General features: G+C 42.1%; 7 protein-coding genes across 9 annotated transcripts; 5 read left to right on the forward strand and 2 right to left on the reverse strand.

Annotated features, from left to right (window-relative positions):
* The first annotated feature begins 1,509 nt into the window (after nucleotides 1–1,509).
* LOC130122683 (DNA damage-inducible transcript 4 protein-like) lies at nucleotides 1,510–2,912 on the forward strand. The gene is made up of 2 exons (XM_056291653.1): nucleotides 1,510–1,729; nucleotides 1,968–2,912. Exons 1-2 carry the CDS (start codon nucleotides 1,564–1,566, stop codon nucleotides 2,474–2,476), a joined length of 675 nt encoding a protein of 224 aa, XP_056147628.1. The 5' UTR covers nucleotides 1,510–1,563; the 3' UTR covers nucleotides 2,477–2,912.
* Nucleotides 2,913–3,086: 174 nt separating this feature from the next.
* On the reverse strand, nucleotides 3,087–6,494 carry dnajb12a (DnaJ heat shock protein family (Hsp40) member B12a). 2 transcript variants are annotated; one of them, XM_056291652.1, is made up of 9 exons: nucleotides 6,238–6,355; nucleotides 5,776–5,959; nucleotides 5,354–5,499; nucleotides 5,059–5,232; nucleotides 4,886–4,962; nucleotides 4,667–4,776; nucleotides 4,095–4,267; nucleotides 3,801–3,943; nucleotides 3,087–3,696 (listed from the first exon to the last, which is right to left on the reverse strand). In XM_056291652.1, exons 1-8 carry the CDS (start codon nucleotides 6,272–6,274, stop codon nucleotides 3,822–3,824), a joined length of 1,023 nt encoding a protein of 340 aa, XP_056147627.1. In that variant the 5' UTR covers nucleotides 6,275–6,355; the 3' UTR covers nucleotides 3,087–3,696; nucleotides 3,801–3,821. The 2 variants fall into 2 exon arrangements, with proteins under 2 accessions (XP_056147627.1, XP_056147626.1); XM_056291651.1 differs by lacking the exon at nucleotides 6,238–6,355 and adding an exon at nucleotides 6,360–6,494 and having other exon boundaries at nucleotides 3,089–3,696.
* Nucleotides 6,495–6,663: 169 nt separating this feature from the next.
* Nucleotides 6,664–8,679, forward strand: trmt2b (tRNA methyltransferase 2 homolog B). The gene is made up of 2 exons (XM_056292340.1): nucleotides 6,664–7,634; nucleotides 7,963–8,679. The coding sequence occupies exons 1-2, from the start codon at nucleotides 6,774–6,776 to the stop codon at nucleotides 8,581–8,583; spliced, it is 1,482 nt and encodes a 493-aa protein (XP_056148315.1). The 5' UTR covers nucleotides 6,664–6,773; the 3' UTR covers nucleotides 8,584–8,679.
* Nucleotides 8,680–16,594: 7,915 nt separating this feature from the next.
* scdb (stearoyl-CoA desaturase b) lies at nucleotides 16,595–24,027 on the forward strand. 2 transcript variants are annotated; one of them, XM_056291376.1, is made up of 6 exons: nucleotides 16,595–16,996; nucleotides 17,301–17,549; nucleotides 18,534–18,664; nucleotides 18,916–19,121; nucleotides 20,957–21,189; nucleotides 22,064–24,027. In XM_056291376.1, the coding sequence occupies exons 2-6, from the start codon at nucleotides 17,315–17,317 to the stop codon at nucleotides 22,261–22,263; spliced, it is 1,005 nt and encodes a 334-aa protein (XP_056147351.1). In that variant the 5' UTR covers nucleotides 16,595–16,996; nucleotides 17,301–17,314; the 3' UTR covers nucleotides 22,264–24,027. The 2 variants fall into 2 exon arrangements, with proteins under 2 accessions (XP_056147351.1, XP_056147352.1); XM_056291377.1 differs by lacking the exon at nucleotides 16,595–16,996 and adding an exon at nucleotides 17,014–17,054.
* Nucleotides 24,028–29,023: 4,996 nt separating this feature from the next.
* Nucleotides 29,024–36,260, forward strand: wnt8b (wingless-type MMTV integration site family, member 8b). Its single transcript, XM_056291862.1, has 6 exons — nucleotides 29,024–29,254; nucleotides 29,938–29,971; nucleotides 32,933–33,071; nucleotides 33,890–34,015; nucleotides 34,168–34,310; nucleotides 35,691–36,260. Exons 1-6 carry the CDS (start codon nucleotides 29,184–29,186, stop codon nucleotides 36,258–36,260), a joined length of 1,083 nt encoding a protein of 360 aa, XP_056147837.1. The 5' UTR covers nucleotides 29,024–29,183.
* Nucleotides 36,261–42,193: 5,933 nt separating this feature from the next.
* On the forward strand, nucleotides 42,194–59,287 carry hif1an (hypoxia inducible factor 1 subunit alpha inhibitor). Its single transcript, XM_056291662.1, has 8 exons — nucleotides 42,194–42,563; nucleotides 47,091–47,341; nucleotides 47,985–48,133; nucleotides 48,500–48,645; nucleotides 52,603–52,709; nucleotides 53,536–53,599; nucleotides 53,728–53,838; nucleotides 54,277–59,287. The coding sequence occupies exons 1-8, from the start codon at nucleotides 42,384–42,386 to the stop codon at nucleotides 54,331–54,333; spliced, it is 1,065 nt and encodes a 354-aa protein (XP_056147637.1). The 5' UTR covers nucleotides 42,194–42,383; the 3' UTR covers nucleotides 54,334–59,287.
* Nucleotides 59,288–60,061: 774 nt separating this feature from the next.
* Nucleotides 60,062–74,902, reverse strand: cuedc2 (CUE domain containing 2). The gene is made up of 9 exons (XM_056291861.1): nucleotides 74,821–74,902; nucleotides 73,865–73,951; nucleotides 73,490–73,633; nucleotides 73,214–73,275; nucleotides 72,857–72,981; nucleotides 72,515–72,682; nucleotides 72,319–72,383; nucleotides 72,161–72,221; nucleotides 60,062–63,860 (listed from the first exon to the last, which is right to left on the reverse strand). Exons 2-9 carry the CDS (start codon nucleotides 73,936–73,938, stop codon nucleotides 63,714–63,716), a joined length of 846 nt encoding a protein of 281 aa, XP_056147836.1. The 5' UTR covers nucleotides 73,939–73,951; nucleotides 74,821–74,902; the 3' UTR covers nucleotides 60,062–63,713.
* Nucleotides 74,903–105,279: the final 30,377 nt, after the last annotated feature.

Raw genomic sequence — 105,279 nt, forward strand, 5'->3', positions numbered from 1 at the left:
TTCAACTTTCTGTGATTTCATTAAAGTGCTCCAGCAGAGTGGGAAGAGATTGGTCTATACAAACTTCTTTTTTTTGCCATTTCTACATTGTCGTGTAATGTATGCTTTACCAACTTGGCAACTAAATCAGACCTCCAAGCCGAGTTATTATAGTTCTGTATTTCTCATTAGTTTTTTTTAACTTTCACTTCGTTTTGAAATTTTGTGTTCAACTCCGTTTAGTTTTAGTTAGTTTCCATAGTGGTTTGCTTGTTTCATTTTAGTTTTATAGTCTAAATTTTTTTTATTTTAATTTAGGTTTTATTAGTTTCAGCAATTTTTTTAATCGGGGGGGGGTATTTGTCAGGGGCAAGATTCAAGAAGTTCAGAATAGGTATTACAATGCAAAAACAACAGTTTTGTAAGTACACAATGTCGTTTCAGTTAGTTTTCGTTTTTTTTTCTAAAGTCTAGTTTTTATTTTTATTTCAGTCAACTAAAATGTTTTTTTCTCTTCTCACACCTAGAATTAGTGTTTAGTGTAGCTTCAGTTTACTATTTACTAATAACCTTGTTAGCAAGTAAACAAATGAGCCAAAAAGACTGGCAGAGAAAACCCAGCGTGATAGTTAGCATATGGCTAACTGCTGGATATCGGTGCGTTAATGCTAAAATACAGAGACGGCCGCACACTCACGGCCCCATACAGTAATGTAAAGCAACCTTTACATTTTAGTCCCGCATCTATCATCTTTACTGTTCTGCTGATAACAAGTGTATTTAATCGATCGAAACGCCTTATTTTACCCCCCCTCTCCCTCAAACTCAGTGGTTTAAGTTGCGGCGAGCGGTTTTGTCAAACTAAACAACTTCTGGTAAAGTTGATGACAGAGTTGTAACTAGGAATTGCTGAGGGTTATTAAAACCAACGTCGGTATGATGTTTATTCGTATATACCGATTAACAGTGGGCTGGGTTGTATACAATTTAGACAACTCAAAAGATTTTTTTTTTTTGTAAACAAGATAAAGAATCCCTTGCGCACATATTTCTGATATTCAATAGCTTTTCAACAGTACGCAGCCTACGTGCGATACGTGTCGGTCATGGTGAGTAAACCTGTTCGAACAGGAATGAGGGGCTGGCTCCCGAAAACTCGTTTGTCACTTTTTGAATCCTGCAAAATGTGCAAATAAAACCAGTAACAGTTATGCTGCGTTGGGTGTGCTGGTCTTTACATTGAAAGCTCGGCTAAATACAGCACAATTACAATCAGTATAAGCTATACTACTTTTTAGTAGAAAATGTTGACAGTTTTGGGCAAGTTTTGGGGGGGAGGGGGCATAGTGGGGGTTGTTGGGTCTGACCGCTTCATCAAAGGGGACCTAAACGTTACTAGGCAGGTTAGAAGGTTGAGGACGTGTTGTGAACGCTGATTGGCCGAGAAATACAGTGGGCGGGGCGTTTCGGCAGGGGTATTTATTGCATTGTTCCATTGTTTCCAGTGTGTTTTCCAGCTGGTCTGGCAGAGGGGCTCCCTAGACACCGCTCCACTTTTAAACGTAGACTTTTTTCCCCGTTTAAATGTCTTTTTCCTGCGATCATTCTATGGACGGAAGTTTTCCTCCATCCCCAGCGGAGGACCGGGGTTCAAAAAGGCTGTCGTGGAGCAATCTGCTGCAGAGACTGACTAAACTAAAGGGAGTCAATGAGAAACTCACAGCAGATCAGCGCAACCGGAGTACAACTGGTGAGTATTGCAGGCTTGTGCTTTTGTCTGGGGAGGCTCTCTTGGCTTTTATCTGGGGTGATTCACAAGTCCTATCGGCAGGATTCAAGAAAATAACTCGTTAATGTCTTTTATTTATAAATTATAAGAGTTTTGTAGTCTGGAATTACACTTCCAGATTGAAATGACATACACCACCAAATCAAGATTCATATTTAGCTTTCTAAACCTCTTCTTTTTTTTCTTTTCTTTTTTAAAGGATCTGTGGCAGACATTTCCATGTCAGACTCGGAGAGCAGTGTCTTCATTCATCCACTGGAGGAGACCCTGGCTGCAGAGGTTGTGGAAATCATAGCCCAAAGCCTAAGTGACACATCACTCATTGCTCTAAGCTGTTCCAAGCTCATTTTACCTGACTGCCTTCTGCACAACATTGGACAAGAACTCCTCCACTTGGCTGCAAGTGAGCCATGTGGCCTGAGGGGAGCGATTATAGACCTATGTGTGGACATGGGTGACCGGGAAAATCTACAAAGCGTGGACGAAATAGCTGTTGATGGCAGTTTAGTCCCAACCTTCCATGTAACCCTGATCCTGAGACCTGAGGCTGGAGGATTGTGGCCCAGGGTTCAGAAACTCTTCAAGGGCAACACACAGAGTCATAGTACAATTTCAAGGCACCAACACACTCTAAGACTCGGTACTGGCTTCCGTGTCATCAAAAGAAAACTGTACTGTACAGGGGAGCTACTGATCGAGGAGTGCTAGTGAACAAATACTCTGCTCAGTAAGAAGTCAAGCCTATTAAAACTGAGATAGGCACACAGAGAACACCGGTGGCTTTAGCATTGCCTCATGTCCATCGTTGATGCACTCAATAGACACCTCAAATGGCAGTGAAAATATGAATTATTAATTTAATGACATTCCACTGGATGTCACTGCAACGTTCCAGGTCACGTTACCACATATTTGTAGATTTGATGTTTGTAGTATTTATTTTTGTTTTTCTTTTTGTGTTTCATGGCAGCTATCCCAGAAATCCAATGTCAGATGGTGAAAAAATATTTGTTGCTGACATGAGTGACAATGTACGCTGTATGCCAAAACATGGGTCTTAATTTTTTTTCTCATGATAGTGAATTGATACCCTTGATTTGTCAACTTGTGTGTGTGTGTGTGTGTGTGTGTGTGTGTGTGACAGTTATTCCCCGTAACGGTACATTTTATATGTTAAATGTTTTAAAGAAAATTAATGAAATATTTTCTGATAAATCTTTGTTCAATCTCCCTTACTCATTTTCATTCTTGTCTTTTACACACATCTATAGAAATCTGCGTCGAAAAGGGAATGACTGTTCAAGAGCCATTAGAATTATTTAATTAAAAGAAACTTTATACAATTTTAGGATTAAATTTAATAAATACGGGTTCAAATTTGTTTGTGCAATAATTTCCAATACTCATAATCCAACAGGCTACAAGCAAATCCACAGAATAACATTAAATTCTATCATAAATGATATTAGCTCAACTCCATTAAACCCTGCACTGTTAAAAGTATTTTATTTACACTGGTATGAACTATAAAAATTACACTTTATCATCAGTGGCTCAGATGTGTCTACAAGAAGGCCATAAGATTTTTCAGTGTCTAGGAAAACAAAAGGATTGGGCTAGAGAAAGCTAAATCTTAGCAGCTTTGTTAACCGTTCAAGGAGACAATAATGCTCTTACATTCAAACGTTACACCACTTGGTTTTCACCACCATGAAGACACTAGTGAAGGAAAATGTCAGCCAGTCAGTTCAAGTTTCTAACAGTTCTACAGGAAGCCATTCTACAGAAGGCTGCAGAAGTCTCCCTGACGAGCTGTTGCCCACCATGTGTAAGGCATGTCTGATTCTATTGGTTTTGCTGCAGTAATATGCTCCAATTTCAGTGGGCCCCAATGGATTTCTTCTTTTTAGATTCAAGTACCAAAGAACCTATGAAAAAGAAAAAAAATTGTCATAGATGCCACAAAAGGGATCATTGCATGGCCAGTTACAATAATTATTCCATGTATGTAGTGAAAATTGCAACAGCTCACCTTTATGTGCATCAGTAGTTTCTATCCATGTAGAATAACCTGAATTTCAGACAGTCTGGAGCAGCTTGGAGTCCCCATTCTCTGTGCGCGCTGATACAAGTCAGTATCTCCAAAGTAACGAGCACGGTAAAGTAAGCCTTCCTCTGTTAAGTGTGTAGGGGAAGAAATATGTCAGGAGATATACCTTGCTTAACTCTATTAACATTAGTTTTGATTGTAATATTAGTGCAACAGGACTAAAGCACATCCATAAAAAAGTTTTCATACTACATAGCTTTTGTCTAATAGACTTACTTTGTTGCTTCTCTTTCCAACAGTTGTTTCGGAGGTTGGAAATGTAGTCTTCTTCCACACTTTTCTCAACATTTCTCAGTTTATTTCCAGAGTATTCTTCATTGAAACGGTCTCCCACATAGAAAGGCACCTTTAGGGCTGATGTATGCCTTTTGTGAACATGGCCAGCTGACCTGGTCCAAAGACATGATATTACATTACAGTCATTTAGCAGACGCTTTTATCCAAAGCGACTTAAAATAAGTGCATTTAACGTAGGAAATCAGGGGAACTACTAGTCATCAGAGATCATAAGTGCATCTTCTCTCTAAACAAGCATCTAAGAGCAAAACCAGTGCTAAAGTAAAAGTGCAAGAAAGACATTTTTTTTTTAAACGAGCGAATACAGTAAGTGCTAAGAGCAAGTAAAAGGGTAGTAGTTCTTGAAGAGGTCAGTTTTCAATCTGCGCCGAAAGATGGGCAGCGACTCATATATCAATTGAGTCAAACAAACGACATAATTTATTTGAGGAAACTGCCAAGACACATATTGATATAACGTCATAGAGTTTATATAATGGAGAGGCACTTACGGGCGGTAGCTAAGGCTGTAAGGGGGGTGGGACACCATCATTTGGCTGAGAGCAGATACGACAATGAGGATGAGAATGGGCATCAGCTGGACAAACAGAGCAAGACCTCCCTGTTCAGGGAAAAAATGTTTTCAAACAGTGACTAAAATGCCAGGAAACATAAATGTGTCAACCGATATGAAACTAGAATACTATAGGTGTATAAAAGGCAAGACTTACATCTCTCTGTTCTCTTCTCTCCTGTCTATTCTGTTGGCCAAAGTGCATTCTGCCATTTCTGTAAACATGCACATTACCTGAAAAAGAATATGATAAAATAAAGATCACAGGTCCATAAATAGAAGTGCATTACAATACAAAATAAATACTTTATATACACATCTTCTACTTACTAGATGGAAATCCACCACCAAAGAACATGTTGAAAAGGTCCTCCGGCGAGATGTCTGCTTCAAAGTCATGACGTTGGTGCCTGTGTCTGGTTGGGTGTGATCTTTCCTCTCCATACTGGTCATACTGTCTTCGTTTCTCTGGGTTACTCAGCACAGCATAAGCATTTCCAATAGCTGAAGAACACGGCAATGCAAACATTTATGTTAAGCAAACTTGGACCCATTATTTAAAATGTTTATTATTAAAAACATTTTATTTTCTATACAGAAGCATTAAACACATTAATAGATTTACCTTTAAATGCCTCTGTGGCTCCTGGTGCATGGTTTTTATCTGGATGGAATTTGAGAGCCAGCTTCCTATAGGCCTTTTTAAGATCTTCTTCATTTGCATCTTTTTCAACTCCAAGAATTTGGTAGTAATCTTTACAGCTCTTGATTCTACAGGTAAGAAAATAATTTAAAAAAATCAGCAACACAGATCATTAGTGGATTGTAGAAGCACTCAATCGCTGGGAAGCCTGACTCATACAATATGTAGTAAGTACATATATGCAGTTTATTAAATGAGTTTTCAAGCCTCCAAGCAAAAAGGCCTACTGCTGAAAAAGAACGTACCACGATCATTCCTGAATATGCTGGCAACCTCATGACAAGGAAGTTAAGCATAAATATGCTTTTAAGTGTTTTGGGAAAAAAAAGCGAACAAAAACTAACTTTTTGACAGCATCCAGCTGCTCTGACGTGTATGGTTTAGCGTTGGCTGTGTCTGGGGCACCCTCCCTTGACACATGAGCCTCATCTCCGTGGCTGCGATGTCTCATTCCGGGTGTATCTCCATTCATAGGACTGTCATTTTCATCTGGAGGTTTTCCATTCTGTCTTAACGATTCCAACAATTCTATAGAATGAAACCAGGGAAATCGATTAGATTTTTACCAAGCAAAGTTCTTTATTAGGTTTTACTGATGGGCTAATGTTATAGCTAAGCAGCCTGTTGGCGGCTACCACCACGGTTTGTCATGAAGTCGTTGAGGAAGTGCTAGTCAAACTTCCTCTGCAAACATGACAGCTGAGACAACTAAGATCACTAAATTTGATTAATCAACAACAAAAAAATCCAGAAAATCCAGATGGGTAGTAAAAAACAAAAAAAAAAGTAAAAAAAACTACAAATACCAGGGTCAGTGAGGAGCTGCAGGCGAGGATTCATCATGCTAACGTTAGCATAAAGGTTTTACAGTGACGGCCCATCGACTAAACATTACACCAGAGCTGGAGAATAGCTTGATTCACCTTACCTTTGGCCTGATCTGTCGGAAACAAGCGCTGCGCCTTTTCTAGAAATTTCCTGGCTTTTTCCGGTTGGTTATTGCTGAGTGCATATAGAGAAATCTTAATACAGCGCTCGGCTTCGTCCTTGTTTGAGTCCATTGCGACACAGCGGAACTGTTTACTTGCCTCCCCCCGGTTGCCTGGAGATGACGTAGTTACAATTTCCGGAACATAAATAGAACGTCACACAAGTGAACTCCCTGTAAATCCAGCGTGCATGTGAAGCATCATCGTTATTGTTTTAATATAAAACCGAAAGGTAAAGCTGTTTTTCGCATTGTGATGACGTAAGGTGGCTTGAGACCAGGCAGCTGCTTTGTTACTTGTTACAGTCAGTCTCTTCATTCCTTTTTTATGTGAGTTAGTCAAACGTTAGTGAAATGACTTTAGCAGGAGCGTGCATAAGGCCGATTGCATTTATCAAATCCAAGGGTCAGACTTCTCTGTTGAAAACCTATATGTGTTTTTCAAGTGCGATTACTGCTCAGCAGGGAAAATCAGATAAAAAAAACTGGACGCAAAAGCGCAAGAAGCATGTGTTAAATGCCCACCTGTCTTGGGAAGAAAAATTGGCTGATGCGGTCACGCCTTTATGGAGACTCAGTTATGATGATCAACTTGGGCTGAAACAGAAACACCAGGAAAGGATACTGTCCCGACTTTCTGGCCAGCTTTCAAAGGGAACTTTGTCCCAACCACAGTCATCACCTATCGATGGTAACCTCAGCTTCCCACTTCTGCCTATTTTACCATCACCAGTCAGGGATGGCTACCGCAACAAATCCACTTTTTCTGTCAACATTGGAGTGGATGGCAATCCAAAGACAGTTGGGTTCTATGTTGGCACAGGCAGGAAAAGAAACATATTTTGTTTCAGTGGAGACCAGCTCCTCAACATGCCAGAGAAACACAAATTGGTGGCCAGATGTTACCAGGATTTCATCCGACTTTCTCCCCTGGATCCCTGCCTCCTGTTCCACACCGGGGGTCACTGGAGAGAGGTCACAGTGAGGACAAATGCAGAGGGCCACACAATGGCCATTGTGTACTTTCATCCACAGACACTCACCCCAGCAGAGATAGGGGTCCATAAAGCGGACCTTCTTGATTACTTCACTCAGGGCCCTGGGGCAGTCTGTGGGCTGGATTCATTGTACTTTCAGGAGAGCTCCATGACTCGCACTAGTCATGAGGAGTCCCCTTACCAGCTCCTTCATGGCAAGCCACACATATACGAGGAGGTAATTAAGTCATTACAGAATAAGTTACAGAGAAACTATAGCACCTTTCATTGCATTTGGTGAACCAAACCAAATCTATTTTGACTGCTACAATGTCACAATCCACTATTGCAATTTAATTTGCCCAAGTATATGAATGTAGCACATACACAAATTGCTCTTTTGGCAACAATACATCAGAGGGAGGAGTGACATACTATAACTTGACAAGAGTTGTTCAAATGGCTTCTGAGAAATCAAAGCTGTATTTTTAGAGTATAATATCAACAAAATCAAATGTATTGAACATGCATTTGCATTCTTTTTCCTATTGTGTTGTCATTCACAGGTGCTGGGGTTCAAGTTTCGCATCTCACCTGATGCCTTTTTCCAAGTAAACCAGACAGCCGCTGAGGTACTCTATAGCACAGTTAGAGACATATGTTTCCCAAACCCACATAAAGGGGAAGGTAGATCAAGGTTAGGAGGTACCCTCCTAGATGTATGCTGTGGGACAGGTGCCATTGGAATTACTCTGTCTCCGATGGTAGACAAAGTCATTGGCATAGAGCTCATAGAGCAAGCAGTGGAAGATGCCAGACATAACACAACATTAAACACTATAATGAACTGCGAGTTCCTTGCTGGAAGAGCAGAGGTCATCCTCCCGGACCTTTTGCCTCAGTTGAGCTCCTCAGATGGAGATCTCACAGCAGTGGTGAACCCGTCCCGAGCTGGCCTGCACTACCGCGTGATCCGTGCTCTAAGAAACCAGTCTGAAATTCGAAGACTTGTCTATATTTCGTGTAAACCAGATGGAGAAGCCACGAGGAATTTCAGAGAACTATGTTGTGCTCCAAATCCACAAAAGAAACTCAGAGGAGAGGCATTTACCCTAAATTTGGCTATTCCTGTGGATATGTTCCCTCATACTCCACATTGTGAACTGGTGCTACTTTTTGAGAGATAGTAGATATTTTCCCTGAAAAGGTAGCCTTTAATGTAAGGTGTCAGTTGACTCGGTCTTTCTGTTCTGTGAGAAAAAATGCTTTGTTAAAGTTGCCGTTACATTTCTATAATTATCTGTATTTATACAGTAGATGGCGCTGTGTCGCCTTAAAGCAAATTTCAGCTGATGTCAAAAGATATCGTTGCACAACAGCATTTGGTCACTTTTGGTGCAGTTCACTAAAGGTCATACATTATGGGTGCATAAGAGGTCACGTTTTGTGCCTGAGAGATTACCAACACTTGTGTGTCATCACATATTTCAATAACGTGCCCTTGGCTTTAGTGATCGTGTGTTCTTTTTCTCTTGAGCGAGGTAATGGGGTGATTTTACTCATTCGGACTAGTTCCTAACCATCAAGGCTGTGCCAGATTGAGCAGAAAAAAACTGTGCTCCCCACAGCAAGCACGTTGGTTATTAATAATTTAAAGTTAGCTGTGGCCAAGTTCATGTAAAAATCAAGAAACATGTTCCACCTTGTCAATCACATAATGGGTATTTCATTATGCATGCTCAATAATCCAGGTAAAGAAATCATAGAAAGTTGAATCAGTTCATCTGGACACATTTATTGAGAGAGAAATGTTTCTTCACTCATCTAAATGAATGCTTCAGTCTAAACTGACTGCAGGTATCCCCACCCTTATAAACAATACAGTGGAATAACGACCAGAAACAATGATCAGTTTCATATGCAAATAATCGTGACCATTAACTTGGGTTACAGTGGACATGTGTGCTATTCACAGAGGATTGGGGAATAGTTGCAATCACAGCATTGTAAGATGGTGACAATTGTACTCTTAGCCCCTCTCTCGGTTCAGGGATGGTTGTTCCTGCTTCACATAGATGGCCTCTTTGACTCCCCGTTCAAACCAGCGTTCCTCCCTATCAAGGATCAGAATCATGTTTATTGGCCGTGTAGGTTTGCACACACATGGAATTTGACTCTGGTTTCATGGCTGTCTCAGTGTACTTAACGTAGAATAACAACACAACAATCTTCAGATATAAATATACACAAAGATTGACTATATACAGGTGAAATAAGAGGCAATAAAGTGCACTGGTGCAGAGAATATATCAGAGATGCTGAAATAGGGAGTGCACATCTTCATCTTTGAAAGAGTGTCAATCACATTACGTATTGCAAATTAGCATTTGTGGATTCGTCTGGTTCCCAGGGTAGTATATGGCACACCTGAAGGAGAATAAATTGAGGTATTTGCTTTTACTTGCAGAGGAAGTAATTGGCGTTTTTTTTAAACAAACCTGCAGTTTTGATATGCACTCACTGAATGATTGCTTCATCAGACATTAGTTAAGTCTTTATATATTTCTAATTATTTGATTATCTTCATCAGAGACCATCAGGATTAGAAGGTTTCTGAGTTCAGTGGATTGACTTTAAACAGCAACAGGTTAATTTTCAAAACACCTTTCAATAATACTTCATTTGAGATGACTACATGTTCGCATTCTCCGGTGGAACCAAGAGTGGAGATGGAGGAGGGATGAATGGAGGAACAAATGTTAAAAATAATAAAAAACTGACATGTCTTCATGATAGACTCATTTTATCAACATCCCTAAAGATGCATCAATACCATGTGCACTTACTCAATGTGTTAATACTCTATTGAGGATAAATCCCTTCATGAATAAAATGTTTGTTTAAGCAATTGATATTGTAACATGGTCTTTTTCTCTCTTTCATAGAACAGTGCATGTGTACCAGCCCTTGCAACATACACAGACAGTTACAAAGATGTGGAATTTGTGCATAAGGCCAGACAGTACTGGGGCTTGTTCGTTGTCAGGATCTGTTAACAAAAACATGCACAGTAATTTAACAGTGCTTAAAGGAATCTCAACCACCAGTTACATCTGAAACCATTCACCCAGCATCAAATAATTCTCAATCTCAACTGCATATGTGCTTTTAGACTATGGGAGCGTAATGTTAACCTTCTATTACATAGACTTCATACCTCAATTACTTTATGGAATTGGTGAATGTTGACCCTAACATTTTCTTAAACACAAAATTCAGTATGGTGCCTGTTGTGGTGGCTTTAGCTAATTAGTTGGTTTCAAAATGTAGTTGTTGATGATAACTTCTTGTTTAAGTGAATGTGCGCAATAAAAATTGACCGGTAGGACAGTCCGGCTGATAACTTACCAAAGTCAGCAGCACTGAATGGGATGAGTTTGTAATATAGAGATAATTGGCTTAGAGGAGGGCAGTACGATGGTGGCAGTGGTTAACGTGGTCATCTCACAACAAGAAGGTCCTGGTTCGAACCCCAGGGTTGTCCAACCATGAGGGTCATCCCAGGTCGTCCTGTGTGGAATTTGCATGTTCTCTCCGTGTCTGCGTGGGTTTCCTACGGGTGCTCCGGTTTCATCCCACAGTCCAAAGACATGTAGTTCAGGTAAATCGGTCATACTAAATTGTCCCTCGGTGTGAATGTGTGTGTCGGCCCTGTGATGGCCTGGCAACCTGTCTCAGGGTGTCTCCCTGCCTGCCACCCATTGACTGCTAGGATAGGCTCCAGCATCCCATGACCCGAATTCGGATAAGCGGCTTGGATAATGGATGGTATAGAGGAGAAAGTCCATCTCATATGTCTTAAGGAGTGTGAGCCTCAGACCAAACTACAAGCATATGAACCAAACCACATGGTTAACCTTGAAGGACGGCTGTGATGAAATAAAGTTATAAAACCAAAATATTTATCGTACTTGTGCAGGTATTTGGTCAAAAGGATGCAAAATAAACGGAGTGTGCAAACATGAGTTACAGAAGCACAATATCCCTGCACGGCAAGATGGAAATAGCTATGGATTGTTTCACTGCAGGCATGCAAAGTTTGAGTGCAATCGCAGAGATTTGAAAAGCCAAAACAAAGCTTCAGGTATACAAAATAAAATAGCAAGTACAAACCTGTTATCATTTTAGCTCCATATTAGATGCAGCAAAGTAACTAGCTTGAATAACCACCAACTCAGTTTGGGACATAAGACCATGAGGGCTTGTATGAAAAAAGGAGTGATGTATCATGATGTCAGCAGGATTTTCACATGAATCTGATGTTTATGCTATGCATTCAGTATTTATTCTGAGCCGCTCTGGTGGCCGAGTGGAATAAACCGCCGTTCTTGCAATCCGCCCGTCATGTGGCTGGGAGCTTCGTATCCCAGGCTCGACGTAACCGGTCACGGCCAGAGCGTCCACGGGGTAAGGCACGCATTAGGCCACCCTTACACGAGGGATAGTGGGTGTAGATCGGTGGTGTTCGGGGACTCGTCGTTCTCCAGCGACCCCTCTGGCCCATCCGGGCTCCTGCAGCCAAGCAACCGAAAGCATTCTCCCTACGCCTCTTTCGCGGCCTGAAGGTAATGCAATCCACGCGAGGCACCAGCGTGCAAAATAGGGAGAGCAGCCGACACGAGTTTGAAGGAAACTGGTGTTACGACTATCTCTTTCCTGTGGAAACGTGAGCCAGGGGAGTTATTCGACAAGAATTCCGGCCATATGCCATTGGGTTAATCGGGTGGGATAAAGGGGAAAAACTAGAAATAAATTTAGGGGGAAAAAGTATTTATTCTGAGGGGTGTCTGGGTAGCATAGCGGTCTATTCCGTTGCCTACCAACACGGGGATTGCCTGTTCGAATTCCCGTTGTTACCTCCGGCTTGGTCGGGCGTCCCTACAGACACAATTGGCCGTTTCTGCGGGTGGGAAGCCGGATGTGGGTATGTGTCCTGGTCGCTGCACTAGCGCCTCCTCTGATCGGTTGGGGCGCCTGTTCGGGGGGGAGGGGATAGCGTGATCCTCCCACGCGCTATTTCCCCCTGGTGAAACGCCTCACTGTCAAGTGAAAAGAAGCGGCTGGCGACTCCACATGTATCGGAGGAGGCATGTGGTAGTCTGCAGCCCTCCCTGGATCGACAGACAGGGTGGAGCAGTGACTGGGACGGCTTGGAGAGCGGGGTGATTGGCCAGGGCCAATTGGGGAGAAAAAGGGGAAAACAACGTATTTATTCTGTTGTTTAATTATCTTGACGTATTAAAGCTTGTCAGTGGGTCATTTCAGTGCTGTGTGACATGGTATCCGACCTTTATTGGCAAAATCATAATTTAAAATCAGCCATCTCAGATGCTGGAGTCAGACTCATGCCATTTGTGCATTGTAATGAATGAAAGGTCACGTGTTTAACTTGACCCACTCACGGATGTACGTGCAGTGCGTGTGACGTATACAGGAAGTTAGAAGCGCATGTTATGAAGGTTGTAACTCGGGTGAACGCTAGTAAAAGCTACACAGTTAAGAACCTACGAAGTCGGCTCGTTCTTGAATTATTCTTATGTCAGTAAGACAAGGCGTCTACGGACATTACATGCATGACTGGAGCCACATGCAATGGGAGGAATGTGAGCATCTTCCATCATTTAGGATGTATTGTTAAACAGGGTAAGAGCTCTACAGTGACCACTTCTCAGATAAACCTATGCTTTAAAGGAAACAGCCTATTCACCCAGATAGAGAATCAGTTGGCTGTGACTCAGTATATGGAGAGCATTGTCAGGGGTTAGAAGTTCAGCTACTGTTTGGCTAAATGTTTGGTCAGGCAGGGCAATGATCTGAGCGATACTGAATGAGGTATAATTACTGGTGCCGGATGTGGTGGTTCCAACATCTTTGAGAAAACTGCCCTTTCGTAACTGTTGTGCAATAGTGTCTAGACTCTAGACTTTATAGAGAATGGTGCAAAGAAGAAACACCCAGTCATCGACAATCCTGTGACCGGAGAGTGTCCGAAAAGAATGGCTGTACTCTTTCAAGACAACAGGAAGGCCACAAGCATAGTTGTAAATAACAGCTTAGTACAACAGTGGTGTGCAGAAGGGCATCTCTGAGCACACAAGTCAGACCTGAAGATAGACCATGGCAGCAGAAGACCAAGCTGGGTTCTACTCCAGTCATCTATGAACAAGCTGAGACTACTGTGAGCATGTAATCACCAAAACTGGGCAAAAGAAGACTGGAAAAACATTGCCTGGTTCAACAAATCTCAATTTAGCATGTCACACGAACAGCATGAGTCTGTGGGTCCATCCTGTTGTCAAAAGTACATGCTGGTAATGATGGTATATTGGTGTTGGGAACATTTTCTTGGCCCATAGGGCTCCTTAACACTAAATATGCCTTAATTAAACACCACAGCTTACTTAAGCATTGTTGCTGACCATGTGCAACTTCATGACCACAGTCCAGGCTTTTTGCAAATGGATGCTTCCAAAACGACATTGTACCATGTAAAGCACGCATCATCTTAGCATGGCTCCAGGAAATGACAGTGTCTTTAGTTGGTCCCTGGGCGCTGCTCGGCAGCTGCCACGGCTCCTAGCTATAGGTTAAAATGCAGAGGATGAGTTTCCCCATGGGGGTTAATAAAGTACATCTTGATCCAATGGCCTGCACAGTTCCCAGATCATGTCTCATCCCAAAGCGTCTTTGGGATGAATCTAAGGGAGGTTTGCAGCAGACCAATCTGCAGGAACCGTATGATGCTACTGAGCCAGTGTAGACAAAGATCCCTGTGGGATGTTCCTAGTACATTATTTAATATACCTCTCAAGAATTCAGGGTGTTCTGGAGACCGAAGGGGGTCCTACCTGATGCTAGACAGATGTAACTTATCAAGTAGCCACATAGTATTACTTTGACCCTCTTCTACAAACTAAACCCTATATTTATCCCATATGTTAGATTTGATCTAATTTGAATTCCATGTGTGAAATTGAGTTAGTCAGCATTATTCTGCTACTCTGTAGATATATGGACGCATGGTTGCACAACGGGTTTATGCATCCAACCAAATAGCGTTGTATGGATTTAACTGTCTTTACTTTGACAACTCAAATAAATCATGTTTGACCTGCTTTGAGGCCTGACACAGCTCCAGTAGTTTATATAAGTGTTGCATCGGTGTTTGCTAGATGTTGGGTGTGTTAACATTGTACCGCCTTGGACAAGGACATAAGCCAACCCCTGGGATCAAAACATTCAAGTAGATGTCCAACAAAGAAGGTGAACATTAGGCTAGCCTCGCTTCTCAACTCACAATGAAGTTGGGAGATACTTCTATGTTTAAACTGGTCTTGGATGTGAAAATGCCACTGCTGTCTTTCAGTGGCTCACCATGAGCGCTTTTTTCAAATTCTACAATCCTTGAGAGTTTCTTCTCCTTGTATAACTCTGTTTGGAGGACCACCAAAAAGTATTTCTGTTGAGTTCTCTTGTGTCAAGAAATACTTCAATTCAGCCATAGGTTTAGAGGCAGGTTGAAATGATGCTTGATGGTTTTTTATTTTTTTTTAAAAATGTTGATATATTAATCCCCGTGGGGAAATTCCTCTCTGCATTTAACCCATCCTATGGCAGCCGCCATGCAGCGCCCAGGGACCAACTCCAGTTCTTCTTTTCATTGCCTTGGTCAAGGGCACAGCCAGGAGTATTAACCCTAACATGCATGTCTTCTTGATGGTGGGGGAAACCGGAGCACACGTAGGAAACCCACGCAGACACGGGGAGAACATGCAAACTCCACACAGAGGATGACTTGGGATGACCCCAAGGTTGGACAACTCCAGAGCTCAAACCCAGGACCTTCTTGCTGTGAGGTGACAGTGCTAACCACTGCGCCACCGTGCTGCCAAATAAAAATGGTTGTGCTTCCCCAGTATTTTCTTTTCTGTGGTGCAAACAAAACATTTCCATGTCAAATGTCCAGTACCGGAAGGTGATAGGTTGCACTCATACCAGATTTAAGTCAAAAACAAATCTTCAGTTTCACCAATTTATTATGGATACCCTACCCCTGCTAACGTAATGGCCTTCATCTCCGGTTCATGCTCTGATGAAGACCATCTGGCCAAAACATTAGCATGTCAATAGGGTAGTCAATAAATTGGTGAAATTGAAGAGTTGTCTCATGTCTTAAGTCTGTCATATGCGCAACCTAACACCTTTGGGTATTTGACTTTTAATTTGTATGATACTGTACATTAACCTAACAAAAATGTTGATACAGAATCTGGAACAGCTGGATACAAATAATGCCTATTGGTTCTGCCAGTTAGCTACAATGATGACACCTGTTTTTCTTTCATTTACTCTATATCTCGTGTACTTACAACCCCCCCCCCCCAAAAAAAACCCTTCCTAACCAAACTGTATTTTGCCTTATTGTAAGTATTAATATAGACAAAACATCTCTGGAGTAATTCTTGGGGTGTTCAGTTTGTGAAGTTATATTGCTGTGAGAGAAATAATGAGATTTGTGATTTCAGTTCTCATTCATACTGTCTCGGTAAACGGTTTGGGTGGTTCTTTACGACGCCAATTGCCACACAATGGAGATTTTATATGCCACAGTATCCTACAGGGCCCATCCACAGGTCATAGCTCATATCAGAGTACCAAAACATAATCTGATGGGCACTACATCATCCCGCAAATGCCTGCGCAAAGATGCCCAAATGCTCAGCCAGACTTGCGCTTGGTTCGCATCCATCTTTCGGTTTACATCAGGCGAAAATAACGTCGCAGATTACCAGTGACGAATCTGATTTATCAGCTGTATGTATTGCATATGGTGGTTGCATGCGGCGTCGTTCATCGAAAGTAGTCCGGACACGAGCTTTTTATTGCAATGCACCGCGAATTATCTAGTGCATATGACAATAAGCTTGCACTTGATTACTGTCATCGTCTGCCTCAATTTTTGCACGTTGTTATGGCCCGTAATGCCGACTCAAATGTGCGACACCGTGCAACGAAGCAAAGGGCGATACCGCTGATATCCCGCCCCGCACACTACCGTAACCACACGGCCATTATGACTGTCCTGCACCAACAATAACCTACTTTATAGTCTGTCAGCTGAACATGTACTGTGTGAGTCACGTTAGCGTAGAAAAAAAAATGGATGCCAACGCCGTTGACATAAACGATCTCTGTTGAAACCGTTTACGTAAGTCTTGGAAACCGTCGTGATCAAACACTGTATGAGGGTGGAAAAAAAGACGACGACGACTTTGGAACCAGGGTGGCAAAACGTGAACATCAGATAAACGGGCAGCCAATGAAATATTGGGAGCTCGTAGCATCCACTTCCTCTCGACCAATTGCTTTAAAACGACGTCGGCGCAGGGAATCGGATGCTTGGGCGAACCAAAACCAGCACCAGCGTCGTAACGTCGCAGGCATCGTTGTGATCACGCAGTAAAGACCGACCAAAAAAAAAAAGAAAAAAGTGTCTCCGGCCGCCCTGAAAGTGAGGAAAGCCGCGACACGCCGCAGTAGGTGAGTAGATGGTACGCAGTAACGAAACTCGGATCACCTGCTGCAGCGGCAACGAAAGGCGCGTTTTGTACATTTCTGTATGTTTTTTTGTTGCTTCCTGCGCACCGACATCCGAGGTTTTGGGCAAGACCCTCCTCTATCCGCTGCCTTTTGTGAAAAGAGCCTGCACCAGCTTATTTTGTTTTCCCCCCAGTTGTGACAACGGCGCTAAAGAAAAAAACAAATTGAGCCGTGTGCGTCAATTCACATGTAGCAGCTTTTTAACAGAACAACGCAATCTGATCTCTCGCTGTGCGCTTTACAGATACCCTCGTCAAAATGATTGAAACGGAGACCAGAAGTCGCAACCACGACAAGCACCAGAACGGAGATGCCGCGACGGAAACGTCGACGGTGGAAGATGTTTTTGACGACACTTATCGAGAGAAAGAGGGTCCGAAGCCACCGAGGAGACTGGTGTGGAGAAATATAATTATGATGTCCGTTTTGCATCTAGCAGCGCTATATGGACTCGTACTCATCCCTTCCGCATCAGTTTTAACCCTTGCATGGTGTAAGTATTGATGATAGACGGGCATCTGTCTGTACTGCATGTTGTCCATTTCCCCTTGACTGCCATTCTCTGCAGGGGCACCGAAGATACGAAATGCAAGAGAACAGAATGTGCTGATCTAGTGTGTTGATAGCAAAACAGGCACTCTTTGGCTTTTTAGTGTCTGAATGGCTCATACTATGGTGTTGAATGAGTCATCATTTGGGGGCTGGCCTAATGTTATTCAGTACAAACGCATGACTGTAAGTCTTCACGTTTGAGCTGAAATCAATTCACCAGTCAGTCACACTTTATTGCATATTACATTTTGCTTTACATTCAGCGAAAGTGCACAGATGAAAAGTAGAAAAGACGGATGGGTCGGTGACAAATGTGTTGTTTTTTTTTGCCCCGGAATGTGTTGACCTATGTATTTTTTTCTGTCCCATTTGAAAACGTCTGGATCTAAATTAGGATTTCTGGCAGCGGCCAAACTATTTACAGCATGATCAGAATTTGTCCCCAGTAAACCAGAGAAGCATGACTTCAATTGCTGAACAGGCCTAACTTTGTTTCCCCCTGTGGAACATGCATAATTTCCCTGTCTCTTTGCAGTGCTGGACTGCATGTTATTTCACTGGCGAAGACAAAGCACAATCGCCGTTCTGATAGACATTCCATTGTGAGCTGCATAGCACCCAAACAGAATGTCCTTTAGTTGCAGGCCCCCAGTCCTCAAATCCGTGGCAGCCTTGTTTGGCTTCACATACAAATTCAACAGTTTAAAAACATAAAATATGAGAGGGAAGACCTGCACGCACCCACTGTTATGACTCTCGACATAAACAACATTACCATGAGAGAGAGAGGTTTGGATGGAGCTTGTGAGAATGGAAAGAACATGATGTTCTCCTGACTCTGCTGTTAAGGGTGTTAGATTTATCTTTGTGTGGTAGTAACAGTTTCCCTGAATATATCTATATATCCCCCCTCTCTCTCCCTTAGCTGTGGTGTGCTTCCTCATCAGTGCTCTTGGTGTGACTGCCGGTGCACACAGACTGTGGAGCCACAGATCTTACAAGGCTTCCTTTCCTCTGCGAGTCTTCCTCGCACTTGCCAACTCCATGGCATTTCAGGTAAAGGAAAAACAATACATTGTGTCGGTGGGAAATGAAATAATGCGTGCCTGGTTGTGCCTCATCAGCAGGAACTGCTTGAAAATTATCATATGTCTATGCTTAATACTTTGAAAAACAAAGTGAGAATTAGAATGGTTCCGGATAATATTCAATCTCAAATACCAATGATCCCCGTGACACGAGCATAGAAGGCAGGTTAATGGAAACTGGGTGTAATTCGCTCTCTCTCTTTCCTTTTGTATGTACAGAATGATGTCTATGAGTGGGCCAGGGACCACCGCGTCCATCACAAGTACTCTGAGACGGATGCAGACCCCCATAATGCCAAGCGGGGGTTTTTCTTTTCCCACATTGGTTGGCTGCTGGTCCGCAAGCATCCTGATGTCATCGAGAAGGGCCGTAAACTAGACCTGTCGGACCTGAAGGCAGATAAAGTAGTCATGTTCCAGAGACGGTATGTAAACACAGTGCCACTCCGAGGAGCTATCATGAAGGTGGTAGTCATTTTGCCGCTTTACTTCCTCTGTATGGTGGTGTTTGTGTTTAGCCTGTCTTGGTTTTTTTTTTCTTTTTTTTTCTCGTGAGAACTATACTTGGGCTTTGAAGAATTGGGATTCGGCAAATACTGCGCAAACTTTATCGGTCTTGCAAAAGGAACCTTCACCGCTCTACTTATTCCAGATGCAAAATATCCTGTGTCAAAAAGCAGCATTGCACATTTCGGTAAAATGTATAGGATTTACACATTCACGTTTGTGGAAGTGAAAATCCCTATGCTGTAGTTACAGTTAATACTTGTAAAACATTACACATACATTAGAAGGTGCTGAGTACTGGTGTTGGAGCTATAAAATGGACACCTTTATAGTCAAAATGTGCTAACAGTTATTCCAGCATTCTGAAATTTGTAGAAATTGAGAGGAATGTACATCAAGATAGGCTACATGTGACCACTCTTAATGTGTCCTATTGCTTTCACTCCTAGGAAGAAATTGACATTTATATTGTTACGACCGGAGCTGATTGTATAATCAACTGCTTTTTTTTGGGGGGGGGGGGACTTTGCAAATTTAGTGTTGGGTACAAAGATTTCATTACCAGCACAATCTTACTACCAGCATTATGTGTGAGTCAGATTGCTAGTGCCCATGAACATAAGTGTTAAGTGAATGAATAAGGCCACTTACATGTAGGGTTGTACCCTTGTCACTGTTTCACTGCCCATACCGATTTCAAGTACGAATTTTTAACAGTGCAGAGACCATTAGTTTGTAGTTAATGGGCAAATTAACTGACATATTATCATTTGTTCCACCATTAAAGACATACAGGCTTCCATCTGCCAAAAATGCAGTAAATAAAGCCATTTTCCTTTTATTTGACATGCTACTCATGGATTTTAGTATCGGATTTTAGTTTTGGGTAAATACCGATACTCCATTTTAGCTGATCCCACTATCTGCGTTGGTGCATCTTTATTTACATGTTAGCAAGCTTATTCATTATTCTATAGTTCTGTTTTGTTGAATGCCTTTGTCTTCCCTCTGGCCCAAGCTGTTCAGGAAGTCATACTGTGGGTTAGGGTGGTTGATGACAACTCTAGGGTAGATTCACTGATAAGGAACGTAATTTGTGCCCGGGACCCATTTATACCATGCCCACACAGAGTACAGTGACTGGTCATTTGTCAACATGCCTGCTTCTTTTGGAAGCCGTCCTAAATATGCGTTGTTGCTCTCAAGCAAAAAGAGACTAATATTCACTGCAACAAATGATCAGAAGATCTGGGTAACTTATTTAGTGAAGTGCAAACGGTTTTCAGTCAGGTTAACGTTGTTAGCCTGCTTTGCTGGTGTTTTCTGACTGTGCAGAGCTATAACTGCAACCTTTGTCTTGTCATTAGCAATGACCTTCTCCTTTCTTTAGGGGATCGCTCACTCAGTTAATGAAGAGGTTGAGTTTTTGGTATGTTATTTAGCAGACATGGATAGAGGAATTCACTTTTTTTTTTTAACCTTACCACAGTGCCTGTTATGAAACACTTTCGCCACAAACTAGAGAGCAGTTCATCCCAACGGGAAGCCATAAATTAAGACATCAATCACATTTCACTTTGCAGTACAGATCGAAGTTTTAACATTGAAATAGCTTAAATCAGTGTGTAGCTATGAAAAGAGTGAATGCCAGCTAAGGGTTGACTTCTTTATATACTGATTTGAGTCTTTGATATACATGAAGACATTCTCATTAACTATCACTTGATAATAAATGTTCTCTCTCTCCTCTCAGGAACTACAAGCTCTCCGTTGTGCTCTTATGCTTCCTGGTGCCCATGTTTGTGCCCTGGTATCTGTGGGGTGAATCCCTTGCCGTGGGGTACTTCCTCCCTGGAATCCTGAGATACACCCTGGTTCTCAATGCTACTTGGCTGGTCAATAGCGCTGCACACATGTGGGGCAACAGGCCTTATGACCAGACCATTAACCCCAGGGAAAACCCATTTGTTGCGTTCAGCGCTGTAGGTAAGGAAGGCGTGCACCCACCCGCTACGGCAATTCTTTACTCATGTTGTCAGCAAGGAAACTCTCCCCAGTTAATTAAACTAATAACTTTTTATGTTTTCTCTATCATGTTTTTGTTACTTTGTGTGCATTTATGCATTTGGTAAATTTAAAAAAATATTTGCATTTTCTGCTGAATGCCTGTCATGCCCAATGTACCACATTGGAGCCCTTTTAAAGCTGATGCTGTCTGGCATTCAAAGTGGGGCGGAACTTGCTAATCCAGCGGCTAATGTTTATTTTGTGCTGCATATCCTGGTTTTAGTATAGAAACGGTGGTCAGCTCTGCAGCAGCGTCTACTCGTTACAGAGTTCGGCAATCACATGAGTTTTCTATATGTTTTTTCTCCACTCTGATGTGATTTTTATCGGTTGGCACAAAGACTAAAACCTTGAGATGCAGATAGGGCTGGCTTGTTTGACATCGACTGTACATAGATGAAAATAAACAGGTTTGATTTGAAAACCGATTCTAGAAACTGCAAAAAAGTTCAACTTCACTCTCTAAAATAACTGCACCTGGCTTTTTCAGTTAACGCTCTCCTCTGTCTGAAGCCACCTTATTCTTCTGATTAAACAGATGATACATTTGATAAGCTGTATGCTAACAAGTTAGTTATTTGTTTCACCCAAATCTCCGCTAGCCTCACTTAAAAATGAGGAGTTGTGGTAGGTTCGACAGATATCCGGGTGTAGTAACGGGACCATCCACTGCCATTTTGAAGATGCTCGATGGCATAAGAGCTTGGTGAAACTATTTTTTGTGTAGGTGATGGTGACATCTAGCAAAATGGTAAATTTCTGTCCTTGTTTTTTTTTTCCTTCCAATTTCCAGGCGAGGGGTTCCACAACTACCACCACACGTTCCCCTTCGACTATGCTACCAGTGAGTTTGGCTACAGGCTGAACCTCACCACGGCCTTTATAGACCTCATGTGCTTCTTGGGTCTGGCCACTGGACGCAAGAGGGTGTCCAAGGAACTGATCATGGCTCGAATGCAGCGAACAGGTGACGGGAGCTATAAAAGTGGCTGAGTTATGCAAGTTACTGATGCTGTAACTCATGCCAACTAGTTAAACCAAGAGAGATCGTAGCAAAAGTAATAGCAGCATTTTGGTGGGGCCGTAGTTTGGCAGTGGTGATTGCCATGGTTGATATCTCTGCTTCTGTTCATGAGTTAAACCTATTCCTGAGTTCCTGAGACTAATGTTGGCTTTAAATGGTCCCAGACCCTTTCATAAGGTGTGAATTTTTTATGTTTTAAAATGTCTTTTCCAACTATTGGCCACAGCCAGTATCATGGCGAGGCGTGTAAGCACAGCTTTTTCACCTGCCATAATATCAAGCAGGTAGTAGAAAAGTGAGGGGGGAAAAAAAACCAGCAGAATGGGATTGAAATGGCCTCGGTGAGAACATAACAGCCGTATGGTCTGGACAGGGTATCAAGGCAGTGATTAGAGAATATTAACCTCTTATTTATTCATGTGCTATTTATTAATCCTTTTGCAGCACTTTGAAATTGTTTAGTGAAAACGTCAGCAGTGAAGTTCCCTTGCTTTATGACCAAAGCAGGCAAGATCTAATCATGTGTCTGCTCACTCTGGGCTTCATGCCCTAACCTGTCAGGATCAATGCGTAGCGCTTTGCTTCATTCCAGAGAAGGTGAAGTTAAATTATTGTTTTACAGTCAAAATTCTTCTTTATTTTTGTAAAGCCGGTAGACTTATCGAACCATAAGCTGCTGTGTTTTACCGCCAAATACTCAAGACATTCAATGCACTATTGAACTGCCCCCATTTATCACACCTGACAACACTGGCAAAACCGCAGTTTAGCTGCATATATACTTTGATAGTAATTACACACCAGTTGTCTCCTGTCCAAGGTGCTCTTGATGAAAGTCTTCTGAGGAGAATAAAGTTCTCTTGATCTTACCACTTGTGTATGACACAATTTATACCGCTGGTTGGGTCGTGAAGGTGCCTGGGACTTCTGTTAAGATACCTGAAGCACTGGTTGTGCACCACCTTTACTGAGACACTTTTACACTGAGGCGTGGAAACAGACTTCTCACCTATGATCTAAACAGAGAGAATCGTTAACTTTCCATTTGGTATTTTTTACCACAGTTGAGGAAATGAGACAGGTACGACTGTCTCGCTTTTCTCTCCCTCAGACAAGGCCAATAAGGCACGCACAGCAGGTGCATTTACTTATGCTGTTGTCTCATATTATGAAAACATCATAGTCAGGACTTTGCCTACATGCCTTATTAGGGTATTGCACTTTTGTCGTTGCACATCTAGGCAGGTCAGTCTAACTAAAGACTAGTGCAAATTAGGGAAGTGAATTAGGGCTAAGAGAGTTGTCACTATTCTGCCGTGTCTACACTGTATGTAAGAAACACAAGCATGACTGAAATCCTTCATAATTTAGGATGAATGAGAGGGACCACATAAAGAAGTCTCATGGTTGGTTAAAAAAAAAAATTCAACTTTTTCATTGGTAAACAAAGACTCTGTTCTGAGACAACTTCCAAATCTATTATCTTATTAAGAATATTGTGAAAATAATTGTCACACTTGCTCTTTCAGTGCAATTACTTTTTTACAGTGTTAACTTCTTGAAGTTTGAATGCCTTAAAAAAAACTGGCACATTTTTTCAAGGAATGTTTTACCCACTGTATAAAGCCGTAAATAAACCAAATTTTCTACTTGTAGGAAAGTATGTTTGCTGTCATTTTGTTGAGATTCTGTAATGCTCCTTATTCCTAAACCTGAATAAAAATAGATTGTTGTACCATTGGCTTCATTAAGTGCTCAAATATGGCACATTGTGCATTATTTTATTATTACTTTACATAAGATGTGCAGGGAAGCTTCAGCAGTGTATTGAAAACTGTTTATAACTGTTCAGTGATAATGGGTGATCCTCCTCGTGCTTGAATTTGCTCCTTGCGTCATTTACGTATGATAGCATCTTGACATTTCCATCTCATTTTAAAAGGAATCTACTTGGACCTGTTGAACTCTTGTCTGTAGGCTTGCTGATGGGGATCAACCTCTGATGGTTCCGTGTGGTTTACTTATCAGCCACACACACTGCACAATGTTGTACTGTCCATGTGATGCTACCATGCATGTTTAAAATTCTTCCAGGCATTGTCTCATGGGGCTCTCTATTGATAGCTATATAGTAACTATGCCATGCATGAGGCTGCATTATACTGCAGAATGAGTCTTGCAATGCAGATTCATGTCAACAAGTATCCGTCCTACAGACTTTTAGAGTCCCTCCACCACGATCAGTTGAGACTTAGCACTGTCCTCTTACAATGCAACTACTTATAGCAAGGGCATATGTTTTGGTTTCAAACATGGTGGTGACATTTTTGAAACTAACAATGTTTGAAACTGTGTGTGTGTGTGTGTGTGTGTGTGTGTGTGTGTGTGTGTGTGTGTGTGTGTGTGTGACTCTGTAAAGCTTTTGCTTTATTCAGTGTATATTTGCTTGTCCAAAACAGGACTTTTATTACTTACCTTTTCCCTCTGATTTTAAATGTTGTGCAGACCCATAATCTGCAAGAAAGTAGGGTATACTTAATGTATTGTGCAAGTGTTGTTCCAGTTAGTTTTCCATGGTTTGTCTAGTTGCACTTGTCAACTGAATGTCAATGGGGTTTAATGGGAGCTTCTGTCTCCATCTGATTAGAGGGCAGGTGAACAATCACATTTAGCCAACAAGCTTTACCGTCCAGTATTCTAAATGTGTAGTGTGACCACATCTGTGTACCTCGAAGTAGAGTAAAAAAACAAAAACACATTACTAAGCCACTGCAAGACCTCACCTGAGACCCTATGGCTCCAACTGCCTCTCCTCCAGTCTGCTCTACTGATAATCTAGTTGATAGCAGTGGTTCCTGTAGGAAATACAATTATGAACAGGTACAAATAGAGACAAAAAGAGAGCCCCACTAAATCAGACCAGCTCATGAATTTTCACTGTTATGGTATTTAACACTAACTTGTGTACTGCCACCTCAGTTGGCTATCAAGGCAGTGTAAACCTCACCTGAGATCCTGTAGCTCCACCTTCTCCTCCTTCAATCTGTTCTGTTTGGCTACTTGATTGAGGTGTTTCCTGCAACTAATAAAAATGATGAATTCATCATGAAGCCATGGCCAGACTTTAAGGCTATCTTAAATACATCTCAAAAACCTCCACTATCATCTATATTCCAACCAACTCATGAACTTCAAGTTAACCTTAATCTGTACACCATGGGACACCACGGAACCTCATCTGAGACCATGTGGCTCCACCTGCCTCTCCACTGTTTTCTGCTGTCGCTGGAACCAGAACTTCCCTGATCAGAAGATGTGTGACACCCACAATTGAATTAATCGGGTTTGCTATGGCTAATTTTGCACATAAATGATGTTCATCTTAAAAATGACTCATACTGGTTGTTCACTTCATCAGCTCATGAACACTTGTCAGAAGGCGGGGAGAGGGTTGACGTTAGAGGGTATTGGTCACCGAGCCATCATTACAAGGCATTCTTATGTTTGCCAAGTTCGTACTTAGACTTTGACTTGTCCTGTTGAACTCTCGTCTGCAGGCTTGCTGATGGGGATCAACCTCTGATGGTTATCAGCCACACACATTGCACGATGTTGTACTTATCCATGTGACACCACCATGCTCTCCAGGCGTTGTTTCATTGGGGCTCTCTCTTGGTAACTTTAAAGTAACTATGCCATGCATGGGGCTTGCTTATACTGCATTAATATGCCCCCCACCCCCGTGCAGTCAAAACTGATCACAGGTCTTTTCTAACGTTTTCTGATATAATGTTTCTAAATTGCATTTTCTTAATGAGGGGTGGCAGGATGAGTCTTACACACGCAAATTCATGGTGACTAAGTCATCAAGGCATTCTTATGTTGGCCAGGTTCGTACTTAGACTTTGACTTGCCATAACAAGTGGTTTGATAACAATTTCGCCGTGATAGCACTTACAATAAAAATGGTTGATCATGTTAAAATCATGACTGAGCTCTGAACTACTTCCAAGTGGGTGTCAGAAGCTGACTGCTCTCAGAGATCTCTCCCTCCCCTTCGCTGAGCACACCCAGATGCTCCAGAGCAACACAATGTGGTACTGCCTGCCCTCCTGGACCCGAGTGCTCACCTGTCCCGAGTTGCCCAAGGCCCAGGGTTCTGGCTACAGGGACTTCGCTTCCCTGGCACAGAGGATGAAGGCAAACATAGACCAGTGCGTCAGCCGTTTCCTTGAACCCAGTGATTCCAAGGCCTCACTACTGCTGCGTGCTCCCTCGACTCAACAGTCTCACCAGAAGTGCTCACTGAAAATGACGAACAAATTCAGGAGCTTCTGAGAAAAGCAGATTACATGTGTGTGTGTGTGTGTGTGTGTGTGTGTGTGTGTGTGTGTGTGTGTGTGTGTGTGTGTGTGTGTGTGTGTATGTGAATTAATTGTAAAGCGCTTTTGAGTGGCTGCTGCAGCTAGAAAAGCACAATATAAAATGCAACTTGATTGATTGATTGAGCTAACTTGACAAAAAAGTGGTTTGAGATCGCTAAAATATTGGTATCTATAGGGCCGACCCAGTGACCCCACCGTCCATGCCCACATCTTACAGAACCCGTGCGCCGTCGCTGCAGGATACACGCGACACAGGTTGGTAATGGCTAAACGCCGTCTCCGATCGAAATCTGAGAGGGTAAAAGGCAGATGTTCATGTTGCGCTGGTCAGTCCTGGCAGGCGTGCTGTTAACTCTGCCCGACACGTCGCGGCCAAGAGGAGTCCATGTGCAGAGGTTGTGGTCCGACCGCCGGTGGATTTTTGGAGCTCCTCGCGTCTCTCGTTGCCCCGATGGTGACATCAGCCGCCTCTCTCTTCATTGGCTGTGGACTGTCAGACCATCCTTCCCCCCGGCATGTAGCACCTCAGTGTGGTCACACTCACTTATAGCCCGGCACTGTCAAACTGGTCTGGTACACCCCGGTCCTTCATGTATGCGCAATGAAAGGGCTTGTTATTCGAAAGTTTTATGTAGTAACGCAGCCTGTCTGCGTTGCCGCCATGCCGTTCCGTAAACCATTCCGCTGTCAGAGGCGGTGTGCGTGTGCGCGCGCGCCGTGGGGTGATCGCTGCAAAATCGGTGTTGCCAACATACTTTGACTCAGTGTTTCAAAACCGCAAATTGCCAACGAGTCTGACGCTTGGCACTAGGTGGGTGCATGCGAATCCATAGGTGGGGCAATTTGGCAAAGTTATCGGCGCAACATGTGGCCGTGCACCCCCCCTCCCTCCACATTTCTTTACAAATGCGTAGTTTGCTGCGGCCATGTAAGCGATTCAGCGTCTGGTTTGTCGAGCCTGCGTTGATCTCTAAAACGCAAACCTCCATTCTGCATGGCGCAATAAAAACGTGTTTTTGCATGCGTGTGCTGCGAGTATGCAGGTAGTTTGAAAGCCGTACCCAAGATGTGATCAGCTCATATTGTCTCACAGGGCTGTCATTCCTCAAAAAATAAACCCTAATCCACGATCACCTCTTTTTTTTCTCATCCCAGTTTGCACACAGGGAGGCAGGTTGGTGATTGCCCGAAGGGACCTGAGGGTCAGACGGGGTTATTTGGGAATAGCCCCTTCACCACATGTGAGGGAGGGACCGTCTGGATTAGTGTTGCAAATACCCTATCTGAGCTCAGCCTTTAATCTATTACCCCCCCCCATGTCTTTTAATTTCTGTTGGGGTTTACATTAAAATGTCAGCAGTAAATCTCAACCTGCTTTAACGAGAGATACGTGTCCGTGCAGCGTCAGCCCGTGCTCATATCCTACCGGATGACGCAAACACATCCGGTGTCCCTCATCGCGAAACTGGATAGCTATCAAACCACCGTATCAGTATTGAGATATACTACTTTTCAATAGGTCGTTTAAAAGGACGTATCTTCAAACGTTGTGGTGTATCACCATTATATTGTCATTTTCGAGGGGTGTATTTCTTTTATTCCTCCACTTACTTTTAACTGTTGCCTTAGCAACTGACCTTTACTGTTGTAGGGCAATCTGATATCAAGGATGTACCGTCATGTCAACTCATCCAATTAAGATGGTGACTTAAAAAGGAGAGGTCGCTATACACCGACTCCTCTCTTCTCTTTTCCATCTTAACCATTTTGAACTTGCTTCTATGGTCTACTCATTCAACGTTGCTGAAATGAATGAATTTAGACGTCCGATCTAAACCTAGTCTGGGTTTGGTCCCCACCAGAGTGATACACACCGAATCACACCTTTGCGAAAACCATGTTTCATTTCCTCACCAACAAAGAGCAAAAACCTGTTTTTTGTTGTTGTTGTTGTTGTTGTTGTTGTTTTTGTCGCCCAATCTACAACCACTCATCATTCTGGGGAAGGGGTATGGCGGGAGAGAGAGAGGGGGGCACAACGTCCTAATCCACGACAATCAATTTCACGCGTCTTCCAGCTCAGTGTGCGTCTTCCAGCTCAGTGTGCGGCTAGCTCAGATGAACTTTTCAGGGCCTGACATCCAGGAGGTCAGAGCCGCGGTTGGGTGTGGGACATGAAGTGTCCGGTGGCGGCGGAGCAAGGGGAAGGCCCGGGGTGCCCTTTTGATCATTTCACTCTCTCTTTGGGCCAATACCTCTGATTGGCCGGGAAAGTCAGAAGGGGAAAATCTTTAATTAAGCAGATAATCTCTTGTTGGGACGAGAGTGGCTCCATTTCACAGCACCCCCACCCCACCCCACCCCACCCCACCCCAAAAAAAAAGAAGAAAAAAGGAAATCTTATTTGAGACTCTGGGTAGCCGGAGTGAAGTTCTACGTGGATCTGCAGCTCAGAGTCCTCGACGCTGTTGGTGGAGCTTGGCAATTCCCCCTCACCTGTCAGAATGTTCATGCATTTGGAGGTTTTCTATTACATCTTTATTCTGTTGGCACACATGAGCTCTTACTGCTGCTGGTAAGTTACATTTTAATACTGTGTTTTATTCAATTTTACCCCCTCCCCGTGTTCTCTTTCTGCTATAGAAAGTACATTGTGTCAAGGCAAGACGTAAATCACCGCAATTATTGTTTGAATTCTTCTTTATTTTATTTTTGTCTTGTCTGTTTTTCAATAGTCAGAATAATGATGGACTCGGTATGTGGGTTTTTTTTTTAGGAATGAACCGGTATTTCCACTGTGAAATACAGAAACTTCTATATAAAAACAAAAAATAACTGTAATTGTAATGACTGTAACCAACATCCTAAATGTTTGTATGAACAGAGAATTGTGCCTTTTTTAGATTGTTTAATCATAAAGCATGGCTATTTTTGCAGAAATAACTGGTTTGTATAATCACATAAGATAAAAATTAACAGTTTTTTTGGGGGGGGGTGTAACTATTTATTTGTGTTTTAATGTATCCCATGGGCTTCACTTATGATAATACAACTTTAGATCCTTTGCAAAAAAACAAAACAAAACAAAAAAGCAGACCTTAAGTTGGACTTACTAGGTTTGGGATGCCGACTGATGGCACAGTTTATCATGTTATGAAATGCACTAATGAGAGAGATGTTAACAGAGCAGAGAAGTATTCATCCGTCCTCTGAGGGACACTTTGTTTCCCCGAGCTAATAAGCTGTCTCCCCTTCCAGGTCAGTGAATAATTTCTTGATGACTGGACCCAAGGTAAGCCAGCGTTCTTTTGATCTTCTTATCCCTTTCCCAGGAGAAAGAGAGAGAGAGAGAGAGAGAGAGAGAGAGAGAGAGAGAGAGAGAGAGAGAGAGAGAGAGAGAGAGAGAGAGAGAGAGAGAGAGAGAGAGAGAGAGAGAGAGACTACTTCCTAAAAAAGATGCTTTCTATAACAAACACAAGCACACATGTGAAGTCTGTCTCTTGTGGGCTGTATAACAGAATACATAGTTAGCCCACCAGGCTGCAGATGTCTCCACTGAACTGCAGGGATGCAGCTCTGGTCCACGCCTGTGTGCGACAATGGCGCTAATGATATATCAATGATATTCTTTGCCCTTTGAGAGTGGCTTTGTGGAGTCCCCCCCCCCAACCCCACCTCTCATGTACTTGACCTCGTTCAGAGGCGCTGTGTGTCCCCGGGTTGAGTGAGTAAAGAAGCAGGAGAGGCATGGGCAGGCATGGCTATAGTGGGTGGTCATCATTAGCGAGCCAGACCCCCGTGAAAGAGGTGGTTCTCAATCTCCGCAAAGGCCACTCGAGACATATTCGTATGTATCGTTCACACAGTCTGAACAAGCAGCCGGCCAGCGGGCGAAAGCCAAGCGGAGATGGAGAACTGCTTTGGGACGGCGGCCAATTGGATTTGAGAAATCTGTAGAAACGAACACCACATTTTTCAAATTTCAGGACATGATCATGTATCTAGACGGCCTTCATCCGATGTATATAATTGAACACGCTCAACTTGGTAGACTTCTTCAACTCTTGAGGACTTGTTTTTGTAATTTCACAGGTGATTGTCGACATGTCATTTTAACTACTCATACAAATCAGGATGACCTGTGTAGAATTGAAGGTGCGGGGAAATCCTTCAAATTGAAAATCATATGGTCCAGATTGGTGATAGGGGTTAAACCGGTCCGTTAATCTTAAATCAAGACAAGTTTATCCCAAGTTATCCCATCTCAAGTTTCTTTTTCACGTGCTACATTTGACTTTACCCGTCCTGATTCTGTTGTGAAATTTCAACATCAGTCTGACGAGGCCCTTGGTCTGCTCAGGACTCACACTCAATACAGTTTGGATCATAACAACAGAGTGAAATTCGCAGATGACACCAGAGTAATTGGACTGGTAAATGATAACAGTGAGGATGCCTATAGGAAGGAGATGAGAGACCGATTCATATGTTGTCAAGATAACAACCTCTCCCTCAATGTTGAGAAAACAGGGAGATAATTGTTGGTTTTAGGAAGTCCAAAACAGTTCAGACACCAGTTTACATCAACGGTGTCCCTGTTGTGAAGAACTTCACATTTTTAGGCATTCAGATCTCAGACTCCCTCTCCTGGTCTCTAAACACCAGTTGTATCATTAAGAAGGCGCAACAGAGACTATATTTTCTGAGATGTCTTGAAAAATTCAGAATGTCCACAAAAACCTTGGTCAATTTCCATCAGACTACTGTAGAGAGCCTCCTTACTGGAAGCATACTGGTGTGGTTTGGCAACCTGACTGAACAGGACCACAAACAACTAAAGGGGATAGTATAAACGGCTTCAAACATCATAGGAACAGCGCTGCCACAGCTTCAGGACATGTACACCATCTGTTACAGAAGGAAGGCCCTAAGTATCATGGAGGACACTATCCACCCAGCGCATGGTCTGTTCTCTGTCCTTCCCTCAGGACAACACTTACAGATACTTGCATCTCTGATATATTCTCTGCACCATTGCACTTTATTGCTTCTTATTTCACCTCTATATAGTCAATCCTTGTGTGTATATCTGAAGATTGTTGTGTTGTAGTGTTGTTATTCTATGTCAAGTACACTGTGAGAGCCATGTGTCAAATTCAACGTGTGTGCAGACCTACATGGCCAATAAACCTGATTCTGAGCACCAGAGCTCAGACCAGCCGCCTCAGACAGTTCTTACCCCCAGATAGTCAGAATAATGAACAGTAGGTGCCTTACATAAATTTCAGTGATCTGTTATTTTGTGGCATTTCTGATTTCTGATTTATTGTTTTTGCTGTTATTTATTATTTCCTTATTTAAAGTTTTAAGGACTGAGATAGCCAGGGCACATGCATTTCATTGCATTTGAAGGTACATGGTACTTTTTACATGTATATGATAATAAAGTGAACTCGGATGTGATCAGCCGGCTCTCTAAAACTCCCTTGGAAGGGAGACGTGTTCCTGACCATTACTGCTGACCTACTGTGAATTATCACAGCTGTCTCCATGCAGAGAGAGATGTGGCCCTAAACATGCCGGGATTAAATGAGGAGGTTGAAATTAATGTTCAATTTATTACTAACAGCACCATTATAACCCCCAACATGTCCCAACGTTGTGAAGTTCAATCCCCAACGTTTGCCCTCAGCTCCGCTAAGGCACTGTCATTGTGAGTTGCTTTGAGTTAAAAGTGTGCTTATGAATGCTAAATGAGGACAATAAAAAACAATAAATGCCATCTGTTATATATGGATCCCCTAAAGCGACATGCTTCTGGTGCTCACGTGAAAGTTTCAAGTGTGCACGTGAAACTTTGGGGGGGGGGGATAAAATTTTGCTGGGGGTGCCCCGGTGGCCCTCCTGGTAGAGTGTGTACCACTATAAGGCTGAGTCCTTACCGTAGCGGCCTGGGTTCGAATCTGGCCCAGGCCCTTTGCTGCATGCCATGCCTTCTCTCTTAACTGTCTCTCTCTTTCTACTACCACTATCCAATAAAGGTGGAAAATGGCAACAACAAAAGAAAGCTCTTGAAAAAAATTTTGTTTTTTTGCTCATGTCCCTTTAGGGGCTCCGTAGTTCTGAAACAGACTGAAATTTAAATTCATGGTGAGAGTCAGGTCGTCCATCAATTTAAATTCGTATGTTTATCGTGCTGTATCGTTTGTGTTGTTTAACAGCTTTCATGATTGCCTCCTCTCTGTCGCCCCAGGCTTACCTGATCTACTCCAGCAGTGTGGCAGCAGGGGCCCAGAGTGGGATAGAGGAGTGTAAATACCAGTTTGCATGGGACCGCTGGAACTGCCCAGAGAGAGCTCTGCAGCTGTCAACACACAGCAGCCTGCGCAGCGGTGAGTCAGGCGTCCCCATGGACCGGCCAGTTCATAATATAACCCCTCTCAGCATCTGCCTGTTGAGGAAACCTGGCAATAAATTCTGTTTGCGGACTGGAAGTAAACCCTAACTGATTGACAAGATCTATACCCTCCTATCTGCAGTTACTGTGAGCTTGTGTTTGTCCATGATCTCTCTGTTATCTCTGAGGGGGGGAGGGGGCTCTGAAATTGGGATATTTGTATTGACATGAGACCTGTCACTCTTACTGGTTGCTACAGTGGCCGTGGTCGGCCTTGCCAAAACAAACACGCTAATCCGACTCACAACATCCAACACGGCCGCCCCCTGCTATTCAGGGCTTGTGAAAACATGATATTGCCCAGACAATTAGTTCAGTGTGTTTTACATTACAAGAGTAAAAGTTGCATACAAAGTATACAAAGAGGAAGAATAGCGAGTGGCTGAAGTAGGAGACCACTCCACAGATAAAGGTTTGGGTCACAGGGTAAGAGAAGAGGAGGGCTTCGTTTGGAAAGCAGTGGCTTATGAAGGGAAGTGCTTTCTTTCCCTTGTGTTTATATAAAGCCCCGGAATAAATGCATGCCACCAAAAGCCCCGGATCAAGTCAAGTTTCGGGCCACTTTTATGTATATCGTCAAACAACATTTCATAAGGAAGCAGTCATTTCATTAACCCTTACATCCAAGTCCGACTTATGATCGTCTCTCTCAGCCCTCATACTGACACAGATTTACCAGAATTCATATCTAAGTGATCTGTTGCTAACTTGTGAAAGATAAAATATACTGTAAGTGAACCTCTCTGTTGCCAGCAAATCGGGAGACTGCATTTGTCCACGCCATCAGTTCGGCTGGAGTAATGTACACACTTACCAGAAACTGCAGTCTGGGGGACTTTGACAACTGTGGCTGTGATGACACCAGAAATGGACAACGGGGTAAGGAATAAACGAAATGCTCATTTCGTCACAGCACATACTTACTACAAACAGAGGGTGAAACACACTTGCACCTTCTCTCACTTAAAGTGGATTGGCCAGGTACCAGCCAGATATAAGAGTGGTTTAATTTTCATTGCCCTCTTCCCCAGGTGGTCATGGATGGCTTTGGGGGGGCTGCAGTGATAACGTTGGTTTTGGTGAGGCCATCTCCAAACAGTTTGTTGACGCATTGGAGACTGGGCAGGATGCACGGGCAGCCATGAATCTCCATAACAATGAGGCTGGACGCAAGGTACAGTAGTACTTACATAATGCTCTCAGATAAAAACTATATGTGCAGAATGCAGAAACACAAAATAAAACAAGGCTATGGCTCACCTCCTAATGACCGATGAGCATGACGAAGATGTGCTAAAATGAAGTGTTGTTATTATTACCTTGGCTATATGTTGCAGGCTAATTTCAGAGTGCAACTCTATTCATTCTCAGCGTTAAACCATGCAGTATTTATGGCTGTAGCGATGCATTAGTAGAGTGGCCGTGAGGGAAAACAACTTGTGTTGAAGCTGGAGAACTGGCTTAGATTTTTGGGAATGTCCCTTTCCCCTCCAACCGGCTGCATAGTGTAAAGTACCCTTTGAATCATTTATTCCCTGTGCCGAATAACACCGAGTGTGCCACCCAAGCGTCCTTTTCATATTCCTACAAGTGAGGTGCCACTCGTCCCCTATAATAACAGTGTGCTCGGTGTACCAGAAGGGCCTATTTACCGTTGCTCAATGCCTTTATGACAATACCTCAACTTGAGAATCTCAGGATCACTGGTGCAAGCTTAATTAGAGCTCCTGGGGAGCCAGACATTGCACAGTGTTCTGTATTATGCCGCTTTTTAAAATAAGTGTTTAGTTTTATTCTTGCAATAAGGATCCCACATTTATGTTGGTCTTTGTTGGGCGCTGGGGGAGGCTGAGGGGACCACAGGCATGCAGCTGAAGTGCTCTTTGTTTACCCTGCCTGTGCTCCCTCCTGTTGAGCCCGAGGATCCCCACAGCACCTGGAGCATCATTGTAACAGAAAAAAATGGGGAGCAAAAAAGGGGGGTAAAAAAAAATCCTTTTTCATTTCACCACTCAATGGGACTCGCCATTGGGTCTTCTCACCGTAGAAAACATGTTGATAATGAACATGCTAAATAATGCTCCTATTTCTACTGGTGGACAATGGGGCTCAATGTGAAACTTTGATTCAGTCTCACCTCCACCGAGAGTTCATCGCCAACTCGAAAAGAAATGTTCCTTTTCAACCGACAGCTGTTTTGTGTCGGGTAAAGTCAGGAAACACTGAGGGTGCGACAATAGCTGACAAAAATGTCAGGAATGAACCTTGAACTTATCATTTCTTCCTTTCAGTGTCCCGTCTTTTCTGTTATGTGCAAAAGCTCAAGCATGCAATCAGTTAATTTGACAACACATCAATCAAGCAACAATACACATCATGCCTTTCACACGTGTGAACACACACACATGCACACACACACACACACACGTAAAATGGAATATATAGAGTCTGTGCAAAATATCATTGTCTCCGACAACATCGACAACAAATGAAATACTTTGTCAAAATGAATCAAAGCTTTTTGTTTCCTCTTCTCTCCTTCTTCCAACTTCAGGCTGTGAAGGGAACCATGCAGCGCACATGTAAATGCCACGGGGTCTCGGGTAGCTGCACCACTCAGACCTGCTGGCTGCAGCTCCCAGAATTTCGGGAGGTGGGAAACTACCTGAAGGAGAAGTATCACCGGGCTCTGAAAGTGGACCTCCTCCGGGGAGCGGGGAACAGCGCGGCCAGCCGGGGCGCCATTGCCGAGACCTTCAGCTCCATCTCCCGCAAGGAGCTGGTCCACCTGGAGGACTCCCCCGATTACTGCCTGGAGAACCGCACGCTCGGCCTGCCAGGCACGGAGGGCCGCGAGTGCGTGAAGAAGGGCAAGAACTTGAACAAGTGGGAGAAACGCAGCTGCAAGAGACTCTGCGGCGAGTGCGGCCTGGCCGTGGAGGAGCGCAAGGCGGAGATGGTGTCCAGCTGCAATTGCAAATTCCACTGGTGCTGCGCGGTAAAGTGCGAGCAGTGTCGAAAGGCTGTGACCAAGTACTTTTGTGTGAAGAGAAGGGGTCAGAGGGAGAAGAATGAGAGTGCTAACAGCCGCAGGAAGAGCTTTAGACTGAGGAAAAAGCACTGAGCCGCTATGGCATCTTCCACACCCCCCCCCCCCCAACACACACACACACACACACTACTGTCCTTGTCGTTTTAATACCACATCCCTGGTCAGTACCCGAGCCCTCTCTGTGTGTGAAGTACATGTGTTATGAATTTTTAAAAAAATGAAATGCAATCAAGTGGACTGAATAACTGAACAAGTTTAGGCTTGTGTGAAAGGTTAATGGCAGAGGGATGTGCCACGAGGCTGTGTGACAGAGAGGACGAGAAGGGAAACGTTTAGACCTTTGTAGAATTCTCAGTATAAATTAATTTAAAGGTATATTTTTGTACTTTGTAGGATAATGTTTTGAGAAGTCATTGGGCATTTATAGAATATTTATCAAAGTCAAAATTACTCCACGCCATACTCTATTTATGCACACTCATTGGAAAAAAAAATGCTTCATGAAACAATTGAACAGTTTTCCCTGATGGAGGATTTGCCCTATCGGTGGTACAGGACTCCAACATTATTCTTCAAGACCCAGACAGGTTAGGCCCTTAGCGCTCCCTAAGCGGTTCAACGCTATACTCATCTATGTCTCATTCATTTATCGATATCTCAAGCTTCACTGCCAACCAACCGTTGGGTTTGAATTTTGCAGAGAAACGTTTCTGATGAAGCACGATGATTTGGGCGCAGACCACTCTTTCACCTTCTGGCCTGTCTTGACCTTCTCTGCCCCATGGATGTATTTAAATGAAGCACTTTGTACTGTACATTGTTAATTTATTGCACGGCATTTCATAGTTGTGCTTTGTTCTTAGTTACCTTTTGTGGGTTGTTTGCTATCAAGAATGTCACTGAAGAATAATAAATCTTTCAACCTAATACATCATCCGATCTGAAGACAATACCACTTATTCGGATGAGGAGCTTGACTTGGGCTCATTTCACTACCACACACTCTTTGTGACGGTCACAACTGATGATCTGCAGCGTGCAGCTCACCCTTACTTTTTGCATTGTTTGCATTAGGGATAGGATACCATGGGGCAATGCAACAAGAAGAGAAATCTTTTCATCATACTTTCTTTCCATCATGCCTTTCTCAATTTTGCTTCTACAAATACCTCCCTTTCGTTCCCTCATCGCGGTAATCTTCAAAGAGTCCCCTAACTCCTTAGCGCTTGGAAGTTTCTTTACTTTTTAATACTGGTTTAATTAACTTTGTCCAGACAGGGTAAGGGTATGGGGGTGGAGGGCATGAGGCAAGTCGTCCCTTTAAAATCACCCCGCCTCTAATTTTGTATGCTAATCTCCTTTTTCAGGCCACCCCTCCTCAGGAGTAGGGGAAAAGAAATGTTGGGAAAACTTTGGGTTCCCCTGTACTGGGCTTCCTGCGGCTGTTTTATATCTGGGCCCACCTATTTGGATCCTTTCACTCCTCTAGGGCCTTCCTTTGCTTGATTTAACAATGAATGCAGAGCTAATCAGCTCTCTCGGAAATGCACCGCTGTCGAGGAAGGTAATCCCTTCTTCTCTCCTCTCAATGGACCGTCGCCTTCTAAAGGACTTTGGGAAAAGGCTTTACACAGATTCACACTGTTCCCTCAAATGAAGTTAGTTCAAGTATTGTGCCCAAACAAGTGGGTTTTATAAACAAATGCCTGCCAGGATACTCACCCCACCTGCGAGTGAGAAGTGCCAGGTCCAGGCACGCTAGCGCATGGCAGCTGAAGCCGGTACCCTCGAGACGAGATGGGACGTGAAAGAGGAGATTAGAGGTCCTATTAAGGGGGGGGGGGTGTTCATTTCTGCACCTTCCTCTTTTTAGATGATAAAGTGTCAAGGAAACACCTTGTTGACATCTTATTTACCAAATAATGATCATAATCACCCCCCCCATCTGTGGTGACCCCCTGTAGTATAGCTGGAGTGCCTGGCATGCAGCAACACCTTCCTCATTATAGCATCTCTCTGCCCTGCGGCTCTGTGCAAGAACTGCAGTTTACTGCGATGGGGGGGAAAACACAAGAAGCTCTGATTATTCACTGTTTGTGGAGCATAAAGTCATTGTTCATCTACGGTGTTCGAAAGTAGATTGCATATGGAATAATCACAGCCTTGATATTTGATTTACCCTGAATTAAGACAAATTCAAAAGTGGTTTCACATGTTTAAAACGGCTTGTTCTTCTGTAGACTCTAACGCGCAGGTCAGAATCGAAGTTTTATCATCCAAAATACTTTTTTAACAATTACCTTTTTGTCAAGAGAGACACTTATTAAACAGTGGCATGCCCGTATATAGTATGCCTATGGGTGAAATAATCTCCCCACTTATATAGCTCACATATTGAAACAAAAGAAAATTGGGAATACCTTGATAGTTCCAGGGCCACGCTCGCCAACATGGCAGCCTGTGGATACATGGGAAAGCCTCACACAAGTACCTTTGGCCCTAGAAAATACACCTGCGACACTTTCCACTTGTTCAGTCAGGATCAATTCTGAATCAGCAGCAGAGATGAAACAGGGGCAGCAGAAAATGTTGACTAATCCTGTTCTAGTGGGTTGGATATGAAGGTAATACTATGCTTGACCTGGGGACCCGGCTTCAGGATCTAATATGTCTGAGGAGGTTCATTCAGCTGAAAGCTGAATTTCAAAGGGTACAGTCTAGTAATACTTGTATAGGATGCATATTCCTTAAGACAGCCAAAGGAAAAGGCTCTGAACTTTTAGGTAATCTGACCCTATAATCCTCATCCTCAGACCTACTGTACTCTTCTCATAGGATTTATTTTTAGAATCATGACGGTTTGCCTATTTCCATAACACAATAGACAAACTGGAGATTGTTCGAGAAATCACTCTTCTCTTGCACTTCAGTGCACACAAAAGCAAAAGAGGTACACATTGTATGCCTATGCCTATGCACATGCCCACACCTTCATTTTCACCATGACGTATGAAAAATCAAACAAAGAACATGGCTCAGACCAACAAACAGCAGGCCCGTAAGGGTGAGACCCCCATCTACCCCCCTCCCAGAGAGTGACACGACCTCTGACCAAAGGGGCTGAACTTCTGTCTATCCCTCATCTAAACCTTCGAGGGTCAGGGTGGGGGCGGTGGCCCTGCCAGGTCCAGTTTGCACTGAGTCATGAGCCCAAGGTGGCAGAGAGCGAGAGGTGACACCATGTAGGAAGGGTGGGAGATTAAGGCAATACTTTCACTCACAACTTTTTTTTCTTCTTTTTTTTTTAACTTCTGGAAGCACAGGAGGTCATATTATACTGATTAAAAGAAAACGGTGGCAGAGATGTACCTGTGGTTTGCTTCTTTTCTTTTATAATTACCTAATTGCTTTTATTGTTGGACACTTGTGGCAGACAATTGCAGTCAAGAATTGATTATTGTGGTTGCAAAGTACATTTTCACATAACATCCACTGATGCATTGCTGCTCAACTTATTCTGTTTAAATTACTACTTAAAATGCAATATTTTGAGTGAAGCACAGAATGTTATATGCAACAGAAAATAGGAATATAGTTTTTTAAAATGTATTTCTGATTTTTCCCTTTTTTCTCCCAATTTAGTGGCCAATGACCTTTAGTGGCCGATGACCTCACGGTCTTACCATCCCACTTCTGACACCAATGTCGCGAATTCAGGGGAGCAGCCCAGGTACCGCCACAGCCGGGACGTGAACCCGTATCTCCCACCCCGCAAGCGACAACGTTCACCAGTCAACTAAAGGGTCCGACCCATTAGTCAAGGACCAACGTGTCTACTTATCCATGTACGTTACAATATGAATGTAAAAAGAGAGAGAGCCAAAACAGATGAGAGGGCAATTGAGGCATTTACCCTGGGAATAGGTGCTGATTATTGTGTTTGTTTTTTGTTTTATTTTTATTTAGTGATATAAATATGCATAGTTTGGTTTAAGAATATGAAGGACATTTCTGAATTATTGGTGTTATTTTGTGATGTTGGGCTTTTATTGTTACACCTCATTGTATTTCCAGTTAGCTTTATGATTCCAAAATGAGACAGTGAGACATTTAACCTAAAATATAAAACTTGCCTGAGAGCGACAGCGTTTCCCAAGTCAAAGGATTCTTTTGACTTGACAGATTCCATCTGCCAGGAAGGAGAGAGTGCTGATGTTTGTGTGGATTGAGATAGCAGCTTTCTGGAAACAGCAGGGTGGTCAGCCCCCCGGCCGTGGATATCTGCAGAGAAAATGTGAGGAGCAGGGCATCAGAGGGATAAGCTAAGCTGACTGGTCTGCAGAGGAAACACCAAGCATTAGACCCCCTCCCTCCAACCCCCCCCCCCCGGAGATCATCATGAGTTCCCAGAGATGGAAATCTGCAAATAAAACCCAACTCCATTACAAGGAAACGAAAACACAGCCTGCCACACAATCAAGTTTTACTGTTGTGTTGTCAGAAGAATTCAAAGGAGTCCTGTGGATAAAAAAATTGATTACTTAAAAAAACGTGCCTTCGAAGTAATAGTATACAGACCCGCATAAAAGCACGTCTTAATACCCTATTTAGGCAAACAGTATTATTTGAGGCACAACATTGATCAAAGCGATTGATTTGAGGCACCCCAACTAACCTAACATGAATAAACTGACATTGACAAAGCAAAGCAAACCTTGTTCAATTGATCGGTTCACTGAGCACAGTGCACAGTACTATCTCTGATGAGTGTTATTTCAGTGATCAATGAAGTAATGTTAGTTAAATATTGCCTCAGGATTTCAAAAGTGTTTGTTCAGCTCTTCAACAATTCCCAGCCACTAGCACAGACGGTGCTGGTAACTGTGCGTGTGTGTGTACACCCGTGCAGGAATGGGGTGGGGTGGCGGCATAGCTTCTCCACCATATGAAATCGGTTATACAGATGATTTAAATCTAAAAGGCTAATAGATATATTGTGCCACATAGATGCATAATGTATTACATTACAGTTGACCTCATTGCTGCAGCGGGAGTAGGATTGATATGATACTGTACACACCATATTTCTTTATAGTGCTCAATTTTTCTAAATCACATTTGGGTGGCCTTATGCATACGAAATAGGTAGCGATTGTACAGAAAACGGCTTGCGTTCTATTATAACAGGTTTCTGAAATTCAGATTTGACCAGAAATGTAAAATGATTTGGGTGGCTGTTGCGGCTACAAAAGCGCTACATAAAAATGCAACTTGATTGATTGATTGATTGACTGATAAATTCCTTTCTCAAAATGTCATGGCTTAATTGACTAAACCGCTGAGAAAATAGAGGTACAGCAAAACCTCAGATTACAAATAAACATCTACAAACATATCTCCACTTATCTGAAAATCATATGGAGCAAGAAGTCTTGATAATGTAAATAAATTTGTTAAGTTTGTGCCTATCCAGAAGGATGGAGGGAGGTTTTACCTAAATTTAGAATACATACGATTTTGACTTGCGCGCCACTAATCGGCGGGCTTTCCTATCGCCAAAAAAATAACTTCGGGCCACAAGAAGCACTTGAACATAACAATTCCATTCAAACTTTCAGCTTTTGAAAATTCTATATCAAATTATAATTTTCACCTTTTTTGTCATAGAAATGAATAGAATATGAATGTCTTGCGATAGCGTTGTTGCGGGTTGCCTATGACTCGGCTGCTCACAAGATTTTTTTATTTTTGCAACCGCCTTGCAAACAGGTCGAACTTGCCAAGACCTTTTCTCTGTAAGCAATGTATTTCTTCACGTTTCAATTCCACTTTGGCTGGTCTAGCAAATAACGGCACAATGGCTCCATCTACTGGCAGAAAGCAGCTAGTGGTAGACGGTGGGTCAACCTGTCGTGAGTCAGTCAGTGCGTCAGATGCCGCTGTTCCGTTCTACGCCGTGTAGAATTGCCCGCGTACCTCAGTGTCGTTTGTTTTCTGCCTGACAACGCAGTGTTTACACCTACACGGAACAGGGCTGTGCACAGGCGCTGGCTGCACAGTCGGTTGAGCGTTGACACCTCGCCGTTGTTCCTGCTCGTCGTCAAAGGTTTGACTTGAGCCTGTAATCTAACCAGTTTAGAAGTACTGCTGAAGACTCCAAGTGTGCGAAGAGGACGGGGGATCGGTAGTGCGGCGATGGCAGCGGCGACGGTAGTGGAGACTGATCCGGCGGCGACCGAAGCTGGTGCCGCATTCTCCGAGGTGCGGAACACGGGCTGGACTGAGTCCCAGCTTCGGAGGTATCCCTTCCAAACCAGTCCCATACCGAGAATGTCCCACACGGACCCCAGAGCAGAAATGCTGATAAACAACGAGGTAAAGACGCGGGCTTCAAACTTCAGGCGCATGTGACGTTGTTGTTTCGACTCGTTAGGGCTGATTTGTTGAGGAAATTGCGGAGTTGTGATCACACGGAGAAGCCTGGTAGTGGATGTGAATGGTCAAGTGAATCCGGCCTGACACCAGGCGCGCACACCTGTAGTTATCTCAACTCCCATCTATATGTGATGACTTGACTGTCCCCTATTTTATATTCCCAGAAGTATCATTAAAGAAGTGACAGGCAACATTATCCATTATCCTAGATACCTGCAATCCACGACGTGGAGTTAGAAAACGAATTAAAGCGAATAAACCGAAATTGAAAACACACAAGCTGTACGACTTGTGCCCACTTCTCCTTTTATTTTTCGAAGTATGGGTGGTAAAGAATGTCAAAAGGGAACACAACTGAATTGGGCTCGTTTTATTTAGGGCCATTTGTTTTGTGTTTGTATTAACTATATTAAGTAATAGAAGAGAAAGAGTTCATCCCTCATATCCTATGCATTCCCTATCCTGTGATGTCATGTTTATAACCATTAACACAGATAATGTGTGCTGGTAAAGGAAAAACATTGTTTTCGCAACTACTCCTAAGAGTCAAGGTGCCTTTTTCCTGTTGCTGTATTTCCAGGGAGTGGCAAAGTGCCATAGGCCTGCACTATCATGGTGATATATAGGTTAACGTTTTTATTCTCTCTGGCTCTGGGGTAGACTTGCTTAAGTTGACCTATTAATAAAACTTTCCAGGCCATGGGAATAATTCTCTTTATTCAAATGTTTTTGTATTTCTCGGACAGTGAGTTTGGGCCAGGTAAAAAGCTAATTCAAACTTCCAATAAGCATCAGCAATTGTACCAATAGCAAAAATAAATGCACAAGTCAAGTTTTGGGAATTAAGTCAACACACTGACCTGGACAGCAACCATCACAATATTCAACTTATCATCAAATGCTCATAAAGGCTAGCACAGACCGCTGCAGAAACAGCAAGTCAAATGATTTTTTTTGAGTCAAGTGCCACCTATAGCACACATGGAAAGGGCCAGATGATGCCTGTCAAATATGGAAGATGCTGTATTTAGAGCACTGTTCTGTCAAACCAGCAAAAACCTTTTCCCCATAGAAAATACAAGCTTGTAGGAGCGTTGATACCTAGGAGTAGAACAATGTTCTGAGAGTTCACAGCTCATCAAGTAGACATGCTTTGACTCGAGGCCAGACACCACCTTGACGTGAATAGTAATGTTCTTCTTGACTTGGATCAGTCGACACCAGTGTGCGATGGCCTAAAGGGTCACCTGCCTTATCCAAGACCCATTGGTAATGCACAACTTGTTTACCATTCACAAGAATTAAAAAAAAAACATTGCATGCAACCCCCCTCCTAAATGTGGGTTTCCATGTTTCAACATTTTACTTTTGAGGGCAGCGACACACTCTGTATACCTGAGCTTTGATCATCAGATAAGAGATATGTCCGTATCTTGGACATTTCTGTAGATTGGGGGAAAAAAAACCATTCAATATATTTCACATTCTTCAAAGAGTCGGGCATATCAGAGGGCAAGTGAAGTTGAAAATATGGGGAGGAGTAGTGCATGTAGCTGTCTGTTTTGTTCATAAGACAATGATAAAGATAATCACGGATGCCTTGGATGAGGATTTTGGTGAATTCAAATGAATTTGAGGAGAATGTTGTTTTTTTTTAACCTTTTACTGATTGCGTTTTAAGGAAAGGTGCTAGGTGTGCCTACTAGTGCTGCACCAATCATATTACTCCAACTGAAAATATGGTATAAGGAAATCATTTCCAAGCTGAATGCCATGAAATGCCCTGTTGTCAGTCATAGGTCTGATTCCAAGATGAAAAGAAATTCCATTCATAAACCAATTCCAGTGGGTCTCCTTTGAATCTAGGCCATGTGGATGGCATTAATATAGGACATCACTTGTAGTTTAAATCCCTTGGTAGAAATTGGCCTATTCTTTTGTTTGGGCCTCATAGTCATAACTGTTACAAACACATTGGGAAAGACATTCTACAAGTCAGTCTTTACATGTCCCACTCAGTGTATGCTGACTGTGCTGTAGGCGACCGACTTGTCAGTTTTTGCCCATTTGTTGCAAGAATAATTTAGAGCACAACAGAAGGGTATTGTAGCCTTGTTAAATCAAGCCATGCGCCACAAAATCAGAACTCGGAAATGCACTGACATTGCTATAGCATCGTTATTATAAGTGTGATCCTTCCTCAAAACGTATCTCTCCGTCACATAAAATCAAAACGTGGGTTAAGCAGAACCCCGTCCCCCCGAAGCGATTAAATATCAGACCTGTTCAAGGACTTTAATTAAGCAGTGGGAATATAAATGGCCTGACATTTAGGATGAATAAGTTAGTTTAGTCCCCAGTATGGCTGCACTGAATTGTTCTCCTATCTTAAACTCTGTGCTAAAGCGTCCGGTTTGAAGTCTGATTTAAAAAAAAAAAACCCAGCAGGAAACTAGGTGTGCACCAGAATTTGCAGAGCAAATAGACCAAAGATAAAGAACACCATGACCCGTCACACTTACAGGGGGATGGGAAAGGGGGGGGGGACCCCCTATTGTTTACGGACATGCCTCCCACTGTATGAATCATTATGACATTGAACTTGGTTTGACTCGATTCGTGTGAATCTCCACGTTCACACAAGTGTTTCTACGTGTATGTGCGCACGACGCACGTCCTTTTAAGTTGGCCCGGTGAACACCTGTGTTGTCACCATTAGTACAGTTAGACAACAAAAGCTAGATAAATAAACCATTAGGCGTTGACGTAGGTTGAATAAATAAACCAAACAAATGTGGGTTTGATTGCCAGCACCCCATTGGCTCTGTCGTATCGGCTTGACTTTAATGAACCTGTATGGAAGCGTTCAGTTTCCAAGCAGAACTCTTGACCCGATTTCGGTTTAAAACTCTTCATTTTTGTACCGGCGGAATAGCCAGGCCAATGATGATCGCCAACGGTAATAGGATAAATAAAGCAGCTTGCTTTTAGTATAAACTATGTCAGTCCCCTCGTTATTTGGCCTCCGAAACGCTCGTCGGCCATTTCAGTCAGTGGTGGTTGAACGTATACGGAACTTTTCTACCAAGCTTCAGATTCGAGTCACGGCCGAAGTGTTCCGGCTCAGAATCACTCAGGTCGGCCCAAGTGTGAGGATAACGGCCGTTTTTTTCCTTTTCTTTTCTTTTTTTTTTTTGCCCTTTCACCACAAAGCATTTCCACGGTACCTTGCGGAGAGATGTAAAATTAGAAAGTGGAGTTGGAGCTCGTCTGCGCTGTGAAAGCGAAACCGTGAAAGCCGGCGAGGAGACCCGGCAGCGACAGCGCTCACTGGCTACGTTCGTCTAGTCACGTAGCACTCGGCCCCTCATGTAACGTACCCCTGTGTGTGCGCGCGCGCGCGCGCTTTGTGTCCGATGTTGAAACAGCTATACCCATCTTTACCATTAACAAAACAAAACGAACAACAACACCAGATCCATATTGTGAGGAACAGCTGCAAGGGCACATTAGTAGTTATGATATATATATATATATATATATATATATATATATATATATATATATACACACACACACACATATATATATATACATATATATGTGTGTATATATATATGTGTATATATACACATACATATACATACATACACACATACATACACACACACACACATATATATATATATACACACATACACACACACATATTATATATATATATATATATATATACTCTTAGCACAAAAAGTAAGGACATTTGTGTTTGGTAGATTATTTCTTTGTTGCAACAATGCTTCTTGGCAATAAATCTTATACCGTTGGAAAGCCTGTTTATTTCTCTTCTAAATGTGGCCACATTTGTAAGGAACATGCATTTGTGGGATGAGCAGCAGAGCTGAGTATGTGGGTTGCGCCCATGAAAAATTTGCCAAATCTTCTCTGCCAATGCCAAACAGCTTATTTTGCTGTTGCTATTGACTCATGTTTTGAGCTTCTGGTACCCCAGGTGCTGACAATCAGGTGCCTGGTATAAGATTTATTGCCAAGAAGCATTGTTACAACAAAGAAACAATCCACCAAACACACATTTCTTTACTTTTTTGTGCTAAGTTTATAATATTTATAAAGCATTTTTAGAAACATCGAGTTGCAGTGACAGACAAAAAAAAAGGCAAAAAGTTGATTATGACTTTGCAACCTGGTTTCCTTAGGCAGGGCCTTGATGGCAAATGCATGGTCACGCTTGATCTTTAACATTGTTAAACATTATGAAAAGTGCTGTAAAACAGAATGAATTAGCACACGACTGATAGGATGGATATATTACAGGTTTGATTATTTTTCATTGCTTTATTTAGAATGATCATATTTGTGTTTACAGTGTAAGAATTAGTTATGCATTATAAGTATTCATTTGTATGCCATGCATGTCCTTATGTCTGCTTTTTATCCCCCCTCCCCCAGGAACCCGTGGTTTTAACGGATACAAATCTTGTATATCCAGCTCTCAAATGGGACATAGAGTATCTTCAGGAGAACATTGGGAATGGAGATTTCAATGTTTACATCGCAGAAAACCACAAATTCCTCTACTATGATGAGAAAAAGATGACCAACTATGAGAATTTTATCCCCAAATCCCAAAGAACGGAAATGAAATTCTCTGAATTTGTAGAAAAAATGCATAAAACTGAGGAAATGGGGGGAGAAGAGAGGTAATTTTTTAGTTTAATTTTTATTTATGCTAAAGAAGTTTGTTTGAGCTCAGTGATTTGCCATATTCAGAAACGTTCAGATGTAAGCTATCTTTTCGCTCTACCTCAATTGCTGTAAGGCTGAATGACAACTGAAGTTGGCCATGTAATCACAATGTCAGAGAAAAGATCGAATATTAAGTATTTGTGCTGCAGGTTTGCTTTGCAGCGGAGGGTGTTTAGTCTCATAAAATGTTATGCAGCACAGGAACATGAAGGGAATGATGATGCATTTGCTGAGTGACTTGACTTTTGGCCAAACTGCACAAACGTGGATCCATTACTGAAGAGACGCCTCCCTCTGACTCACACACACTCCCATCATCCATCATGGACCAAAGTCATAGCGACTTTGGTCCATGATAGATACATTTACATTGTCAGGTTCCCTATTTTATGGTACTATCCTTTACGATTTGAAAGTGAAAGAGATGTGTTCTGTTGAACTAATAAGATCCACTGCTGTTACACAAACTCATGCATACTCAATACATTTAGAGAGACCTTAGAAATCAATAATGTAGGAACAGTTGTAATTTGGGAACCGGGTCTAGCATGTAAAAAAAAAAACTCATTACTTATTTCTCTCTCCATGCAACGCTAGGGTTTACCTGCAGCAGACTCTGAATGATACAGTTGGGAAAAAGATTGTTGTGGACTTCCTGGGCTTCAACTGGAACTGGATCAACAAGCAGCAAGCCAAAAGAAACTGGGGACAGTTGACATCCAACCTACTGCTCATTGGCATGGAGGGTAAGGAATTTAAGGACAATTGTCCGTTGTATCTCTGTGATGTCTCCCACAGGGCTACTGTATGTTGATTTTTGTTTGTCATTGCGTTAGCAATTTTTAACAGTTGATTATTCATAATAACCAACTGTTAAAATGGTCTTATGGAAAAACTGTTTAACTGCTGTTCATAATTTTTTATCAGTTTTTTTTTTCAACTAAAGTGGACACACTAAAGTCAAATATTTGAATACTGCTGATAAAACATTTCCCTACAATTGTTACCTGGGAAATAAAATCGTGACACACAGATGTACTCAAGGTATGTGCCATAACGTTTTCCCATCACTGACCCAGAACAAAATTTCCTTTGCTCTGCTTTCCCCACAGGCAATGTGACACCGGCACATTACGATGAGCAGCAAAACTTCTTTGCACAGATTAAAGGTCACAAAAGGTGTATCCTCTTCCCACCAGACCAGTTTGAGGGTCTCTATCCATATCCTGTGCACCACCCCTGTGACAGACAGAGCCAAGTAAGCTACGAATGCACAAAAATACTCATATCGTATTTTTTTATGCAAAATCTCAAGTGATGTATTTCACTACAATTCCCTACATTACTTATTCTGATCCATTACACTGGACAACAAAATTTTTTCAAATGTTTTGCTTCCTGAAAAAAAAAATAGTGACGATGATAGACAATGTGATGGCCTGGCGGCCTGTCCAGGGTGTCTCCCCGCCTGCCGCCCAATGACTGCTGGAATAGGCTCCATTTTCCCCGTGACCCTGAGAGCAGGATAAGTGGTTCAGATAATGGACGGATGGATGTCAAGATGAACATGTAAATCATTTCCGATTTGCTGTATCACTTAGGAATTTGGAGAAACATTAAAATAACCTTTATTGAATTTAACATGTTTAATTGCATAATGATGCTGACACATTGTGTTAGTTCAGCTGAGCTTAAAATGTTTTGCAGCTGGTTTTAGTTTGTACTCGGCATCTGGTGCCTTTCGTGTCAGTGTCCAATGATAGTTGGCCAGCATTGATGGATTCCAGTTGCCCTGATAACTCTTTTCCATGATCACAATGTCCTGGTGAAACCTTTCACCATGTTCATCACTGACTGCACCAAGATCAGCAGGGAAGAAGTCCAAGTGTGAATGCAGAAAATGAATTTTCAATGACACGTTGCACTTCATGGTTTTTTATGCTTTAAGCATGTTGTCAAGCAACTCAATGTAGTTTGGTGCTCTGTAGTTGCCAAGAAAATTCTCAACAACATCCTTAAATGCCTTCCATGCTATTTTCTCTTGCCCCACTAGCAGATCTTCTAACTCCCTGTCACTGATGACCTGTCTGATTTGTGGACCAACAAAAATGCCTTCCTTAATCTTGGCATCAGTCATTCTTGGAAACATCTGTCTCAAATAGCGAAATCCATCACCTTCTTTGTTCATTTCACAAAATGTTTCATCAGTCCAAGTTTTATATGAAGAGGAGGCAGAAATATCTTTGTTGGGTCGACAAGTGGTTTATGCGCCACACTTTTCTGCCCTGGAACGAAACACTTACAGAGCGGCCAGTTCTTTTTAATGTAATGTGGCTCTTAAGCACGGCTATCCCATTCACAAAGGAAACAACAGTACTTTGTATATCCGAGCTGCATTCCCAGTAGTAGTGTCAATACTTTTAGATCACCACAGATATTCCAGTCGTAATTGTTGTACTGTATGTGTTTCAACAACAGTTCCATGTTATTGTAGGTTTATTTCATGTGTACTGCATAGCCAGTGTGTACTGAAGGGTGAAAATTGCCATTGTGTAACAGGACAGCCTTCAGGCTTAACTTTGACGAATCTATAAAAAGATGCTATTGTTGTGGGTCATGCACACAACCCAAAGCCATGAAAAATCCATCAATGTCAGTGCAGAAACAGAGATTGTCAACCTGCATAAAGAAGTTTGTCAAATGTTCTTGACTGTTCTGAAAGATATACCTTTTTGTAGCTGGTGACAGCAAACCCCATCCTTGCAATCTTGAACTAAGTAGTTCTGCTTTAGCTTTTGACAAATCCAAGTCCCTGACCAGGAGCCTTATGTATCAATTGTTACTATGGGAAATTTGTTCTTACACACCCATGGAATTTTTTAGCACTCAAGATTGTCTGACAGTCAGTAGTGAAGCGTAATGGTTATCTGTAATTCCTTCCTCCTAACATCTATTGTCTATCTTGCAATGAGCAGTCACACAGGCCTGCAAAGACATCAGTGTTAGCCAATCTGTGTCTAAATTCCGGGGTTACCCAGGTTCTACACTGGTGCCTGAGACAAACCTCAGGGCTAAAAAATCCCATGGGTGTGTCAGAACAAATTTGCCCATTGCATGATTGATACATGAGGCTCCAGGTCATTTAATTCTGGCTGTGTTATCAGATGAGCATCACCATGTATAAAGGGTTCAACATCTGGATCAGTGTCGTTTTCCACATCTGGTTCATGCGATGTGGCGTCTTCATCTGCCTCATCTAGGCTCCATCAAAAAGACATGCATGTTAGGGTTAATACTCCTGTCTGTGCCCCTGACTGAGGCATGGCAAGATGAACTGGAGTTAGTCCCTGGGCCCTGCACGGCGGCTGCCACTGCTCCTAGCTACATAGCTAGGATGGGTTAAATGCAGAGAAAGAATTTCCATCCAGGGATTAATAAAGTAGTAAAAAAAAAATGTCTGGTGGCTTCAGTACTGGCAAACTGTCATCATGTGGCACTGGTCTCATGGCTGAAGGCAGGTTGGGGTATTCAATAGATTTCTTATTTTTAGTAGAGAAGCCAGATACCTTAGTCAGACAGAAGTAACAGTCCGTCACGTGATCCTTCTGTTCTCGCCATATCATTGGGACTGCAAATGGCATTGACTTCCGAGGTCTCGGGTTGACTGCACATGTTGCACAACAAATGTGAGGAGCCCAGGGTTTCTCTTGGTCACCAATCCCCCCCCCCCTCTCTTTTTTTTCTCTCCAATTGTATGCGGCCAATTACCCCACTCTTCCAATCCATCACAATCTCTGCTCCACCCCCTCTGCCAATCCGGGGAGGGCTGCAGACTACCACATGCTTCCTATGATACATGTGGAGTCGCCAACGGCTTCTTTTCACCTGACAGTTAGGAATTTTGCCAGGGGGACGTAGCATGTGAGAGTATCACACTATTTGCCCCAGTTCCCCCTCCCCCCTGAACAGGCGCCCTGACCGACCAGAGGAGGAGCTAATGCAGCAACCAGGACACATACCCACATCCGGCTTCCCACCCGCAGACATGGCCAATTGTGTCTATAGTGATGCCAGACCAAGCCAGAGGTAACACGGGGATTTGAACCGGTGATCCCCGTGTCGGTAGGCAACGGAATAGACTCCCACGCCACCCGGACGCTTGGTCACCAATTTTACATCCGAAGTAGAGCTCATAGACTTTCTTAATAAGTGCAGTCATCGTGTGTCTTTGAGCCTTAAGTGTATACTCACCACAGATGTAACAGAATGTGTCGCAGCTGTTGTAATATTGACAAGACTTTTCTGCTGTATTACATCTTCCTGAAGACAGTAAATCCTATTGTTAAGTATACTCACTATGCTGTTGCCTGAAGAACATGTGCATCAACATGCGTCCAAACAGCATCTGTAAATGTGAGCAGCTTTTACAGCCTGTCTGCCAGCATCTAACCTGGCTAAGCATGCCCAAGACAACATTTGCATAGCACCTACACCGAGTGCATGCCCAGGCATGCTTGGACTGGCTAAAACAGCTTGCTTTGTGGGCAATATACTAGTAGACGTAAAATATGACGGGAAATCACAAAATAGGCTATATCTTCAAAACGGTATGTGATAGGAAAATGTCAAGGTGATTTTCGTGATCAGCAGCCCAAAATCCATAAAACACACCCAAAAGTGTTCAGGAAGCAAAATATTTGTTGTCCAGTGTTATTAGCCTGTATTCATAGCCTGTAAGTCAAAATCTAATAGACGACATCAGAATCAAACAAGATCATAGCAGACTTTAGAGGGTTAACAGAGAATTAACAAAAAGTAATGTGGTAGAATTGCCATTCAAACTGTAGAAACGTAAGAAGTCGTGTGTGTGTGTGCGTGTGTGCGTGTGTGCGTGCGTGCGTGTCTCCCTGCCTGCTGCCCAATGACTGCTGGGATAGGCTCCAGCATCCCCACGACCCTGAGAGCTGGATAAGTGGTTTGGATAATGGATGGATGGATGTGTTATTTAAAAGGAGCATAAAGGGAGATGTGTCTTTTTATGTCTTACGTAAAGAACTTTGAATTGCCTGTGTGTGAAATGCGTGCGACAAATAAACTTGCCTAAATCAAAAGAAGAAACATGCACAGAAAGTAAGTCCAATCAATTTTCTGTTTTAACTGAAAATCAATGTTATGTTCATATTTGAAATTTGATCCCCCCCCCTTTCATTTTCAGGTTGATTTTGATAACCCTGACTATGAGAGGTTTCCCAATTTCAAAAATGTAGTTGGCTATGAGGCTGTTGTGGGCCCAGGAGATGTGCTGTACATCCCCATGTATTGGTAAGAAGTGCTTTCGGGCAGCCTGTCCAGATCTAGTGGCTATGAATGTATGAAAATGTATACAACCATTAGCCTTGCAGAACAGCTCCACCATTAAAGCAGCTTTATACCCTACTAGCCAGCCAGTGTGTTTTGAATGTCTTGTCAAATCAAGCATTTTCATATTCTTTCTATTTTAATGTCATCCTTTTATTTGACTAGTTAACATTGTTTGAAAATCATCATTACATTTTTCAATATCACTGTTAACTGTACTTGATTAATGGGCATTGAATTCCTATTTTAGCGAACACAGCTAGTGTGTCTATTTCAGAATGAAGTTGCCCCATGAAAGCATGACCTGATGGTGACGTCTTTGCATATGTGCTATGAAAAAGTTGTAGATTTTTGGCCCTAACAGGCAGAGCCAACTGACTCTCCTGGTTGTATCTCCATATTCCTCACTACACGGGTGGTTGGAGAGCTGATCTTTCTGTGTGAGGGCTCCCCCCCCCTAACCTCGCCACTTCTACTTTCACCACTACCACCTGTTATCCTTCTCTCTTGCAGTGTCTTGCTGTGGTTTAAGGATAGGGGGTGCTGCACAGTTTCATTTAATCCATTGACCTGTCATAAGGATGAGAATGTGATTAAGGGCTATACAAATAAATTAGACTTGACTTGCCGCCTTTCTGCTGTTGAGTTTAGGTGTTAGTCAGTTTTCATGGCGGAAAGACAGAATCTGCAGAAAGAAAACCCTCCTTAACAGTCAGGCGGGACTTGTAAATTTTGATTAGTTTGTATTAATGTGAAAAAAAAATCCATCTGTATTTTGCTTTCTCTGTAGGTGGCATCATATTGAGTCTCTTTTGAGTGGTGGAGTGACGATCACTGTAAACTTCTGGTACAAGGTTTGCTGAACTTGAATTTACCAGACCTTAATTCAGCTGAATATCGTTCTTCTTTGACATTGATTTTTACCTGTTTATCTATTTCATGATGCTCCACAAAGCTTTATTATCCTGATTCATTTGAACAGGGTGCCCCCACGCCTAAGAGGATAGAGTACCCACTGCGAGCTCACCAGAAGGTGGCCATCATGAGAAATATTGAGAAGATGCTGGGAGAGGCATTAGGAGACCCACGTGAAGTAAAAGCAGTTGCCTTTAAACATTTGTTTACTTAGCTAAGTAATAATTGTGAGTTAGATAATCTTTCTGGCATCAGCACAGCATCACTGTGCTGATGCCCGAAGTGGAACGTATCAACATTTTACCCCTTTAGTTTCTGGATCATCAAATATGATTCAAAAGCTGCTCTGCATCTAGGTCATCTGTTGGGAATGGAGCATGCATTAAATCCCAGTGGCATGCTGACCCTTCCAGCAACCCAGTTACTGGGAATATTTATGGCTTACCTGATTTTAGTACAAAAAGGAAAAGGATGTCTGAAGCCTTTATCAAAAGACACCATGTGAAACTTCAGCCACATCCATCAAGTTATTGGTTTTTGCTTTCGGGTGTATTTTTTTTTCTCTCACAGGTGATAAAATCCTAAGCTCATGAAAATCTCTTCTCTTACTTTGTAGGTTGGACCTTTACTGAACACGATGATCAAGGGGCGTTATGACCAGGACCTGAGTTAGAACCCCATCACAAAAGCAATTACCAGACTGCTGCTGGAAATGTGTGTGTGAGAGAAAACAAGACTTCTGTGTGTGTGTGTGTGTGTGTGTGTGCGTGTGTGCGTACGTGCACGCAGTGCACTCTGACTTTTGAGCTACTATTGCATGGCGATACGCGACCACCCTGAAAGACACTGAAACCACTCTGCATTGCTCACTTGTCTTCTTTCGTTGTAAATCCAGACAGCAGGAAAAACCATTTGACCAGGAACTCGATGAAAATTGGCTCTGCCTCCAGATGTCCCCCCCCCCCCCCCACCGCCGCCGCCTAAGCTAAATCAGCTCATCTCCAGTGGAGTTTAGAAACATTTGCATGTGACATGTTGTCCCAAGAGTATTGTAATCAAAGATTCTTAAACAGCTCCAAGCACACCCTTTGGACTGAGTGGTGAAGCTTTCTCAACTGCTGAAGGCGGTCCCAGATGTGGAGCTTTTGGGGTAATGTTTACTTTAACACCACTGACGGGTGTGCTGCTGGTCGATAGATGCAAATGTAGATGGTAAAGTGTACCAGACAATGTTTCCAATCACATAATACCAACATAACGATGGCTTGAATGCAGAATGTGGAGGCCTTTCCATATCCCTGCATCTGTAATGTAGTCACGGCCAGGCTGCAATAATTTGATATCAACGGCCTTTTCTCATTAGCACATTGAAGATTGATGTGGTGCACGCCAATCCAGTCCTCATCATTTAGTACTGATTTATCCGTCTGTAAGCTACATTGAGTTTGTAGGCTTACTAACAATGTCGGCAGCAAAGAATTGCAGAAGTTTCAGTTTGCACTCGATAAAACAAACAAAAACTGATAAAATATGTTGGAAAAAAAACTAGGAAGAGACGCAATTGACCGTTTTTATTGACAAAATAGAACAAAACAATTGGCTTCTAAAAATCACCTCAAGGTATTGTTTTGAGGGTTTCACTTATATTTTGTTTGCCATTGCTTGTTTGATTTGTATTTTTTACAAAATATTGGGTTTTCCTAATTGGGTAGTTAAAATTTGCTTTCCTACAAATGGAACATTACTTAAAAGATATAGAGCGCACTGAAAAATCATTGCACATTGCCGTTTCTGCTGCAAATAACTAATTTTGATGTTGCAAAAAATAAGCTACCGTTTTGATTAGGGGAAAGCATTTAGTGGTTATGTTTTGTTAGTGGTAATGTTTTGTTAGCGGTACTGTTACATGACAGTAGTGATGTATTTAAAGGGAAAATCAGTTGTAACTGATGTAACACAACTTATGTAGCCACCATAATACAGAAAATATGACCCCTCAGTATCGCTCTTAAATTTTCCATTTGATTTATCGCCACCTGGTCCACGTACTGCTGCTGTATGCCGCTAATGTGAATATAACCATTCACAAGGTTATATTCCGTGCAGCATATTTGGGCCGAAATACACATATTAAAACAAAAGCCAATTAAATTTACTTGCCTTCATCATTACACATACTGTAAATTAAGTACCTCCTAAAAAAAAGGTACTTGTATCGTTTACTTCAGCTGTATTTTGAAGGCTATTGCAATGGAAAGTGTCTAGAAAGATGTCTCTTTTCTGTTAGCACTCTGAAATGCTATATAAAAACACGCTACAGTATACCATTTAACATCGCTGAGGGAACAGTTGTGCTTTATGTGCCAAAATGACCCTCGTATCCATTCATTGAGAATCTCAGTATTTGGAGTGTTGTTTGGTCGCTCTTCTACACCGAATGAACTGGTATGAGTCAAAGGAGGGAATATTGCCATGCTTCACAAAGTATTAAGGATGTATTGTACATCTTCAGGGGAGGTCTTCCAGAACTACACTATATGGACAAAAGTATTGGGACACCTGGCCATTACACCTACAGGAGCTTTTATGACATCCCATTCTAAATCCATCGGCATTAATATGGAGTTGGTACCCCCCCTTTGCAGCTATAACGCTTCCACTCTTCTGGGAAGGCTTTCCACAAGATTTTGGAGTGTGTCTGGGAATTTTTGCCCATTCATCCAGAAGAGCATTTGTGAGGTCAGGCACTGATGTTGGATGAGAAGACCTGACTTGCAATCTCCGTTCTAGTTCATCCCAAAGGTGTTTGATGGGGTTGAGGTCAGGGCTCTGTGTGGGCCAGTCAAATTCTTCCACACCAAACTCACCCAACCACGTCTTAATGGACCTTGCTTTGTGCACTGGGGCACAGTCATGCTGGAACAGAAAAGGCCCTCCCCACACTGTTCCCACAAAGTTGGAAGCATAAAAACGTCTTGGTATGCTGAAGCATTAAGGTTTCCCTTCACTGGAAGTAAGGGGCCTAGCCCAACCCCTGAAAAACAACCCCATACCATTATCCCTCCTCCACCAAACTTTACAGTTGGCACAATGCAGTCAGGCAGGTCGCGTTCTGGCATCCACCAAACCCAGACTCCATCAGACTGCCAGACAGAGAAGTGTGATTCGTCACTCCACAGAACACGTTTCCACTGCTCCAGAGTCCAGTGGCAGCGTGCTTTACACCACTCCATCCGACGCTTCATCGTGCTTGGCGATGTAAGGCTTGCATGCAGCTGCTCGGCCATGGAAACCCATTCCATGAAGCTCCCGGTGCACAGTTTTTGTGCTGATGTTAATGCCAGAGGAAGTTTGGAGCTCTGCAGTTATTGAGTCAACAGAGCGTTGGCAACTTTTACGCACTATGCGCCTCAGCACTTGTTGACCCCGCTGTGTGACTTTACGTGGTTTTCCACTTGGTGGCTGAGTTGCTGTTGTTCCTAAATGCTTCCACTTTTCAATAATACCACTTACAGTTGACTGTGGAATATCTAGTTGGGAAGAAATTTCATGAACTGACTTATTGCAAAGGTGGCATTCTATGACAGTACCACGCTTGAATTCACTGAGCTCTTCAGAACGACCCATTCTTTCACCAATGTTTGTAAATGCAGACTGCATGGCTAGCTGCTGGATTTTATACACCTGTGGCAATGGGTCTGAATGAAACACTTGAATTCAATGATGAAGAGGTGTGTCCCAATACTTTTGTCCATATAGTATGTTCAGTCTATCTTCAGGATCCCATCATTGCTTGACCATCTCCTGATCACGTATTTGCATATTTACTAAAGAGTAAATATGCAAATAGTACATTATAATCAAAGGAGTTGAATCAAGTGCAACCGGACTTGGTATATATCCGTGAAGACATTTCGCCTCTCATCCAAGAGGCTTCCTCAGTTCGTGCCTTTCTGACTAGACCAAGCTAGTTTGACTGGCTGGTGATGAGACTCAGAATTTATCCTCTTTACCACTCATATCTATGGCTCTGTTAGCGACAGGCGTTGGTAAACATCAGAACACAAGAGCCATGGACATCTATAGTTCTGACGACTCCAAAGAGGATAAATTCTGAGTCTCATCACCAGCCAGTCAGACTAGCTTGGTCTAGTCAGAAAGGCACGAACTGAGGAAGCCTCTTGGATGAGAGGCGAAACGTCTTCACGGATATACAGTGGTGTGAAAAAGTGTTTGCCCCCTTCCTGATTTCTAATTTTTTTGCATGTTTGTCACACTTAAATGTTTCAGATCATCAAACAAATTTAAATATTAGACAAAGATAACAAGTAAACACAAAATGCAGTTTTTAAATGAAGGTTTTTATTATTAAGGGGGGAAAAAAATCCAAAGCTACATGGTCCTGTGTGAAAAAGTGATTGCCCCCTAAACCTAATAACTGGTTGGGCCACCCTTAGCAGCAACAACTGCAATCAAGCGTTTGCGATAACTGGCAATGAGTCTTTTACAGCGCTGTGGAGGAATTTTGGCCCACTCATCTTTGCAGAATTGTTGTAATTCAGCCACATTGGAGGGTTTTCGAGCATGAACCGCCTTTTTAAGGTCATGCCACAGCATCTCAATCGGATTCAGGTCAGGACTTTGACTAGGCCACTCCAAAGTCTTCATTTTGTTTTTCTTAAGCCATTTAGAGGTGGATTTGCTGGTGTGTTTTGGATCATTGTCCTGCTGCATAACCCAAGTGCGCTTCAGCTTGAGGTCACGAACAGATGGCCGGACATTCTCCTTCAGGATTTTTTGGTAGACGGCAGAATTCATGGTTCCATTTACCACAGCAAGTCTTCCAGGTCCTGAAGCAGCAAAACAGCCCCAGACCATCACACTACCACCACCATATTTTACTGTTGGTATGATGTTCCTTTTCTGAAATGTTGTGTTACTTTTACACCAGTTGTAATGGGACACACACCTTCCAAAAAGTTCAACTTTTGTCTCGTCAGTCCACAGAGTATTTTCCCAAAAGTCTTGGGGATCATCAAGATGTTTTCTGGCAAAACTGAGATGAGCCTTTATGTTCTTTTTGCTCAGCAGTGGCTTTCGTCTTGGAACTCTGCCATGCAGGCCATTTTTGCCCAGTCTCTTTCTTATGGTGGAGTCATGAACACTGACCTTAACTAAGGCAAGTGAGGCCTGCAGTTCTTTGGATGTTGTTGTGGGGTCTTTTGTGACCTCTTGGATGAGTCATCGCTGCGCTCTTGGGGTAATTTTGGTCGGCCAGCCACTCCTGGGAAGGTTCACCACTGTTCCATGTTTTTGCCATTTGTGGATAATGGCTCTCACTGTGGTTCGCTGGAGTCCCAAAGCTTTAGAAATGGCTTTATAACCTTTTGCAGACTGATATATTTCAATTACTTTGTTTCTCATTTGTTCCTGAATTTCTTTGGAGCGCAGCATGATATCTACGTAGCTTTTGAGGATCTTTTGGTCTACTTCACTTTGTCAGGCAGGTCCTATTTAAGTGATTTCTTGATTGAGAAGAGGTGTGGCAGTAATCAGGCCTGGGTATGGCTAGAGAAATTGAACTCAGCTTTCCAAAGATGTGATAAACCACACTTAATTTATGTTTTAACGGGGGGGGGGGGGGGGGGGGGGCAATCACTTTTTCACACAGGGCCATGTAGGTTTGGATTTTTCTTTTCCCTTAATAATAAAAACCTTCATTAAAAAACTGCATTTTGTGTTTACTTGTGTTATCTTTGTCTAATATTTAAATTTGTTTGATGATCTGAAACATTTAAGTGTGACAAACATGCAAAAAAATAAGATATCAGGAAGGGGGCAAACACTTTTTCACACCACTGTATACCAAGTCCAGTTGCACTTGATTCAACTCCTTTGGATAACCATGACCTGGATGAATGAGAACATTCACAGGCAGTACATTATAATGTACACCTGAAGCAGCACAGCATTTTGAAGGTAAAAAAAACCAAACATGCATATCGGGGTCGGACCATCTTTTCCAGTTTCGGTTTAGGATACTGCATGTGCATTGTTCCACAGCAGCATGGCTTCGCCGGGTTTTGAAAATATCCCATTTTTCAATACAGGATTTGTTTTGTTTTTATATTTGCTAATGCGTTAATGGCAAAACCTGGACAGATCCATGTAAATCGGCGCAGTGAACGATGGATGCCCGTTCTCTTTTTGGACTTATAATGTGTTCTTGTACTAAATGTTGAAGTTGCAGTTGTGCAGCGCCGTTGTGTTTTGGATGACTGCAGAAATATGTGTTCCTGTGCAAGTGGCTTTGAAATAAAAATGTTTGGACTCCATGATGCTTTTGAATTAGTGTTTTGAAGAGGCAATGTGAGACGAATAGAGGTCCAGCAAACAAATGGTAATCTACAAAAATTAGCATTTATTTACTATAAATTGTGTGGCAACAAGTTTTGTTTTTCAAGGCGAGGTCTGAGCTGTCAATACTCGTTAGTTCTGAGTCAAATGGTAAATTATTCACAGTAACCACATATCACTTAACAGTAATTTAGGACAACTGGAGCCGATAATGACAGCAGTAATTATCAGTAACAACATACCTTTTAAACACTTGGCTGTATGATACTTACACTAAGGAAAACTATTCTTTACCTTACCAAATCAAAAACAATATGCTCTATTTCACACTAAACAAATGTAGACAAACAAACAAAAAAAACAAAAACAGTATAACTTTGTAAAATTTTCTTAACCAATTTAAGCTAATGTACAGTTATATATCCCAAAATCCAGTCATATTTTAAATCCCTATCAACAAACCACAAGCAAAGACAAGTCAATGAGAACAGAGATGGAGCAGATGAGTGCCCAAAGGCACTCCTCACAAGAAATCTCAACATTTATTTTTTTTTAAACCTTGAAAATCTAGACATCTATATAGAAAATAAAGATGTTATTTGACCGAGCTTAATTTGACTTTGAATACTTTGAAAATCTCTCCCGCAACTAAGGGGACAAGCTCATCCATATGCACAATTTCATGCCCCCTGTGCATTTATGTGTGATGAGAAAATAACATTTAAATGAAAGTTTGAATAAGTGCATTATCTACATGAAAAGTAGTTACTGGTTATACCCATAAGACCTTACACAAAAAGAAACTGCTGGTATTAACCCATTTAAGTCTTTAACAGAAATTTCAAATGGACTCGGCCCACGTTTTCTCTGAGCCCTGAACACAATTCAGAAGGAATTTTCAAAATTGATCAAAATATCCGACTGAAAAAAGTGGGTTTTTTTCTTGTCACAAGGGAGTACTGTTTTGAATTAAACTGTAAAACAATGGCCAAAAATGGTAGTTAAAATAGAGACGTTATAATTTCTGTTCCAAACATGCAAGAGGCTCCTAACGTTCCTCTGTTCTACCTAACAGACTTTCTCCATTGGTTTCAATGTATTTTCAGGAATAAGGTCTGTTCACTTACATTAAACCTGGGAACTCACCTTTTTTGTGAGAACATACACCAATGGCCTAAAACTCCTTGAGTTTCATTAATTCATGACCAATGTTAGTTTAGAGACATTAGGATGCGTTTTTCCCCCTCCTTCAGGTGTTTTTTTTAAAAAAAAATTCTCTTATTGTTCACAGTAGTTGAGTTTGTATTGTGCAGCACAACTTGCATTGAATTTGAACTATACTGTACAGTGGGAACTGGGTTTCAACTGTATAGTAGCTGAATTAACGCAAAGAAAAAATAAATGTATACTTCTTCCTACTCCTTTCCGGACATACTATAACTAATAATATAATGCATATGGAGATTTGTTCACCAAGTTTGATGTATGGATTTTTTGATCACTTCAGATTATTGGCAATGGTTTATCTGCATGTTATATATCCTGCTTGTTTACATGTTAGAAATAAATCATTCATTCAGAGATGCATATGAGCCTCTTGCATGTGCATAGCAACAATTCTAATCATCTCTTCATTTCAACCACTAATTTTGGGACATTTTCTAAAATGTATATAATAACCCCCTTGTGACCAAAAACAAGAAAATGGCTGAATCTAAAACCATTTCGAACCCAAACAAGTGATTGTCAACCAATCAAAGATATACAGGTATGCTGTGCACATCTTAACATTCTTGTAGAAAACATGTGACTTACTGTACTCTCAGCTAGTTTTCAATTAAAAAAATTATCATGAATAAAAGTATGCAAATATCATTTAAATTAAACATATGTTACATGCGTGTCCAAAGCATGGCCATATAAAGTTGTCATCACTTTAAACAAATCGGAACAAATTCTGTAGCAACTTTTCTTATCATACTAGTCATTAGACTTGAGCGAATTAGCTGTCATTAAAATACATATAAACTGTGTGACATTATGTTTGAAATGTTATACCATACCTCACTTTGAGATAAAGAGCAAAAAAATAAAATAAAAATAAAAAAAAAAACGAAAAAAAACAACAAAGAAATGTAAAACAAGGAAAAAAATATCAGTGCAATGTCAGCCCTGCTGAGATGGCAAAAAGTAGAAACGTATACATGGTTGTTACACAAACGCACAACCTAAAAAAAAACCATGATAAAATAGCAACAACCCAATCATAAATGAACCATGATACTCACAAAAGGATGCAACGTGGCGTTCTCAACCAAGGCAGATAACGGTCGGTAAAAAGTTTTCTAAATAAGCCACTGACAATACACTACATGGCCAAAAGTATGTGGACCCTCAGACTTCACATCCACACGTGCTGGTTGAACATCTTATCCTAAAACCAGGGGCATTAAGATGGAGTTGGTGCCCCTATGCTTTTGGAACATGGCTTTGTGGAAGAAAATTAACACAAAACACTAAGATTTATCACTTATTCTTTATGCACATGTTTTTTTTTTATGCCTGTGTTATGTGCTGTCAGGAGATAGACATGTGCTGTCATACCACACATAGAGCTCTTGGAGAGGCCCCGAGTCTTGTTTCTATTTTCCTGTGTTTCTGAAGAAAGCAATACTTGGGTTGTACTGCTGACTCTTAGTTCTCCCTACTGTATGCATGAGTGTTTCTATAGGTTGATTGTCTTTAAGTAAGTGCCAAGGGGCTTAACATGTTAGGCGTCTTTATTGTGCAGAACCATAAAGACGCTCAGCTCTTCTCTCCTCAGTGTGAGAGATGGCTCCCTTTGACTTTTGTGCTGGGGTGTCTCTCCAACATAGCTTAATCCTCAACCCGCCAAAGTTTTGTGTATTATTTCATGATTCTTGGGTATTTGCAGGCAATTTAAATGATAGCTACAGGGATTCGCTCCCATTCAGCCACAAGAGAATTAGTGAGGTCCGGCACTGATGTTGGGGAGAAGGCCTGTCTCACAGTCCGCATTCTAACTCATCCAGGTGTTGGACGGGGTTGAGGTCAGGGCTCTGTGCAGGCCAGTCAAGTGCTTCCACACCTAATTTGACAAACCATTTCTTTTATGGACCTCTCTTTGTGGACAGGGGCATTGTCATGCTGATACAGGCAAGGGCCTTCCCCAAATTGTTGCCACAAAGTTGGAAGCACACAATTCTCTAGTATGTTATTGTATGCTGTAGAATTAAGATTTCCCTTCACTGGAACCAAGTGGCCTGAGCTGTTGTTACTCCCGAGACGTTTCCACTTCACAATAATAGACTTACAGTTGACTGGGGCAGATCTAGCAGGGCAGGAATTTGACCAACTGACTTGTTGGAAAAGTGGCATCCTGTAACAGTGCCACGTCAAAAGTCAAGGAGCTCTGCCATATGACCCATTTTACTGCTAATGTTTGTCTATGAAGATTGCATAGCGGTGTGCTTGATTTTATACATCTACCAAATAGTCAAAACCATAAAAGTGTCCACATACTTTTGGCCATATAGCGTACTTTAACAAAAATGTCTTCCTTAGGAAATATATATATTTAGAAAATAAAAAGTCAGACCACACCTAATGAATAAGTTAAAAATAACTATGTAAACAATATAGAATCAATAGCTGCTCCAAGTATGGTGTGGGTCATCAATGGAATCTGTACTTTCGTGCAGGTTTTAGGCTGACATATGTCTTTTTCATGTCATCAGCCTCTTCTTTCTTCACAAGCTGATATCGCTCTCCTTTCGTGGTCACCACCTGATTACTATGGTATCGAACTAGTTTCTTTGGGGCCTGTAGAGTTCCAAAGTTATACACATTTTAATAGGAGTGCTTGCTTAAGCAAGAATGCTTACCATCTATATCATTATGTAGTGCATTTTCTTGGCACTTCAGATATCAATGCCATTCAACTTTATATATGTTAAGCATTTCAAAGCTTCTTATTTGACAATTCACATGTAAACAAGTGTCATATTTGAAAGTTCAGTTTCTATTGTTGGATTATTTAAAAGGACCAGTGTGTAGGATTTAGGGGGATCTATTAGCAGAAATGGAATATTCATAACTATGAATCGTTGTGTTTTTGTTAGCTTAGAATGAGCCCTTCATATCTACATTGGGAGCGGGTCCTCTTCCACGGAGCCCGCCATGTTTCTACAGTAGCCCAGAACCAAACACTGGCTCTAGAGAGGGCCCTTCACGTTTTAGGTGCTATGCAAATGTTGTCTTGGGCATGCTTAGCCAGGTTAGATGCTGGCAGACAGGCTGTAAAAGCTGCTCACAATACAATTTCTAAATTCATCTATCCAAAGGAACCTCATCACTTGACATTATGGTTACTCGATGTGGTTGTAAAATGACATTTTGGAAGTAGCTACTGGCACCTGAAGGCCACCATACGTTCTCCAGTTGGTTGCAATCTGCAACCTCACCGCTAGATGCCACTAAATCTTAACCACTGGTCCTTAAGAAAAAAGCTTGTAGCAGCTCATTTTAAAAGGATGTTGTCTGGGAGGACTTTCCTGGTAAAAATTATGAGGTCTCTGTAGGACAGGGTTTCCCAATCCAGTCCTCAAGGACCCCCTATCCTGCAGATTGTCACTGTAACCCTGCATAGGTAACCCTGCTTGTACTTACTCAACATGTCTGTGAATGTTCTCATTCATCCAGGTCATGGTTATCCAAAGGAGTTGAATCAAGTGCAACTAGACTTGGTATATATCCAATGAAGACGTTTCGCCTCTCATCCATCTATAGCTCTGACAATGACTCCATGAGGATACATTCTGAGTCTCATCACCAGCCAGTCAGACTAGCTTCGTCTAGTCAGAAAGGCACGAACTGAGGAAGCCTCTTGGATGAGAGGCGAAACGTCTTCACGGATATATACCAAGTCCAGCTGCACTTTATTCAACTCCTTTGGATACTTACTCAACCAATCATCTCACAGCACTTAATTATGCAAGGTTTGCAACATCTGACATAATTCATTGCTGATTGGTTGAATAACTACAAACAGGTACCTATTCAGGGTTGCAAAGACAATCGGCAGGACAGGGGGTCCTTGAGGACTGGGTTGGGAAACACTGCTGTAGGATATACGGCCTAAGGCAGGAAGCAGCAGGTTTGAAGAAACAAAGTTGTGGCAGACCGTGCTTGCAGAGGACTTTTACCAACAGATACTACAACATCAATAGCTAAAACTGGTTCAACTAAGTTTCGAACATGCTGACAACAGCACTGGCAATTCTGTGTCATTGCAAAAGAATGACTGAAATAATCAAACGCTTATTGAAATGATCAATGTTAACATCAGTGTTACCAAGTTACCAAAACAACATTCTTCAGCACTGTAGTTTTAACCTTATTAATGCCTCTATTCAAACATTTTGTACTTCTTATACGTTTTGACACCTGCTTATTTTTGAGAAAAATCTTATAGTAGGAATGAATGGCTAAATGTTTGCAGGTTCCTTGAAGGGAGGGGAATGGTGTCACAGTGCATTCTGGGTTCCATATCCATGCCTTATAGATGTCACAATACAGTCTGAGAAAAGAGTTAACATGACGGAATTTTTCCCTTGAATAATCCTTTTTAACGGTTAGTGCTACAACACAACTGAAGCACAACTTTTTTCAGGGGTACAGATACATTTTCTTTCGCAGAAAAATTATTCCTTTATCAAATTATTTCATGGACTTAGGTTGAGTCTGGACTGGGCCCAATGTAAACGGAGTGCTTTCCCCCCCCCCCCCCCCAAGAACAAAAGTAAAGGAATTTCTTTAAGAATCTTATGATGCAGCTGCTATAAATTGGCTACAGTTAAGGTCAAAATTATCAGCCCCCAAGGAACTATGGAACATTTCCCTAAAATTCTGCCCAATGTTTGCATCATTCATAAAACTATACATAGAAAAACATTCATCGATGTTAAGGCACGTATTTGGTACATTTTGGAATGTACCAAATACCAAGTACCAAATAAATCTTCAGGTTTGCTTTATGCCAAATGTAGTGAAAATTGAGGTGTTCAAAATTATTAGCCCCCATGTGATTTTTTGCTTTCGAACCACACCTGAGCAATCGAATCAGCTTTCAAACCACACATGAGCAATCAATCAGCATTGAACTGTACTTAAGAGACTCCAGTGAACAGGGCTAGTGGCACTTGAACACTTGATTGAGAGGGACTACTCTTAAATTCTTGGTAAGAAGTAATTTCATCATGCCAAAAAGTAACGAAAAAAGTCCGGAACTCAGAAAGAAGATAGTGGATGCTGATCTTAAGGGGGAAGGCTATACTGCCATTTCCAAGCGTTTCACAGTGTGTAAAACAGCTGTACGTTGCATCATTGCAAAGCACAAGGAGACAAATTCTGTTAGAAACAAACCTGGGCGTGGTTGAAAGTGCAAGATTTCAAAAACTTTGGAGAGGAAAATAGTCAGTGATGTCAACAACAATCCCCAGATCTCTGCCAAGATGATTGTTGCTGAACTGGCCTCTTCTGGACTTGATGTTTCAAGGAAGACTGTTGTGAGGGCTCTTCATCCTGGTGGGCTTCGAGGTCATCGTCCAAGAAAAACTCCATTGCTCACACAGCGGCACATCAAAGCAGACTGAAGTTTGCCCGTGAACATTTGAAACATGGGCATGAGTTTTAGAAGTCTGTCCTTTGGTCTGATGAATGAGACTAAACTTGAGCTGTTTGGGCACATGGATGTTGCTTTTGTTTGGCGAAGGAAGGGAGAGGCCTTCAACCCTAAAAACAGAGTTGCCACAGTTAAACATGGTGGTGGGAGCATGATGCTGTGGGGCTGTTTTGCTGCTTCAGGCACAGGGAACCTTGTTCGGGTGCATGGGATCACGAAGAGAAAAGATTATGTTGACATTTTGAAGGATAATGTAAAGAAATCTGCTGCCACTCTAGCTTTAGGTTGCTGCTGGGTCTTCCAGCAAGACAATGACCCGAAGCATACATCCAAGTTGGTCCAAAACTTTTTGAAGGACACCAAAATCAAGGTCCTGGAGTGGCCCTCCCAGAGCCCAGATCTCAATCCTATTGAGAATCTGTGGTGGGAGCTTAAGGTTATTGTCCACGCTTGAAAACCACGCAATTTGGATGAGCTGGAGCAATTTGCCATGGAAGAATGGGCTAAGATCCCTCAAGAGACATATGCCAATCTAGTTAGGAACTACCATAAGAGGTTGTTGTCAGTTGTGAGTCAGAGAGGTTACACTATTGACTATTAATTGTCAGAGGGCTAATAATTTTGGCCTTGTCATTTTTGTTTTTTCTTGTTTCAATTCAGCGCATCAGTAAAATATCTCAAATCAAGCTTAGTGGAGATTTTGTCTTTGTTCTTTTGGAAACAATTAAACTATAAATACTTTTGGTTATGGTCATTTCCATGGAAAAGTTAAGGGTTTTGTTTGATTTCATGGAGGGAGCTAATAATTTGGACCTTAACTGTATGTCTAGCAGCTGCATTCTAAAATTCCATTAGATCCCATTCCAAAGCCCCACGCCACCCAAAGTCCCTGAAAGAAGGGGAAAAAAAGGATTTTTTCTGCAAAAGAGAATATATGCATCTTGTATGAAAAAAAGTTGGCTTTCAATTATGTCATGGAGCTAAGTGTTATTGTAAGTGCTAAGTGCTAAGTATAAGTGGTGCTAGGTGTTAAATACTTATTCAAAAGGAGAAATTCTGATTGACTCATCCCCCCCCCCCCCTCATAGAATGTTTCTTGACTTAGTGATGACTACCTGGCTGGATAATGGTCTTTTCAGACGGGGAGCGACACACCGCTTGTGTACCTGCTTGGATCCGCGGGGTCTCAATGCGCTCCTAATTTGAATAGATAGGCAGACGAGCACTCTGCGAGTAAATGCCAGATGCTCTACACGTGGTAATCATGGAGACTTCTGTGCACTACTGAATCCCTACAACTATGATAAAGCTACATATGTAAATATATCTTCTTTGGACAGTTTCAGCGTTTGAAACGCATTTGCAGCAATGATTCAGATTTTGAAAAACAGGCCAAAGACATGAAATTGAGATTTTGTGAAAGGGGTTATTCCCCAATTTTGATTGATGATGCAGTAAAAAAAAAGCCCAGTTCCAAAATCGGTCTGACCTCTTAACGAAAAATAAAAAAACTAATATGGTTAAAAACAATCCCAGACCATGCTTCATCACACAATACAGCCGCTGTGCCTCCAGGATGAAACAAACAATCAGGTCCAATTGGAAAATGATTAATAGTGATCCTCTTCTAAAGGAAATTTTCCCAAATCCACCTATGACAGTGTTCAGAAAAGCACCTTCTATAAAAGACAAACTTGTCAGGGGTTACCTGCCAGGCTCAAAAGAAAAAACATAGTTGCATAAAGACCTTTGGGGAACTTATAAGTGCGGGTCATGTAAACACTGTGTGGGTGTCATTCAGTGCAAGACATTCCTTGACCTGAAAACCCAAAAGAATACAAAACCAATGGCTTTATTAATTGTAATTCTGAGTTTGTTGTATATCGCCTACAGTGCCCATGTGGGTGCTTTTACGTAGGTAGGACAAAGAGGAAATTAAAAGAACGTTTTTCTGAACACAAATATGCAATAAGGATCAACAATGAAGATTATCCAATGGCCAAACACTATAGAGAAATACACCATAGCGACCCTTCATCCTTAAGAGTCCAGGGTATTGAGATGATAAAGAAATCTGTACGTGGGGGGATAGATTGAAAAAGTTGCTGCAGCAAGAAACTTTTTGGATCTGGAATTTTAAGGCAATGGAATATCCCGGTTTGAATGAGATAGACTATAGGCCTTTTTTATAAAAATGTCTAATTTATAGTCTACTGTCTTTCCGAGTCACTGTGAACATGTACCTTTATTGTGCTATAGTTGTGGGTGTGTGTACATTTAATCTGTGTTTTTGTTTTCTTTTTACAAAGAACTGTGTTTGGCACGTGACTGCGCTCTAGGATCTGTGTGAGGGGCGGGTCTTAGCAATTGGCTGCTTCAGATCCAATCAAGCAACTACCACCTGTGCTCTGTGCCTGCACAAAAACCATTCACTCCTGTTTTGTCTCACTATGCCCTGAAGAAGGCCCGAGCCGCTACGCGTGGGCATTTTTAGGTCCTTTTTGGATATGTCCAAGTTCCAATAAAGACATTTTAATTAAACGGAGTGCCTTGGTCAGAGAGATTTGTTCTCTTTTTCTCATCAGAAACTACTAACCTTGGACCAAAGAGCACCCAACAAAAAATATATTACTTAACTACAGAGAGTACTGAGCACGCCACTAACTCCAAACACATGCATCTTATTTTTTCTTTTTGAGTACCATTGATTACTGTCGAGATATAATACAAATGTAAAATTTTGCCAAAAATCGGCGGCTGCCTATAACTTCTTTGACTAACATCTGGTTTGAATTTTTGAAGTTTTCAATTAGCACGGTGACATTTTTTGGAGAGGAAAATAATCAGAAATAACTTGTTAGTTTTTCTATTATCAATATAAAATCTTTTGGACATTTTTAAGTGCATTTGTTTTTATATTGGCCAGAAATGATGCCCCTAAATGAGAGTATTTATAGTTAGCAGTTGAAAATAGTTTCCTTTGCTTAAACTACCTCTTTAATAATTTGTCAATAACACAGCGCTGTTGGGAAAATAGGTTTTGAATATAATAAACCTGTTTCACACAGAACTGACTTCCATCCAGGGCTATAAAGCAGAATCTCAATAGTGGATATGCAACTATTCTACTATTTAAAGCAACAGCAAGATTTTGAACACTATCATCTACTTCAATAGAACATGAACCACATACTGTTATCCATAAGAACTCAAGAATGCTCCTTATGAAATACACTGATACACCAAAACATTATGACTACTCATGGGTGAACCAAATAACGATCTTCTCCCAACGTAGGCACATGTCAAGGTCTGGGTAGAGCAGATGGTAAGCGAACAATCAGTTCTTGTTGTCGACGTGTTGGATGTAGGAGAAATAGGCAAGATTTTGACAAGGGCCAAATTGTTATGGCCAGATGATTGGATTAGAGCAGCTCTGAAATGACAAGGCTTGTGGGGTGCTCCTGGTTAGCAGTGGTAAGTACCTACCGACAGTGGTCTGAGGAGGGAAAAAACACAAACCAGCAACAAGGTGTTAGCGGCTCCACCTCACAACTAATTGATCTTGAAGGATATGCTGCTAATGGTTTGGTGCCAGATACCACAGGACACCTTCAGGGGTCTTGTAGAGTCCATGCTTCGGTGGGTTGGTGCTGGTGTGCTGCCAAAACTGTGCCGACCTGCCAAGGCATGGACTGGAGGTGGAGCCGCTGTGAATCGGACTTGTCAGTCCAGCACATTCCACAGATGCTCAATTGTATTGAGAACTGGAGAATTTGGAGGTCAGGGTAATACCTTTAACACTTAATTGTGTTCCTCAAACCATTCCTGAACAATGTATGCAGTATGGCAGGTCACATCCTGCTGAAAGAGACCACTGCCATCAGGGAATACCTTTGCCATGAAGAGGTGTAACCTGGTCTACAACGATGTTTAGGTAGGTGGCAAGTGTCAAATTGACGTCCACATGAATGGCCAAACCCAGTGTTTCCTAGCAGAACATTGCTTAGAGCATCACACTTGCTCTACTGGCTTGTCATCTTCTCACAGTGCATCCTGGTGCCATCACTTCCCCCAGGTAAAAGACACATACAAAGCCATTCACGTGATCCAAAAGAAAATGGGACTCATCGGACCAAGCAACCTTCTTCCACTGCTCCAAGGTCCAGTTCCGATGCTCGTGTGCCCATTGTGGGCACTTTCAATGGTGGACAGGGGTCATCATAGGCACTCTGACCAGTCTGCGGCTGTGCAGGTTCATATGCAGCAGGGTGTGATGCACTGTGTTGTGACACATTCCTCCCGTAAGCATCATTAACATTTTCTGGAACTTATGTCACAGTAGACTTTCTGTCGTTTCGGACCAAATTGCATAGCCTTCGTTGCCCTCGTGCATCGATAAGCCTTCAGCGCTCAACACCCTTCCACCGGTTTGTAGTTTGTTCCCCCTTGGACCACTGTTGGTAGGTACTCACCAATGCAACTGAGAGCACCCCACAAGGTTTCAGAGATGCTCTGACTGAGTTGTATAACCGAACAGTTGGCCATAACAATTTGGCCCTTGTCAAAGTCACTCAGGTTTTTACTCCTGTCCATCGCTGCTGCATCCATCACATTGACTACAAGACCTGATTGTTTGCTTACCATCTAATTTACCCAGACCTTGACATGTGCCCTTGTTTAACAACGATCAATGTTATTCGGTTCACCTGTGAGTAGTCATAATATTTTGGCTCATCAGTGTAAGATGCAAGGCACAGATAGATGCAGCCTGAAGTTACATTTCCGGTGCTTCTTACAATGTACATGTTATGGGTAAATTGATATTAACATTTGGGCAATGACAATTATCAGGTGAAATGGTATTTCAGATTGCATTAACCTGACCTAAATTGAGATATCACGTTGATGCTGAGGCACTGTTTTTATTTCAACTTTATCCACTAACCGAAGACAAAACAATAAGGTTATATTAAATGTATGCCAGTAACCAAAGACAAAATAAGCTTACATGAAATTTGTTTGGCAGGACAGTTAGCTTGTAGTTAACAGTTCATTTCAGTTTTGACTGCTTGTTTTAAGTTAGCTAGCTATAGCCAACATTTGCTAGCGGACCGTTTAGTTACCTGTCATCACCTTGCTAATATTAACTTCATTACTTGTGTAAATTTGTTTCAATACTTTGACGATTTTTGAAGCCTTTAACATTTTAACTTTTGACTTAAAATTTCCATACATCCAAACCGCTTATCCTACTCAGGGTTGCGGGGATGCAACCAGCAGTCATTGGGCGGGGAGACACCCTGGACAGGCTGCCAGTCCATCACAGGGCCCTTAAAATTTGCTTAAAATTAAAAAGGGACTTAAAATTTGCTTTATGAAATCAAGTCATTGCTGGTTGTACAAATTATAGTTACACTGTGTATGTGCAGTTACTTACATCTTTAGGGGCTACAGGCCGGTGTGTTTTTTTATCATCTTCCCGGTCTACAAGCATGTACCTGGGAGGAGGATGAGTCATAAATATGACCCTTGCAACAGACATAATAATATGGCCATTTTTTTCTCAACAATGGATACAACCAAAATTGCACTTACTTCTCAAGGATGCCCTCTTTCATCTTCTGGTCTGCCAGTGAGGACATACCCTTGCCATGGCTCACCTTAGACAACAGAATAGACAGGTTATTTTATTGTCTTTATGCTGTATTTGCCACTGATTAAAACAGAACCCAAGGCGGGTGTGGCAGACAAGAGTCAATGAGGGTACCGTCTTAAGAAAATAGAGAATTACATTGAGAGGGGAGGGACTGAGTTGGACGTCTCCTTCTATAATAAGGCGCACGGCTTCCTCCATGTCTCCCTTGGCAATAGACAGAGCACTGCGTGCTTCTGACAGGCTGCACTTGGGGAACATCTCCAGGAGGTGCTGTTCCTGGTCCTCCCACTCTGACAGTGGCACCTACAATTATCACATTCACATTCTTTCTGGTTTGCACTAATTTCAACACTACAACGGTAATAGCTATGAAGATTTCATGAAACGTATCTTAAAATGGTGTAAATTTAACAAAGTTAATGCAGAGGAGGAAGAAAAATCCATTTTCTGATAGGAGTTGGTGTAGATCAGCAATACATTTGCAGTGGCGCCCTCTGTCTGTGTATTAAGGCAGTGTGTATCCCTGGCTGCTGGTGGTCCAGTAGACATGGCTGTGAGCTTCAATGGAATCTCATTTGTCCTCGCCTTAGGCACACTATTTTCTGCATCAAATAAACAGCAAGCATAAATCTGAAAACCAGCAAACTGTAGCATGCTCCCCATTTAAAATGAATGAGTGTCATTGTTCTGAAAAGTGTCATGAGATCATGATCTTTTACAAGTTAAAATTGACACTCCTTTCATAAGTTTGTAAAAAAAAAAATCCCCTTGGATACAGCCCTGATACCAGAGCGATATGGGTGTAATATCAACAAGGTATCATAAAAGTATTACCTGAGCTTCGAGCTGAGGCTAGTTTTGAAGCCAAGTTGAACATCATTTCACAGACTTTGACGCTGAAATTAAAAGCACCGAAATAAGAATAGGAGATTGGATGACTAAGGAATACACTGTTCAGATATCTTTCATTTGAGATGCAGTAAAATATCTGGACCGTACAGCCCAGATAATGTTAGATGTAATTTAAATCTAATTTGGTACCAGAACCCCCTCAAAACACACAAACATTCCTCCACAGCACGTATAAAAAGAATGCAGTTATCTCTTTACCTGTCAATTTCAGCAAAACCAGGTATGTAGGCCTCCAGCATCTCAGCGAAGACCTCTACATCAAAGTTCTCTTCCACGCTCTCCTGGGAGCCAAGGTCCTCCAAGACTCCAGTGATGTAGGAAAGAAGAACTTCATCCAATGTGCTGAATCAGACAGTGAAATAGAAAATTTCCTGTGAATCAAGTGTCCGAGATTTTTGGAACAACACACTGTATTCAGTCTTTGAACGTTCAAATTCTTTTCACCAGTAAAATTGGCAAAATTCTGTAGGCTGGCAATCAAGCAAGGCAACGGAACCTTTTCATAAACTGCCATTCAGTATTGCCACTGCCACTTCGTCGAAGCATCTGTATTCCACGTTAAATAATATTTACCTGAGATCTGCATCAGGGATGAATGCCTGGATGAACTCGTGAAGTGCATCGTGGATAATTTTGTGGAGGTCCATGGTGCTCTCCTAGCTGGACGAATAAGGATAACAACTTATCTTCAGTACGACTGACTTTAAAAATCTAACACCCTATAATAAGGGTTGCCTGCCATGCACCAAATATGGCAACGCTTCCAGGCGGTGGGTTGACTGATGAAAACATTACAAAAGCTTCTCTTTACAACTCACTGGCACTGCGCTGTTGTAGGCCCTGTTGCAGTTCATAAACTACAGTGGCTGCTGCATGGTTGGTATCGCTACGCAGAATAAGGATACGTTGCTTTCGGTAGCAAGCTTGAGGATCTCACCTATTACTTCAATCAAATGACAATAAAATAAACTGACATTAGCTCTCTTCATGTTTACTTGGGGCTAGCTAGCTAGCTAGCTAACGGCGCAGCATCTACGTTTCACAAAATCACACCAAGTCATTCACTAATACTATCATATCCACTGTCTTTTGGAAGCGCTCAAGCACAAATTAATACCTGGTATTTTTGAACGTTCACACCGAACCATTAACAGGCATCCTGCAGGATGTAAGCCTATATTTGCTTGGGTAAAGCCTACATGCTAATGCCAGTCAGTGCTAAACACGGTCAGACAGTTAGTAGAGAGAGGCTAACGCTGTCTGCTAAAGAAAAAAAAAGTCGATCCGTCAATTGCCTCGATTGAACATTTTTGTCGATTTTCTCCCTAAAAATTCAACGTTCATTCATCGGAAAGGTCAACATCCAACCCTGCGCTAATCTTGTCGAGAAACAACACTGGCTCGTTGGCTAACCAGTGTTGTCTGAATTGGCTAAAGCTAGCTAGTTATCGAACCGCACCGGCCAAATCAACCTCAAATGGGCCGTGGGTTAATTTATGTCACGACAGCCTCTAGGTGAGTAAACTTACTGTGGATTAAACGTTAGAATCATGAAGCTGTTTCACAGCCCCGAAGGTATCCGGAGCGGGGCTGAATATGTTTATTATTTGCGTCACCTGTTGGCCGGCGCGATTCAAAATATCAGTACGTAATTTCCGTTCAATGTAAACACAGCCGCGTGCGCACGTCTCCCACACTTAAGATCGACAATTTTCCTAAACGAGAGGGCTCGGTCCATCAGATAACCTGAGAAACACTTTCCCTTTTTTCATTATAAACATGTCATTACAGCCCACTCAGGTTATCCATGGCAGGCTAGAGAGTAACTCCAAAACACAATCAATTTTTCACTGGATCCTTTTCAATCTGACCCACTATTATGTTTGTGACGCTTTCAGGTTGCAGGACGGACGGTTTGGTAAGGTGTCATTATGGTAAGGGTGACCCAGGGCGATTTTCCATATGCTTTAATGGGACGTGCCATTAAACTCAGCAAAGGAAAAGTATGATAGAAATGAAAGCACCAGTTCTTTAAATTGTGATTCAATGAACAACCTTGAGATGTCTTGATGCATGCTCAGTAATCCAGATTAAAAAAAAAATTTTTTTCAAAGATGGTTGAATCAGTTCATCTGGTAATAAAATGATTCAACAGATGAACTGATTCAATCTTCTTTAACCTTGAGGTGCTTGTTCTCCTCTGGTAAATCACATTTATAAGCAGTTTTCTTGAGGTTCTATTTAAATTGCAGACTACATTTGCTTAACTGTATGCAGGCTACTCTTAAAAAAAGGCATTGTAACTTATTTCAGTTTAGATGATTTGCTGGGAATTTTCATCCCGTTGCACATGTTTGGGTCCTGGCTCGGTCTTTCAACATTGGTCCAGACTTACTTCTGACTGGTAGGCTTAATTGTCGACTCTCACTTGGACATTATCTCACATCTTTTGCCAGAGCCATGCATACATAGTTGATGACTGAGGCGTTATCTGAGGCAACATCAGTGATGTCATCAGAACCCCCCTCTCAGTTACCTCTGCCTGTGTTGGTATTATAGCAGATATGTACTTATAAATCATTAATGTCTGTTCAATTGTTTCCTTGCTCCCTTCGCAGTCTCTCTTGCCAGCTGTAGTATTTCATCAAGCCTTTGCAGGAAATATGGTACACGCTGCTGATAAAACGGGTAAGAAAGATTCTCAGCTTGGCTGAACTCTGTTTCAACTCTCAGGTCATGGCCAGACAGGTGGGGCTGAGGTATCACTGTGATAGCATATACAATCTAACACAGCAAGGGACTGCATCTCATTTTTTCTTTGTGTGGTGCTGACACTTGACAACAAGAGGAGTCCACAGTCTTCATTAATGTAACTGCTAGAGAACCATGTTTTTTTTTAATGTTTACACGTTCTGATCTGTGCATATATTTAAAAGGGGCTGATGTTTTACCTGTATTTTACTTTATCTTAAACCACATACAATATGCTACTTAAGTGATAGCCTGCCAAAGGGAATGACAACTTGCAAATCAATCAGTAAATCAATGAAGTTGCATTTTATATTGCGCTTTTCTAGCCGCAACTGCCACTCAAAGCACTTTACAATTCACACACACACACACACACACACACACACACACACACACACACACACACACACACACACACCATACAACTCATCTTAAAGACTTTCCTTTTCCAGGCCTACCTCAATCCATAGATAGGCACGTCACTCTACTTGAGTGGCTAATTCTGACAATATGTAGCCGCAGACATATCTTACATGATAACTCTATCATATATGCATCTCTGCTACTTAAGAGCAACCTTAGGTCTTCATTTTGCAATTTAAGGGGAAATCCTGTTTCATTCAAAAAAAAAATCTGTCATCTTCTTGATCTTGTCTGATTAATGTAGCCCAAACAAAAACCCTTCCTCTCAAGCTAAAGCATCCAATTTATGGTGTGCCCATATACAACCTCAAACTGCTATATGAATAGTGAACAAGAGACCATGATATAGTGGTATATAAAATACTTTTGAACCAAATGATTTATTTAACAGTGTCACAATTAGTCCTAAACCACATCATCTATATTGAAAATCACCCCAGAGAAAGTATTCAGTCATCTTTCTCAAAAATGCCATTCAAGTAGGGTGCATTTGCTTGTTCCAAATTTGTTTTTGTTTTTCCTTTATTGACTAATTGACAACAAGTTGTACACGTCACATTTTTACAACACGAATGACTACAGTACAAACAAACATGCCAGGGGGGAAGGCCAAATAAAAAATAAAATAATAAAAAGGAAAAGATAAGAAAAAAATTTAAGACACAACAGCTAAGATCACAGTTCATTTACATACATATTTTACAATGAACACATGCCATTACAGTTTTTTGGGCCTTTATATTGGCACTAGAATTAATACTTTTAGGTACTGTTCAAACAGTAAAAAAAATAAAATAAAAAGGGGTCTTTTGTTTGTAAACTTGCACTTTATGTATATAGAATTTAGCTAGAATAATCAATATATTTATGATATATGCTCTTTCCTAAAATTTATTGTCAAAGGCAAAGAAAATAATACACTCATTATAAAACAATGCAAAATCCATGTATAAGGTGTCATTAATAAAATCTGAAACAGCTTTCCATAGAGTCCTAGAATAATGACAATGCCAAAAAAGATGGGGTACCTTTTTTGGATGAGCTGAGCAAAAAGAAAAACTAATATTCATATGGGCTTTACATTTCTTGAGAAAATGCTTTGCAGGGTAAAATGTATGTAACATTTTAAAGGAAACCTCTCTTATCTTATTAGTAAGTATTTGTGAGTCAATGACCACACTTTTGACCAAGGAATATTCTTCGCAAAGTTGCTCCAATAAGTAGCGGCATAAGGCTTCATGACAACCTCACTCTGAAACAAAGAGCGAATAGCTTTGCGATAATTCTTGCAGGAGGACGGTGAGAAACAAAATTTCCCACAAGGGGAATCAGCAGGATTAACCAAAAAACATCTTCTTGAACTAAACCCTTGCACAAAATTACAGAACCATTAGGAATACCATTATCAGAGCAAATTCTTTAATTGTGACAGGAAAATTGAAATGAGAGATGAATTCATTGTAGTTCATAAGATGGCCTTCCGGGGTAATCAGCTGACTCACAAAAAAGATGTTTCTGTCAAACCAATTCTTCAGAAATATACTCCTATTTTTATATAAATATCCCCATTATTCCAGATATAATAATGCTGTGGTGAGAAATTGTGCTTGTAAATTAATTTCCATGCCAATAAAGCCTGTTTGTGAAAATTTGACAGTTTAACTGGTATTTCATTTATTGTATAATTGCATACCAATAGGAAGGGGAGCCCTCCAATTTCGTTAAAAACAAATTTGGGAATGAAGTTCCACATGGAGGAGTCATTTTTCAAAAAATGCTTTAACCAGTTACTCTTAAACATGTTGTTCAAGGTAGAAGTCCAAAAAGTCAAGACCACCATTTTTGCAAGAATTGATAACTACAGATTTTCTGATGTAATGTATACGATTTTTCCACAAAAAATTAAATAGCAACTGGTCATTTTTTTGGCAGTTTTGTTATCAAGGAAAAGAGAGGATGCAACATAAACAAACCTAGAAATACCTTCAGCTTTTGATAGGAGGACACATCCCTTCAAGGACAGATCTCTTTGTAACCAGTGATTAAATGTATTTTCCGCTTTTTTAATCATTGGACTAAAATTAAGAGTGCATCTGTCTTGTTGATCCTTGGTTACAAGAATGCCTAAATAATTAACCTTTTCCTTTACAGGTATATCATCAATAGATGTCACATCACAGCTTTTTAAAGTAAATAACTCACATTTGTTTAAATTCAGAGACCTGAAGCTTTTGGAAAAAATATCAATAATTTTAACTGCAGGCTTTACCTGCAGAACATTTTTCAAGAACAAAGCTGTATCATCTGCCAGTTGGCATAATAAAATATTTCTACCTGCAGTAGAGACACCTTCTAAGTTACTTGATTTTATATAGTGACAAAAGGCTTGTGCAACAATAAGGAAGAGGTAAACAGAGACCGGACAGCCTTGGCGTATGCCTCTTTCTAGACAGAATCTTTGAGTAGTACCATCACTTAATTTCACAGAGCTGTCCCATTTGCATAGAGGGTTGTCATTGCATTGCAAAAGTATGTTCCAAATCCAAATTTTTCAATAAACAAAAAAAAAAAGAAGGGGTGCTCAACTGTGTCAAAGGCTTTGTAAAAGTCAAGAAAAAATATAAAACTGTCATCAGTAATCAGTTCAGAATAATCAATAAGATCAAAAATCAGTCTTATGTTATTGGAAATATGTATGTTACTCATACATCCAGATTGATTTTCATCTATAATTGACTCCAGAACACTTAAAAAAAAATCCTTCTCTTTGAGCTTTGTTCCAGTAGAGACTAATAAGATTTTCCAGCTCTTGTTTTACACTGCTGTGATTTAATAGGGAACTGTTCATTTTCCAGTAGGAGAATTTTTTTAACCCATATTCACCAGAGAAAAAAATAATACTAATGGTTAGTAATCTGTTAATAGTGCTGTTAAAATATTGACTGCAATACTGTCTTTATTTAAAATGTTAGAGAAAAGCCAGAAGTCTATATGTGACTGTCTGGAGCAGTCTTTATTGCTCCAGGTGTATATCCTACTATTTGGAAATTTACCCCTCCATATATCAGTTAAGTCAAATCTGCTCATAAGTAGCTTTAATGTAGATTTGGAGTTTGAGAGACGACCTGGAGGCGATCTATCAATAACCTCATCCATAATGACATTGAAGTCACCCGCTATCAGTAAGTAAGCATCAGAAAATTTCATTAACCAATAAGCCAGTATACCCTCCAAAGAATCAAGCAGCTGATCATTGTCCGCTTTAGAATTGAAACCATATATTTTGACAACAATCCAAATTATGTTATTAATCTTGACAACCAAACAGACAAAGTGACCATAAGTGTCACAGTCGGAATGCAAAATGTCTCCTCCAAAATTGTTTTTTAAACAAGATACCCCTGCAGAATGCTCTGATCCATGAGCCAGCCAAATGTAATTTCCCCATCGTGGACCTCCAAAAATTACAATCCTTGGCAAGTGAGTGTGCTTCTTTAAAAAATACAAAATCAGTTTTTAGCTGTTTGGCAAATAAAAACAAGGCCTTACGTTTTACATAGTTTCTAAACCCCCTGGCATTTAAAGAGAGAATAGAAATAGACATGAAAAAACCTACATAGAAAGGGAACAAAAGTTGATCATAACCTCTTTTGTGTAGATGTAGAAAAGGCTTAAAACCTTGGAAAATAGGTCAGCAGCTAAGGCAGCACCTAAGTGTTTCAAATTACGTGAAAAATACCTCTTTAAAAATAATGTATAAGCTAAGTATACGTTTTTCTCTTTTATTAAGTTATACTCTTAATGTGGGTAAGGTAAATCTTCCACAATAAAATGCTCCTTATTGCAACAACATACAAGTAGAGCCATATAACAAAGTGGTAAACTGTCAACATTAACTCAAATGAATCTGACTGGAGAAAATTTCCCTCCATATTTGTAAAGTGAGAGAGTCAACCAACTTATTAGGAGGAATCTTCACAGGAGGAAGAAACTCACACGTAGTCAACCTGTTAGGATGATCTCGCCTTCTCCGTCAATGAAAGCTCTGGCCCCAACGAAGAACGCAGTCTCCCCCGCTGCACGAGCCCTCTGCACTTCAGGCCACAGCCTCTGCCACCTCTCTCGGCCCCCCTTGGAGAAATCCTCCTTGAACTGCAAACCACGATCTCTCAAGAAGGGCGAGTTCTTCGCCGCCTTCCACACCGCATCCCTGCAGACACGCGAGACAAACTGGAGAATGATACCTTTGGGTTGGAATCATCAGTGGACTGTCGCTTCTTCCAAAGGCGACGCATTAGTGTCAAAGGCATCCACAAGCCCATCTTTCATGCAGGGCAGGAAAACCTGGCAAATCTTTATTACATCAAGGCGAAGGTTTTCTTGGGCAGATTCAGGAACTCCCATTAGCCTTAGGTTCCTCCTTCTCGAGTACGATTCTAGGTCAACCATTCTCTTTTGCATAAACCTGTCAGTCTCTACCATATCAACACGCTGCTCAAGTTTCGATATCTTCTTGGTGACAGCCTCTACCTTGTTGTTCAGGTCGGAGATTTTGCCCTCAATCATGTCGGATCTGTTGTTGATAAGCTTCGCTAAATTGGCAAGTTGAGAGTGGATATCACTGACCAGGGACGAGTTGACAGGATCGTATGCTTTTTTTTTCCTTCACCGCCGGGGATTTACTCGGTATAGCTGGCAGAGACGGGAACTCCTCCTCGGTTATGCAACGTACCTCCAAATCACCTCCGTCTTGTGAATAATCATGGCCACCGCTAGCTAGCGCACACTCAAAGCTTTCTTGTCTTTACTTGAAAGAGACGAGAGCACGCGTTTTCCCCGATTTCAGGATAAAATCTTTGCGCGCTGAGTGAAGTCTCCCTTGAACAATAAACGGGCAGATAAACTTGACAAATAGTAGGCTTTCAAAAGTCTGGTGCGCAGCATCGCAAATATGGTCTGCTCCGGCCGCCATCTTGACCGGTACTCTTGTTCCGAATTTGTTATAACGTCGCACCCACATCATGGTTCCGTTTGTTTTCACACGGCAATATTTTAAAGACGGACAACATGCGCGAGCAAGCTGCTCCCTCATTGGTCAGAATTTTCGTGCGGGAATTTGATCATTAACTTCTGAGAAGAAAAACGGGAACAACGCATCGAAAACGGAGCAAACTCACAAGCTCGTCAATGCAGTTGTCGCGATTCTCTTGCTGTTATGTCAGTGTTATCAGTACTCACTCTGAACGTGAATCTAGACTTCGTTTCGAAAATAACGCGTTGATGCATTTCGCACGAAGACGCGCTGCTTCGAGACACTTCAGTAGGCGAAGGCGCGCTTTAAATAATACCCAACAATTTCTGTCCTGAAGACGCGTCAGGTAAGCTTGGTTTGGTCCGTTGGGTCAGATTGTGTTTTCACTGTAAACGAGCCGCTCCAGGCTTCGATTGGATTGTTTTGTCCCGCATCCGAGTGCGATTGCTGTCTTCACATATGCCCTAAACGAACAGATTTGTTTTTGTGTGTGTGTGTGTGTGTGTGTGTGTGTGGGGGGGGGGGGGGGCGGTTCCGAAACAGCCTCTCCAAACGAGCCAGGTGTTGAAGCGCCCTTAGATTCTTTTCCCCACTATATAGCACTAGATGGCAGCATTGAGTTACAGTTAACTAAGCGGGGTCTCTACCCACATCTCAAAGTTCATGAGAGATGGTTTGCTCAAGACCTCCCACTAAAAACAAGTGTTAGTAGTTATCTGAGTAGATCCAAGACTGCTTACTGCTTGTCATGATGAATGAAACTTTGGTTATTTCTTCTGTCACCTATCTCCGCGTTTGAAACGTTGGGCCCTTGCCATTGTGGCTGTACAGTAAGTTTAATTGAAAGCCAATTAGATACTTAACAACTACTGTAAGGTATTTACTTAGAGAATTTTTAAAAAATTTTGGTGGCCACGGCAAATAATCTCCAACTGCCATAATAGCAGTAATTAAATTGTGGGTACTTCATGTAGGCGTCTTTAGCCTTCTAATTTGATGGTGAAAGTAGCTCAAAGGATTATGCAGTGATGAACTTTGCATTTTGATCAGGCTTCATATTGGTTAGTCACACTTATTTTGTTCCACTTCTTCTGGTTTGACATTATAATATATGGACATGAGCTAAGAGGATATATTTTTCATAAAATGGCTTGACGGCTTTTTGTGCTTGCAGTTGCTGAGCAGGTGGTTTGTTTTGTGTGTGTGTGTGTGTGTGTGTGTGTGTGTGTGTGTGTGTGTGTGTGTGCGCGCGCGCGCGCGCGTGAGACGGAAATTTGTGTTCACTTACAGTGTCCGAAGTCAATTATGCAATTCTTAAATATGAGTCATTTATAGGGGTAACAAGAAATTACAGGTTTTCTTTCAACCATAGTTAAAGTGAGTGTATAACCTTTAGCAGGCGAAATGAACTTTGGACTGGATTCACAAAACGTTCTTAAAGGAACATTTCTTCTCAGGTGTTTATTTCTAGATTAAATTGAAATACTTAAGAAGAAAATAAAGAAACGTTGCACACACACACACACACACACACACACACACACACACACACACACACACACAAATCTCAAATAAAAATTCTCAGACTTTTTAACCATTCAGTTAAGAGATAGAGACCTGCAATTAAGAAATACTTAGGGCATTTCTTAAGATGATTCCTAGGTTTGTTTCTGAAGGAAACGTGTAGACTGTTCCCTGATGGGATCCTATATATTTCCTTAAAGGTGTGATGTTGATATTGTCCGTGTTAAAGTTCACTGTGATTGTAAACCTTTTTTTTCCCCAGCAGCACTATAAACTATATGTAAAGGTTGTATTTAGCCAAAACCTTAACATCAAGAGGACCAGTTGAAAAAGACTTGTTTTAGCTTTTACAAAGAATAAAGACAGTGGGATGGGTGATAAATTACAGTTTATTCTGCTCTTTTCACGATCTCCGAATGAAATATTCTAACTCTTATCAGAAAAAACACTCACATTGATTAAAATAATTTTGATACTCTGTAATGATAATAACGATGATAATAATAATAATAATTGACAAATAATTACAATAATTAAAATTTGAACATTTTAACAATGTGATTAGTAAAATTCTGCAGATTTTAATGCAATCACAATGTACACCATTAATGAAATGACAAATGTCAATTCAGTAGTCTTCAGTTGTAAATGTGTTTTTTTTCCATCCCCAATATGGGGGTCTTGCCAAAGTTAGTAGTTAAAAAAGGTCCCCAACTCATATGTCCTGCATCTTCCTAGATTTGTATAGGTTTTAATGGTCGGTTTACATGTGGTCCTATCCTTGTACACTGTGGCACAACCAAGCATGTCATGCAGCGATGTCAAGTCAGGGCACATAATGTGGATATTGTGCTGGCGGCACAGATTTCCATTTTCACACAGACAATGGGGGTTGGAGGTAGGCAGGGGGATGTGTGAGCAAAAAAAAAAAAAAAAAAAAAAAAAAAATCTAATTTCACCATTCTCATCAGAGTCACCAAACAATGTGTGAATGATTTACTGCCAAATTAATTACCCTTTACCCAACTTTAGACAATAATGTTCAGAGCTGTCTGTCGGAACAGTTCTGTAATTATTCTATTAATGTTCGATTTGCAGTTCAGCCAGAGTGACTTCATATTTAGATTTTATTATATTTTCTCTGTGAAGGTGTGGTACTGCATCCTCCCTAGAATGGCAAAGAATTATTAGATATTTTCAATTGAATTACCTGTGCACCAAAGATAGAATCGGCACATCAGTTGGTCATAACACAGGAGAGAGAATTTGTTAAAATTTGAAATGCTTTTACACATTTGTTCCAAAGCATTACAAAAGGTGCATTTATAGAGTGAAACCATGCACAGTAGAGTTTAATTAATGAAAACTTTTATAATATGGGGTCTTTCAAGTAATCATTTCCCTTCTCACCTAGTAGCTAAATTTGGTTTTGGAGGCTTTCTAATTCAAAGTGTTCTTGCATAGAGTTAGAGAATATACGATAGTGCTGAGGATGTTCAAAGTAAAGCTGCCCTGAAAAAGTTGGTCAACCGAGTTTTATTTACGAGAGTTTATTTTGGATAACCTGTTAAGTGTTTGGGTTCACTCCACAGTTGCGGCTGAAGATTGTCTGTACCCTTGTTTACGGTACGCTTTCGAGAACAAACGCTGCACATTAGTGATTCAGAGGACTTGGAGCATGAGCCGAAGCTGGCCTGTTGTCCGAGGGCAAGGCTGATCTGATCCGCATCCGGGCCACCTGTGTGGGCTAGCCTGCCCTCCCGTCTGCCTCCCGTCCTGTCTCCAGGAAGTAGACACCAGGCCGCTCAGTGCCGCTCAATCCCTCCCCTTCCAGCTCCAAGACAAGCCACAGGGTACATGAGAGTGCAGGGCCAGACGGGGTATGCAGACCCTCAAGCTCCAAAAAAAAAAAAAAAAAAAAATGTCCCAATTCTCCCTGAGCAAGTAACACTGAGTATAGAAACCATTTCCCTGCAAAACAACAACAAGAAGCAGAGGATAATTTTTTTTCCCCAAAGCCTATATACAATTCAACTAGCAAACTTGCATGGGTTGCACAATCTGAGCACATTTCAAATGTAAGCGTAATAGTATGTTTTGGTCATTTCCTATAGTTACCTGTTTTCAACTGGCCTCACCTTAATTAAGTAAGTGAATCTCTTCAAGTGCAGGCTCTTTGAATTGGGGAGTTTTGTAAGACAGTGTATTGGGTATAAAGAATGGGTGGCTGTGTGGACTCGATATGCATTGATTCGGGTTCCTCTTAGTAAGGAGGTTGGGCTCTTCTGTCTAGGTCTATGTGTCTCTCTTCAGCAGTCGATAGGTTAACCTGCCCATAGCATCCATCTTGTGTGGGCTCCCTCGCATTACCATTGATCTGAAGGAAATAAAGAACACACATGTTATTATATACAGGCCAGAAAAACAAACTGCTCACAGTGATGGAGTGAATGGGCCAAATTTATGAAATATGGCCCCTCCGACATATTCTGTCTTCCTGTCAATAGCAGAGCCCTCGCCCACAACCTGGATCAATAGGAACTTATCTTTTTATGATAACACATAACAATGTTGCCTATTTTTGTCGAGGCGCCAATTCTGTCCTGCCGGATTTTGAAAGCGGATGTCCTAATATGTATATTGTGGGCACGGCTGCTATAAATACATCTTGTTTTGCTTCCATTTTCTTGAAAGCTATATAAAACAGAAATGGGCTTAGGCAGACCAGTTTGAGACGTGGCAGTTATAAATTTACATGTTGGTTTTCTGGACGTTTCTCTGAAGCTTTTGGGGGTCTCTCATGTGTGAGACTGCTCAGTGGAGAGAAGACACCCCTCGGTAAAAACATCTGTTGTGGAAATGGCTGTCAGACTCCCTTTTGTGGATTCCCTCTCTTCTTTGCACTGAGATTGTCATTTATTTTGATCATTTATGTGGGTGAGAGAATAATGATGAAACATCTAGTGAATTCATCCATCCAGTCGAGCAGTCTACAGTTTAGCTAAGTAATTTTTTCTCTCTCTTTTTTTTTTATTATAGTGAAACAGTGTCTGTGATTTAGACGAATTGGGTTCAGTACATTGAGGCACATTAAAGCCAGAGTAGTGGATGTGGGGATGTTATTCAATATGATTCAAAGCATGCAAGTTAACATTTTAGAAGAATTTCACATGCAAAACCTTTTTACTGAGCTGTGTCCTGTGCATCAGCTTTGCAGACAAGATGTCGAACCAGTAAAATATTGTTAATTATTCATGACTTGGTGATTTTTAGCATATAATGAAAGTATATTTCTGTGTAAGCTGTTTATTTTTCATCATATTTTTAGCTATATAATGCTTTTAGTTTTCCAGTCTGGCAATTTAGAGGCAAGTATTGACTAGTGAATGGACCAACCTATGATATTTCATACAAGTTGGCTTATACTTAATGCTGTAAATGGGTACAACGACAGCCATATAGGATACTGTTACTTTCCTGAGGAGTGACTAATTCTGTGGGTGAGTAGGCCAGGAATAACGAAACAGTTTTCATGGCAACTGATAAATGTTCTTGAAATTCGGTCTATAAAAGCTTGCACAATGACTGTCATTTCAGAAAGGCCCAAGGTGCGGTGATGCTGAGCTTCTCATCCTACACAGGAAGTGTCTTGAGAACAGCTCCTCAGTCGTGCCGTGAGGCCACGTCACCTTCTCCAGCCATCTATCTCCATCAAACAGCTCCTTCAATTGATCCCTGCTCTCCCCTCCACGGTATTGCCTCTGCAAAACACAACAGGAAGACTCTGACAGAGCCATCCTGGTACGAGGTACTCCATTAGCACATTGTTCTGATCACCTAGTTTTCACCTGTGGTAATTACATAATGAATTTGTATTTTCATTCATCCTGGATGGTATTTCAAGGCATTGTTAGTTGGGACACATAAAAATGACGCCATGTTCATATAACATCTCTCTGAGAATAATTTCAGGCAAAGTGTGAAGTAACGCACAACCCCCCCCCCCAAAAAAAAAACACAACAAAACAAAACAAGCCAGTATACAAAACCCAACCTTTTTCACTTATTCTGCTGAACAATGAATATCAAATTCTGCACAAGTATATTTTCCAAGGGTCACCTGTGTTTGCGCTCAGCACTTGTTTTGAACCTGCTCTGATATGCACCACTTTAGGGAGTACTTGGATATCTAAATTCCCACATCATCAGTGTCCAGACTGTTATTACTTGCATGAATTTAGTATTGATCTGATATCCCTGCTATACAGTCACATTCATGCTGTATGTTTTGCGTAAGGCCTTTGGTCTCTTTTTTGACGGTAAACGATCTGAGATATACTGTGGTTAACAGTTCTGGGACAAAAGGTGTTTTTTTTTTTTAATTGGCGCCCCTTGATGATGCCTCTAAGCTAAATTATATATACAAATGTCTAAATGTCTATATTTGTGGGTGTCATGCCACGACACAAAAAAAAAAATCACCCCTCATATGCAAAACATTTATTTCATTTTACCATATGTGAGGTCATTGCATAGTGTATATAACCTAATATAAGGGCACTGTTTTAAAATGTGAGCCCGTCATTTAGTTATGACTGCAGCATCCTTGTGTGCATCCGGGGAATGCCAGTTTGTCATCTCTCTTTGATTTTCCTGCAGAAGCGGCCAGTGTCGCAGCAGAGTGACATCTCATAAACTATCTGATAACCTGTTCTTGTGTCTTATCTGTCTTCCAGACAACCCCGGGTCCCTGAGCATGTTGTCGTTTCCCCTTGGGTCCATTATCATATCCCGTCCTGAGGCTCCCAGCAGCTGCAGCCTTTGTGGGATACTCTTACCTTTCTAGTCAGTCCCATGATGTCTGTGACAGCACTATGAGGGAATACATGGATGTGAGCGCTGTGTTCAATGCTTTTCTTTTCTTTCCTCTCCTTTTTTCGACTGTAAAATACTTGTATACATGATCTATATGTCTTTGTAGCACCGAGGATCCCAAACCCTGTCTCGCAGCCTTGGTGTTCCCGCCACACCTGCTCAGTTATGATGAGAGATTTAAAAAAAAAAAAATTGCGGCCTTTCCGTTTACACTACGCTTATGAAATGAAACGTCATTTTGATTTTCTTTCTAAAGCAACATGCTTAAAAATGTATTGATTTAAAGAGTATTTGAAATTCAAAGAAGGTTGAATCAGTTCATGTGGATACAACGTTTATTGACAAATACGTTTCATCACTCAATAAAAAGGACATCTTAGATGAGTGATGAAATGTATCTGTCAATCAACGTTGTATCCAGATGAACTGATTCGACCTTCGATTTTCTTACCTGGATTATTGAGCATGCATCAAGACTATTTGAAGTTGTTGGTCATTAATGTAAGTGCAACAGAAACAGAACTATGGAAAGTATTGAGCACATCTTAAACTAATCGTAGTTTTCTTTTTTTAACACTATGGTGAACAGAAAGGACAAAGCAGAGAGAGTGTTTTGAGCAGCTCCTGAAATGAATGTTGCTGCTGGGGCTATTTCCATATATGTGATTAATAGTCTTTTCCCAATCACATTTTAGCCCTGATCAGCCCCTCTGACTATCTGTGAGAAACATGTTATCTCCCTCCACCATTCATGTATACATTTATTGGATCCCAAGTCTCTGGGATCAATCTTTTGGCCACCAGAGGAGCATAACTAATGGCAACATTAGAATGGCTTTGTGAGAGGGACCGTCCGGATGCGGGTTAACCAAGCAGGAAATAATCTAGGATTTTATATCCTGCATGAATGGCCATAGGATATGCTAAGAATAAATTAATCCCCCCCCCCCAAAAATTTTGGAGTGCGGTTGTCGTTTGAATAGACCAGTTTCAGAGGGGCGTGTTTGTTTGGCTGATTTTTCTTCTTCTTTCTCTTTTTAGGGGTGTTGCTGCCTGCATGCACACATGTGGAATTTCTTGGCAGATAATGACTGTCATCTTAATGCTCAGTCAGGGTCAGACTAGTTATTCTATCTCTGACCACAGGTCTAGACATCCTTTCCCCTGGTAAGCCTTTACTCCTTCCTTTTAAAGACCCACTTCTATTTTCCTGTTGTGCCCAAACAAGGATTTTATAAAATGGGTGACATCGCCACACAAGCTGTCTGCCGAATCCCCCTTAATTAAAGTGACGTTTAAAGCTTCCCTCAGACACTAATAAACCCCTTCACCATTAAGATCCTCCTAATTACTGTGTGCGGAGGAAAGGGGGACACACACACACACACACACACACACACACACACACACACACACACACACACACAGACAGTGTGGAGGTAAGCCTGCTGGCATTTGGCCCCATAAGCTGTGCGGCACACAAAAGAAAATGTCCCCTGGGTTACCCATCCTACCAGAGACTTTTTTTTTTCACTCCTGCCTCCCTCCCCCACCCCCCTGTTTTCCTCTTCATGAATGAAAGTGTATGACATGTGGTCCTGAGAGTGTCCATTCATGGAGCCAGGAGGATGTTTGAATAAGGGTCTCTAATGAGGAAGGAATCGCATTCACTTGATTAGTCATTAAGTAGTCTTTTTTATGTCTATAAACAATAATTCACTCACCTGACACCAATCTGACTCAGAGCAAAGAGATATTTACAGTGATATCATTAGAAAAACTATTTATTTTCCAAAGAAAGAATAATATCAGTAGAAGAGGTGATCAATATGAAATACATTTGGCCATATTTCTGAAATAAGATGGATATTGGTTGTAACCAAGAAAAAAAAAACAAGAAAAAAAAGTGCTACTGGATAAATACCCCACGTCAAGTCGGTGGCTGAAACTGATATAAACGAGAGAATCTCGTATTGTGACATCTCCCACTGATCCACAACTTCAGAGAGTGTGGACATTCCCTACACCTTGGATGGCAGAGGCCAACTCAAAAAGGTTAAACTTGTTTGGTTCATGTCCTAGTCCGCAGATTAATGACATTAACGAAGTTTCCATTAGTCGTCCAGGGAGGGGGGGGGGGAGACATGGGCGTCCATGCGGAAAGCCACATGACCGAGGCAAAGATAAGAGAAAATGAAATACGTCTTGGTGGAGACGCGGGATGGAGGGGGTTCGGTGGGGGCAGGAAGTGCCACTCCAAATTAGCCGCAGGCCCAGTTTGTTGTTACTTCATTAACCCAACAGCCCCGGGAAAAATAAAGAGAGGGGTCACAACCTTAAGCAATAGGGAGGCCCGATGGTTGCAAAAGAGAAATTCTAATGCAGAGAATGGACAAGTGTTTATGCCGTACGGATGCTGGCTGCAACTTACAGAGTAGCAATTGATCATTTTCTTCGGTTTGGTCATATTTGCATGGCACATCATAGGATTTCTTTTGGGCGGTCATCAACAGAAATGCCGCATTTTATTGCTCTTCATCTAAAATTCAGGAAGTAGTAAAACCACCGTTGAGACACATTGTAGGTTAGATATCTGTTTTCTATCTAATTTAAGGATTTTTTTTGTGAGCTAGGATGTAGGAGGTCTTTGATAACTACTCCATGTAGGTACGTTAGGTTCTTTGAGGTGTTCTGAGAGTTTGGATGTAAGAGGATCCTGTTCGTGCATTGAATTTATAGCAATACAGCTATTCCATTCAATCACATATTTTGTCCCCTTCATGTTTCTGATTAGTCCAAAAGGTAATCAGATATTTTCAAACGCATTGTTGCTGACTTTTTTTTTCCAGCTCCTGTTTAGGATTACAGTCACCAATCTTTCATAATCCAATTACTGTAATCTTGCTTCACTTAGTTTTTTCACCTTCCCTGGTGAACAAGCAGTTCTGTCTGGCGGCGAAGAATTTCACCCACCCACATGAGATATAATGGTGTTACACAGCTCAATTGAAAATCCTTTGGCCAGCTTAGCAAAAAAAAAAAAAAATAGCTGTGGCAGAAGCCAAGCTTGTTTTCTGTAGACAGTCTTGGGACTACAGTTTCAGAAGTGTGAGATGAAGAAAAGAGATCGCATGGGGGGTTAAAGTTAAAAAAGTTAGTCGGTTCCTATTCGGTGTGCAAAAAGTGTTCTTCGGTAAACCATAGAGCTCATAAAAGTACTAAAACAATAAAGCCCTCAGTTCAGGCTCTCAGGGTAATTTGTTCGTTTCACCATGTTGGACCAAGTCATCCATTAGCGGACAGTAACGTGCAGAATGTCAGTTAATAACGACCGTGGTAAAAGGGGGATGTTGATAAGAGAGTCAAAGATGCTGGTAATAGAGGAAATCATTTAAACACAAAAGTCATTTAAAAATTCGGCTGAAATAACGTGGATGATCACATTATCAGATATTCAGCGACTTGTTAAAAGAGGCTCTGTTTATGTGTCTCGAACATTTGGTGTGGTTCAAAACAGAGCGGTGTGGTATAATGTCCTCCTTGTTGTTTGTAACTTGAGCCGAGCGGTAGCTCTTTACTTGCAGGCGGTGACTTTATTAGAGTCTATGGTTACAGACCCTTGGAAGGAGGGCCATTGTATTCTCACCCCTTCTCTGGCAAGCATACCTCCTCTGCTCCCTCCTTTTGTATACAGTTCGTATAAACAACCCCAATATCTTCAGCAGAGCTGCAGAGGCCTGGTCAAAGCTGCAATTGTAGCCTTGCTGTAGTCTTTGGACAGTAAGCATTGGCAAAAAAATATAAAAAAAATCAGGAAAGGCACCACAAAAATTTTTGCCCCCTCCAACATCAACAACAACAAAAACGTCTCCGTTAGGAATCCCATGCTTAGTTCACCTCCAGTGTCGGCTGACATCTGCCTCCTCCCAGGCCCCAGGCAGCAGCCTGGATAAACAGCAGCTGACTGGGCTGGAATCTCTCTGGTGCACAGGAGCAGGTCCAGCCACCGTCCATCGGGGCTGCAGACACATCTGCCTGCTTGATTTTACCCGGTAACTGAGCATGTACTATGCACTTTACGGCTGAAATGCAATCGGGGGCCACAAGCTGACGAGTATTAATGAACCTGCAAATATAGGTTCAGTTTTTTTTTTCAAGAACTAAAGCAGAGCTGCATTGTGGAAGAAAGTTATAAAAACTGCAGAAATTTAGCAAAGCATTTAAAAATGTAGGGATTTTTGAGGATTATGAGATTTTTTTTCAAGCGTTTGACTTATTTGGCAGTCACCCTTTATCCGAGGTTTATTTCATTTCTTGATTATTAGTTAATTCATCCCTTGTTGTTCCTTTAATTCATCCACAACACATATATCAGATACTAGTATTGACATTATGGGTAGTTTAACAATGCTGGGTAGTTTAACAATGCTACATAATGTTGAAAGTGACAGTCACCGGGCCTTGAACTTGTCACGTAAATAATAATGCCCGTACACAGAGAAAATGGGACCATATTTAAACAGTGTGTTTCCTACACCACCGTCACATTTTCCCCTTTATTCTGAGCAAAGGCTTGAAGAAAATATAAATTATAATTAAAGTTGTCAATCAACTCATTCAGGAGTCAAATGCAGACAGACTGCAATTGTAGGACCGGCTGAATCCTGTCGAGAGATGCCGTGATGACATGGGTAAAGTTCTTATACGTTGAAGTATACCTATCCAGTCATATAAACATCCCACGTCCTTGAGACGAGAGACGCATCTCCAGCCCGACTGGAGGAGTGTGTGGAGAGGTCTTTTATTCCACCCTGATCTAACCGGTTGCTCACAGAAGAGCCATTTACCTCCACTAATGGGGAGTGAGTCTTTCACTGCCTCTCAAACCTCTGAAAGAAACTTAGCCAGAGAGGAGACATTAAGAAAACCAGCTAATCTGAAGCACTCTATCTGTGTCTGCTCGGGGAATGAACCGAGCTCCTTGGTGGCTCCTCAAGAGGTTTTCCTTCACAACAATTATAGAAGTGCTAGATCAGGACTTTTCTCACTAGCTCCATGAGGACACGTTGGTTAAACAGCTAAGCAGTTAGTCCCGCTGGTCAGTGTTTGTCAAGTGGTAAAAGGGCTTATAAAATGCCATTGTTTTGCCAAGTGCAGCACAAAGGCTTTTCTTTGTCATTGTCTCTGTTGATATCGCACATGTCCCAAATAATATCCAGAATGAAAATGATGTGTAATAAATTTTCCGCGTCCTGCAGAATCTCCTTATCTCCAGGTTTGCCTTTTCTTGTTTACCCTTTCTATAAATTGGCTTCTGACCTTGCTAATCCCTGAGTATAAAACATTGTTCATATTATTGAGACACTTTGTGAAGTACCACAAAAAATGCATGAGCATCAATGGGAATACAGACCATTAAATCTCATGGCTTTTTTTAAAGATGCCACGTTTTTGGAAGATATGGAGAAGATTGTGCACAAAACTTGTGTCGCGGAAACAAACAAGAACCCTAAATTCTCTCTCTCTTGAATCTCTATGGTTGTCATTTCTTCATTCTGCCCTACAGTATAAAGATAGGGAGTTATTGATTTTTCTTTTTATTTATAATTCTCAAGCTTGGGCAATAAACCCCGGCTCTCCCTAATAGGAACCTGAGGCCAGAGTTGTACCATAGAAAACACTGTTCACCTCCCACTCAGTATTACTTACCTTGGCTGGTGACAGTGAGGGCTTTTAACCCTGCAGACACCCACTCTTTCCTGACCGTTTATGGAGCCATCCTACTGTGGCAGGAGTGCTGGACCAAGGTCAGCAGTGGCTGGAGAGAGAGTTGACCTGTCATTAAAGACAGCACTGATAAACACAAGAGGAGCTTCAGAGAATGAGGCTAATCAGTTAGGTTGCCACAATGGCAGGTAGCCAAGTGAGGGGGGGGGGGGGTGAAACCATGATGGAGGTTTGGGAGTTGTTTGCAGGGATGAGAGAGGGTAAAAGACAGCCTAGGCTTGTGGATGAGAAGTTAGAAGGTAGTGTTAGTAAAACTTAACGTCACAATGAATAAACTCAGTGGGCCTGTCATACAGCAGTATGGCAGTCATCTAGCTGGGTGTAACCATAAAGGTACTGCAGAAAACAAAGACACAAACACCCATGTACTGACATGCATGTGCCCATGCATGCATAAACCCCCTCTCCCCCAAACACACATTTACAGACATGCATAAATGCAGATGCATAAACACGTACTCGCATATGCATGCATGCACTCAGAGAACATGCTCAAGCAACAAATTCAAACACACACACACACACACACGCACACACACACATGCACACACACGCACACACACACACAGACTTGTGTCTCAGTGGGTACGACAGATGCCTTATGGACTGTTGTAATCCTGGCAGTAAGGGAGGGCCCTGAGGGTCTCTGCTGTGTGACGGTACACCAGGGATCAGCTGTGACACAGTGACACCAATCCCCTCACGTCACACACACTGCTGTCCTCACGCTATTGTTACTTTGATAGTGTGTGTGTGTGTGTGTGTGTGTGTGTGTGTGTGTGTGTGTGTGTGTGTGTGTGTGTGTGTGTGTGTGTTTGTAGTGCCATCATGTCAAATGTGGTTGAGTAAGGCATTGCCTGGTCTGTTTTTGATTGAGCTGTTCTCTTATGTACGGGGGCCTATCATTTTTACCTGCTTTGTCATTGCTAAAAAATCACAATAATAATAAAGAAAATGCCCTCAATGGTAATAGGATGCTTTGGCAACTTGAGTACACATGTACTCTATTATTGTGGATGTTTGTGCAGTGCTGTGCAGTATGTTGTACTGCCCATGTTTGGCCAGCTGAGGCCATGCTTTCCTCAGGGTGGGCCTCCTTGTCTGCAGCCGTGCTTTACTTTTTCCTTTAAACACATCAGCATGCTCAGGGTCCTGCAATAGGAGGCAGATGCTTCATTTACCAAACAGTAAAACATGCTACATGTTTTCGACCACAATGTAACCATGCCTGCATAAACCCCACACAGAATTTCTTTTTGTTTAAAAAGGTCCCCTTTTTATCTCTCGCTGTCCTTCTTTAACTTCCTTATGATGCAACTTTACCTTGTACTTACAATATATGAATAACAGAGATATAAAAATGTGGCTTTTTTATGCAACTTTTTTTTGTTAATGGAAATCATTTTTAGTTAAAAAAGAGGGTTGTTAACATGACTGACAATAAGGTTGTGCGGTAATGGTCCTATCAGTGGTGGTCCTTGTGCCGTGCCGGCCAGTCTCTTCCCAGGTGTGGACCTCCTCCATTGACTCACCCGGAGTCTGTCAAATAAGTAAAGCCGGGGAGATGTGTGGCCTGTGAAAGGGATATGCTCACCTTAGTACTGGGCTCAGAGACTCTCCTTTGTTTCCTAGCATGTCTCACATACTTTCAGAGGCCAGATAAGCCCCAGCGCCATGAAACGGCGCTTTATGTTTGGCCTCAGCAATGTCCCAGAGAGGGCAGAGTGGGCTAAGGAAAGAGTGCAGTGAAAAAGCGAGCAGGTAATAAGTCTTCACCATCCCGTTCTGTGTGTGTGTATGTGTGTGTGTGTGTATTAGTGGAGGGGTAAACATACAAGGCCGGGTTTCGTGGTCCAAAAGTATTTCATCACAGAGCTGGATTAAAGATGCAGATGACAAAACCCGAACGTCAGATGTATCCGCTGCCACGCTGATGCCTCCCGCCGACTCCTCCACCCTCTTCCCTCTCTTTTCTCTCGTTCCCTGCTGTCTCTGAGGAGAAGGGGTATAAGCTGGGATGCTGAGGAGGGGTGGGCGCGGGTGGTGGTGGTGGTGGTGGAGGGGGGGGGGTCTTGGCTGTTTCCTGAAATCGGATTAGCAGCTACTCTACACTTAGATTGCAGGGACTGGGGCTTTAGTTTAGCCCGGCTCGAGACCACCCAACAGGTAAACAGGTACATTACTGGAGAGTAGAAAGGAAAGCGATTGTGTGTGTGTGTGTGTGTGTGTGTGTGTGTGTGTGTGTGTGTGTGTGTGTGAGTGTGTGTCTGCAAGTGTATGTGTATATATTTGTACATATTTTTTGTGTTTGTTTCATTTTTGAGATAAAGATAAAAGATGCAAAACCTCATTGGTAAGTAATTGGAGGAGAGGAAAAAAGAAAAACAAGGCTGATAGTTCAATTGTGCCTATAACTGGTTATCAATCTGAGACGATTTCAAAAACTGCTCGGGTAAAAATTAAGCAATAGGTAAAACAACTAAAACGAAGCAAAATAGGAACAAATCTTACAACAAACCTGCACAATCTTTTAGTAGTTTTTTTTTGCCACCAATTTGTTCAAACTTCTTGTTGAACCAACTCTCCAGGCATTCACAAAAGACCTATCTCCACCACAGCCCTCCCTGCACACCAAGATATCTAAACCTCACACTGTCATGCTGCTGCCACTGCATCCCATACAAAACTTCCTGGAAATTAGTTTTTGGCAACTGGCTCACAGACGCACTCTCCTGTCTGCTGCAAGCCACCAAGGCTTTGTTAGGCAGGCCCACTCTGAGCCCAGAGCCTTCAAGACCCCCATTATGCAGCAGGACTCAGCGGGGCAGAAAGAGCAGGAGTGTTTTCGCCAGTCATGTGGGCACACAGGCATTATACACTCTTCAGTGCCACTGTAGATATTTTGTGAGTCTTACAAACAGAGGGAAGGCCTGCAAGGCTGCAAAGAAGAAGTTTTGATAATTGGGAGTTATATAAGTTCCCCAAATCCTCACAGGAGGATTGCAATTTTTTCCCCCTTCCCTCCTTTTCCCCTATTGTGTGTTTTGAAAAGCTGTGTGAGTGGGCCCCTCTGCGAAGGTGACAAATCCTTTTGACATAAATCATTGTGTAAAGGTTAAAGGAAAACAGTCAAGTCCTCAGGAGGAAGACTTCCTAATTGCCTGCTTCTCTCCAGCTTTTCTGAGCACTCTTTTACAAATGAAACAACGGCTCATACTGAGTGCGTGCATGTACATGTGTGTGTGTGTGTGCGTGTGTAAGTGTATACATATAGCCCTGTGGGTGTGTGTGCATGTGATCGTTTGTACATGTGTGTGTGTGTTCACATGAGCACGCTCGTGCAAATGAGATTGTGCATGTACCCTTAGGTCCGCTTGTATATTTGATGCTTGTTCGCAACCTCAGCGCGCGCTCCCTAAATGCCTCCATTAAAGTTGTCAGGGTCCAGAGAGGAGCATATCAGTTTTGGCTGGACAGGGAGAGCTCGAGGTTTTACTAATCAGCGATGGACAAACTAGGGTTTCTTTGCCTTTCAAACATCTCCGCTTCTGTCAGGAGCGTGGAGCTCGGGGCAGGCAGGCTGAGCAGCTTTTTTTTTTGTATGCACACTGGATCACAAAGGGGGATGTGTGTATTTGAGATGCAGGGTTGCATGGTGGTAACCCTCCCCTGAGTAGTAATGCATGAACTGTTAGCAAAATGTTGTTGTTGTTGTTGTTGTTGCTCCTGCTGTTGCTATGTAAATAAGGTAGGGGTGGGATGGGGAGCAGCACAGATGTGTTTTGGGGTAGATGTCGCAGGTTTCACCATACACTTATAATGCGGGGTAACGTGCATTGGGCAGACCGTGAAGAAACTTTTGAATAAAGTCTGTGAAAAAGACCCCTGCAAAAATGCACAGCTATAGATATTGAATCACGTGGGGTTCTTTTCTTTTTTTCTTTTTGGATTCCCCCCCCCCCCCGCCTTTTTCTCCCCATTGTACTTGGCCAATTACCCCACTCTTCCGAGCCGACCCGGTCACTGCTCCACCCCCTCTGCTGATCCGGGGAGGGCTGCAGACTACCACATGCCTCCTCCGATACATGTGGAGTCGCCAGCCGCTTCTTTTCACCTGACAGTGAGGAGTTTCACCAGAGGGACGTAGTGCGTGGGAGGATCACGCTATGTTCCCCGCAGCCCCCCCCCCCCTGAACAGGCGCCCCGACCGACCAGAGGAGGCACTAGTGCAGTGACCAGGACACATACCCACATCTGGCTTCTCACCTGCAGACACGGCCAGTTGTGTCTGTAGGGACGCCTGAACAAGCCGGAGGTAACATGGGGATTTGAACCAGCGATCCCCATGTTGGTAGGCAACGATTGTTACAAGATGGCCGCCACTTCACTTTTAGGTAGGATTTCCTGAATGGCAGAGTCATTTTAGCGGGAATGCAGTGAAAGATGTTGACTGTTATATGTTAAAACAAATGAAAGAGCCAAGTCCATTTCATCCCGTTGCAAGCCCTCTCGGTTCTTCTTATGCAGCATTTTCGGCTGTCAAGCTGTACACTATCCTGTCACTGGGTTTATGTGTGTCAAAGAGGGAAGTTCAGGGTGTGTAAATGTATTTATGAATGCATGATTTCATGAAAGTGTGTACTTGGCTCTTCCCTCTCACTGTCTAATAACTGGTCACCCCAGCTGTGAGTGTGTGTGTGTGTGTTTTAGTGTCTGTGTAAAGCTGAGGCTAGTCGGGGCACTGAGGCGTAACTTGGCCCCAGTCAGGCCAGCGTGCAGGGGCAGAGACCAAGAAGCCTCCGGCAGTGTTCGCTCTCTCTCTCTCTCTCTCTCTCTCTCTCTCTCTCTCTCTCTCTCTCTCTCTCCGGTTTCCACTGGGATTTTGAAATAGGTAGCCTGGAAGATGTAACATGTATGTATTTTGTTTACAAAGCTCAAGGTTAGTTTGCCCTTTTGTACATGCATATAACAAGGTACGTTTTCCCTTCCATACAGTAGCATGGAGAGAAAAACCTTTTGACTGATTCAAGAAGATCTGAATCATTTTACATTAACACTCACTCGAGAAGCCTCTCTAACTAACAATGATGGGATTTCTACCCCCCCCCCTTTTTTTTTAAATGTTTGGATCTCTAGAGAGTGGATAACCTGGGGACGGCCCGGAAATCCTCCTTCACAGTATGTCTTCCTCTCATCTAGCACTCTCTCCCTCCTCTCCAACTCCTCCTGCAGCATGAAGTGGAAAGCCAGCGTGGAGCCGGGGCCACTGGTTAAGCATTTTCATGCTAGATTCGAAATCAGATTATATATGGGTCTGCTCAATTGACTTAATGGATTTGAAGAGACGAGATCCTATTAATAAAGGAATAAAAGAGATGGAGGTAGGGAGAAAGGGGGTGAGTGTGCCCCTGAGGCTGTGGCCCTGTCAGCGGCACTAGCAGGCTAATCTGCCATGCAAATTAAATCCTGCCTCCACACACTGGCCCCTCTAATGTCCTCCATTACACACGTTTTATTTGTTTTGATCCAATATTGTAACAGATATGGGTCGGCAACATTCATACACCGCAGAATACAAGGGGAGTGATTGCTGTGGGATTTTTTTTTTTTTCACGAGGATATTTTCCATCCCTGTGTTTCCACACAAAAAGTCCAAAGTAGCAGTATTCAAAGATCCCTCTAAGGTTGGGATGCTCATTTGCTTTGCGCCTTGGATTTTTTTTTTCCTTTTTTAAATCCATCTACAAGAGTTCCAGGCAGGATTATGATGCGGTGCTGAGATTGAGCGTTTTAATAAGAGAGAGTGACAGTATTTGGGCTGCAGCAGAGCTTATCCTTCGTTTTGCTCTTTTGTTTTAACAAGGTTGTACTTTGCTTCGCCTCTCGGAAACCTACCTCTCACACCCTCTCTCTGTCAGGCTGTCAGAAGAAGCTGTAAAAACACGCACACGTCACATACGCTAATCCGATTTGCACGTAATCATGACAGGGATTATACTGCATGTACATCTGCTACAAAGCTGTGAAACTCATTCTTTCCGTGTTTTCCATCGGCAGAGTTCAAGTGTTCAAGTTCAAGTGAATTTTAGCACAAGTTTGGAGGCATGACCATTTCTCTCTGATGAGGAATTACAGATAAACGAAGCTGTGGGAGAGAAAACATCTACGAAAACTTGAATAGCTAACCCTAAAGTGCCTCGTTTGGGCTTTTTCATAATCGTTGCAAATGATTGGATGAAATACTGGCTGAAGAATTTCTTTGTTTCTGCAGTGGAGAAACAAAGGCCGGTTGGTGGGAAAGTTTGCTTTCTCTGCATGAGCTGGTATGGACTCTAGCAACTCTCATTTGCTCTGAGTCCGGCACTTACTGTCGCGCCCAGCAGAGATAAGATGCCAATAATAAACTTGGAACTCAGGTACCCAACTTAAAACAATCCTGCCCTCAGTAAGAGTCAAACACAGAAATTACAACACACACCAATGCAAACATGTGCACGTAAGCACGCAATGATGCATAGCAGGCCCCAGCTCTATATAAAGCATATTTGTGCCCAGATGTCATGCAAACAATGCCAGGAGAAAATGCCACAGTATTACAGGAAGCACTAAATATTAGGACCGCCCCCCATATCGTGTGCTCCCCCCCCCTTGTGAACGAATCCCAGATCTACTCGTCTCGAGACGAACAGATCTGGATTAAAGATCCTCTCCGTCAGGGATTAAAGTGCTTCCCCATCACGACTTTCCTAGCGTTCCTGTGGAGTCCCTGGTCGGCCTCGTTCATGTTAAGAGCAAACGGTAAAAATGTTTTGCACACTCAGCGTAAAGCAGGCGCCGTGTTCTGTTCCGTTTATTGTCCTAATGACAAACGTAGGCGGAGCTGTCCTGCATTTTGTTTTCATCCAATCACAGCTCAGGAAAATGCACCACTGAGACCAATCCTGAGGTGGTTTCAGTGTGTTATCAGTAAGATGTTTGACCAATCACTGCAAGAGAAACTGCTTCTCTAGGATAAACATAAACTAAATATGGAATATATCCTGTGTCTTTGATATCAACATCCTGCCAAATAAAAATGAATATCCACCTTTCAAACAAAGGTATGCCTGGGAGTGTGGACCTCATTTCAAGCACAATTAACTTGAAATGGAGTGCTGCAAGATCAATAGTCCCCAGTTGATCCAGAGGGAGCTGTCAGTCTGTGGAAATGGCACACATATGGTAATATCCCCAGCTTAACAACAACTTAGAGGATTTACTGTTGCCGTTTTCAGACCCACATGAATAACAAACAGTAGGCCACCCCCTGGGAACCATTTTGTTTTATCCCTGCTTCAATTAATCTTTAAGGGGGAGGATACCATTCAGGAGAAATGGTGGGGGGGCGATATGAAGAGGGCGTTCATAGATGTGAAACTATACTGCTAATTATGAAAATTACAAATAGAGATCCCCTCATGCAAATTCAATAAACTGTAAACTCAATTGTTAGTTTCTCCTAACTACATTTTCATCCTCGTTATCTCTCCATCTCTTTCGTTTGCCCTGCCTTTCACAGGCGCGCACACAGGTACACACACACACGAGAGAGAGAGAGAGAGAGAGAGAGAGAGAGAGAGAGAGAGAGAGAGAGAGAGAGAGAGAGAACTGCTATTGACACTCATGGACATTAGCAGCATTACATCTGTTCGTGTACTGATGAATCTGTTTAGATGACATGAATCGTGTATGGGTTCAACCCCCTGCTGAATACACTTTTCTCTTCGCTTTGGGCTTGAAACCTGTGGCACAACGACTCTCGGCAAAAAAACAAGACCTGGGATAGCAGGCAAACATGCAAGCTATGCACTTATATGAGGTGTCATGAAGTCAGATTCGTTTAACAGAATCACTGGTGGACAGACAGCACGTATAGACAACAAACTGCCACTGGAGGTGGTGCTGGAGCTCAGGTCAATTTGAAATTGATTTACCTCAACTCGAGGATTGATGAAGTCCGTTTAGGTGAAACTGCAGAATTTTCGATTGGACATACACTTCGGGGAGTTCGTATTGGAATTGACTTCTGTGTGTCGCCCTCAGCTCAAGCCAGGTGGGAAATTGAGTTACAAAGCACAGCATGATAGGAGCAGATGATCTCTGTGACAGTTATACAGTTTGTGTCTGCCTCTCATAACTCCAGCTAAAGAGAGTCAGTTGATTGAACCGAAAGGAGGACCTGGGGAAAATCCATACGAGTCGTTTCATACTCTTATAATCTTGAAAACTTCTGAGTGGAGTTGAGAGAAAGAGAACTGGTGAAATTTAGCAAATACTACTACGGGGACACTACAAAATAGGTGGGTCAAAGGATGTGAAGAGTCTGTCTTTCCTGCTCCTTCAGAGGAGGCCCATTGGTGCCACCAGATTTTGGTATAGAGGTGGAGAGGCAAGATGTGGAGGCAATTCCCTGTCCTGTTTTCGAGGAAATGTGTTCAACTTAATTTAAATTGCTGCTATGATTTCCTCACTCCCCTCTGATGGAAAAGAAGTGATGTTAGTAAAGAAATGAATAAATGAAAAAAAAAATACCCAGCATAGCTCTGGGCCTGTGGCTCTCCCAGACTCTTGCCTTTATCATGTAAATAAGGGGAATGGGAGTGGGTTAGGGGGACAATTCCCCAGCCGCCGTTTGGGACAAATGCAACTTTCCTGTGCTTTAGGCCCACAATGAGATATGTATTTGGAGGCCTCAGTTTTAATTTAAGTCGAGCGGCAGCTGAGGGGGCACCAGGGACTTTGTCTCATGGCTGCCACGCTCGCTCGGGTGGAAGGAGGGGAGACTTCAACCTGGTGCTGTATGTTTAAGATCTATTCCAGTGCTCCATTACTGTTTGTTTGCTTGTGTGTGTGTGCATGTGTGTGCACATGTGTATCTTTATGCGTGTGCTCGTGTTCATGTTGCACGGCGCACACGCCCGACTGTTGCTTTTGCTCGGTAACACCTCTACGGTTTCCCAGGGAGGAAACACGCTTCGTGCTCCACTGTAACATTTGATTCATTACAATCTGAAACAGCACATCAGTTCACTTATTATGTCTTAAAAAATCCTCCCAAGGTCCCAAAGTGTAAGGGGGAAAAAATCCACCACAGAGGCACTGCCTTGAAATTGACAGCTGTTATTGTGCTGGAGTGTGTTGTGCCATCTGGCGCCTTTGCCAGGGAACAGAAAAGGGTTAATACTCTATGATGTGTGGTAGCAGTGGCACAGCCTTTTTTCTTGAGCAGCCAGAGTGAGATACCGGGTGCCAGGAGTCTGTGCACCCGATGGAGAATAAACCCTCAACATTAGCATGGCACCATATCAACCAATGTGGCTAATTTACTGGGTCAAATACGTTTGGGAGCGTGCCAAAATAACAGCCGTAGCTCCAGAAAGGTTTTCCACCAGTGAGGAGGGTCAACAAAGGAAAGTTACAGCTTTGAGAGATAACCCAGTATCTCTCCAGATGAAACGTACCACAACTGCAAAAATATTTAGCCCCCCCCCTTCTGTTTCATCAGGCAAATCTGCATTCAGGAAATTTGTTCCCTTGCTCATCTTGGGGTTTATGTTTGTGTTCCTAAATATTTGTAAGCAAGTGTGGGTCCACAGTGCCGTGCTGTCATTATTCATTGACCACAGATGTAAATGGATCTGAACAATGGGACACGCATGCTGCGGGTAACAATCGCCCCTGGAGAGGACAGGGCCTGCTGAAATTAATAGGCCTCCCGTGGCTAAATAAGCCTAAACATCCCCTGATTGTGTGACAGACAGGGCCCAAAAATCCGAACAGCAGGTAGTTTATTGTATGAATTGCTGAAGAGGGACATATTGCAGACCTAACATGCCACATCAAAAACAGCACACTGCACTGGATTCGAATCACTATATGTGCGTGGGATGGATTTAAGTGGAAAAATTCTCATTTTCCACATGATGTTTCCTGCTACTTGAGAATAAGAAGGCACCTTGAGGATTTGTGTGTACTGAGAGGATTTTGAATACCATGGTGTGCTGATGCTTGTACACCAGGCTGTAAAGGGTTTGATGCGAAAGGCATGTAAGGTCATCCATCTGATCTCAGTTAAATTTATTACACCGCTGGTTTGACTTCTTCAGACGGTGGACAAATTGCTATACATTAGGGGCTCAACAATGCCTGCTAAACTGAAAATATCACTTATGGGCACTTATATGCCCAAAGCTTTAAATGCTGAAGAAAAAAGGCAAGCATTTCATCCTCCTTAGCTGGAAGACACACTTTTTTTTTCAAGCCTTCGCCTCATTTATAATTCCAAGGAACGGTTCACAAAATGCTCCAACATCCAATGCAACTGGCAGGGGGTAAATTAGTGCTCTGAGATGAATTATCATACAATTAAGAACCCCAGACTGTGCCAAAAAAACAAATCACACAATATGGAAAAAAGACCTACTTTTCCTCTAATTCTTCAGGGACTTCCAATCCAAGTACCCCAGTGTCCTTTAAAAAGAACAGGCCTTCAGATGACTTTTGCTTCCCGAATGCGTTTTATTGAAGGTCTTCAACACCGTTACGTTTCCAGAATATATTTGTTTTTTCGCCATGTGTTGCGATACGTAGTTAAATGGTTTGCTGCCTGGGTATAGCAATTTAGAGACGATGCACTTTGTGATCAGCCATTCGATTCCACGTGGTAAGCTTTTAATGCCTGCACGCATTAACAGAGTAACTGACACATTCACTTAACTACAGGCTGCTGCTTAAGTTGAAAGCAGCAGCCCGTCATTCATCATAACCTATGCATCTGTTCCTGATGTTGCTCCTTGCTCTCCCTCTCTCTCTCCCTCTGTGAATCTGAGCTTTGTGGAGTGATGAGACTGCTGAGGTGGTCAATAATCTATTACTGCACATGGCCCTCCGCAGAGTGACAAATGTCTGTCAGTGAAATAGGCCCAGAGAGGTCAGTAGCCCAGCGCTGACCTCAGTCCCCCTTCAGCCACCGCAGACAGATAGATAGCAACGGTGGTGCAGTAGGCTGACTCAGACTACAGGCATGTACTCAATCCCTCTGCTTGTGCGAGTCTGTTTTTGTGTCCCTCATTTTCAAACATCCTCTTTTTTCTGCAATTCAAAGCCCCTTTTGCCTCTGCAGTCAGTTCACACATTCGATGTGTACACTGCAATGTTTCGACAAATGAAGCAAGGTTTTGCAATTCCTTTGTATGGCAACATCATTTCGGACAAGCTTTGTGTAGGGTATACCTGCCTCTTTAGAAAACAGTTGCTAGGGGTGTCCGGGTAGTGTGGCGGTCTATTCCGTTGCCTACCAACACTGGGCTCGCCAGTTCGAATCCCCGTGTTACCTCCGGCTTTGTCGGGCATCTCTACAGACACAATTGGCCATCTCTGCAGCTGGGAAGCCGGATGTGGGTATGTGTCCTGGTCGCTGCACTAGTGCCTCCTCTGGTCAGCCGGGGTGTCTGTGTGGGGGGGGGGGACTGGGGGAATAGTGTGATCCTCCCACGCGCTACATCCTCCTGGTGAAACTCCTCACTGTCAGTTGAAAAGCGGCTGGCGACTCCACATG

Source organism: Lampris incognitus, chromosome 13 (assembly GCF_029633865.1).
Source record: "Lampris incognitus isolate fLamInc1 chromosome 13, fLamInc1.hap2, whole genome shotgun sequence".
NCBI lineage: Eukaryota > Metazoa > Chordata > Actinopteri > Lampriformes > Lampridae > Lampris > Lampris incognitus.

Bases quoted from the DNA above. Each gene is read 5' to 3' on its own strand.
- LOC130122683 (XM_056291653.1), top strand. From the start codon at position 1,564: ATGTCTTTTTCCTGCGATCATTCTATGGACGGAAGTTTTCCTCCATCC. The intron at 1,730-1,967 runs GTGAGTATTGCA...TCTTTTTTAAAG, and splicing joins GCGCAACCGGAGTACAACTG to GATCTGTGGCAGACATTTCC.
- dnajb12a (XM_056291651.1), bottom strand. From the start codon at position 6,492: ATGGACTCAAACAAGGACGAAGCCGAGCGCTGTATTAAGATTTCTCTA. The intron at 5,960-6,359 runs GTAAGGTGAATC...TTCATTCTATAG, and splicing joins TCCGACAGATCAGGCCAAAG to AATTGTTGGAATCGTTAAGA. The intron at 5,233-5,353 runs GTAAATCTATTA...CGTGTTCTTCAG, and splicing joins AGCCACAGAGGCATTTAAAG to CTATTGGAAATGCTTATGCT.
- wnt8b (XM_056291862.1), top strand. From the start codon at position 29,184: ATGTTCATGCATTTGGAGGTTTTCTATTACATCTTTATTCTGTTGGCA. The intron at 29,255-29,937 runs GTAAGTTACATT...CTCCCCTTCCAG, and splicing joins ATGAGCTCTTACTGCTGCTG to GTCAGTGAATAATTTCTTGA. The intron at 34,311-35,690 runs GTACAGTAGTAC...TTCCAACTTCAG, and splicing joins ACAATGAGGCTGGACGCAAG to GCTGTGAAGGGAACCATGCA.
- scdb (XM_056291376.1), top strand. From the start codon at position 17,315: ATGATTGAAACGGAGACCAGAAGTCGCAACCACGACAAGCACCAGAAC. The intron at 17,550-18,533 runs GTAAGTATTGAT...TCTCTCCCTTAG, and splicing joins AGTTTTAACCCTTGCATGGT to CTGTGGTGTGCTTCCTCATC. The intron at 18,665-18,915 runs GTAAAGGAAAAA...TTGTATGTACAG, and splicing joins CCAACTCCATGGCATTTCAG to AATGATGTCTATGAGTGGGC.
- cuedc2 (XM_056291861.1), bottom strand. From the start codon at position 73,938: ATGGACCTCCACAAAATTATCCACGATGCACTTCACGAGTTCATCCAG. The intron at 72,982-73,213 runs GTAATACTTTTA...TATTTGATGCAG, and splicing joins AGCCTCAGCTCGAAGCTCAG to AAAATAGTGTGCCTAAGGCG. The intron at 63,861-72,160 runs GTAAGTAACTGC...GGAACTCTACAG, and splicing joins GGCCTGTAGCCCCTAAAGAT to GCCCCAAAGAAACTAGTTCG.
- trmt2b (XM_056292340.1), top strand. From the start codon at position 6,774: ATGACTTTAGCAGGAGCGTGCATAAGGCCGATTGCATTTATCAAATCC. The intron at 7,635-7,962 runs GTAATTAAGTCA...TGTCATTCACAG, and splicing joins AGCCACACATATACGAGGAG to GTGCTGGGGTTCAAGTTTCG.
- hif1an (XM_056291662.1), top strand. From the start codon at position 42,384: ATGGCAGCGGCGACGGTAGTGGAGACTGATCCGGCGGCGACCGAAGCT. The intron at 42,564-47,090 runs GTAAAGACGCGG...CCCCTCCCCCAG, and splicing joins AAATGCTGATAAACAACGAG to GAACCCGTGGTTTTAACGGA. The intron at 53,839-54,276 runs GTAAAAGCAGTT...CTTACTTTGTAG, and splicing joins CATTAGGAGACCCACGTGAA to GTTGGACCTTTACTGAACAC.